The following is a 121,896-nucleotide window of genomic DNA, read 5'->3' on the forward strand; positions in this document are numbered from 1 at the left end:
ACCTGCATATAGGACACTTTGTATAATCTGCTCATCTCCTCCTGCTCTATGACATGCTGCCTGCCGATAGGACACTATGTATAATCTGCTCAGCTCCTCCTGCTCTATAACATGCTGCCTGCAGATAGGACACTATATACAATCTGCTCAGCTCCCCCTGCTCTATAACATGCTGCTTGCAGATAGGACACTATGTACAATCTGCTCAGCTCCCCTGCTCTATAAGATGCTGCCTGCAGATAGGACACTATGTACAATCTACTCAGCTCCTCCTGCTCTATAACATGCTGCCTGTAGACAGGACACTATGTACAATCTGCTCAGCTCCTCCTGCTCTATAACATGCTGCATGTAGACAGGACACTATGTACAATCTGCTCATCCCCTCCTGCTCTATAACATGCTGCCAGTAGACAGGACACTATGTACTAGCTTCTCCTGCTCTATAACATGCTGTCAGCAGATAGGGCACTATGTACAATCTGCTCAGCTCCTCCTGTTCTATAACATGCTGCCTGTAGATAGGACACTATGTACAATCTGCTTAGCTCCTCCTGCTCTATAACATGCTGCCTGTAGACAGGACACTATATACAATGTGCGTGGCTGCTCCTGCTCTGTATGATGCCCATACTCTGGAAGAAGGCAGTCCTGTTCTTTAGATTTCAAACAGCGTTTTTAACAAGGTTATACAAAAAATCTGAAGGGGATTAAACCAGAACTGTGCTGCTGCTGTTTATCTTTGTTATGATATATTCTAAAATGTGATGAAACTCTTATCATATGAGGAAGCCGGAAGCCTGTGTGTAACCACCATAGGTGCGTTGTGGTTGTGAGCACCCAGATATCTCACCATGCAGCCGTCTTTACAGATTGCTTCACTAGGCTGCACAATCTCTGAAAGGGGGTCTTCTAACCTTCTAATTTAGGGGTTATTCTAGAAAGGGCGCCATTTATGATACCGGTGATATTTTGTAAGGTCATCAGTATTAGGTTAGTTGGGGTCTGCCACACAGACATAACATAACAGGATGTGGCCCCTGTCCTGTTCTTGTTTAATTAAAAGAAATCTACCACCAGGATGAATGACTGTAAACCAAGCACACTGACATACTGGTTTGTGTTCCCTCTGGCAGGATTTGCCCTGCTTGTAGCTTCTTATGCCCTTAATAAATTATTCAAATGAGCTAAGGGGCTCTTGGCTCAATTAACAGCTATGGAGTGCCCAAAGCCCTCAGGCTCATTTGGATGATTTGTTAAAGCCTTTATTTGTAAAAACAAGGGCATAAGGGGACCAAAGAAGAGTGGATCCTGCCAGAGGGAGTGCACACCAGTATGTCAGTGCTTGGTTTAACATCCTTCATCCTGGTGGTAGATGTCCTTTAAAGGAAACATAACTTGAGAATGCTTTAGCTACACAGATGAAGAAACATATCTTGTTTAATCCCTGATCCAAGGGTTTTGTTTAAAAAAAAACAATTATAAAATTCAGGACCTTTTGAAAGATGGGTGCTGCTGGCTGCAGTACACGAGCGCCAGCGTATGATAAATTTCCCCCACTCCTTATAAACTCTCAGACAGGACTAATCAACCTGCGCTGGATGACTCATACACAGCAGCTGGGGGATGGTGCAGCGATTGATTACTTCTGCCTGTCAGGGACAACACAGTGAAGTGGCAGCCACAGGAGCGACAGAGCCTCATTATCATAATTTTATAATTGTTTTTTCAGCAAAACCACTTGGTTCAGGGATTAAACAAGATATGTTTCTGCATCAGTGTCGCTAAAGCATTCTCAAGGTAGGTTTGATTCATATTGTATAATGGTAGATTTCCTTTAAGCTTTACTGTTAGGTCTGGGGACATATGTCTACCATAAGCCACAGATGTGGGAAAGTCAACTGCTAAAGATAAAGTCTGATTTTGTATGAAGTACATTGTGAACTACTATGACCAACCGCTACACGACAGCCCTGTCTCCTCTTACCTGCTCTTCACACAATCATCTTCAAGATTTCTCCTGTACCTACCTAATGCTCTGGGAGACCCTTCCTAAACATATCAGACTGTTCCCTACAATCAAAGCCTCCAAAAACAACGTCTATAGGAAAACCTTGAAGTGACATGACATGGGCTACCTGAGAGGTCCCTGTATGGCTACAGTGGGTGCCTCGATGGGTGACTCTTCTGGGAGTGTTAGTGAACCACAGCTGCGTTGGGACACTGGTACTGGGTGTCGGAGCAGGGTAAGTATCTTCTGACAAACTCGCTCCGTGGGACTTATTGGACCAAACCAAGAACTGCTGAGCTGAACTCATCTGGACTTGTATGCCACTTTTTGGGGGATACAAGTCCTGAAATAATCACAATTACTTGAAATATTCCAATAGTTGCAATTTTTTGCCCCTTCACGTCATCTCTATGATAAGGGGGTCGAACCTTCGACAGAGTGGGCCGACGCTTGGCGTTCCTGGCTTATGCACTCCTTAATGCCTGGGACCACTCACCGCTGGGGGGTAGTGTATGAAAAATTCCTCCCATTATGTTAGTTCAATTTAGCACCAGTTCATCTGCGCGTACACGGAGACAATGGGGTAGATTTACTTACCCGGTCCTGTCGCGATCTCGTGGTGCGTTGTCCGACGAGGATTCAGGTCTGCCGCGATTCACTAAGATTGTGCGCCCGAGTTCCTGCAGGTGTCGCTGCTGCACCGAGGTCCGCCGGAGTACACCTTCTTCCTGGTGCATGTGAGTGCTTCATCTTGCGACACAATTCGTTTTTTAAATTCCACGTTTTTTCCAAATCCGTCAGGCTGTCCAACGACCACACACCCCGATTTCTGTCGCGTGCCAGCCGATGCGCCACATTCCAATCGATTGCACCAAAAACCCGGGGAATTCGGCGCAAAACGCAAATATTCGGGAAACCCGACGAAAGTGCGGCGTTCGGACCATTGAGCCCCAATTTGTCAAAACAAACTCACTTGTAAACAAAGGGCCTAAAAGCCTCCTCTCCTCTTAAAAATAAATCATTAAAAAATTCTGATTTTTGCATACCCAAAACTATAAAACACCAAACATGTACATGATAATACACAGAACACAATAACACATCAAATGTTTTCTTCTATTTCGGGTGCAAAGAGCTGCCAGGAGGGAAACGTGACAACCAGGAAACTTGTGTTGAGTTCACTCGAGCCAAGGAAAATAAGTGCAGCGGAGGCCGGCCGTGCTCACAGGAGGCCGCTGTACGGGGGCCAAAATTTACTGTAAATGAGCAGAATTAATTTTTTTTACTAGATCGCTCCCTAGAGCCAACTGCTAGCAAGTTTTACATGTCCAAATGCGCCTTAACCCCAGATGAACTCTGTTTAATTTATCTTGGATTTTAGAGGTTGTAACTTATGCAATTTTTTTTTGTCATCGCTTGTTTTTGGCAGGAGGTTAAAAAAAGCTCACTTTTCAACAAACTTAGCAGAAATCAGTAGCCGGGAGTGTATACATCTGGATAACACCACTACTGCTTATTATTTGACTTTCCTCTCTGCAGCCTCTATCTATCTAGTTTGTACTCCTATCTGAGCTGCTGGCAGGCGACCTAGCTGCTGCGACTCACTGCTCCCCCTCCCCTCTCCACTGACTTCTATGTAAACTGACACCTCAGTGAGATTCTGTCTGTCTTGGCATCTAGACTGAATTCGGGAAAGATATGAGAGTGACAAGTAAATTAGGAAGGAAGGAGGGAGATTTATAACAAACCATGTACATGTATAAATCAGAATTTATTGTAGATTTATTAAAAAGTCTATTGTAGTAACTTTTACTATAGATTTATGTAAAGTTGCATTAATAGTTATTGTGAATGCAGGAGTCAGAAACCCATAGTTGTATTAAATTTTATTCAAGGCTGAATATATATATATATACTACTCTTACTATAAGTCACACGGTAGTAACACAATACACCCCGCCATTCACTTATGTTGCAAAGTAGCTACTAAGCCCATTGCAAAACTGGAGTTCGAAGTGTAAATGAAACCTTTGACCCCTCAATATTTACCTAATCACCATGAAAAACTTCAGCCTAAGACTGGATCCCCTCAATATTTGCCTAATTACCATGAAAAACTTCATACAAAGACTGGGTCCCCTAAATATTTCCCTAATTACCATGAAAGACTTCAGACCAAGACTGGATCCCCTCAATATTTACCTAATTACCATGAAAGACTTCAGACCAAGACTGGATCCCCTCAATATTTACCTAATTACCATGAAAGACTTCAGACCAAGACTGGATCCCCTCAATATTTACCTAATTACCATGAAAGACTTCAGACCAAGAATGGATCCCCTCAATATTTACCTAATTACCATGAAAGACTTCAGACCAAGACTGGATCCCCTCAATATTTGCGCCTAATTACCATGAAAAACTTCAGACCAAGACTGGATCCCCTCAATATTTACCTAATTACCATGAAAGACTTCAGACCAAGAATGGATCCCCTCAATATTTACCTAATTACCATGAAAGACTTCAGACCAAGAATGCATCCCCTCAATATTTGCCTAATTACCATGAAAAACTTCAGACCAAGACTGGATCCCCTCAATGTTTACCTAATTACCATGAAAAACTTCAGACCAAGACTGGACCCCCCCCCCCCCAATATTTACCTAATTACCATGAAAGACTGCTAGAATAAGCTAGCACAAAAAATATAAGAAGTACAAGGTCATGAGACTGGATTGTTCTCATTCCCTTTAGAGGGTCACACCTGAGTGTCAGTGATATGGCGTCTCCTGAATTACTTACAAAGAATATAATAAATGGTTATACTATTAGAGAGTATGCTGTCTACCTGGGGTATGATAACCTTTATGTTTGCATTGTCCAGTCCCAGATTATCCTGTAGTACTTAATCCTAGCTATGTGTATGTTGTAAGTAGCAGCAGGACTATGGAAAATGGATTTATATTCCAGCAGTGTAACTTCTTCAAGTACTCTGGGGGCAATATCCTCACACTGCTGTTCTCCACATCCTTCTTTTCTGAGTAACTACTGGGGAAGCGAGTCAGAATCCTGCTACCGTTTGGAAGATTTTTGTGGAAAGATCAGTGGCGTAACTAGAAGCTGATGGGCCTCAGTGCAAAGACTGTGCCAGGCCCCGACTATAATGTATGGTTTATAGCAGGGGTCTCAAACTCGCGGCCCGCGGGACAACATTTGGCGGCCCCCACCTGGAAAAGCACCGCCCGCCGTGTATTCACGGCGGCGGTCGGGTCGCGCTGCATGGAGAGGGCTCACGGGCTGAGCCCTCTCCATAGCCGGTAAGTCTTTGCTGCATATTGCAGCAAAGGCTTACTGGTAACACCCGCGATCGGTGCTAGCACCGATCGCGGGGGTTTTTACAGCGTGGGCTGCCGGCAAAGCTGCCGACAGCCTCAAACAGATAGCGGCGCATAGCGATCCGTCTCCATGGTAGCCTCGGGTCTTCCGAAGACCCGAGGCTATTTCGTTTTAACCCCTTCATTACAATGTGCTGATAGCACATTGTAATGAATGAGGAGGAAAATCCCCTTATACTGCCATACTGTAGTATGGCAGTATATGGTAGGATCGATCAGACAACCTAGGGTTAAAGAACCCTAGGGAGTCTGAAAAATAGTATAAATAAAAATAAAAAAAAGTTTAAAAAAAAAAAATTAGAATAAAAAAAAATTAAATTTCAAATCACCCCCCTTTCCCTAGAACTGACATAAATATAAATAAACAGTAAAAATCATAAACACATTAGGTATCGACGCGTCCGAAAATGCCCGATCTATCAAAATATAATAACGTTTTTTACAATGCGTTTTACCCCGTTACGGAAAATAGCGCCCAAAGTCGAAAATGGCACTTTTTTGCCATTTTGAAAAATATAAAAAAATCTATAAAAAGTGATCAAAAGGTCGTACAGTCCTAAAAATGATATCATTGAACATATTATCAAATTTCGCACTGAGCCCCTGACTGGCCTCAGTGCGGTAGGAGCTTGGGACCCCTCGGTGCACAGGACGCGTTCATAGAGAAAACACGTCTCCCAGCTCGGGGCTTTCCTTGCGCTGGGAGACGCCATGACATTTGAATCTGAATAATGATATTTTGTAAGCGCATTTTGTGTGGAAAACTTGATGCGGCCCAGCCTTACCCAGAATCTACCTCCAGCGGCCCCCAGGTAAATTGAGTTTGAGACCCCTGGTTTATAGTAATAGTCTTCTCATATGGTAAAGTGACACCATAAGGGCCCCCTAAACCTCTTGGGCCCGGGTGCGACTGCAACCTCTTTACCCCCTCAAGTTACGCCCCTGGGAAAGATCTAACAGCACAGCAGTGTGAGGACCCTCCTCTGTGTTCCAATTTGAGTTAAAACACTGAAATATGAATCCATTTTCTACCCATTGGGGGGTATTTATCAGGACTACTGCACCACACCAGTGAAATAATGCTCACTTATAGTGCAGCACGAGAGCCGGGGTCTGATACATATTATCAGATTTATCAGAAAAGTCTGAGGTAAAACTGTTCTAGTTGCCCATGGAAACCAATCAGAGCTCAGCTTTAATTTTATAAACTGCTTTGGGAAAGTGAAAGCTGAGTTCTGATTGGTTGTCATTGGCAACTAGAACAGCTCTGCTCTCAGACACTTCTGATAAATCTCCCCCGAAATTTTAATGGTTCTTGATCTTATTGCAGTATTGCTCCCTGAGGGCCACCCTCCATCAGAACATGACCTACATTTTTAATTGCATTGTAGTACTTGATGTTACTATTGTTCTCACTGAACATATGTTCAGTAATGTCCATTAGTTAATATGTGACCATCCCATAAAACATAGACCCTAGGGGGGAGATTTATCATAAGTCTCTTAGAGAAGAACGGTCCTAGTTGCCCATGGTAACCAATCAGAGCTCAGCTTTTATTTTCCCACAGCTGTTTATAAAATGAAAGCTGAGCTGTGATTGATTTCCATAGACAATTAGAACAATTTTACCTCAGAAACTTGATGATAAATCTCCCCCTTGATGATACAAAATGTGGTTGTCTTCTGCTCTTCCTTTGGGGCCCATTACTGTTTATCAGCCTTAGTTACTTGAAAACCTTCTGGTCCTCTTGAAAACTCCGGCCCTGGAAACGCTCTAAGACAGGCCTTTTGTGTTTAATGTGTGTAATCCTCATTGTAGACGGCCCTTGTATTGGCTGATATAGTTATGGGGTCACCGTGGGCCGCCGCCTGGCACTGTATATGAGGGACAATGATCACTAGCAATCAGGGGCATAACTTTAGGGGGTGCACAGGTTGCGATCGCACCTGGGCCCAAGAGATTTAGGGGGCCCTTACGGTGTCACTTTCCCATATGAGAAGACTATTACTATAAACCATACATTATATCGGGGCCTGGCACAGACTTTGCACTGGGGCCCATCAGATTCTAGTTACCCCACTGCCAGCAATATATGGGGCCTATACTGCTTTGTTGTGTTTGGAGCCTCTGGGGCCATTGTCGTTACAGGATTGTTGTGTCACCTTATGAGGATCTTACACAAACTGTTCTTCAGAAGATGTCTGAGGTAAATCTTATCTCATCTTAACTTCCCATTAAATGGATTGCGTATTATAGTAAACACAAGATGTACAGAGTGTGATATAAGTATTTAACGCAGCAACAATATTTCTTAAGGTGCTAATGACAAGTTGTTAAATCCATACTGGAAAGATATCAAACCATAGATGTCCATTAAGTTACTGTATGTGTAATAATCGCCCAAAAAATGGTCCCTAGTCCTATTCCGGGTAGCAGTGACTTATCTCCTTTTACCACACCAGGAAATACCAGTACGTCTGTGTATGGCCGTGGTCACACGATGTAACCCTACGCTAGCGCACAGGGGGAGGTCCTTGTCCTGAACGCACATGCGTTAACAGGGAAACGCATGCGATTGATAAGCCGATCGCATGCGTTTCCCTGGAAACGCATGTGCGTTGGGGCTGAGGACCGCCCCTTGTGCGCTAGCGTCGCGTTATGAACGGACGCCTAGCGGATCGTGTGACCGCGGCCTATGAAGAGGGTTTACGTTACTTTAACCCAAGGTTTTCTGATGAAATCCTACCATATACTGCCGTACTACAGTAAAGCAGTATATGTGAATTCTGCACACGATCTGTTACAATGTGCAATTGGCACATAGTAACAGATCTTCATTAATGACACAGCCTCATAAACACCCAAGGCTGTCATGGCGAGCGAAGAACAAAGGTTTGCTGAGTTAACAAAGGGTTAACACCCACAATCAGTGCTGGCGACATGCTGCAAACCTGGCTTGTAAAGAGAGTGCACAACCCGTGAGCCCTCTCCACACTAATACCTCATACATCTTTAAAGTGTTAAATACCATCAGCGGGAATTTAATATGCAGAAAACAAGCTCTAATACAGCTCTGTGCACAGAAAAATAAAAAAGTTAGGGTTTTTTTTAAAACCAAAAAGGGCTGTGTCCTTAATGGGTTAATACAGGTGAATACATACATTATTATCACAGAACCAAATGCAAGTTCCTCAGTCCTATAGAACTGAAGATTGGGGCGTCTGTAGTAACCTTCCCCCTGAAACCTCAAAACTTGACTCATCTCATTCACAAAATGACTCATTTTCACATTGTTTTTTAAGAGGATTTTTATTATAGGTAAAAGAGTGAGATTACACAGAAAAGAGCGAATTCTAAGAAAGGAGATTTCATCACCAAGATGATCAGAGGTTCCTTTTAAGTTGCACTCAGCTCCGTAATACCAGACAAGACCCATGTCCAGGGGTGCTGCTGCTTCAGGGAGAGATTGCTATGTTGCTCTTTATCACACGCATAGTCACTTGTGAGTATGTTGTGCACCTGATTTTCGTGACAACTCCTGTCACCTAAAATATTGCATGTCCCCCAAACAAAATCTCAGAAAGTGCCTCTAGCTGGAGTTCAGGGTGTGTAACATAACAGACGGGTAAGTTTAAGATGCTCATGTGGTAGTAGGGAAGGAAACATGAAGGGCCTTTGTGTGTTCACACATGGACATCTAACGTGGGTGGATAGTTACCCAACCTAAGGAAATATACAAATGAAATATTCCATCTATTTCATTCTTCTGTTACCATGATGTGGTAGATCAGGAATGCCAAAATAATTTTCAGGTATACTGTGCTCCCAAAGTGGTTCTGTGCTGCACTAGTCTTTAGTCCTGAGGTTAGCCCTGGTGTTCCAGTGTAGCTGCACTAGTCTTTATTCCTGGTATTATCCCTGGTGGTCCAGTGTAGCTGCACTAGTCTTTATTCCTGGTATTATCCCTGGTGGTCTAGTGTACATGCACTAGTCATTATTCCTGGTATTATCCCTGGTGGTCCAGTGTAGATGCACTAGTGTTTATTCCTGGTATTATCCCTGGTGGTCTAGTGTACATGCACTAGTCATTATTCCTGGTATCATCCCTGGTGGTCCAGTGTAGATGCACTAGTCTTTATTCCTGGTATTATCCCTGGTGGTCCAGTGTAGATGCACTAGTCTTTATTCCTGGGGTTAGCCCTGGTGGTCCAGTATAGCTGCTCTTTATTCCCCATATTATCCATGGTGGTCTAGTGTAGATGCACTAGTCATTATTCCTGGCATTATCCCTGGTGGTCCAGTGTAGCTGCACTAGCCTTTATTCCCGGGGTTAGCCCTGGAGTTCCAGTGTAGCTGTTATAGTCTTTATTCCTGGCATTATCCCTGGTGGTCCAGTGTAGATGCACTAGTCATTATTCCTGGCATTATCCCTGTTGGTCCGGTGTAGCTGCTCTAGTCTTTATTCCTGGCATTATCCCTGGTGGTCCAGTGTAGCTGCTCTAGTCTTTATTCCTGGCATTATCCCTGGTGGTCCAGTGTAGCTGCTCTAGTCTTTATTCCTGGCATTATCCCTGGTGGTCCAGTGTAGCTGCTCTAGTCTTTATTCCTGGTATTATCCCTGGTGGTCCAGTGTAGCTGCTCTAGTCTTTATTCCCCATATTATCCATGGTGGTCTAGTGTAGATGCACTAGTCATTATTCCTGGCATTATCCCTGGTGGTCCAGTGTAGCTGCACTAGCCTTTATTCCCGGGGTTAGCCCTGGAGTTCCAGTGTAGCTGCTCTAGTCTTTATTCCTGGCATTATCCCTGGTAGTCCAGTGTAGCTGCTCTAGTCTTTATTCCTGGCATTATCCCTGTTGGTCCGGTGTAGCTGCTCTAGTCTTTATTCCTGGCATTATCCCTGGTGGTCCAGTGTAGCTGCTATAGTCTTTATTCCTGGCATTATCCCTGGTGGTCCAGTGTAGCTGCTCTAGTCTTTATTCCTGGCATTATCCCTGTTGGTCCGGTGTAGCTGCTCTAGTCTTTATTCCTGGCATTATCCCTGGTGGTCCAGTGTAGCTGCTCTAGTCTTTATTCCTGGTATTATCCCTGGTGGTCCAGTGTAGCTGCTCTAGTCTTTATTCCCCATATTATCCATGGTGGTCTAGTGTAGATGCACTAGTCATTATTCCTGGCATTATCCCTGGTGGTCCAGTGTAGCTGCACTAGCCTTTATTCCCGGGGTTAGCCCTGGAGTTCCAGTGTAGCTGCTCTAGTCTTTATTCCTGGCATTATCCCTGGTAGTCCAGTGTAGCTGCTCTAGTCTTTATTCCTGGCATTATCCCTGTTGGTCCGGTGTAGCTGCTCTAGTCTTTATTCCTGGCATTATCCCTGGTGGTCCAGTGTAGCTGCTATAGTCTTTATTCCTGGCATTATCCCTGGTGGTCCAGTGTAGATGCACTAGTCATTATTCCTGGCATTATCCCTGTTGGTCCGGTGTAGCTGCTCTAGTCTTTATTCCTGGCATTATCCCTGGTGGTCCAGTGTAGCTGCTCTAGTCTTTATTCCTGGCATTATCCCTGGTAGTCCAGTGTAGCTGCTATAGTCTTTATTCCTGGCATTATCCCTGTTGGTCCGGTGTAGCTGCTCTAGTCTTTATTCCTGGCATTATCCCTGGTGGTCCAGTGTAGCTGCTATAGTCTTTATTCCTGGCATTATCCCTGGTGGTCCAGTGTAGATGCACTAGTCATTATTCCTGGCATTATCCCTGTTGGTCCGGTGTAGCTGCTCTAGTCTTTATTCCTGGCATTATCCCTGGTGGTCCAGTGTAGCTGCTCTAGTCTTTATTCCTGGCATTATCCCTGGTGGTCCAGTGTAGCTGCTCTAGTCTTTATTCCTGGCATTATCCCTGGTGGTCCAGTGTAGCTGCTCTAGTCTTTATTCCTGGTATTATCCCTGGTGGTCCAGTGTAGCTGCTCTAGTCTTTATTCCCCATATTATCCATGGTGGTCTAGTGTAGATGCACTAGTCATTATTCCTGGCATTATCCCTGGTGGTCCAGTGTAGCTGCACTAGCCTTTATTCCCGGGGTTAGCCCTGGTGGTCCAGTGTAGCTGCTCTAGTCTTTATTCCTGGCATTATCCCTGGTAGTCCAGTGTAGCTGCTCTAGTCTTTATTCCTGGCATTATCCCTGGTGGTCCAGTGTAGCTGCTATAGTCTTTATTCCTGGCATTATCCCTGGTGGTCCAGTGTAGATGCACTAGTCATTATTCCTGGCATTATCCCTGTTGGTCCGGTGTAGCTGCTCTAGTCTTTATTCCTGGCATTATCCCTGGTGGTCCAGTGTAGCTGCTCTAGTTTTTATTCCTGGCATTATCCCTGGTGGTCCAGTGTAGCTGCTCTAGTCTTTATTCCTGGCATTATCCCTGGTGGTCCGGTGTAGCTGCTCTAGTCTTTATTCCTGGTATTATCCCTGGTGGTCCAGTGTAGCTGCTCTAGTCTTTATTCCCCATATTATCCATGGTGGTCTAGTGTAGATGCACTAGTCATTATTCCTGGCATTATCCCTGGTGGTCCAGTGTAGCTGCACTAGCCTTTATTCCCGGGGTTAGCCCTGGAGTTCCAGTGTAGCTGCTCTAGTCTTTATTCCTGGCATTATCCCTGGTAGTCCAGTGTAGCTGCTCTAGTCTTTATTCCTGGCATTATCCCTGGTGGTCCAGTGTAGCTGCTATAGTCTTTATTCCTGGCATTATCCCTGGTGGTCCAGTGTAGATGCACTAGTCATTATTCCTGGCATTATCCCTGTTGGTCCGGTGTAGCTGCTCTAGTCTTTATTCCTGGCATTATCCCTGGTGGTCCAGTGTAGCTGCTCTAGTTTTTATTCCTGGCATTATCCCTGGTGGTCCAGTGTAGCTGCTCTAGTCTTTATTCCTGGCATTATCCCTGGTGGTCCAGTGTAGCTGCTCTAGTTTTTATTCCTGGCATTATCCCTGGTGGTCCAGTGTAGCTGCTCTAGTCTTTATTCCTGGCATTATCCCTGGTGGTCCAGTGTAGCTGCTCTAGTCTTTATTCCTGGTATTATCCCTGGTGGTCCAGTGTAGCTGCTCTAGTCTTTATTCCCCATATTATCCATGGTGGTCTAGTGTAGATGCACTAGTCATTATTCCTGGCATTATCCCTGGTGGTCCAGTGTAGCTGCACTAGCCTTTATTCCCGGGGTTAGCCCTGGAGTTCCAGTGTAGCTGCTCTAGTCTTTATTCCTGGCATTATCCCTGGTAGTCCAGTGTAGCTGCTCTAGTCTTTATTCCTGGCATTATCCCTGGTGGTCCGGTGTAGCTGCTCTAGTCTTTATATCTGGTATTATCCCTGGTGGTCCAGTGTAGCTGCTCTAGTCTTTATTCCCCATATTATCCATGGTGGTCTAGTGTAGATGCACTAGTCATTATTCCTGGCATTATCCCTGGTGGTCCAGTGTAGCTGCACTAGCCTTTATTCCCGGGGTTAGCCCTGGAGTTCCAGTGTAGCTGCTCTAGTCTTTATTCCTGGCATTATCCCTGGTAGTCCAGTGTAGCTGCTCTAGTCTTTATTCCTGGCATTATCCCTGGTGGTCCGGTGTAGCTGCTCTAGTCTTTATATCTGGTATTATCCCTGGTGGTTCATGGTGCTTCTTTATTACTGGTACCCCGATGCTGATCTTGGCTCAGTCCACTGTTATTCCCCGGTTGATGTCTTTCCACTTCCGTGCACCACCACCGTGTGAGTCCTACTCCAGGACCCTTATGTGTGTGTAACTACTAGTAAGGACCCCATGTGCCCCTGTGGTGGACGCTATCTATGACTCCCATTCCCTAGTACGGCAAAGGTGACACCTCTAACTCCACACCCTGGTACTGCCAGCACCCATCCGACTGGAGCTTAGAAGGTCAGTCTAGCATTAGAGGGGTTGTCCCATGAACATTTCCCACATTGGAGCGGAAAGTGGGACCAAAAATCCACAGGGGAACGGTATACAATCACCTTCCCAAAATCATTGCTTCATTCTCAGGGGGTTTCCATGTCACCCTATTCTCCAACTCACTAGGGGGTCTCCCAGGAACTGTAGCTTATTCCTCTATATTTAGCTCCTAGGGTCATAGGTCAAGGTATTTGAGGAACCATTCATGGGACAACGTAACATCTGCATATAAGATATTAACACGATCTGTGGCCAAATCCAAGGATAGAAGCCTCCGGGGTCACATACAGGGTTATGGGTAATATTCAGGAGAACTCTGCGGCATCATAAGCCAAGATGCCAGCTGCTCCAGAGTGTCCCCGAAATATGAGCGAGGCATCTACCATCGCAGTATTCTAAGGGTGATGCCACACATGGCGTTTTTGGTCCGTTTTTAAGCATTAGTTTACAGTCCCTTTGAAAACGCATGCATTTTTAAAAAAAGCATCCTAATAGTCCCAAATACAGAAGATAGGAACGCCTAACATCATAGATGAATGGAGTGTTGCTCTTTAGTCCAGGACATACAACCATAAACATAGTGCTAATGAGTCAGAAGGGCTCTGTGAGCCATTACCAGAGCCCCTACGTGATTTAGCTTCGTAGGCTGTTACACTGTGCAGGAGCACTTTCCCCTTCCCACTGTGTGAGTTTAAAGCAGGGAGAATGAGGGATTAGGGGGAGACAGTGTAACAATTTGTGAATACAGTTGAAGGAGGGGCTCTGGTAGAGTCCTAACTCATTAGCATACGTTTAACAGCTGATTTTTAGAAGGAAGGTGGCCCTGGATAACAAATGAAGATTACCACAGTCACGGTGCCTGGATCTATGAACAAGTGTCCCTGGTTTATCATGTTTCATTTTGATGGTAGGTTTCCTTTAAAATTGATCTTCTCAAAATGTATCATCCCAGATTTCCTGGTAACTTCTACAATAACTCAGAACTGATGTGTTCTGGGGAATGTGCACGCGAACTTGACGCCACTAAAGGGTTACAAGTGTCAGCAACTTTCCAAGCTGGAGAAGTTACTTTCAATTTGCATTGTCCCTGCCCACAAGACCTGAGTCAGAGCTGGGAAACTGTGCACTTACCAAGAACAGGAGGAGAAGAGTCGGTGGTAGGACGGACTATCCTGCCCCTAAGCTGAAGAGGAAATACGTGTGACGAGAAGAAGAGACATCTGAGGGCCATGTAGATATCACAATGGAAAGCCACCCTCACCCAAATCTATTCAAGCAGGTGATGCATGGATCCGACAAGGTAAGACTCCCAAAACCTGTAGGGAGTTGGGTTGGAGAAGCTAAGGACTGCGAATGAACTCCTAATGTAGACCCAGTCTCAGTGTAGATAAGCCTCTTCTTCCCCAAAACTCAGGTTCCTCCTCAGAAGTGGTGAGATTTATGGTCTCCTTGACCTCGTTTAGTGTTATAAACATGTGTCCATCTATGAGACAAGGTCCACGTATCTTCATGAGAGCTTCTTCAGGATGACCACCACTCATCAAGGTGAGGTGTAATCATTGGGTTATGGCCTATGATAGCTGCAGGAGGGTCAGGAGAGTGGAACATTGTTGGGGGGTTACTGTGCTTTCTTATGTTATGACCTTGTTCTGTAAACTTGGAGCAGCGCTGCTTTGGGCTTTGTATTTCAGTATATTTTATTATTTAGTTATTTATTAACATCCCTGAAGGCATCTTCCATCAGGATTGTTAGATCTGTAGTTGCAGATCTGATTTATGAATTTTTGCAGAGGGGGTGCTGGGTATTGCACCCCGATCCTAAGAATTTTTATAAAGCGCCTGAACACGGTGGCTTAGTGGTTAGCATAACAGCCTTGCAGCGCTGGGGTCCAGAGACCAGGTCAACATCTGCAAAGTTTGTATGTTCTCTCTGTGTTTGCGTGGGTTTCCTCTGGGTCCTCCGGTTTCCTCCTACACTCCAAAACATACTGGTAGGTTGAGTGGATTGTGAGCCCCATTGGGGAAAGGAACCAATTTGGCAAAATCTGCGCAGTGCTGCGTAATCTGTGTGCGCGATATAAATAAAGAATTATTATTATTATAAAGCAGTGGGAGGAGTTATATAACATAGACCTCCAAGACCCATAAACATATGGATGTCATAGATTAGACCCTGCATTCTCTGAGAGCACTTCTTCACTTAAGCTATTATTAATATTTACTAAGTCGAGTCTCTTGCCTCAGGCGGCACCAACTGAAACAAGATGGGGGGCGGCATCAGGAGCTGCTATAAAGCAGTAGTTGACATCTAAAAATAGTGTCTCTTCACACTCAGAGTCAGCACCGGTGTGAGGACCTGCATGGAGAACCCACTTACTTAAAAAATGACCTGATATATCACTTCTGGGTGAGGAGGAGGAGGCGCAATTCTATATAGCTCGCCTCAGGCGGCAGAGAGTTTAGTTTCATTGCTGGGCTGACCGCAACTTCTGTCTGGGGATGAGTCCCGGGATGACTGTAGCGGTGGTCACATTCTGGAAGTGGTTGTCACTGTCAAGCAACAACCACAAGAGAGTAAGGTGTAACAAACTCGGCACTGCTATACCGGTATAGTGCTACGGTTGCTGGACAAAGTATCTAACGTTTCCTCATGCTTTACATTGCGTCTTCTTCTAGTTTACAGCACGGTAATGTAGCAAGTGACAGTGATGAAAGTGTGATAACAATCTGCAGGGGGAACAATAGAGATATGATGGGTCGTGTGAGTCACACGGAGGAGAGATGGCGCAAGGACCTTGTTTCTCACTAGTTTAGTTTTATCTACAGAATCAGACCTGCCGTGAGACTTCCCTGTATTAACCACAGCAGCCCCAACAGCCCCGACCTCGTAATGATGTGTACGTTACACACTACAGACATATATATATATGGTCTGTACTGTATGTATCTTAGATGTCGCACTACACTGTGCGCCATTGTTTTACTATTGCAGTTGTGTAAACTTTACCCCGCTTCAAACATTTTGTTAGGGACATTGAATGCAATAATAATAGTCATAATAAATAATAATAATAAAAAAAAATAATAAAAATAATACATTTAATAAGAATCTTCCTAAATTTCTAGTCGGAATGAAATAGGAACGGTCCAATAGTCGTAGAACTATAGCTTCTCCATTCTGGGAACTTCCAAGGGGACTCCTGCCTTAAAGGGGAAGGAAGTTTAAAGCTAGTTTGGGACAGCTAGCCAGACCCTCTCCAACTGACCAGAAAACTAAATGGAGCTAAATTTAGTGATGATCCGTCCTGCGGGATATTACACTTTGTCCTTAGCACGCTGGGACACAGGCCCACTTTCCTGGAGTCTAGCATTCTTCTCATGTTCATTGAGAAAAGCAATCCCCGGAGATCTAAGAGCACAGCACTGGAGAATCTCCTATCCTGGGATACACATATTACTTCCATTACATATACACTGTTATGCTCTGAGCTCTCTGCACAGGCTTCTCTGCTTTGAGTGGTTGCTGTAGTATTAAACCAGAAGTATCTTAGGGGAAGAAATAGTAGAGTTGTTTGTGGCCCGTGTGTCTTCGACATGTGAGATTCACTAATATGCTGATGGAGAGAGCCAAAACGGGTCAGGAATAGGATCTTTCATGCGATAGAAACTGTCATGTGCAGGGACCCTGAGGACTTACAAAGCTATTACTCTGGAGAATACACTCATTTTTCACTGTTCTGTGTCTACTAACATCATACACAAAGGTAGGATCAGGCTGCTACGTATAACAGTCTACAGTTTTACATGGTCTGAACTTGTGACACATTTCCTTTAAGGAGAACCCAACAATTCACAAAAAAGTCTATAAAATTCTGGCATGATGGTCCTTTTATATGGTATTGGGTCTTGTGGACCCTCTCAGTCCCCTAATACCTATATCTCCCCCAGTCATGGAGCAGGCGGTTCTGATTCTCAGGTAATGATTGAGTAATAATCTGCTGCCTGAATATAAAGACTCCATTGTTACAGAAGGAAATGAATCTGCTGCAACAACTCTCTGACGTGTAACACAGGGAAAGGGAATACGTTCTGCAGAACTCTGCCAGGAGGATGTATGAAGACGGAAAACAGGATGATAATTCTTCATACATGGCGGGTGTCTGCTGTATTATGCAGCAGTGACTCATCGTTAAGAGATTGCAGGTGTTAACCCCTTAAAGTGAACCCGTCACCAGGGATGTCATTTTTAGCTGGTGACAGGTTCCAATAATGTTAGGCTGGTTTTAAAATGTCTTTGTCAACATTCTAAATAACTTTAGTACTTTATAAAACTTTATTTCACATTACCTGGATCAGTTTTTAAGATGCAGTTTTCAAAGCCAAAAGCAGGTGTGGATGATAATAGGCGAGCACCTACCACTGAGAGGTGCAACTCCTCCTCCTTTTTTGACTCCACTCCTGGTTTGGACATTGAAAACGGCATCTAAAAAACTGAACGTTTGAACGCGACCTCAGTCTTGTCCACACTCATCCTGTTCCCTCCTCCTGTAATGTGCATTGAGCAGGCAGGAGAGGGGGATGGTGTAGAGGAGAGGAAGAATGCATGAGGAGACACAGGCACACACAGGCACACACAGTCCCTGGGACTCACCACACGCTGTTGGCAAGGAGTCAGGTAATGTGAAATAAAGTTTTATAAAGTGATGAAATTATTCAGAATGCTGACAAAGGCATTTTTAATATTAGCATAGCAAGAGTTATTGGAACCTGACACCAGCTAAAAATGACATTCCTGGTGACAGGTTCGCTTTAAGTGTCACAGTCAAACTGGACCCTGGCGCTTAAACTACAGCAGGGTATGAGCTTCGCCATCTTCAACCATTGCCCTTCCCGCCCTGGCATCATAGGGGTACTGAATGGTTGCTCTGACAACCAGGAGCCTTTCCTTCTCATGGCTTTCACAGCAGGATCTATAGGAGATAGCTAGTACTGCAGTATATTGTATCAGTGATCAGACCCCCTTGGGTTCAAGTTTCCTAAGTGGTCTCAAAAATGTGCGGAAAAAATTAAAAAATATAATAATAATTTAAAAATCCAAATCCCCTAGAAAAATAATTATCCCCAATTTTTAGCCACACATACAGTATATACTCGAGTATAAGCCGACCCAAGTATAGGGCAGAGGCCCCAAATTTTCCCACAAAAACTGGTAAAACCTATATTTTTTTTACTTGAGTATAAGCCGAGTTTGGGTTTTCAGCACATTTTTTTGTGCTGAAAAACTAGGCTTATACTCGAGTATATATGGTAATTTTTGAATAATAAGTGATCAAAAGGTTGTTGAGTCCATAATAGGATATCAATGATAACACTAACGTATCCCAATCGTACACTGATGTAGGAGTGATAAATATTTTTCAAAAGACTGAAACATTTTTAAAAGACTATATAAATCTCTATGATGGTACTGACCCAAAGAATAAAAAAAGGGGGGGGGGGGGTTTCTGTCTATTGGACTGGACCAAAATACAGAGACCGCAAGAAAATGACACAACTGTGGGTTTTTTCATTAATTTCACAGCATTTTAAATATTTTTCCAGCTTCCCGTACATTGCATGTAACACTAGATCCTGACACTAGGAAGTGCGGTTTGTCCCGTTGATAACCAATACAAATACAGCACGGGAAAATAAAAAAGTTACAGATTTCGGAAGGTGGGGAGTGTAAAAATGGAAACACAAAAAACGAAACCTAGAACTCCCTGACCCCTGTGTACACAAGTCTATCATGTATTTATAAGATGAAGAGCCCCCTCTGCAGGCAGAAGTAGGGACATGATATCACGGCTCTCCACTAGATGGCGACGCTATACTCCTGGTGAAGGTTATGTAGCAGAATGTAGCGAAAATGTATCTTTTTGAAACAATTTTTGTACAACTTATTTCTGTGGGAGACGTCCATTGATTACTCTTCTCCTAAAAGGGTTAAGTAGCAGATCCATGGAGGTCCCAGAGGTCGTCTGGGGGTCCCAGAGGTACCAGGCGAGGGGTGAGGATCACAGCAGCCCCAAGGGGTGATCATCATGTGGATGACGTCTAATATTCCTTATCTGCAGGACTTTCTATAAATGAAGACAATGTCGCCCTTACGGATCACGCACTTGGTATGGATCACAGCATCAATAATGGCGCTGAGCGGTGGTGAGTTCTCTTACTGTCTGTGTATGTAACGCCATGTAATGGGCCCATCAGAAACTCATCAGAGAGAAAACATTTCTACAAATATTTCAATATCATTTTTTTAAAATCTGCCTGAAACCCGAGCATCCGGGAGGAACAAATGTTCTCTAGGAGCTCAGTTCAAAGGTCAAGTCACTAAATCAAGGACAGTAACTTGCTGCATAGCACAAAACGAGAGCTATTGGGCGCACATGAAGCGCCCCCAATATGAGGTTAGAGGGATCCGGTCACCAGATTTTACCACATTAACTAGAAGCTTCTAAGGCAGTGGTGGCGAACCTATGGCACGGGTGCCAAAGGTGGCACTCAAAGCCCTTTCCGCTGGCACTCAGGTCATCTCCCTAGGACAGAGTTCACCAAACGCTGAATCTTCCTGCAGTCCCAGGCAACTTAAGAAATGCCGCTCTCAGCGCTATTTTAAAGCGACACTTCTTCAGCTCTTTGGAACTGTGGGAAAAGTTGGACAGTTTTGACAGAACTGCATTATTTTTGGAGATCATCCTGCTGGACCCTTCATTCTTCCTGTACAGAGAGACCCTGGAGAGAAGCTACAATGAGAGTCTGAATTTGCCCTCCTTCTTTCAACTGTATTGGTTGCCTCAGGGGGCCGGTAAGATTGAAAGATGTGGAAGAACAGGTAGCAAAAAGTTACTACTTAAAATTCCATGTTGGCTTTCTTCAGTAAATAAGTGAATTTTGGTTGTAGTTTGGGCACTCGGTATATAAAAGGTTCGCCATCACTGTCCTAAGGGATCAAATTATCCTTTCTAGAATCCTCTCTGTTATGTGAAATCTCACCCGTTTACTATAAAAAAATAAATTCACCTCTAAATTTATATGCAAATGAGCAGAGAAGAGGCTTATTGAGGGGGTTTTGTAGGGGGTGTTTGAAACACCAGTCTTGAAATTCCCCCCTGGGACAGTTCGGCGCCCATATCTACTAAGGGGCTCCGGCTAATAAGTGGATCGGGCAGAAACCCCTCCTAAGCTTTTTGATTTAAAAATCTGGTGTAATAAGAAACCTGGCACTATGTGGTGTGCGGGTAAGAGAACCCAGAAAACTGCGCGGAAGGCTTAAAGGTGTTGTCCCATCGTAGCAAGTTAGGCCCTTTCCACAGAATATGGCCTAACTTGCTGATCAGTCGGGGTCAGAGCAGCGGGTCGTGCATGTGCAGGCTGCCCTGTTCATCTCTATGGAACTGACGGAGATAACCGAGCGCCGTACTCTGTAATCTCCATCAGCTCCATAGAGATGAATTGGAATATTGTGAATGTACATCACTGAGTCCCCCACCGATCAGCAAGTTAGGCCCTATAGTGTGGATAATGATGGGACAACCCCTTTAATTAATCTCCCCCAATGTGTCTGAGATGAGTCAAGTTTAGGGGCTGCAAGAGGAGGGTCACTTCAGACACCTAGAAACATGGTGGCACAGTTACTTACCCGTCCCGATCCCCGAGGTGCGTTGTCCGACGAGGATCCGGAGCTCAGAGCATCTCATTTTTCAGATGGCATCAGGTTCTGTGAGCTACAAAATAAGAAAAATATAAAAAGTAGGGAATTCAAATTTTCATCTACAACTATTATAAGAGATTTATCAGTGCTTCAACAACATAAACTGACATAGAAGCACTGAAATAATACCAATTACTTGTGCACAGAACCATGCGGGCTTGGAGTGGAGCGGCTGGCGTAGCCCCGGTTATAAGTGTTCCCCTATGTCAGTGGCGGCGAACCTATGGCACGGGTGCCAGAGACGGCACTCTGAGCCCTTGCTGTGGGCACCCGGGCCATCACCCCAGCACACCAGACAGGACTCAAAGAATCTTAAAGTGATACTTACTTTGCTACTTGGGACTGCAGGAAAAGGGAGAAAGAGTAGACAGGGCCAAATTATCTTTGGCGGGCCTCCTGCTGGCCTCACGATTCTCTGTGTACAGAGGGACACTGGAAAGAAGCTAGAATAATGCAAATTTTCCATCTTTCTACTGTGTTGGTGTCCTCATTAGGCCAATATGATTGAAAGTTGTTGAAAAACAGGGAGCAATAAGTTACTGCTTTAATTTTTGGTGGCACCCAGCGGTAAATAAGGGATGGTTTGGGTTGCAGTTTGGGCACTTGGCCGCTAAAAGGTTTGCCATCACTGCTCTATGTCTTTAGCTGGCTGTATCTTTGGTTCTGTAGTGCACAGCACCACAAGCCTCGTGTGATCTGAAAGATGAGATTCTTATAATTAATATGACACCATGTTTCTAGGTGCTATAGAACAGAATATAGGGGTGTCTGAAGTGACACCTCTCCAGCAGCCTCTACACTTGACTCATCTCAGGCAAATATGACTCTTCTCTGCTCATTTTCACATGACTTTGGAGGAGATTTTTTTGTACATAAATAGGTGAGATTTCCCATAAAAGAGGGAGTTCTAGAAAGGACATTTCCTCCCCAACCTGAAGGGGCTGGTAGAAGTTTAATGCAGTTCTTTCGATTATATTTTAATCTACAAAGTTCACCTAATTATTTCCTATATAGTTTGACATTCGTGTAATATTGTTACATGCAAGGATGAGATTATCAAGAGCCAGAACCGCAGCTTCTTACTGGTTCTCCGATATCATAAATGGGTCATATGAAATTAAACGACGGTTCTGCTGTTACCCGATACAGCACCACTCTTCTCTACAGGTCATGTCTGGTATTGCATCATATGGCTGGCCTGCAATACCCCTGGATATAGGTGCTGTTGTATCCAATACTAAAATGGTTTTTAAAAGGGGCAGTTCCCAAATTCTGGCTTTGTATTGGTTTCAAAACTATAACTCCCAGTATGCATGCTGGGAGTTGTAGTCATACAGTCACTGAAGAATAGGTTGGAGATTACCCCTATAAGGTAATGATACATATCTATTGTATATATGGAAAAGGACATACAGTAAATTCCGATGTATTTCCCTCTTTTACAGCTCAGGATATCTCGAGGATAAAAGATTTGGGCTGCGTAAATGATTATGATACAAAAATGGTCTGTTTTTGGGAGGTCGTGACTGGCAACGCCAACTGCAGCTCCGATTTCCAATTGAAATACGCAAACACAGACACAGAGTAAGTATCTGCAATCTATGCTAAAAAAAAAAATGGAGAAAAAGTTCAATATGACCCAATGCTCCAATTATTATTATTATTTTTTTATTTTTTGCTTTTCTTTATTTTTTTTTATTTTTTAGAAACGAAGTATTATACTGCAAAGATCTGGGTAACGAATACCGTGAGAACTTCAGAGTAGCCAATAAATGTGTCTGTAACATTGATGTAAAGAATCTCATATCAACGGATCGATACCACGTACAAGTGGAATCACAGGGGAGAACTGAGGGCGAAAAAACCATAGCCATTTTCTCTTCTAGTAAGTTACTTGGTTGCTTTAAAATTTGGGATAATTGCTCCAATATATAATAGTATATAGGTCATGGTACTGACTCTCAATATGCGCAAGAGCAGGGGCTTAACTCGAGGTTACTGTATGTGTGAACCTGCAATACCAGACACTACCTATGGACATGGGTGGCGCCATTTCTTGGGGGGGGACCTCCTTACATCCAGAACCTGCAAGAAGTTCCTATAACACATATCTGACCGATCACCATAACTATATGTTTTTTGTTCTTCATAGTTAAACCCAAACCCCCATCACTCCTCGAGGTGGACCTCAGCGATCCGACAAATGGGGTCGTAAAGTGGAAAACCAATTATGAAAACGAGTACCTTGCAACCTTCTTGTCCTATCAAATCCAGTTTATCTCTGTGGAAGATGGCAAAACGGTAACAGACAGTCCTCTTTTATATGAATTACTCACCTTTACCCAAAATTCTGCTTTGTGTCAGCAAACAGAAACATCCTTATGTAAAGGGAACCTGTCATCAGCTTTACTGTTTAATGTCCTTTCTAGAAGTCCCTCTTATATGTAATCTCACCGGTTTACCTATAAATAACCACTGCCAAAGTCATGTGAAAATGAGCAGAGAAGAGTCATATTTTACCAGGGAAGAGGCTGCGTCACTTCAGATACTGCTATCTTTGGCTCAGCAACATAATTCTAAAACTTTTGAGATGCCAAAAAACTTAAAGTAGCCCCCAAATGATAGCATAAGGAATATATAATTGTGCTCCTCTCCTCCCCCGGGATCATGTCTCTCTCTTGTATATCCCACAGTGCTCCTATTTTGGACACAGCAATGGCAGAGGATAAGTGGTGATGCAGGGAGCTGATGGCTTCCTGCGTGACCACTTCATTCAACTTTATCCGTTTCTGGAGGATATACAGTACCTGTCCTGTCCAGGACTGCAGGACAGACCCGAAAATCTGGGACCGCCCTACACCACTCTGGTGCAATTTTAAGGCTGGAATAGCATGGTCCTGGGTGCTACAGAATCTATTATAGAGGCATCTGAATTTTTACTTCCCCTCTAGCCTCCCAACATGACTCATCTCTGTCAAAAGTGACTCTTTTTGGGTTATTAGAATTTGAATTTCATACCCCTGAGTGATCAATGCCATTTCTTTTGGGAATAAATACAAAAATTAGCCTGACTACTGTTATTGGTGCTGGTGGCAGACCCTCTGCTCCTGCCCAGGACCACCCACCTGACAGTAGATGGATACAATGATATATATTTGTAACTATAGTTTGTTGATGACCTGATACATCTTTTCTTCCAGGTTTGGGAACATCCCCTTGAACAGATGGAACCTCTTCGATACAAGTTCAATAAGAGGCAGCTGACCCGTGGCAGCGAGTACAAAGTGAGAGTAAGGACAAAACACAAGCAAACACAGATAATCTGGAGTGAATGGAGTCCGGCGTATACCTTCCGGAACGGTGAGGACCCCGGGACCTGTCAGGATTTACTATTTGTGATCATATTGTCATTAGGAGATTTTATTTTGGCCACTGATGGATCAATGTGGGGGCTTGGTTTTTGTGAAGATAGTTGTAGTTTTTATTAGCACTAATTTTTTTTTTTTTTTGGTACCTGGTTGCATGGGAATAGCAGGGATTAGAGAGAAATTGCTGAATGTGCCAGACTCAATGGAGTATAGAAAGGTTATACTTGTGCTGAGAACTGACACTATCGCTGTCATCTTACAGATTATGACCTAACCATAATGGACAGCATAGGGATCATCATCCCGATATTCTGCATCTTCATAATACTGATCATCGTGTCCTGCTACTTCTGTGTCACCAGGTGAGTTAATGGTTACAGCGATCTGCAGTTATGACATCTCTGCTATATACCCCAGCTCTCCCATATGACATACTGATACTACCCTAGCTCTCCTTTATACCCCATTGTTCTTGTATACTAGTACACTATAATTACCATTATTACCCCAATATATATACACAGACCACCTCAATCCCAGCTTCTCTACACCAGATCTCTACTAACCCAGTTTTCCTGTTTAGCAGAACACTACTATATCATCTCTCCAAAATGCCAGACATATACTGAGCCATCCCATTATATACCAGAGCACTTCCACCACAGCTTCCCTACTAACCAGACAACTACTTCCCCTGCTCTCCTGTATACCAGACTACTCCCCAGTATACTCTCCTGTATACCAGACTACTCTCCTGTATACCAGACTACTCCCCAGTATACTCTCCTGTATACCAGACTACTCTCCTGTATGCTCTCCTGTATACTCTCCTGTATACTAGACTACTCTCCTGTATACTCTCCTGTATACCAGACTACTCTCCTGTATACCAGACTACTCTCCTGTATACCAGACTACTCTCCTGTATACTCTCCTGTATACTAGACTACTCTCCTGTATACTCTCATGTATACTAGACTACTCTCCTGTATACCAGACTACTCTCCTGTATACTCTCCTGTATACTCTCCTGTATACTAGACTACTCTCCTGTATACTCTCCTGTATACCAGACTACTCTCCTGTATACCAGACTACTCTCCTGTATACTCTCCTGTATACTAGACTACTCTCCTGTATACTCTCCTGTATACTAGACTACTCTCCTGTATACCAGACTACTCTCCTGTATACTCTCCTGTATACTAGACTACTCTCCTGTATACTCTCCTGTATACTAGACTACTCTCCTGTATACTCTCCTGTATACCAGACTACTCTCCTGTATACTCTCCTGTATGCTCTACTGTATACTCTCCTGTATACTAGACTACTCTCCTGTATACTCTCCTGTATACCAGACTACTCTCCTGTATACCAGACTACTCTCCTGTATTCTCTCCTGTATGCTCTCCTGTATACTCTCCTGTATACTAGACTACTCTCCTGTATACTCTCCTGTATACTAGACTACTCTCCTGTATACTAGACTACTCTCCTGTATACTCTCCTGTATACTAGACTACTCTCCTGTATACTCTCCTGTATACTAGACTACTCTCCTGTATACTCTCCTGTATACTAGACTACTCTCCTGTATACTCTCCTGTATACCAGACTACTCTCCTGTATACTCTCCTGTATGCTCTACTGTATACTCTCCTGTATACTAGACTACTCTCCTGTATACTCTCCTGTATACTAGACTACTCTCCTGTATACTCTCCTGTATACCAGACTACTCTCCTGTATACTCTCCTGTATGCTCTACTGTATACTCTCCTGTATACTAGACTACTCTCCTGTATACTCTCCTGTATACCAGACTACTCTCCTGTATACCAGACTACTCTCCTGTATTCTCTCCTGTATGCTCTCCTGTATACTCTCCTGTATACTAGACTACTCTCCTGTATACTCTCCTGTATACTAGACTACTCTCCTGTATACTCTCCTGTATACTAGACTACTCTCCTGTATACTCTCCTGTATACTAGACTACTCTCCTGTATACTAGACTACTCTCCTGTATACTCTCCTGTATACTAGACTACTCTCCTGTATACTAGACTACTCTCCTGTATACTCTCCTGTATACTAGACTACTCTCCTATATACTCTCCTGTATACCAGACTACTCTCCTGTATTCTCTCTTGTATGCTCTCCTGTATACTCTCCTGTATACTAGACTACTCTCCTGTATACTCTCCTGTATACTAGACTACTCTCCTGTATACTCTCCTGTATACAGGAGAATACTCTCCTGTATACTAGACTACTCTCCTGTATACTCTCCTGTATACCAGACTACTCTCCTGCATACCAGACTACTCTCCTGTATACCAGACTACTCTCCTGTATACCAGACTACTACCCCTGGCATACTTCACTCAATGTTCTCTGCTGTTGTTTTGTAGAACCAAGAAGATTTGGTGGAATAACATTCCGGATCCTGCAAAAAGCAAATTAGCTGAGAGCAAACTGATCCAGGTGAGTACACAGAAAATATGTAAGATCCGATACTAACAACCCACATCCACATATTACACCCCGTAATCATACATACGTAATGGGGGACATATGGTCAGGAGCAGAGAGATCAGAAGAACTCAATACTGTGTATTACATAAGGAATACATTGATTTCAATGAGAACAGTGTAATGCTTTGTGTCACCTGTGGTGGCGCTGTACAAGAAGAATTCCTCCGTAGATCGCAACCGATTGCTTTATGATGAAACTGCGAAATGCGTTGTGCAGATCAATCCTGCCAAATAGTAGATGGCACAGGACTATGGAAAAACGGCAAATACACAACTAAATAATTCACTAAATATAAAACATATTAAAAGTCATAGAAAATATATAACTTTTCTATGTGCAAAATAGAGGAGCTTACTAGATAATAATAAATATTAACTCTATGGTAACTGTATGGTGCGTTGGAGGGGGCTCATGTGTGTAGATAAATAAGAATAAATAATAAAGAATTTTGGTGTTTTTTGTAGCACAACTTTGTGACACCAACTGGGAAGCCGAAAACTGGAAAGTCATTGTAAGTTCTAGCTTCATATTTGGACCAATAATATAAGAAGGATTTGATATTACTCTCGGCCCCTAACATTTCCTTTTCCTTACCAGTGGCAGCTGCTTGCGTGAGATGGTGAAGGCCCACGAGAAGACCACGTACAACCTGATTACCAAGAATAGTCCTGCCAAAGACTATCAAAACCTCACGGGACATAACACAGAGACAATTGTTTTTCAACCCGAGATAGTTGATGTTGAAAGACGCGTTTATCTAGGTCCTAAAGAAGACAACTTGTATTGTGAGGACCTGCCTGAAGAGAAGGAAGAGGACCTTCACCTGGTCTACGACTCCTCTATCGATGGCTTGTTGAGGGAAATGTTATGTGACTCGTCTGCTCAGATGCAACCCATGGGGCAGCTTTTTGGGAGCTTTGGGACATCATTTCTAAGGGGCAATTCTCAGAAAACGGAGAGACATCTGCCTCTTTCCATGGTCTCCCAGGAATCTGGATATCAAAGTTATGATTCGGATGACTCTCCGGGGGATTTAAAATCAGATGGATCCAATCCACTTTACATTGACCGTGCTCTCAGTCCAGGTGATTTTTTGCCGTATTCCCCAGCATCTGGTGAGATCATATCACAAATCGGTAAAGATGATGTTTTCATCTCTTCCGGATACAACAGTTTTGCCCGTGCATTAGCCGAAGCTGCATCTGAAGGAGACAACGTATCTATCTTCTCCTTGGGCACAAGTTTTTGTAAACCTTATCACCCCCATTCCATGCAGAATCCAAAAAGCATTCTGTATTACAACAGACACCATGTTACAACTCCTTATGAGGGTCATCGTCAACCAATAATGACTCCAACATTTGATCATAGAATGGAGACTTGTTCCTCTTCGGGATCTGAAGAGCCTGGATATCAAAGCTTTAACCAAGCTGTTAACCAAGGAGATACGTCTAGAAGTACCACTTGTATTGTGTTTGATTCTGGATACAAGCCATTCGAAAGTCTGGCCAGAACCTCTACTAGTAGTTTAGAGAATATCGGTGGTTCACCCCAACGTGAGAATGACTTGATTCAAAGTAACGAAGACCATCTATGGGACGGAATGGTCAACGATGAGACAGATCATTGCAACGATTCTCAAAGTTCTGGTTTCTTTTATAATGAATTAAACTTTTATGATAAGAAGTATCCATCATATTCTGAGACATTAGGTGATGACCACAGAAACTTGGTCAACCAGACGTCGGACAATCAATATGGCATGGGTAAGACCTTACGAGACGTTGATAATCCTTTGGCTTTGACCTTTGACATCAGTGATCATTTGAAGAATTTTGCAAATCTGCAAGGACCTAAGATGCCTCTGAGATCACAAATTATTGGATTACCTCAAAACGTGTTATCCTTCTCCTGTTCCCTGGATGTGGCACCTATCATGTATGATGAGAATTGCCTTCATCCTGACAAGAGCTTCCCGATGAAGTTTGAGAACTTGTCATATTTTGCTCCTATTTATCATTTAAGGACAAAAGACGACAGTCAGACAAGTAGCCACCTACTAATACAGCACAACAGGATGGACGAAGAAGGCAATTCATATATGAAGATAGCTGTGTGATCGGAAGGATTTTTATATTCTACTAGCTGTAGCCCCCGGCGTTGCCCGGGATAGTAAATAACTGCTCTGAGCTATAACAAAATATAATGGGTTTACACAATATATTTTATTTGTATCTACTTCTCTGACTGTCTCTGTCTGTGTCTGTCTGTCTCTGTTTCCGACTGTATCTGAAGAACCTGGATGGCACTGACCGTCTCTGTCTCTGATTGATTGTCTCTGACTCTCTTAGACTGTCTCTGTCTCTCACTGTCTGTGACTTTCTCAGACCGTCTGTCTCTGACTGTCTTTCTCAGACTGTCTCTTTCTGGCTTTAACTGTCTCTGGTTTTCTCTGTCTGTCTCTGACCTTCTCTCTATTTGTCTCCGACTGTCACTTTGCTTTTGGGGTGATTCATCTGAAGTGTCTGAGTGCAGAACTGTTCTACTTGCCAATGGCAACCAATAAGAGATCAAATTTCATTTTCCCACACATACACATCTTATACTCATTGCCTATAGTAACCAATCACAGCTCAGAGCTCATATAAATGACCTGTGGCAGAACAGAAACCAATCACGGCTCAGCTTCTAAATGCCAAAGAAGAAGCAGCAGACATTGGCTTCTGTATATGGTGGTTAATAAGGGGATTTTGGAAAGCACAGGGTGAAGATTTCGGTTAAAAACCTGGTCTATTCTATGATTCTGAGTCACGGAGAGCAGCTGTGCAAAATTTGGTGATTGTAACACTTTACAATAACATTAACACTTACATACACTCACACACATACATACATACACACACACACACACACACATATACATACATACATACATACATACAGCTTTATATATTAGATGGATACATAGGAAGCTTTGTTAATGACAGATCTCTATGTTATATATCACAGTTTGGAGAACAGAGTGTCAGATTATGATTTTAGGCAATAATTTTAGGCGGCTTTCAAACTTTTCACACTAACATAACTCTAAGAATTTCATTTTTGGATTGTAAATTTTGGGTATTATGCCTGGATATTATACAAAGGTATTATACATAGGCGTGCACTACCTGTGGGAACACAAACCTCACAAATGTAGATACCTGATTTTAATTATAAATCCATCTTTTAACATTGCATTGTTTTGCTGTGCAATACAATACATACAAAATGATGTGCAGATTTTTATAATTCTGGATAGATATATGGTTAGAAGGTATCATTTTAACTACCATTATTTTCCACTAGGGGGAGCTTAAGAGTCATCAGAATACAGTTTATATACTGAAATCAATAATAAAACTGTATACAGTAAACCTATGAGCTTCTTATAATGGTGGATGCAGGGAGGAACTATTTAACCCAGTAGTGCAATGTCTGTGCAGGAAATTTGCAGTAGTTTCAAACAAGCAAAACTCTTATATTACAAAGAATCAAATCAGATAATGTAAGTCATACTAATATTATAAAACAAGGACTCACTTGATTCATCCTAATCCATAGGAAACAGAAATGCTATATTGGGTGATAAATGGGGGATTCTTTGCTACTGTTAGATGTTTTTACATAATTTATGCAGAAATACAGATACAAGTGTCTAGGAAAAGAGCTAAAATACGATTTTAGTTTAATATGTGCAGTTTACATCATGTTTTTTGTAACACTCTTCAGCGCTTACTAATAAAACACTATATTTTTTACTTAGATCTTGATGTATTGATACATAGCTGCTGTCTTTATCTTGCCTTCAATCAGAAAAACAAGAAAACCACATAATCTGTATAGAATCTGTCTCTAGTAGTTCCATTACACCAATGCTGGAGATATCCGTGTGTCCAATAAATTCCAGTCTTTTCAATCCCATGCGGGTGAGGTGGACCGAGAACTACTGTACTCATCTAGAACTAGGACGTGTGCCCCGGAGCCCCCACCAAGAGTGGACAAATCCTGGGGGTGACGCTGTGTAAATATGGCTTGCTGGGGGGTGGGGTGATGATTTGTATATAAGTGTTACTGGCAGTGACATTGTGTATATAAGTGTTACTGAGAGTGGCGCTATTTATATACATTTTACTGGGGGTGACGCTGTGTATATATGTGTTACTGGGGGTGGCGCTGTGCATATACGTGTTACTGGGGGTGACCTGTGCATATATGTGTTACTGGGGGTGACGCTGTGAATATAAGTCTTACTGAGGGTAGCGCTGTGCATATACGTGTTACTGGGGGTGACGCTGTGAATATAAGTCTTACTGAGGGTAGCGCTGTGTATATTCGTGTTACTGGGGTGGAACTGTGTATATAAGTGTTACTGAAGGTAGCGCCGTGTATATTCGTGTTACTGGGGGTTACGCCGTGTATATATGTGTTTTACCGGCGGTGGAGCTGTGTATATACGTGTTACTGGGGGCGACGCTGTGCATATATGTGTTACTGGGGGTGACCTGTGCATATATGTGTTACTGGGGGTGACCTGTGCATATATGTGTTACTGGGGGTGACCTGTGCATATATGTGTTACTGGGGGTGACGCTGTGCATATATACGTGTTACTGGGGGTCACACTGTGCATACAAGTGTTACTGGGGGCCACGCTGTGCATACAAGTGTTACTGGGGGCCACGCTGTGCATACAAGTGTTACTGGGGGCCACGCTGTGCATACAAGTGTTACTGGGGGCCACGCTGTGCATACATGTGTTACTGGGGGTGGCGCTGTGTATATTCATGTTACTGGGGGTGGCGCTGTGTATAGATGTGTTACTGGGGGTGGCGCTGTGTATATATGTGTTACTGGGGGTGGCGCTGTGTATAGATGTGTTACTGGGGGTGGCGCTGTGTATAGATGTGTTACTGGGGGTGGCGCTGTGTATAGATGTGTTACTGGGGGTGGCGCTGTGTATAGATGTGTTACTGGGGGTGGCGCTGTGTATAGATGTGTTACTGGGGGTGGCGCTGTGTATAGATGTGTTACTGGGGGTGGCGCTGTGTATAGATGTGTTACTGGGGGTGGCGCTGTGTATAGATGTGTTACTGGGGGTGGCGCTGTGTATAGATGTGTTACTGGGGGTGGCGCTGTGTATAGATGTGTTACTGGGGGTGGCGCTGTGTATAGATGTGTTACTGGGGGTGGCGCTGTGTATAGATGTGTTACTGGGGGTGGCGTTGTATACTGGGGAGCTGTATTTATTACTAGCAACATTTACTTTATTGAAAAAAATTATAGGGAGGGTCCCCGCCAGTTTGTGTCCAGGAGCCCCCACAAGCCTTGTCTAGACGTCCTGTCTAGAACCGATCTTGAACATTTAGCTAACCACTTCTTTTTTTTAAACAGCAGTAAAAACATTGTGCCGGCGGAAGGGCCCTAATGTATTAAACAATTCATTATGGGAGCATCATATAAAATAACTAATGGTGGGGGCATATAAAATAACTAATGGTGCCAGGGGGGACATATAAAACAATTAATGGTGGGGGGCAGCATAGGAAATAATTAATGGTGGGGGCATAGGAAATAATTAATGGTGAGGGGCAGCATAGGAAATAATTAATGGTGGAGGGGCAGTATAGGAAATAATTAATGGTGAGGAGCAGCATAGGAAATAATTAATGGTGGGGGGCAGCATAGGAAATAATGGTGGGGGGCAGCATAGGAAATAATTAATGGTGGGGGGCAGCATAGGAAATAATTAATGGTGGGGGCATAGGAAACAATTAATGGTGGGGGGCAGCATAGGAAATAATTAATGGTGGGGGCATAGGAAATAATTAATGGTGAGGGGCAGCATAGGAAATAATTAATGGTGGAGGGGCAGTATAGGAAATAATTAATGGTGGGGGGGCATAGGAAATAATTAATGGTGAGGGGCAGCATAGGAAATAATTAATGGTGGGGGGCAGCGTAGGAAATAATGGTGGGGGGTATAGGAAATAATTAATGGTGGGGGGCAGTATAGGAAATAATTAATGGTGGGGGGCATAGGAAATAATTAATGGTGGGGGGCATAGGAAATAATTAATGGTGAGGGGCAGCATAGGAAATAATTAATGGTGGGGGGCATAGGAAATAATTAATGGTGGGGGGCAGCATAGGAAATAATTTATGATGGGGAGCAGCATAGGAAATAATTAATTATGAGGGACAGTCTAGTAATTAATAGGGGGCAGCATATTCAATAATTAATGGAGAGGGGTCCCAGTATGTTTAATAATTAATTGACCCAATTAATTAATTCATTGGGCCAAAATATAAAATAGTTCACAAGGGGGTGCAGTATATTAAATAATTAATTGAAGGGGGGGGCAGTGTATTACAGATGCGGTCACATCTACCGCTATTTATCCGGCCCTTCAACGGTCTGAGAGGGACAATGAACGGCCCCCTATGTAAAAAGTTTGGGGACCCCTGCTCTATAGTGACTATGGCTGTGCCTTGTCTGTATGATCAGCTTTGCAGTGTCCTACCACACGTATAAGAACGTGCAGTGCTGACTACTATGGAGAAGGGGTAGGTCCATACGTTCTTACATCAGAGCCTTTGAGTTTGCTTTTACAGTCAGTTACTTGTCACCTTCATCTTATGGGTTCATCACAAATATCGTAGCAGACATTATACATGATATAATACGACGTCTGTAATAGAATACAGTAAGTGGCTCTTACATCAACATCTCTGTTTGCTTTATGAAGAATGGATTGTAGACGACCAACACTCAAAATTCTCAGTAATGTTGACTCAACAAAGGAACTTCCTCCATGAGAGAACATGTATATTCTCTGAGGTCATATCCTATGATAAACTGTGAGGATTGCAAAAACATCCTGGGTCAATCCAGGACTGGTGGCATCAAGTATTCCTATATTATACCAACTATACAGGAGTTTTATGGTTATGCCCTATCCTTCGCATAGGTCACCCACATAGGAAGGGTCAGGGTCCGATTATCTTCTGAATGAATGGGCTGGATGCGGTGGGGAGTTTGCCATTCTCTGCATTGTCTACCAGCTCCGGTCTATACATTGTACAGCAGATGTGCTCGGTATTGTAACGCAGTGAGGCCCCATTCACACAACCGTAATTGTGCCCATGATCTGGCCGCACCAGATTGCCGCCACAATAGAAGGCACCGGTTACGGTCCCATCTATCAAAAAGTTCTTGCTACGAGCATAATGGTTGCCTTAGGTCACATGACCCTGGGCCACAATAGAGGTCTATGGACCGTTGTTTCCACCAAGAGAAGGAGGGTGATGGCGCCTGGCACCACCTGGAGGAGGAGGGGTTAGGGGGCAACCACACCCTGTCCCCAGTAAATAAAATAAATGAACTTACCTTCCAGTGCTCCCCGCCAGAAGGTGAGTACTGAGTTTATTTTTTATGTACTGGGGGCAGTAGGTTAGCTACCTCTACACCAGGGGAGAGGGGGAAGGGAAGTCAGTGTGCTAGATACATATACTGGGGGGGGGGGGGGGGATCAGTGTGCTAGATACATATACAGGGGGGGGGGGGGGGTTCAGCGTGCTGGTTCCTAATATACTGAGGGTGCAGTGTGCTGGATCCAGCCAAGTCAGGAACGTCATTCTTATTCTTTATTTAGGCACATATTTAAAATCCACAGCAGGTAATAACGCCGACGCGTTTCGAACGGGCTAGCCGTTCTTAATAATGGCTGCTTAATATGGCTGGTTCCTAATATACTGAGGGTGCAGTGTGCTGGATACCTGTATACCTGGTGGGTGCAGTGTTCTGGCTTCCTAAATACGGGGGGACTGCAGTGCACTGGCTACCTATTTATTGGGGATGGCTACAGTGTGCTGTCTACCTAAATACTGGGGGAGGGAGGTGCATTGTGTTGGATACCTATATATGGGGGTGTGCAGTGTGCTGGCTTCCTATATACTGGGGGACAGTATACTGGCTACCTATATATGGGGGGTGCAGTGTGCTGACTACCTATATACTGGTGGGGAATGTGTGCTTTATGACATGGTGCATTATCCTGCTGAAAGTAGCCATCAGATGTTGGGTACATTGTGGTCATAAAGGGATGGACATGGTCAGCAACAATACTCAGCTAGGCTGTGGCGTTGCAACGATGCTCAATTGGTACCAAGGGGCACAAAGAGTGCCAAGAAAATATTCCCCACACCATGACACCACCACCACCAGCCTGAACCGTTGATACAAGGCAGGATGGATCCATGCTTTCATGTTGTTGACGCCAAATTCTGACCCTACCATCCAAATGTCGCAGCAGAAATCGAGACTCATCAGACCAGGCAACGTTTTTCCAATCTTCTACTGTCCAATTTCGATGAGCTTGTGCAAATTGTAGCCTCAGTTTCCTGTTCTTAGCTGAAAGGAGTGCCACCCGGTGTGGTCTTCTGCTGCTGTAGCCCATCTGCCTCAAAGTTCGACGTACTGTGCGTTCAGAGATGCTCTTCTGCCTACCTTGGTTGTAACGGGTGGCGATTTGAGTCACTGTTGCCTTTCTATCAGCTTGAACCAGTCTGCCCATTCTCCTCTGACCTCTGGCATCAACAAGGCATTTCCGCCCACAGAACTGCCGCTCACTGGATGTTTTTTCTTTTTCGGACCATTCTCTGTAAACCCTAGAGATGGTTGTGCGTGAAAATCCCAGTAGATCAGCAGTTTCTGAAATACTCAGACCAGCCCTTCTGGCACCAACAACCATGCCACGTTCAAAGATATATAAATAAAAAATTATCATCAAGATGGTCTTTCTAAAGTGAAAATGCATAAAGTGAAAAAGATCGCTACCAGAGCAATAGTAACCAAGTTACAGTGAGTGCAGATATAAGAGAAGAAAGATAATATATGAAGCGTAAAACAATTATAATGAAATAAATTCAAGGAAGGATTTGTGAAGAATATATAAATGCACCATAATGAATATAAGATAAGATGTATGAAAATTTATTTGACCATGACGCAATTAAATATCAGGAGCAGCCGTATGATCCGGGGAGGGGAGTGGGAGTGAAGATGAAAAGAGGCTCCCTCAAAGAAGGGACACAGGACGCCACAAAAAGTAAAGAAATGTGAAAGCAGCTACGGATAGATCAGCAAAGGGATGGCCATATGGAGCAACATGTATGAGAGGGGGAGTGTGTTGATCGAGTTCCCTAAAAAAAGGGCCTCACTCAATCAATCAATCAATCAATAAACACAGTTATTTACAGTATTTACAATATATACATACAGAGTACACAGTGAGGGCATTCAGGGCAAGTAGAGGCAAACAGAAGACATGGTTCAAAGTCATTAACTATCCGGTAATTGTAAGGATGGTTACATTTTTTCAGCTTCAAAGGCGGGTTCATGATGTAAAAACTTGGATGGATGGAGAAACTCAGACAGCCAAAGTTTGAGTTCACTTCAGAATAAAAGTGGTATAGTGCAGTATCCAAGGCTAAATCAATAAAGAAGAAGAGTTTGAGTTAGGATTACATGATATAATGGAGTGAATGAGAATGGGAATTAGACCTAAAGAATGGTGATGAAGGAAAAATGAGGGTGAGGATAAGTAAAAATAAGGAGGAGCTAGGTGAAAGATATAGATGAAAGACATGGGAGAAGTATCCCATTTGTGTTGGACGTGCAGTGAACCAAACTCGTGCAGAGGGTAAGTGAACCAGTAGGGGGACCAAAAGAACACCTATAAGGATCCCAAAAGGTGAAACGAAAAAAGAAAACGTGAAGTGGTAAGTGAAAAGGTGAGTATAAAGGTGAAAAAAGTGAGTATATCCCCACAACGGGGGAGAAGAGAAAAGAAGTTTTGTGAGGAAAGTTTATACATATAAATAAGATTATCGATATCCAATACTCATGTGAAGAGAGTGTAGTGATCCAAGTAAAGTGCTAAAAAAAGAGAGAAATATCTGGGATGCAGTTGGATATGCAACATCCCCCACCGGGGCCTAGCCCTTGAGGTGAGGCCTGGAGACAGCCGGGGCCCGCGGTACCGGAGTGGCTGGCGGTTGCGGCCTAAGCACGCTATTGTCACGGTGCTTGGTACGGGGGAACCAGAGGGCTGTCCTACAGCCTGGCAGGTCTCCAGCAGGTGGTGTTGGCAAGAAAAGATGAGGGAGCGGCTGCTATAGCGGATCTCCCTGGGGCAACCCCTTAATGTCCCGAGTGTGAGTCTCTGGGTGATGGACAGGGTGCCGGTGATGTAGGCAGGGGTAGTAGCAGGGACCAGACGGAGGCAGAGGTTGAACAGAAACACTTACAGTTCTTTATTGGAACCGACAGGAAACATCAGCAAACGTGCCTTTAACAAGATGGTGGAGTACTGGAGAGGTATTTGGAGGGAGCCACAGGATGTAGTTCACCAGCCTGGATGTATAGGGCAGGCTGGGAGGCAGCTGGGTCCTTAGAGGAGGCTTCAGCTCGGTCCTGGATCTCTTCAGGTATCACCCTTGAAGGTAGGATGATACCCCTTTCCTCACTACACTAACTCTAGTCTTATCTTCCACTTCAGGCAGGGGCTAGGCTCTTCCTGCACTGATCTGGTGTGCTAGAGACTCTGAGCTGCTGCTCAGCTAACTACTCTCTGCTTGCGTCCTGCAGACCCAGAGGGCCTGACTAGGACCGGTCTCTTCTCCCTTCTGGGAGAGACTGCTCTCCTCTCTCTCCTGAGAGAGACTCCCCTCGGAGTGTTCTCTAGAACATTCCTGGCCAGGGGGTTTTATTACCTCCCTTTGGTCAGGTGGTGGCTGCTCCTCCAATTACCTCTCAGTTCACAGAGACAGGATGTAACACAGATATTGATTGACATTATTACATCACAGATTAACATCTGCCTTACCAGGCAGGATTAACCACTGCAATTTCCCCTTTGTGATGTGGTGACATTGTTATGGGGCTTATTCGCAAGCACCCACTCGCCATTGCATCGGCGAGGGTGTTGCAGATACATACCACAATTCGAGTAGATTCTTTGTCCGTCAAGTAAATAGGTATAGATTGACAGTATTGAGAGTTCCCTCCGGACCCGAACCTCAGGGGATTATAAGAAAAAAAGATGGTACTTATTTCTTATAAAAGCCAGTAAACAGGAGGTCTTCATTCATTCCCCCTGGAAACTGGCTACCTAGCATGTAAATCCAACGGGACTCACATCGTAATAGATGAGGGGTGATGTCTCCACCCCTAGGGTTGCCCCTAACTACAGATAAGCCTACTACTCGGAGACCCCGTGACTTACTGTTGTGATGCAGTCTGAAATGAGCGATACTTCAGTGTGTCACATGTCGTAATCTCGCGATATCTCGCCATCTCCCCGCGCGTATGGGAGACTTGTATGGCTCGCCTTTTGTGCTTACACGCTCCTACTATTTGACTTATCAAACCAATCAGACTTGAGCAGGAGCATCTCGCGAGTCTTCCACATGACGAAACCTACTTTCACTCTATATTCAGGTGAGCGGCTCAAAAAATTGAGGGAGGAGAGTGGGTGGGTCCCTCAACTGGGACATGGCACCACACCATATATAAACCACAACATATGGCCATTCACTTATCTACCCCTGAGGAAGTCACATTGGTGACGAAACGCGTGGGGCCCTGCCCCCCCCCCCCCACCTACCTACTACTTATTGTGAGACCTTGCCACTTTATATACTTTTTCATTTTCTACTATCCAATCCATAGCATGTGGAAAGCATCTATCTTTCACACGCGTGACCTTTTTGCTGCTACACTCTTGCACTTTACATTGTTTCCACCGCTTTGTATTGGTCGTTGATGTTATTTGTATATTCATGCATTTTGGTCTAGATTACTGTAGGAGATATTGTTGGATTTGTATAGTATGCTTTATTGCTTTGAGTTGGCTTGCTCTTTTCATATCCTAGCATTCTTAGGTGGTGTTGAGGGGCGTGTCACTGTAGCCCTGCTTTGTACTTTCAGGAGCACAGTGTGCAATGCAACATATTGGGTTGCATTTTTAGATGCTTTTATCACTTGTATGTTGTTTTGACTTAATAAAGACTTATGCCATATATATTGGGGGTGGCGCGTGCTGGATACATATATACTGGGGGGACATTAGCTGGCTATATAGTGGGGCTTAGTGTGCTGGATACATATATACTGGGGGAAGTGCGCTGGATAACTTTATACTGAGGAGGGAGGATTTCTATCATGCTTTTTGCTGCTGTTGTGAATATTTATTGTTTGGAATCTTTCATTTTTTTAGTTACCAGCTCTGCGCTCCCGGCATGCAGGGGTGATGCCTTAGTGGTATACAGCATGTATACAGCCTGGGCCCCATAAAGTATATACACACAGTATATACACATCCATACATTTATACACACGTACAGTATACACACATTCTCTATAGTTCATACACATATAGTATATATACATAATATACTTAGACATACAGTATAAGCACACCATATAAACACACACGGCATATATATATATACATATAGCACATACACACATACACTATATACATACCATACATAATATACGCACACATACACACATATATACAGTCATCATACACACATGGTGCTTGATGCATGGGGGAGCCTGGGCACTTGGGGAGCATAAAATTAATATGTGTGCATGTAGCCTTGCTCTAATTTCTATAGGTGGCCAAAGGAAAACATTGTACTGGACAGCACGGTGGCTCAGTAGTTAGTATTACAACCTTGCAGCGCTGGGGACCTGGGTTTAATTTCCAGGGTCAACATCTGCAAAGATTTTGTATGTTCTCTCTGTGTTTGTGTGGGTATCCTCCGGGTCCTCCGGTTTCCTCCCACACTCCAAAACATACTGGTAGGTTGATTAGATTGTGAGCCCCATTGGGGACAGGGACTGATGTGACATGCTTTGTGCAGTGCTGCAGAATCTGTGTGCACTATATAAATAAAGGAATTATTGTTGTATAAAATACAACGCAAATGATCACCAATAGGTGGCGGTGCAGGTGCATTACAATGTAAAGAAACCAGACATCCCTTTAGTTTATGGAAGTTTGGAGTAGACCAAATGAGCATTCCCTTAAAGTGTTAAAAAGAAAGTTGCACAGCTCACATCGGACAGAATTTGCATCATGTAACTTGTACCACACCGCAGAATATTGATGTACTAAATATACCCTGTGTTTGCTGCCTGGGCCAGTTTTAGGGAGCGCTAATCTGGCAGCGTCCCATTCCTCTAGCATAGAGCACTATGTATTGTCATCTTTAACCCTTTATATGGTGGTATTACACGAGAACTGAAAAACATCATTATGTAGTAAATTCATCTTCTTCCCGGGTAGGGAAAAGTCATATTTTGCGGGAGATGAGTCAAGTTTAGAGGCTGCAGGGTAAGGGTCACTTCAAAAGTTCTTTGGTTCCATAGAACCTAGAAATATCCTGATAAAGATAATAATCTCATCTTTCAGATCACATCAGGTGTGTTGATCTGTAATCTACTGCAGATACAGGCAGCTAAAGACTAACTCTATAGCTCCCAGAACCACAAGACTGATTGGATCTGAAAGATTCATAGCTTTACCAGCACGTTTTTAGGTCCTATAGAACCAAAGATAGGGACATCTAAAGTGACTCCCCCTGCAGCCTCTAAACTTGACTCATCTCAGGCAGGATATGCCTCTTATCTGGTCATTTTTTACATGACTATGAATCAGATTTTTTTTTATAGGTAAATGGGTGACATTTCACATAAAAGAGTAAAATTCTAGAAAGGAAATTTCATCCCAGACCTGAGGGGGCTGGTAGTTTAAGGGGGTGACAGGTTTAATCTGGTGACAGGTTCCCTTTAATGGATGAAGGAGGATTGGCTGGACCCTGTAATGAGATGTATTGAATCTAAAGTAGAATTCCCATATTCACCGACAACAAGCAGAGATCCTGGTGAAGAATCGTACTGGTTTCCCAGTTTAGTGTATAGTAATATACAGGGCCGGATTAAAGGAGGGGCTCCTGGGGCTCTAGCCCTGGGGCCCCCACCAGTTTCACTTTTTAAGGGGCCCCCACCAGTTTCCGGCTGAGGCGCTGACTGTCTCTGTGTGTGATACGCAGTGGCCCGTGGCCGCCCGCATCGCACATAGGGGTCTAGGATGTCAGCTGTGTCAGTGAGACACAGCTGCCATCACTAGAGGAGTTCACCGCTGCACTGTTTTGGCAGCAGGTTGTGATGGGACGCCGGCGGCGAGTGATGACGTCACGCTGTCAGTGTCCAATCACAACATTCTGCTGCAGAAAACAGTGCATCGGCGATCTCCCCCAGCGATGGCACAGCTGACATCCTAGACCCCTATGGCAGGCTATATACTACAGGGGGCTGGCAGGCTATATACTTCCAAACAAAAACAATGTTGGAAGGGCCCCTAATAGTTTGCGCCCAGGGGCCCCCACCACCCTTAATCCGGCCCTGGTAATATATATTGGTAGTAAAATGGTTAATGTGGAAGGTCCTGGTGCCCAGTGCTTAAAGAGCGATGTTTATCTTTCCGGATTCCTCATTGCTATGCAGTGTGACCTGCGGTTATTATTTGGGTGCTGGTGGCGGCAGGGAGGGGTTTTGTTTTCACAGTTTTAGATTGCATCTTGCCATTTTTGAAGTTTTTCCATAAGATTCCGTGTCTGTTCGTGTCAATACTGAGAATTCTACAAGGTCGGAGGGTTCTGGGAAACAACTGCTGCGCCATTTCTCAGAGAACATCAATGGTCGCACATCACTAGTACAATCAGGTTCATCTCCTGAGATGCTGCACAAGGAATTTACTCCCGCAGAATGATAAAGATCAGATCTCTGTGTAGTAACTTTTATTTTATTGTGACTATGTATGCAGATTAGGAGAGTGTCACAAGCAGGTTCTCCTTTAAGAGAAACCTACCATTTGATTTGATGCATTATGAAGCAAACATACCTTGAGAATGCTGTAGCTACACTGATGCAGAAACATATCTTGGTTAATTCCTGAGCTGAGTGGTTTTGATAAAACAATTATAAAATTATCATAATGAAGCTAGCACATTAGTTATTCACAGCACCAGTGGATTATGTCATCATTGTGTTGTGCCTGAAGGCAGAATAATCAATCAACCCCCAGCTGCAGTGTATGAGTAATCTAGTTGAGGTCGATTAGTCCTGTCTGGACTAAGCCCCATGTGTAATACAAGCTCTGTGAAATAATGCAATCCAGCTTTCCCAAGGTCCTGAATGTTATAATTTTCAGCAAAACCACTCAACTCAGGGATTAAACAAGATGTGTTTCTGCATCACTGTAGCTACAGCATTCTCAAAGTATGTTTGTTTCATAATGCATCACATCAAATGGTAGGTTTCCTTTAAAATGGTTATTTTGGGTAATAAATAGCTAGCCCTGTCTCACTGGGGGAGGAGACATATGATTTATTTTAGTTTGTTGTACAGAATTTGGGCAAATTTTCAAACCTGGATAACCCCTATAAGTTTAAGTCCACTTTCAGCAGATAATTGACATGGTTTGTATAAGGAAAAGTTATACAATTTCCAATATATGTATTCCAAATTATGTATCAATTCCTCATGGTTTTCTAGATCTCTGCTTGCTGTCATTCTATAGAAAGCTTCTATGTTTATTCCAGTGGACAGAAATCTGACCATGGTCACACAGGTGCACTGCTGTAATTACTCTTTGTGATACACAGTGCACCTGTGTGATATCACACGACCAGGTACAGATTTCTATCCAGCGGAAGTAAACATAAAAGCTTTCTATAGTAGGACAGCAAGCAGAGATCTAGAAAAAGGTGAGGAAGCTATACAGGAAAATTGTATAACTTTTCCTCACACAAAGCATACCAATTATTTGCTGAAAGTGGACAACCCCTTTAACTTCTGGGGTTATCCATGTTTGAAAATTAGATGGAATAATATTGATGACTATTGATAGAATATAACAGATTGGGGGCTAAATTATCAATAAATGTTATAATATGTGCGGAAACTTGTAAGTCCATCCAGCGCTGTGTAACCCTATATCAGTAGTAGTGTGAAAAACAAAGTGAACAAAAGAGGAGGCGGGCAAAGACATCGCAGAACTAAGAGGAAATGCTTCACTATAAGAATCTGCAAGAGACGGGACACAGACATAGTAGAGAGGGAACAAGTCCAGCGCCGGGAACATAGTAGAGAGGGAACAAGTCCAGCGCCGGGAACATAGTAGAGCGGGAACAAGTCCAGAATCGGGAACATAGTAGAGAGGGAACAAGTCCAGCGGCGGGAACATAGTAGAGCGGGAACAAGTCCAGAATCGGGAACATAGTAGAGAGTGAACAAGTCCAGAATCGGGAACATAGTAGAGAGTGAACAAGTCCAGCGCCGGGAACATACTAGAGAGGGAACAAGTCCAGCGCCAGGAGTCAGGTAAGTGTAAGGACCATAGGGGACTAGAGGAATATTCGAGTACAGGCGGACCCGTACTTAAGAACACCCGACTTACAGACGACCCCTAGTTACAGACAGACCTATGGTTTTTGGTAATTTATTGTACTTTAGCCCTAGGCTTTAACAGTTATCACAGGTGTCTGTAATGAAGCTTTATTGTTAATTGACAATTTTTAAAATCCGATAGTCATAGAGACCAAAAAATTTTTGTCTGGAGTTACAATTATAAAATATACAGTCCCGACTTACATACAAATTCAACTTAAGAACAAACCTACAGAACCCATCCTTTATGTAACCCGGGGACTGCCTGTACTACTAGCTTACACCATGTAGAAAAATGCCCCATAAAATCTACCTGTCTTCCATAGGGTTTCTGTTGTGGCTTTTTGCTAAATTTAAAGCTGATATTTCAGGCGATCTGTCAGTTTATAGTAATTCTTGCACTTTACGCTTCTCGTATCTTAAAGGGATAGTCCCAAGTTTAAACTGTTATCCACAGGATCGGGGCTGATTGGTGGCAAGAATCTTCCGATATTATAAGAAAGGGATTCCCCCTTAGTTTAGAAGTAGCCCCTGTGCTTCATCCATTAATTCTCAATGAGAGATAACCGAGGGCTGCGCTCAGTCCTCTAGACAGTGAATGGAGCTGGAGGTTAATGCTTGTTATGTGTCCCAGCAGTCTTGTCCCCATCTATCAGAATGTTTTTAAGACTAGGATCAATGCCTTTAGAAGCTGTAAAATGTAAGAATTTTTAATGAGGGTTTGTTTTTTGCATGACAAGATGTACTTTTAAATGGAGCACAAAGTACATTGATTCAATGTTATGTGTTGATTTACATTATGCATAAGTGGTTAGTTTTATTTTCTATTACTTAGAAATCCTTTCAAAATGGCTTATTTTACAAGATTTCTGTGTCTTGCGTGTGCAATAATGGATGGACTAGGGTTTGGGTCACATGGCGTTTCCCTAAATCACATCCTTATGGCAAAGCATTTTACACATCTTAATTAATACAGATATTTAGGGAAATTTGCACTTGGCAGACCATTGAGTGATTGTTCTAGGTTCCCCTTTTTACAGGTAAAACCTTATACTTCCTTATAGTTGTGGCTTTTGTTTTGGAGTAACAAATTAGAAGTGATGATAGGAGCCACGTCGTGAAGATTTGGTCCAAGATCACACACATTACACATGTGATTCCTGGAAACCATGACAGATCAGAAGATCTAATGAGTAGATCTCTCCTATCGCTGTGGTACCGGATCCCATCCCTGTTACACAAATTCTATCCGTCCTTTCCGGAAATATATTGGCGTTGTGAGGGCTCCCGAGGCAACATGCTCCATATATGGTGGAGTCGCCCCCCAAACTTCTACAATTCTGGGACCAGGTTTTCACTCTATTGCGGCCTCCCCAGCCCCTAGCTCCCCTGTAGTGGCATTATTATCTATTCTATCTACAGGCGGTCCCCTACTTAAGGACACCCGACCCATAGTTACAGACGGACCCCTCTGCCCCCTGTGACCTCTGCTGAAGCTCTCTGGATGTTACTATAGTCCCAGGCTACAATGATCAGCTGTAAGGTGTCTGTAATGAAGCTTTATTGATAATCCTTGGTCCAATTAAACTTCATTTGTCACTGGCAAAATTGACAAACTTTGGCTGGATCTACATCTATAAAATATACAGTTTCGACTTACATACAACTACAACCTAAGAACAGACCTATGGAACCTATCTTGTATGTAACTCAGGGACTACCTGTATTCAGGTTCTATTAGCCTCCAAAAATGGAACCTGTTGAGATTTTGCCTGATAGCTGTAAGATCTGTGATCCCACCACATTGGGTGCTTTCCTGTGGTTCCTTCTATTTTTGAATGGGCACAGGAGAGGATGGTGATTTATTGTATGGAGGAGCTGTCGGCTGAGGCATTCTGTAAAGTTTTTAAAAGTTTGGCAATTATGGCCAAATATTGTGACTCCCCATCCGTTGGGATTCGGGGGGCTTCTTAAGGTCCGTACGCCGTGAGGGATGGAGTCAGGTGCTGTTCTCTAGTGCACTAGGACCCTGTATCCCTTTCACTAACTTCTTACCTTGTCTTTTGGTTGTTGGTGTGTACCCCTCTTTTTCCCCTTTCGTATTAGGACCTTTTACGTGCTGGATATTAGTATCTGGATTGTATGGATTGTATGTAATCTGACCACTGCTTGGGCCCAGGGTGTAGTGGACATCAATGACCACAGCTTCATAAAACACACTAAATGCCGGCCCTGAAAAGTGTACGTTTTCTTCACCTACTTTCCCAATCTTAGATCTATCTGGGTGAGCTCACTTCTATGTCTCTAGGGTAGTCCTGCAGGGTCGCTCCTTTGGTTTGTTACAACCCATGAAGGGGGCTTTGACTACTGGAAGGATTCTGGTGGTCCCGCGACCATATACCGGAGACACTTCTATTCTGAATACTGTTATTCCTTATTACTACTGTTCTTGTTATATATATATATGTGTTTGTGTGTTAATAAACTTGATTGAACCATAATGAGTAGATCTCCTTCTAAAACCTTATTGACAACCTGCACTGGCATTGACAAGTGTTGAGTGAATTGTGTCTGATGGTGGCCAATGTCTATGCTATAGAATCATGATATAGGGTCAAGGGTCTCTACTGTTTGACCCCAGTTGCATTTGTGTTTACGGATAGAGGGGAAGATTTTTCAAAAGCGTCTGAGGTAAATGGCTCATGGCAACCAATCAGAGCTTAGCTTTCATTTTATAAACAGCTGTGGGAATATGAAAGCTGAGCTCTGATTGGTTGCCATGAGCAAGTAGAACAGTTCTGCTCTCAGACACTTTTTGATGAAACTTCCCCTCTGTCTGTAAACACAAATGAATGTCACCTTTGTTCCAATCATTTGCATAACATACCAGAAGAAAGCGTAGGGGATCCAGTATGTCCAGTATACATTCACCTGCCCCCTGCTGTACTAGAGCCGATGGTAATCATCATGTCTTAGTCACCTGCTAAGAAAACTTTGTCTGTTACTTGCAGGAATGGTATTCAATACTTATACCCATGTTACTACTCTGCAGATACTTACTGGAGGAATACTACTTACATGTAAGCCCTTATATGTCCTATATGACTTCTGGACATGAGATATCCCGGATTAGTCTAATAAAACTTCACTTTTTGGCACTTGAACTACCACAAACTTGTTCCTTGTGGTGCTGAAGATTCTCCTGCCAATAATATGTTACAAGTGCAAACATTCTAGAAAAACCAAGTGTGTTACCTCCTAGGGAGTAACATTCTCAAATCCACACCTTAGTCACTTCATCATCCCCCACCGACCCACTACTGGCAGTGTAGAAGCAATTAGTAAAATGTAACTATCCCCTTAAGCTACATTCACACAACCGTAGGGGGACAAATATACAGTCGCAAACCGCATACGTCTCCCATAGGCCAGCAATGGTCGCACAGAGCGATAACGTAATGCTCCGTACATTATCCTATCTTTCCCCGTGTTACGGCACAGTACGCCATGCATCGCTATGGAGAGGTCACCACTTCTCTCCATCGCGGCGGGCCGCAGACGTCTGGTGTGAATGTAACCTTACAGTTTCATAGTTTATACGGTTGAAGAAAAGACACTTGTCCATCAAGTTCAACCAAGGAAGGGATTGGATGAGGAAGGGATTTAGGGGAAACAATTCTATATAACAGAACCATCAATGTTATTTAGGTGTAAAGGCATCTAGACCCTTCTTGAAGCTCTCTGCTGTCCCTGCTGTGACCAGCGCCTGAGGCAGGCTATTCCACAGATTGACCGTTCTCATAGTAAAAAAGCCCTGTCGCCTCCGGTGATTAAACCTTGGTTTCTCCAAACGGAGACAGTGCCCCCTCGTCTTTTGATTTGATCTAATCTGAAACAACTTACCACCATATTTTTTGTATGGACCATTCATATATTTATATAAATTAATCATGTCCCCTCGTAGTCGTCTCTTTTCCAGACTAAATAAATCTAGTAGTTTTAATCTTTCCTCATAACTAAGACCCTCCATAGCCCTTATCAGTTTTGTGACTCTACATTGAACCCTCTCCAGCTCCAGGGCATCCTTTTTATGGACCGGTGCCCAGAACTGGACAGCATATTCCAGGTGTGGCCGAACCAATGCCTTGTACAGTGGTAATATTACATCCCTATCACGAGAGTCCATACCACTTTTGATACATGACAAGATCCTACTAGCTTTAGAGGCAGCTTATTTTGATGCTGTTATTCAATTTATGATCTACTAGTACCTCCAGGTCCTTCTCAACAAGGGACTCTCCCAGATTTACTCCCCCACGGACATATTGTGCCTTCGTTTATTAGCCCCCAGGTTCATAACCTTACATTTATCCACATTAAACATTCTCCACTTTCTCTAATTAAGAAAATAAGCTCCCCCTAGTGATGAGCAAGGGCAAACAAAATTTTAACTTTTTGCTTAACGGATGGACTTTATGTATTAGGAACTGTGTTCCAGAAAAAAACCCAAACCTGGATTTACTTATAAGTTACAGATGTCGGTGCCTGATGATGAAGATCTCTGCGTTCTGTCAGACACATGCAAGCATCATATGGCCTCCAGTATTTCTAGCCACAATATGTACTGGTAAGTGACATACTACAATAGTATATCCTACATATAGTATATTACAGGTGGGTCTATCCCCAAAGGAAAAAGCAAGGGGACGTGGTACTGGGTCACATATATACATATATAGTTTGCATATGGATTTGCCTTGCAAAAGCTTAATATATAGAATGTGTTACGTAAAACATTAATAACAAAGGAGATCAGCAAAAAATTTGACATCAGGTTTGACTTAGACTATGATAGGTATTGTTCCTAGATAGATATTTAATCATACCTCTGTGTATTTTGTTAGTAGCAGCAGAACTGTGAAAAATAGATTTATTTTCGAGGACTGTGGTGTACTGGACACTTGTCCTCACACTTCTGTGCTCTTAGCTCTCTGAATTAGACTATTCCCCAGCCCCTTCTCTCTGCTCTGATTGCCTGCTATAGTATTCAGCAAGAAGTCTGAGATCTCTTTTACACAGCAGAGGATAGGGACAGTGGAGCAGTTGAAAACCAGAGAGCAAAGAGCACAGCAGTGTGAGGACAAGCCCCCAGTGCACTTCAAAAAGCTAAATTCCTGCAAAAAAAAAAAAAAAAAAATAAAAAATTTCACAATCTTTCTTCCACTTACAACATAACCAGCTCTCTGAGGGTTAATACCTTAAACTGTCTCCATTTTTGATTGGTCACAAACACAGATAGGTTTTTAGGCTGTATAGTAACTAAGCCTGATGTCACATATTGCATTGAAATGTCTTACTTTCCCCTCACAGCTCTGGAGAATCTTCATATTAGTAATTTGGACTGCTATAATGACTATCTCACCGAAATGTTCTGCACATGGGAAGTGCCTGAGGCCACAACTAACTGCAGCGAGGACTATCTGCTGGAGTATAACCATTTCCCTCACAGGTGAATTACCTTTGAGAACAAAGTGGGATGTAACTATGGATCAGTGGTCTATAACGTATGGTTCTCCAGCTCTTGTGCAACTACAACTCCCAGCATAAATAGCCTAGGGCATGCTGAGAATTGTAGTCAGTGATCTGGACTATGATGAAGCTTCTCCTCACATAGCACCACATAAAAGGATGTCATGACCCAGAGCAGTGATCACCAAGCAGGATTTCATATCTTCTACATGCGAAGTGAGTTGATAAAATTTTGGTTTCATGCAGCCACCACTAGAGGGAGCTTATTAGACACAATTCTTGAACTGAACTTCTTTGTAACATAGTATGCAATACACTTCCTTATTCAACTGTTTGCACCCCCAAAGAGGCTTTTTTTAATCTAGCCCCCAATATTTTTGGCACTCAATATGCTAATTTGGCTCCCTACAGTCAGATGGGCACTGCCAAACTGTATATTCCGACCCAGGACCGCCTTCCTGACTGCACAAAGCATAATTAGCATTTTGGGGCAGATTTACTTACCCGGTCCGTTCGCGATCCAGCGGCGCTTTCTCTGCGCTGGATTCGGGTCTGGCCAGGATTCATAAAGGTAGTTCCTCCCCCGTCCACCAGGTGGCGCTGCTGCGCTGAAAAGCATCCGAATGCCCTGAAATTCACCGAGCCGGACCAAGTGACCAATTTCCGTCGCGTGCATGCCGGCGCCGATGCGCCACAATCCGATCGCGTACGCCAAAATCCCGGGGCAATACAGGGAAAATCGGCGCAAATCGGAAATATTCGGGTAACACGTCGGGAAAACGCGAATCGGGCCCTTAGTAAATGACCCCCATTGTGTGACAAAAGTAATGAGACTGATCGCTTATGAATGTTTGGGGCCAGAGTTAAAATTCCAACCACAGCAGAATGAGCGGAGCAGGACCTATTCATGGAGGACCATGCACCAGCATATGATAATGTCATATAAATACGGCCTCCTGATGTATTAGGCGTCCGGCTGTGCAATGTTTATTTCTATGCCAGGTAGGACCTGGCATAGGTCCTACGTATATAACATGTATAACAAAGCAATGCAAATATTCACTCGCTCCTCAGCGCCCCCTAGTTAGGGAGCTGGCAGAAAGCGGAAAATAATCGCAAGTGCTACCAAATCTCTAGCATTTGCGATTATCTTCATGGCTTCTATGGTAGTTTAGTGGTATAGAAACCCTAATAAATTACCCCCAATGAGTCAGAGTTAGTGGCAGGTCCTCTTTAAATTGATTTTAATACACAAAGGAATAACTTCTTACTTTATGGCTATGATTTCAGAGCCTCCTCCTGTGCACCGGAGAATAAGCCACGATCTGATTCCAGGTCCCCCAATGAATGCATCTGTTACATCCATGCCGAATACTTTGTAGCTGCCGATATCTATGATATTCAACTCATGTCACGTGGCGGACACTTCTATAACCTCACCATTGTGCCAGCTAATAAAGGTAACACTTTTAATTTAATTTGCAATCCTGGACTAAATCTGTTGCCTGCTTTACCTCTAGTCTAAAGCCTATGGTGCCAAGAGCGGTGCCCCGACTTCACCAAACCATTTTCTGCAGCCCCTTCACATAGGGTATGAAATGTTCTCTCTAGAATTCCCTCTTACCTGTGAAAGCTTCCTTGTTTAACTATAAAAAAAGTCATGTGCAAATGAGCAGAAAATGGTTATTTTTTGCCAAAGATGAGGCTTGAGGCAGGAGTTCCCCAGCCATGAGGCGAGTTGAGTCTCTTACCTCAGGCAGCACCACCTACAGCAAGATGGGGGCAGCATCAGGGGCACAGTCACCTGCTATAAAGCTTTTACTTTTGGATGGGGTGTAAAGGGCGACATTCAGCTTGCCTGAGGCTGCGGAGAGTTTAGGTTTGATCCTGGCTGGAGGGGGGACGTCACTTTAGATGCCTTTAACTCTATAGCACCTAGAACCATGATATCATCTTTCAAATCCCTTCAGGCTTGTGGTTCTGTGAGTTACAGAACAAACGGTAAAGTCACATTTGGGAACGTAAGCAGCTGATACTGATCCTATTGGACCTTTTTATTTAACTGCCTTTATCTCCAGTTATATAACTAAAAGAAACACAAGCTTGAAACATTATGCAAGATGAAAATCCTATCTTTATAGGCACCATATATGACACCAGAATGTTTCTAGGTCCTATAGAACAGAAGATTCTAAAGTAACCCTCTCTTGAAACCTCTAAACTTGACTCTTTTCAAGATGACTCTTCTCTGCTCATTTTCACATCGACTTTAGTTTTTTTTTTTTTTGTTTTTTTTTTTATAAACAGGTGAGATTTCACATAAAAGAGGGGATTTGAGAAAGTACAATTAGTAGCTTAAATCTGGTGGCGGGTTCCCTTTAAGCTTCCTCAGGGATAAATACACACGGTATGTTTGTGAACCACTTGTGAAATACAAACTAAGAAATGAGTTACTATGTACACAAAAGAAAAAACGAGAATGCTCCAAAAAGTCCTTGGATCTCATACAACTCTAAACCATTTATGGCTTATTGGTTTTCTGGGATTGGAGTTTTGTCAATAGGAGCCGAAATTAGCTGCCAGCCAGCCCAGCCTATTATCAGTGCTCTCACCAATTTGGGTGGAGACTGTGCGGCGAGTGCAGCGAGACGGAGGTTGATAGATGAGTGCATTTTGGAGATGGGTGCAAGTCCCCTCATAGTAATAACTCACAGTGGTTCATTTTTTACCTCTTGAGGTCGTAACAAAAAGTTTTATTGTTTATTGTACAGTTAAACCTAAAACCCCGAAAAATGTATCTATGGAACAAGGTGATGAGGAGGTGGTCATAGTGCGCTGGGACAGCGGATACACAGCCGAAGACTATTTGTTCCAACAACTTGTTTTTGAGGTCCAAACTAGCACCATTCAAGAACCACAGGAGGTAACTACTTGTGTCTATCTCCTTCACTCCAAGATAAGGGTGTGGGACAAGTTTAAAAAATGAGGTCCTACAACTTCTACATGGCTCCTTTCTGTGTCGGACTGGGTCTCCTTGGGCCCACCATGTAAAATTTTAGTGGGTGTCCACCATCATCCCCTAGAAAAAGATGGAATTAGTCTTACCGGTAATTCGGTTTCCACTAGTAACCATGACGGACCCCACCTGGAGGTTGCTCCTTATATCCTGTAGGGACAGGAAGTCACAAAAGTTTAAAAGGCTCCTCCCTAGCACCCCACACCAGTGTCTACCAAAGTACCACCTGGAAGGATGTAAGTGCATACACCTTTGGACCCGTTACCAAGAAGGAATGAATGGAGGGAAATAATGGGGGGCCGTCATGGTTACTAGTGGAAACCGAATTACCGGTAAGACTAATTCCATCTTTTCCACCACGTTCCCATGACGGCCCCCACCTGGAGACTTACCAGATTACCCATTATTTGGGAGGGACCACTGCCTGGAGAATCTTTCTGCCAAACAACAGATCGCTCTGAGAGGCAATGTCCAGGCGGTAGTGCTTTGCAAGTGTTGAGGAACTTGACCACGTGGCTGCACGGCAGATCTGGTCTAAGGATGCGCCTCTTTTTTCTGCCCATGAAGTTGCTATGGCTCTGGTAGATTGAGCTTTAATACTTTCTGGTAGGGATGGTAGATTTAATCCACCTGGCTAGTGTTGCTTTAGAGGCTTTACAGCCTTTGTTTTTTCCCCCAAAATTTATTAATAGGTTAGAATCTTTCCTCCAACTTTGTGTAGCTTCTAGATACAGAAGCACAGTCCTCCTAACATCTAAGGTCTGCCATTTCTTTTCACCGTCTGTTTTAGGGTTAGGATAGAAAGAGGGAAGAATAATTTCTTGTTTGCGATGGAAGTTAGAGACCACTTTTGGGAGAAATAAGGGGTCTAGTTTAAGGACTATTCTATCTTCTAGGACTCTTAAGAAGGGATCTTCACATGAAAGGGCCTGAATTTCTCCTAATCTACGAGCTGTAGTGATGGCTATAAGAAAGGCTGTTTTTAGTGTAAGGCTTTTTATGTTTTTTGCCTCTAGAGGTTCAAAAGGAAGGCCCTGTAAGATGGTCTAACACTAAGGAAAGATCCCAAGGGGGAGTTTGGTTTTTATGTTTAGGGAGGATGCTTCCCACGCTTTTTTCAAGTGGGCATCTTCCTTCCTATCTAGAGGGTCTTTAAGCTGTGCAATATCCTCAAAGGGAAGGTCAGTTTTTTTAACCACTTTGGTGACCTGAACGTCTATTTTAGGTATAGAGTCCCATAAAGCGTTATCTTCAAACAGTAGTCTATTGCGAAATTCTTTAGAAACTGATATTCTTTTCTCTGGGGCTTTCCACTCCTCTAGAACTAGATCTTTTAATGTGTCTACCACTGGAAAGACCCGTTTCTTTTTATATTTAAAGGAAACCTACCACTTGTAGTGGCAGGTTTCCGATGGCAATACCGAGTACCAGCTCAGGGTGAGCTGGTGCCGGAGCTTATTTTAGTTAGTGTTTTAAACCGCGGTATCGCGGTTTAAAACACTTTTTAAACTTTATAGCCGGCGCATGGAGGTACGCGCTCGGCGCTTACCATGTGCGGCTCTCATTCACTTCCTATGTAGCCGCGTGCACGGTAAGCGCCGAGCGCGTACCTGCCTGCGCCGGCTATACAGTTTAAAAAGTGTTTAAAACCGCGATACTGAGCTGGTGCTCGGTATTGCCATCGGAAACCTGCCACTACAAGTGGTAGGTTTCCTTTAAGTCCTCCGAAGAGTTCAGACTGAACCGAGGATGGTTCAACCACGTCCTCGATATCTAGAGTATTTTTTAATGCTTTTAATAAATTATCCAGTTCCTCTGAGGAAAATAGATATTTTGCCTGATTTAGTTCTCTAGGTTGAGTCTCTTCAAGGTCATCCTCTACTTTTTCACTAAAGGATCCTGAGGAAAAATCCGAATCCGAAGAGGATACTTCCTCTTTAATCACTGATCTTAATTCATCCATTAAAGAAGATCTTTCCTCTTTGAGGATTTTATTTAAGCAGTCTGGACATAAACTCTTTTTATAATCCTCTGCCATTTTTGCATTACACAGCCCACAACATTTGGAAGGCTTTTTAATAGGTTTTTCCCTCTCTCTTGGCTCCTTTTCTCTGGGCTCTTTCTGATCCTTGCCCTGAGAAGGTACACATAATAACAGCCATTAATACATAGATAAGCTAAAAATGTGGCAGAGAGGAAGCCCAGGGCTTGTACTTACAGGTACCAGGACCTGGAACACGTTAATCGCTTCATCTGCCATGTGGGAGATGGAGACGCTGGAGCCAACTTAGTGTTTGTCTGAGACCAACGCCATATGCCTGAGGCTTGGCGGTTTTATGTCTGGGCTCCTCCCCCACCCCCTCCGGAGAGACCCGGGAGTGTTACCTGATTGGATGTCTGGACCGGAAGTTCCTCGTGATGCGCCAGAAGTTCAGCGCCACAATGATCCGATGCCGGAATGCGCATCGACCGTGCGACAGATTTTCTCAAGGTATGCCGCTTCCAATTTTCCTCTTCCCCGGAGCGGAGGACCAACTTTTGGTCGCCGGCCCGGCAGGTAACTTTTCTGCCCCTGTACTCTATTCTTCTTTCCCCTTGTTGAACCCAGCATTAGCCGCGCAGGACCGCTGGATAGGTTCTAGCAGGGGAGAGTACAGGGGACGGGGGTGTTTTTAGGTCTTTTCCCAGCACTTAAAAAGTGTGGGAGCGGACTGGTTCCTAAGAACCTTACCATTTGTGTTCCTCAGATAGGAAACTCTTGCGACTTGTATCCCCTAGGGACAGGAAGACACTGGTGTGGGGTGCTAGGGAGGAGCCTTTTAAACTTTTGTGACTTCCTGTCCCTACAGGATATAAGGAGCAACCTCCAGGTGGGGGCCGTCATGGGAACGTGGTGGAAATACAACCTACATACCTTCAAATTTAGTTGTCTTCTGCTGGACCATCATTATGTTATATCCTGGGCCCACCAGAGGATCCTCAGATTCTCTGGTGGGCCAGTCTGACCCAGGCGCCTTTCCTAACCCCACAGTCTTAAATGAAGAATCTTGTGTGAAAGGACTGCAAATCCAAGGACCCTTATCAAGGCCATAGTAAACAGGAGCAGAAAGAAACTTTTGTGCCCACAAAAATATAAAATCCCCCCCATCATTTGTAAAGAGCAATGGAATATGATGGCGCTATATAAATAAAAAATATTATTATTGTTATCCTCCTGGTAGATGGTAGATTTCCTTTAAAGGACATGTAAATCCATGATGATAAACCAGAACAATTACTCATAGATCCAGGCACCGTGACTTTGATAATCTTATTATATTTGTTATCCATGGCCTCCTTCCTTCTAAAATCTACTTTCATAATCATGTTAATGAGAAAGAAGGTCTCTGGGGAGCGTTACCACAGCCCTTCCTTGCTGCAGATTCACAGGCTGTTACACTGTCCCCTCCCCCCTACCTAAATAAATCTCACACAGTGGGAAGGGAGGAAGTGTACAGTGTAACAGCCTGTGAAGCTGCAGCAATAGAGGGCTCTGGTAAGCCCCCCAGAGCCTTTCAGACTTATTAGCATAATTTTTTTTTTTTTTATTTTAGAAGTAATGAGACCATGGATAACAAATATAAGAGGATTACCACAGTCATGGTGCCTGGATCTATGAGTAATGTCCCTGGTTTATCACGCTGGACTTTGATATAGCAGGTTTTCATAGAAATATTTTCCTACATTAAACTTCAGGTATTTTCTTATTGTTAGGTGACTACACTGCAGGAGGTGGAATCTTGCTACATAATGAAGAAACGGCTCTTCAGGCGCAGACAGGACTACACAGTAAAGGTCCGATCCAAGCCAAACGGTGTCGATTATAATGGGGTGTGGAGTGAGTGGAGCCCTGCGGCTGTGTGGCACAATGGTGAGGGGCTGCAGATATATTCTGTATTATACAGATCTGTTATCACTGTAGGGAATGTCACCTCCATCAAACATGTAGCAATATATCAGACAAGTTCTGTCTGTACAGTCTGGTCTCCACAATGTAGCAATATGATGCTGGGATTCCCTTGATAGCTAGATGTCAGATGATGTGATACAGAACTAGAAAGCCGTCCTTTAGTGTATAATCTACAAATCAGGGACAAACAAATGCATTTAAAGTGGAAATAGGTAAAAACTTTTCCAGAGGCGTCGTGCAGTACATGGGATATACAGATTTGGGGGTCACGTCTCCTTATCTAGCTTTACCTCTCTCTGCAGACTACGATCTCCAGTTTCACGATATAATGGTGATCACTATTCCCTCCTCTGCAGCGGCGATTTTTATCTGCCTGTTCCTGTGCTGGGCGGCCTCCTATCTGTAAGTATCCAGTCTGGGGTATCACATGTCTAGGAATTATACAGGTTCATTTAGGGACACGATCATAAATATTAACCCAAAATAAGAGACGATTTTGATAAGGTCTTGCTTTTTGTGGGAGGGGAGTCATTTTTTAACTGATATAATTTCATTTCATATTTTTATTTTATTAATATTTTTGTATTTTTTATGACTTCCATAGTTTCCACAGCAGTCACATTTACTTTTTGGTGGTGTTAATCACATCATAGCTTTACTTGGTGGGTCATTTGGGTCACTCAGAGATCTATACAGTTTAGATTTTTTGTTTTCTTAAAATGGAGATTTGTGAGGGCTTGTTTTTTTTGTAAGATGACTTGTAGCTTTCGGATAGGCTATTCTGAGGTATACACATTCACTTTTTCCTGTTTTTTTTTTTCCTAAACGCTTTTTTATTTTACGTCTTACACTAGATTATTTCTGTGACTTTAAGGTGGACCTAAGGAGTACAAAATAGTGAATAACACATATAGAAATTGATTAAGGAGACAGCAGGGCTAGAAGGCTCATTTCATGTTGTATCGGCTCAGCAGGTTTAATGCATGCTCTGTTCCCAGTAAAGGGAACCTGTCAGCAAAAACTTACCTAATAAACCACTAACCGTTGTCAAGAAGATTTTCATGCTCCAGATCACATGTTTCTTTCATGGCCCAGTGAGGTGTGTGTAAATTGGTTGTCTAATGTCAGCACAAAAGTCAAGACCCCACCTCATAGGGCCCCCTTTTACTGTAATTCTTTGTCCTCCATAAGTTTGGTAGAAAATGTCAAGCAAAGCAAACAGTGATCTGAGGCATGAAGAGCTTGACTTCAGTGCTGACTTTATTCAACCAATTTACCATCACCACACTAGACCATGAAGGAAACAATGATCTGGAAGATGTTAATCTGCTTGACAACATACTGGTAGTGGTTTAATAGGTCATTTTCTGCTGACAGGTTCCCTCCATACATTTTTACAACCAATTTACTTCAGACTTCAAAGGAGATTGGTTGGACTGAAGCCAAAGCGCTGGACCATGGAAGAAACAGGATAAGGAAGGTGTTATTTTGCCTGACACCTTACTAGTCCTGATTTATTAGGTCATTTTTCTGCTGACAGGTTCTCAATAAAGTAAATAGAAGCCAAGTCTGCAGTAGGTCTGCTTGGCCACTATAGAGTAGACGGAGCGGTTTGTTCCCCAGCTAGCGGGAACTGCAAGCAGCTGATAAATTAGGGTGCCGAGTGTCATCTCATACTGAATAGGTCATGTGAAACCTAGAAAATTCCTTTAACTACGTGTAGTCAATCAGCGTCTGCCCTAGGAGAAAGGACTCCATGCAAATTGTTTATCAAGAAGAGATAAGTAGTAACCTACTTAGTCCTATTCCTCTGTGTATAATCTTCATGTTCAGGATTTCCTATTATTTTCATACAGTTGTAAGAAGCGATGGCTGAGTAAAATCCCGGATCCTGGCAGGAGTCAGCTGCTATTCACCCTGATGAATGAACCACAGGTCAGTAAAGATTATGGCGATGACATACTACATCAGCATAGGGATCAGGTGTAAGGGCCACACAGACAGACGTGACACCTCTTGCGCAGATCAGACTCACCGCACCTATTACACAAGAAAATACGGAGGAAAATCTGCTGTGAATGTGGTCAAACACATTCAGAATATTTCACCTCTCCCTCTAGGAGGCGAGAATTTCTAGAACTTTGCAGAAAATTGTGAGCGAACCTCAGTTTTAAAGGTCCTCAAATGTTGAAAGATTTTTAGCTCCCCCTTGTGGTGACATCTAGAGGTAGAGGATTTGGTAGTCATTATCAGGAAGACAAAAGGTATAAAAAGTTATATTTAAAATATTATTGCAAAACAAAATGTAAAACAAAATAATGATCTCGAGAAGACTTTTACATGATGTGATAAAACTGCTGGAGTTCATGTAGTTATGGTAACTCTCCATTTTCTAGGTGTCAGGGATAAAATCGGATACAGGCTGCAACATTGTACCATTCAAGGGAAATATGATGCAAGATAAAATTATATGGTAAGAAGGGGATTACTCTTGAAGGGGTTGTCCGTAGGTTGAAAGACAACTTTTTTCATAAAACAGCACCAGACCTGACCATAGGTTGTCCTATTTATCTTTATACAGCTGAGCTGCAATACCAACCAAAACCACAGTCAGGTGTGGCGCTGTTTTTGGGAAAAAAGCAGCTGTTTCTAAACCTCCGGACTATCCCATTCCACTGGACCTACTTCATCCATTGAGTGGCCTCCTCAGACCATGGGATTTCACTTCTTATGTAGTCCCCTGATCCGAGGAGGCCAATAATTGGCTTGGCTGAAGAGGTCCTAGGTCTACATCTCCCTAGGTGACAATGTAACCTACCTGACTTCACATCCTTATCAAGAACAACCACTACTTATCCTATTTTACCTTTTCTTAAAAGTCCCAGACACATCTTAACTAGAGATCACAACCTCATGGACAGGAGGGATGTCCATAAAATTATTCTAATACCGGAGGAAACCTTCATAGAGAAGCCCCTGGACATCTCCCCACTTCACGAAGACCTGAACTCAGCCGAGGAATCAGCAGAAGATGAAGTGGATGATACGGATTGTCTCACGTTGGAATGTGATGTTATCAACAAGATGTTTCTAGAACTTCTAGAAGGCGACACAGAAGAAGACAAGGTGATGGAACACAACAGATCCTCGTTTCTAGCAGATTTTTGCAGGACGTATGACACTTCTGAACTTGTATGTACTAGTTACACGAATGGAAACTTACCGGTCACAAGTTCACTGTGTTTTGGAGAGGGGAATGTGTTAAGAGACTGCTCCTCGGTGCAAATCATGGAGTATAGCTGCAAGAACAATGACAATAACATGGAGTATAGTTACAAGAACAATGACAATAACATGGAGTATAGTTACAAGAACAATGACAATAACATGGAGTATAGTTACAAGAACAATGACAATAACATGGAGTATAGTTACAAGAACAATGACAATAACATGGAGTATAGCTGCGAGAATATTGACAAAAACATGGAGAATAGCTGCAAGAACATCGACAATACCATGGAGTATGAACCTACTGCGTATCTACACACTATCAGTACCGGGAGCGATATTTTGCAGCCAGTCCATCATCAATGGAAGCCGCTCTATACACATTACCATCCCAAAGCACAGAATGACACTACAAAGTCTTCCAAGGCGTCTCCTGGCTTAAACCAAATCACCGACTATCAAAGTTTTGATACAGCAGCGCAACAACCAAGCAAAAATGTAGCACATATAAACTACACAACAATAGATACCGGTTATAAGTCTTTCCAAAATCTATTGCGGGTCCATAGTCGTGAACTGGACTCCCAGTGTGAAATAGTGGATACAGAGGCTCTACAGGTGAGACATGTGCTGACAATGTACTATAACAATACATTACAAATTTGTGTGACAGACGAAGCGGCAATGAAAACGCATCCATCACCTGTTAGCGATGAGTTTTCCGATAAACCAGGCGCCGACTGTGATCCCAGACAGGTTGTACAAGACTCACATATAGTCAGAGTTCCTTACGCTTTGACTTTTGACATATCAGATCACATGAGGAATCTGCATCAGATATCAGGACTTACATCAGATCATGAAGGAGCCAGGTATAAGCCTGTCCTGGTGATGAGCTTTGACTGTACCAACTCTAGGGCAAGGCTGGATGTGGACTTTGCTGCATGGTATAATCCACTGCAAATGTGTAATATAAAAACCATTCAGCAGTATTAACCCCTCAATGACCTGGCCCTTTTTTGTTTTTTCATTTCCATTTTTAATCCCCACCTTCAAAAATCTATAACTTTTTTATTTTAACACGTAAGAGCTGTGTGACGGCTTGTTTTCTGCTTAACAAATTGCACTGAAATTCTGAATACAATTAAATTGATGAAAAAACGCATGTGCGCCATTTTGTTGTGGGCTTGAATTTTCCGGCTTTCACTGTGCGCCCGAAATGACAGGTCTACTTTATTCTTTGGGTCAGTGCGATCACGGAGATACCATATTTGTATAGGTTTTATAATGTTTTCATACATTTACAAAAATTAAAACCTCCTGTACAAAAAAAAAAAAAAAAATTCTTCATTTTGCCATCTTCTGGCGCTAATAACTTTTCCAAACTTCGTTGTACAGATCTGTGGGTGGTGTCAATTTTTGTGATTTGATGACGTTCTCAATCCTATCATTTTTAGGACTGTACAACTTTTTGATCACTTTTTATATTTTTCAAAATGGAAAAAAAAGTGCCATTTTCGACTTCGGGCGCTATTTTCCGTTACGGGGTTTTAAACGCAGTGAAAAACTGTTATTATATTTTGATAGATCGGGCATTTTCAGACACGGCGATACCTAATGTGTTTATGATTTTTACTGTTTATTTATATTTATAGGGGAAAGGGGTGGTGATATGCATTTTTTGGGTTCATATTTTTTTTTTTTTTACTTTTTACATTTTTTTAATTATTTTTCAGACCCCCTAGGGTACTTTAACCATAGGTTGTCTGATTGATCCTACCATATACTGCCATACTGCAGTGGGGATTTTGCACATCATCTATTACAATGTGCAAATCGCACAATGTAATAGATAGCCCATTACATGACAGTCTCAGATCTTTGTGTGACCGAGGCTGTCATGGCAACAGATCCCTGCTCTCCCATGACGTCATGGGTAGCATGCAATGCTGCAACAACAGCATTGCCGGTGGAGATCAAAGGGTTAACAGCCACGATCGGTGCTAGCATGTGCCATCAATGAATCTGCCACAATGAAGGCTCTGCTCACATCTATGTTAGGGATTTATAAGGGACATTCACAGATTTCACCCAAAATGAAAGAAAACTCATTTTGGAAAAATGCAGAAGATTTAGTAAAAGGACATCTACCACCAGGATGAAAGACTTTATGCAAATGAGCCTTAGGGGTTCCAGGCTCCATTAACACCTATGGAGCCTGGAGTCCCCTGTGCTCATTTGCATCCAGACCTTTATCCTGGTGGTAGATGCGCTTTAATTAGAACTAAATGCACTAATAGGATCCATCATGTCAGAAATCCACCAATTTAGTTATTGATATTGTTTATTCGATTGTTTGAAACACAGATATAAGCAGGGTCCTTAAAGGGATTATATCTCCCTCCGGCCCTGACAGTTTGCTACAATGTGTCAGTGTAGGTAATACTGTACAGTATATACAAAATCAAGATGATGTTGAACATAACATGTGTCTGCATACACCAACACAAACAACTAACCCTATATGCAACATCACCCTCAGTCTGAAGAGTATTCTGCTCACACAAGATCATCTAGACTAGAAATAATTGCAATCTCTAGTAACATGATCCGTTATTTTTTTAATACCATATTTGTTTCAGTCACTAAATAAAACTGCTCCAAGTCAGGACATATGATGGAATATTACATGCATTTACTGATGGCAAAAAAGGTTTTGTGAAATGGTGCTCAAAATACTTGTAGTTAAAGTCTAGCTACACCCCTGACACTTTGTGCTTTCATCTCTCACTGTTTTAAGACTTCTGTTTGCAGTCAGTGAATGTGAATTTTCTTGTTTTAGGCCAAAAACCTGCTCAAACCCAACGGTTCTAACAGCTGAATCAAATATATTAGTTACAGGGCTGAGAATTAACAAAAAATGTAAGGAGTTTGTCTAATAATTCACCCTCCAGTGGACATAGCTGCAGTACTAGACGCAGGAGAAGAGAGGCGCTGTTCCTGGAAGAAATGATACTGTATATTAGATAACTGCTTTAGGGCTGTAGTAAATCATCTCCAGTCTGGATCTTATTATATCTATTACTTTATTAAGCTGTGAATTATTGCAAAGTAATAAAAGAGGTGAAGTTTTACAAAACTTTACAAAAAAAAAAAAGAAGTAAAATGGCAAAAGTAATTTATCTCTGTACAAAATATCACAAAAGATCACGTCACAGGGTGGTGTTAGGAGCGTCTCGATCTGGTGGAGGCTGCGACGCTGATCGCTTTCCTCTGTCCTGCTCTGGTTTCCTTCTGGGAAGTGGAAGGGACGGGAGAATCTGTTTGTGACAGCCCTGAGAAGTACAGAATCAATCATTATTATTATTATTACTACTATGATGATCTTATACAATGTTCCTCCAGCTTTCTGTGGGTTATCTACAGCTCAGGTGCGTCCAAAAAGAATTGGTCTGGGCTGCACAATTAAGCCACTAGTACTCAATAATACATTAGTACATATTTATGATCGTTGCATCAAGACTTCATCAAATCATTTTCTTTATGTGTCCATACAATTTTCTTCCAGCAGTTATTCCTTTCCACTCTCCTATACACACTTGGTGAACATGTACTTTCAATAGAGAGGAAAAAAAAAAAAGTTAGGAGGACCTGTCACCCAGAAATTCATCACTAAAGTAAGCATCTCCTAGTGCTAAAACAAATGCAGCAGTGTTACAATGATAGCGTTATGGGAAACCTATGATAACGCCATCTAACACTGGTGTGGAGTACAATAGAAACGCCGGACTGCTCTCAAAGCGGTCCGGCGTATTCATGAGTGGGTGGGATAAGGGGCGGTGACTGCCACATGACACCGCAGTCACCGCCGAGCTATGGAGCGATCGGGGCAGTCCGGGGAAGAGGCGGCGCCTCGGACTGCCCCCTTATGAATACGCCGGACTCCTTTGAGAGCGGCACAGCAATTCTATTGTACTCCGAGGTGGTGTTAGATAGCGTTATCGGAGGTTTCCCACAACGCTATCATTGTAACACTGCTGCTAGCACTAGTAAGCAGCTCCTAGTGCTGAATTTCTGGGTGACAGGTCCTCTTTAAAGAGATTTCACCAAGCTTGATTTTTATCCCTTATGTACAGGATTGGGAATAACAACAGATGGATCGCCACCAATGACAAGAATGTAAGTCCGATTCTTACGAGACGATGGAGTGGCATGTTGAGCCTGTATCCATCCACTCCACACAATACTGTTCTCAAAGATAGGGAACAGGAGCCCTGGGATACATGACAGCTGTGTTCTGCAACTTCTAACACTTCGTTAGTATTAAATGCTCCATCAATTAGTGAGAACAGGACCCTGGTCTCCCACGCCTGGGACCTCCCCTAAGCTTTTCATGACCCAGGTACATTCCTTCGTACCTACACCACAGATGTGCGCTATATGTTACTATAAGTCTCCAGCACACAATAACATTCAGAACTAATGCTCTTACTTGGAATTTCTTGCGACCACCCTTCTGCACACTGGGGACAGCGAGGCTCTTCGTGTCCTTTAAAATACTTTTCCACGCAGGTTAAATGAATCTTGATACCGCAGTTATCACAGACCTGACCCTAGAAAGGTAAAATGGAAAAAAAAAAAAAAATTAGTTGGCATATTAATTAACGCAACATATATAAATAAAAATTCCATAGTGATCTGCAGCAAAAACCTGATGAAATTCTTCAGTAAATATAATTTATCAATCTATTTTACTGGACTTCGACGTGAATTCTGTAACAATCCATATAACTTGAATGGAAATGGGTTTCCCACAACGTTGTTCGCCTGCTACTAACAATGTTTCATCAAAGTAGAGAATTAGCCTTGTGATATCTGCTGCTCAGCCAGACTGCTACCTATGTTGTCCATGAATCGCCACGTCTTATCTCATAGATCATGGGGACACATGTCTTTGTTTCAACTGTACTTCGTAGCTATATACAGGCAGTCCCCGAGTTACATACAAGATAGGGTCTGTAGGTTTGTTCTTAAGTTGAATTTGTATGTAAGTCGGAACTGTATATTTTATAATTGTAATCCCAGCCAGAACTTTTTTGGTCTCTGTGACAAATGGATTTTAAAAATGTTGGATTGTCATAAGAATAAATATTAACACTAAAGCTTCATTACAGACACCTGTGATAACTCTTAGAGCTGATTATTGTAGCCTAGGACTAAAGTACAATAAGTTACCAATATCCAGAGGTCCGTTTGTAACTAGGGGTCGTATGTAAGTCGAGTGTTCTTAAGTAGGGGACCGCCTGTACAAGACTTGACGTAGTAGTAAAAGATGTATCTCTGAAGTAATATCCAGCAGGGTGTTACCTGAATAGCAACGTTGTGGCAGATATTACAAGTTTTCACCATGTCCTGGTACGTGCTCTGTATGTAATGCTCCATTTCCATTAGACAGCGAGTGTGAAGGCTGTACTCTCCGTCTCTCTACAGATCAAGACACGGGGAAAGAAAAATGCAGGAATTATTTCATACCAGGACATTTTGCTCCACCACTACATGTGGACGATTCATATAGATTCTTAAAACATACAATATACAAGCAAGCTTCCTCTTCTTTATATCCACATTTACATTTGAATGTGTTGGTCCTACTCTGTGTAATTAGTTTGGCATTTGTACATTCTTACCCATATGCTAAAATTTGTTGTGGGCCATTGTATCTTTATAATATCCTGGGGTTAGGACATACACAGCTTTAAAGGGTTGTTCAGAATTTTAAATTTATGGTTTTGCCTCGGGATAGGCCTTTGATATGTGATTGGTGGGAGGCTGACACCCATGATAGTATCATAGTATATAAGGCTGGAAAAAGACGCAAGTCCATCAAGTCCAACCTTTAAGAATTAAATAAATGTTCTGCACGAGCACAAGTTTGGGCCTAAGGCTGGTGCCACACGTGGCGCTTTTGTCTGCGTTTGCGAACGCAAACGCAGACAAAGTCGCGCCCACCGGGGCGGGCCTCGGCCCGATCGCATCGGCGTTTCTATGGAAACGCCTGCGATCGGGAACGAGACGCCGGTGTTTCGCGTTAAATTAACACGAAACACCGGCGGCTCGTTCCCGATCGCAGGCATTTCCATAGAAACGCCGATGCGATCGGGCCGAGGCCCTCCCCGGTGGGCGCGACTTTGTCTGCGTTTGCGTTCGCAAACGCAGACAAAAGCGCCACGTGTGGCGCCAGCCTAACACAACACACAACCAGGTGCTGTATTTGCAGGATCAGCTCTGGTGCAAGGGGCTACATACAACATGGAGCATTCTGCCTCCAGATACATGTATAGTATTGTGCACTGTGCCCTAAAAAGCCCCCCTTTCTAAACAGACAATGATGCAAGGTCAGCAATGTACAACAATGAACAACCCATCTAATGTTATGCCCAATGTGAATGAATGGGGTAGGTCGCTCATACCCCCTGTCACTCCATGCATTCCCTAGCAAAGTGCCCCAATATATTGGTCGATTCTATAAACTGGAAAGAAGCAGAAAACAAATATGATGACATATTTTACCATCTAATCTCTATGCATGTGTTATGTCAGGTGAGGTAGGTATCCAGCAGTGTGACACTTACCTCAATAAGCCACTTGTCTTGCACAAAATTCTGCAGTAGTTGTTCTACCTCTTTCTTCTTCATTTTCTTGCTTTGGAGTTGGTCGGCCAGGTTCAAAATATTTGTTGAAGATGCAAATCCGTTATCGGAGTCTATGATCAGATCCATCTGCTCAGGAGGGTGTGATAAGATGGACAAAAGCAACACAGAATTATCTTCTCAAAGACTGCTAACAGGTTTGTTCACACAATGGTAGTTAAAGAGGACCTGTAACCTGTAAAAACTGCACTACTAAAGTAAGCAGCTTCTAGAGCTACAACAGTCCCGCCAGTTATCGGAAACCTCCTATAATGCTAACAGACACTGCTGCGCTGTACAATAAAAACGCCGGACCACGATGTAAGCAGTTTGGGGGTATTCACAAGGGAGTGGTCCGAGGCGCTGCTTCTGCACCAGGCTTGATGCGGCAGTCACCGCCCCAGGCCCCGCCCCCTCATGAATACGCCAGACCACTTACTGCACGGTCCGGCGTTTGCAGCGTATGGCACGGCAGTGTCTGCTAGCATTATAGGAGGTTTGCAATAACGTTAGCAGTGTAACACTAATGCGTCTGTTGTAGCACTAGGAGAATAGGCACATGATGATTTATTTTTGAAGAGTAAATCACAATCTATGCTGGGGAAGACACCCAGAACATCAGCAGCCAATCACTCCTGCCCCCACTTTCAGGGGGTGGGGGAGGACCAGGACGACGTATACCACTATAAATACGTTTAGTGTGACCAATTCACCAATACATTAGAAAGATGATTGAGAAATTTGGATTGTAGCTTCCCTCCTGGGTGCCCACAGTAAGAGCTCCAAGTGCCACAGGGTTTTTCCTTAAGACGGAGTTAAGGACGAGGGAACAAAGAAATAGAAGAAGCTACAGAACGCCAAATAATAAGATGAAGTTCAAGTCTGTAATTCACTTTGGCATAAAAGCGACGTTTCAATTTGCTATGAATCTTTGTCAAGCATCTTCATCTTATTCTCTGCAGTTCTGTAGCTTCATCTATTTCTGTTTTGGGTTGTAAACCCTAGCACAAGGATTATCATCTGTGTGCACCCGCTACAATTTTTGTTTCCAGTGGATGTAGATGCTGGGGTTTCTGTCCTTCCCTTTTATTGCTTTATCATGAGGACAGGGGACCGCAAGTCCCCATACAGTGCAGTGATGGTGCATGGCCTGACCAGGGAGCCATTCGCTTCTCCATCACCAATCATTCTGATCAGTGACTAACAACATCAATACAGATCTCACCGCCTTTCTAAATAGTTCCAGTTCATTTTCAGCATAATCCATGGCCATTTTCGTGACTTCATTTTCTGCAATGTTCACCTAGAGAAGATAGAAGCATAAGGGAAGGTTTTATTAGACAAGAAACGCAGGCAGGACTGTATCTACAGATTAGCTGAATGTGACACCAGAAACTCAACTTACCAGAGAGTAATATCTTCTGCCGTCATTTTCATCCGTCCCCTTCCTAATCTGCATAAACAGAGGCTGCAGATGTTTATTGATAACGTCCACAAAATCGTCCAACTTGTCGTGCACGTAGTGAACTGAAACAAGAATTTTTTATTTTTTTTTTTACAACTGCAAAAAACTTTCTCCACTACTATTGCTGCTGCAGATTCCAGGCCTTGTGCCGTACGGTAGTGGCACACCACGTGTTGGGAAATCTGCTGCATAACACAGTCCCATCATCCCAATCATTGTAGTATTTAAGTGGTGATTTCACAGCGACATAATAGATGGATCTTCGACATCCGGAATCCTCAGCAATAAATTACACCCGATGGAAAACCTGCAGCAGAACTATTGCACCATATGGATGTGATCTGCATAAATTACATCCACTTTGGTGCTAATGTAATGTAGTACGGATGATATATAGCCTGTGTCTGAGTTTTCAGTTTGAGTGGTTTCTGTGTGTTGTATCCACATACAGGTGGCTACAATGGGTAAGTACCTAGAACAGTGGTGGCAAACCTATGGCACTGGTGCCCTTTCTGTGGGCACCCAGGCCGTCATGCCAACAGAGAGTTTGCCAGGCAGGACTCAAAGCTTCCTCCTGTGGTCCAAGACAGCCCAGGATGTGCCATGCTCAGCGCCATTTTAAAGCAATATCCTTGGCTGCCAGCAGTACAGCAGGAGCAAGAAGGTGTGGATAGAGAGAGATGGATTGTCGTTGGAGCTCCTGCTCTGGGTCCCCTGGAGGGAAGCTTACATCCAAATTTCTCCTTCATCTTTCTATTGTATTGGTGAACTCAGGACACCAATACAATTAAAACCTGTGATACTGGAGGGATCAATAAATTACTACTTTGTCATGTTGGCACTTTGTGACATGTAAATGAGTATTGGTTGTAGTTTGGGCACTCTGTCTCCAAAAGCACGGTGCAGCACGTGTGCTGCACCGTACCGCTCCCGTAGGGCGCCATGCGCCCATTGACATCTATGGAGGCCGTATATCGACCGTATATACGTCCTCCATACGTTAGTGTGAATGTAGCCTTACTCATAGATCCAGGTACCGTGACTGTGGTAATCTTCTTTTATTTGTTATCCATGGCCTCCTTCCTTCTAAAATCATATTTTAAAACTATGCCAATGTGCCATAAGGGCTCCTAGGGGTGTTACCAGAGCCCCTACTTGCTGCAGATACACAGGCTGTCAGTGTTACACCGTGCAGGATCACTTCCCCCCTCCCACTGTGTGCTGAAACTTCCAATGCTGCAAAGAGATTACATCGGGCAGAGGGAGAGAGTAGTGCCGAGGGAGCAGGGTGAGACAGTGTAACAGCCTGTGAAGCTGCAGCATAAAGGGGCTCTGGGGGGCATTACTCAAGTTCATTAGCATATTTTAAAGGGAAGGAAGGAGGCCATAGATAACAAATATAAGAAGATTTCCACAGTCCTGGTGCCTGGATCTATGAGTAATGTCCATGGCTATTCATGATGGATTTTTATGGTAGATTTCCTTTAAACCTACAGGCACACCCCAGCTAACGTACAAGATAGGTCCCATAGGTTTGTTCTTAAGTTGAATTTGAATATAAGTCAAAACTGTATGTATGCGTTTTATAATTGTAGATCCAGACAAAAAAAAATTTATTTGCCCCAGTGACAATTGGAGTTTCAAAATTTTTGCTGCAATTGGACCAAGGAATATCCATAAAGCTTCATTACAGACATCTTACAGCTGATCATTGCAGCCTGGGACTATAGTAACATCCAGAGAGCTTCACCAGAGGTCACAGTGGGCAGAGGGGTCCGTCTGTAACTAGGGGTTGTCTGTAAGTCGGGGACCGCCTGTAAATGAAATGCAAGCAATAAAATACCCAGTGGCCTCACCTTTATGAACCTCGCAGCAATGTTTGTGTAATTTTCTCACAGCAGAAGCTTCCATTATCCCGTGAGACATGAGGATTTGAAGAAATCGCTGGTGACTTTCACTGATGGCCATTCTTTACTGCGGAATAAATAGTGACAGAGAATCATCAGAATGGATAGGATTAGGACAGCCACGGGCCCTGGGGTGTATGAGTATTATAGTCCCTACAAGTCTGGAATCACTTCCTACATATGGGACTAGGATCTGCTTCTTTTAGAATGGAGGATGTGTCAGGACCTTTGTAGGAACTTCAAAGGTCCTGAAATGTCTTGTGTACTGAGAGCAGGAACAGATGTAGGAGGATTTCAGGGGTGATGGTCCTTCTCAGTATAAAATAAGGTGGGTGGTTTGGGGGTCCATGGACTAATGCCCAAACCATTTCATCGACTATTATCATCCACTACCGGGTCACAGGTATCTAATAACATCATCCGTACATTATGGATACGAGGAAACTTCTTAAAGGAAGTAATTCTCCATAGCAACTATAGCTAGTTCCATCAAAATATTCAATCATTATTTCCGGCGGTGAACGTGTTAACAGAAAATAAACGCCCAAATGTCCCAATTGCCACTTCACAACATGTACTAAGAGCCTACAGTCCCCAAAATGGTAGAAGTCAAGTCATCAGCTTGACACCTCACAAAGGTCCTTACAGTGAAGTGCGAAAAAAAGCCTCAGAATACGGAAAAACTGAGAAATTTCTCTTTCATACAAATATATATATATTGAAAAATCCTATATACATTCGGTATCCGTGTCATTGCCAAAGACTATAGGGAAGGCATCACATGGAGCGCAAACTGAACGCCGAAGGCAGCAAAAAAAAATGGCGCGAATGGGACCTCCCGATTGTAGACACGTTCAGACCTAAGCACCTGCATTGGGAAGAAGCTGGGGAATGAAAGAAGGTCCTCCCTGCGCCGCGCGAATTGCGTTTCTATGCGCAGTGTGTGAACGTGGTGTTAGGCCGCAGTCACAACGCAACGCTAACGCACAGGGGGAAGGTCTCGGCCCGATCACATATGCGTTATGGGTTATCGATCGCATGCATTTCATCACATATGCGATTGGGCGTTATGAACGCAACGCTAGTGGAACATGTGACCGCGGCCTTAGGCTGCGGACATTTACGTCGATTCCGACTATGGCGACGAATTTGCTGCATCAGGAGACAAAAAATGAAGCTCACATTACACCCTGGATGGGACATTATGTGGAATCCGTAAATCACGGCGCAGGGTGACGCCACCGTGAGGTCCCACGGGCACAGGAGCGTTGCTAATGTTAGCCGCTGTATAGGATCCAGGGGTTGTCCTTAGCAATGCCCCAATAACAGCCTTACCCTGCAATCTGAGCTCCTTAGAGTGAAACATATGAGCTTAGTGTAGATACTATGTACTGTATATATACACATAGTATATCATACATAGCACATTATTACTGCCCTGAAGGCCGCACACCCCGCACCCCAATAACGCAGCTTGCCCCCTGCTATAAGTACAGACAGGTCACACACTACCGGAAACTGGCGGGAACGAAGGGAAACGAAGAGCCGTCACAAACTCCGCGTCGTCCGTACTGCGCAGGCGCAGGGATGAGCGCACAACCGCGCATGCGTCCTGGCTCTACAGCGAAGACAGCTGAGTGCGGTTTACGAATCACGCGCTAGAGGGCGGCATAACACCAGAAATTGCCGGTGTGATAATGAGTGCGGGTAGAGCTGTATAAATCACAGCTCCAATATTTGGGGAGCAATAAGGTGACAGGGGTGACTGTGTCTGGAACACACAGTGTGGGATATTGCTGTGGGATAATATACAGTCATGACATGAGGATTTCACTAAATGGGACTGGATTGCAAAAACGCAGCACAGAGTCGCATACGCTTTTATTAGAAGCAAACAGCAATATACTGTCATCTGATGGGACACCCAGCCTTAAAGGAAACCTATCATCAGAATAGAGCCCCTCCATGCTGCAGATTCACAAGCCGTTATACTGTCAACCGTCAGCACTATCCCCCGCCCTTTGTCTGAAGTAATCTAACAGTGGGGGGAGGTTCTCCCTCCTGCACAGTGTAATAGTCTGTGAAGCTACAGCAGAGAGATGCTCTGGTAATGCCCCCCCCCCCAGGAGCCCTTCTTGCTCAATAGCACCATTTTAAGAGTTAATTCTAGAAGGAAGGAGGCCATAGATAACAAATATAAGAAGATTACCACAGTCACGGTGCCCGGATCTATGAGTAATGTCCCTGGTTTATCCATGCTTGGTATTCATGGTAGATTTCCATGAACCCTTCCATTAACCAGTTTTGGTCTTCAGGACACGCCCTTTATCTTGTTTTTTTTTCTTGTTAAAATTTCTGAAAGACGTTATGTTTTTAAAACATTTTCCACATATATCACTGGTTGAGGAAGTTTTTTCATGAAGCACACTGTTCATTTTGATTGTTACCATTATTCTGCGCTCGGTAAAGTTCAGGCGATACCTGATTTACCTAATTTTGTTTGCTAGCGCTTTACAAGGAAACATTTCTAAAATCATTCGTTTTTCTATCGCAATCTTTGTACAGTTGGAAATGTAACATTTTTCAACCGATGGAACTAGTTGAGGCCTTTTTTTTTTAACATAATTATGATTCGGGCAACTTATTTTTAAAAGAGTGGCCAACCCCTTTAAGGTCTCCTCACAGGATGCACATGATGGGGCACATTTACTAAGGGTCCATTGGACGCATTTCCGTCGGGTTTCCCGAATATTGCCCTGAATTGCACAGGGGTTTTTGGTACATGCGATCGGATTTTGGTGCATCGGCGCCGACTTTCAAGCGACACAAATCAGGGGGCGTGGCCATCTGACAACCCGACTGATTCGGACAAACTGCTCAATTTAACAAACCAAATTGTGTCGCAAGATTAGCACTCACATGCACCGGGAAGAAGAAGGGGAACTCCGGCGAACCTGAGCGGTGGAAACGACACATGCAGGAAATTGGACGCACAATCTAAGTGAATCGCGGCAGCTCCGAATCCTCGTCGGACATTCCAGAACCACGGCGTCAACGGGATGGGTAAGTAAATGTGCCCCGATGAATTCCAGTATATGAGACATAAACCTGCCCTGTGACCTCTCAGGATATCACAATGTTTAGACTCCTACAGGGAGATTTATCACAAGTTTCTTAGAGCAGGCCTGTTCTAGTTGCCCATAGGAACCAATCAGAGCTCAACTTTCATTTTCCCACAGCTGTTTATAAAATTAAAGCTGAGCTCTGATTGGTTTCCATGGGCAACTGGAACAGTTTTACCTCAGAAACTTGATAATAAATCTCCCCCCTAATGATCAGACACGTTACTTCTATTCCATAAGTATAGGATTAGTCTTTTATGGGACAACCCCTTTATAAAAATGTCATTTTTAATTAAAAACAGCAGCATATACATGTGCAACATCCCCCACCGGGGCCTAGCCTTAAAGGGGAGGTCTGGAGACAGCCGGGGCCCGCGGTACCGGAGTGGCTGGCGGTTGCGGCCTAAGCACGCTATTGTCACGGTGCTTGGTACGGGGGAACCGGAGGGCTGTCCGACAGCCTGGCAGGTCTCCAGCAGGGTGGTGTTGGCAAGAAATGATGAGGGAGAGGCTGCTATAGCGGATCTCCCTGGGGCAACCCCTTAATGTCCCGAGTGTAAGTCTCTGGGTGATGGACAGGGTGCCCGGTGATGAAGGCAGCCGTATTAGCAGGGACCAGACGGAGGCAGAAGTTGAAGCAAACAACTTACAGTTTATTGCAACCGGCAGGAACTGCAGAAAACGAGCCTTTAACAGGTAGGTAGGGTGCCGAGATGTGATTTGGAGGGAGCCTCAGGAGATAGTTCACCAGCCTGGATGTAGAGGGCAGGCTGGGTGGCAGCTGTGTCCTTATAGGAAGCTTCAGCTTGTCCTGTAGAGCTTCAGGTATCACCCTTGAAGGTAGGAATGATACCTCTTTCCTCACTACACTACTCTAGTCTAATAGCTCCACTCTTCAGAGGCAGGGGCTAGGCTCTTCCTGCTCTGGTATGGGCTAGACAGAGATTTACTCACTCACTCACTACATAGACTGAGAGACTTCTCTCAGTCTAACTCTCTAAGAGTGCTCCAGAACATTCTGGGCCAGAGGTTTTATTACCTCCCTTTGGTCAGGTGGTGGCTGCTCCTCCAATCACATCTCAGCTACAGAGCACAGGATGTAACACAGACATTGGTTGACATAATTACATCATACATTAACATCTGCCTTGCCAGGCAGGATTAACCACTGCAATTTCCCCTTGATCCTATAAGGACCATGTAGTGTAAGGTGGTGTTACCTACAGGTGGGACGTATTCGCAAGCACTATCTCGCCATTGCATCGGCGAGGGTGTTGCACATGGAATATTGTTATATTGGTACAGGCACTGACGCTTTATGCTAAATTACAAAGACAAATCCCCCCCCCCCCATTGCCTAATTGGCAGGTTATAAACCTTTCTTGTAAACTTTAATGTCCCTTTCAGCCCAAACTACTGTAACCCAAACCTCAAAAAAGTCCCCATGTGTATTTTACATGTATCTGAGGTTCTTTCCTGTGTTGATATTTTTTGTGCTTTGGTTCTTCTCTTTTTATGATATCATTTCAGAAGTGGCCATACCCCGGGGAGCACATGAGGTACAGGCTGAAAGTCCCATTCATAGGCCACAGATGATGTGTATAAGATTATATAGGGATTGAGAAAGTTAGACCCTGCGAGGAGTTTTCTGGATACATTGAAGTGCCTGGTGAGGGGGGCTGTATATAATAGATCCATGGGGGCTGTATATAATAGATCCATGGGGGCTGTATGTAATAGAAACATAATGGGGTTGTAAATATTTAAAATATCAGGGGGATGAATATAAAATAACTATGACAGGGCTGTTTGGGATGATAAACTAGGGAGTATATTAGTTAGTTTTTGAATTTTGAATGCTGCCACATGAGTTCACTGCAATGGGGCCCACTAAGGCTCTATTTCCCAGGGGCCTACTGAAACCTGTGTACTGTGACATCACTGTGTGTATTATCCCTGTACTGTGACATCACTGTGTGTATTATCCCTGTACTGTGACATCACTGTGTGTATTATCCCTGTACTGTGACATCACTCTGTGTATTATTCCTGTACTGTGACATCACTGTGTGTATTATGCCTGTACTGTGACATCACTGTGTGTATTATACCTGTACTGTGACATCACTGTGTGTATTATCCCTGTACTGTGATATCACTGAGTGTATTATCCCTCTACTGTGACATCACTGTGTGTATTATCCCTCTACTGTGACATCATTGTGTGTATTATCCCTGTACTGTGACATCACTGTGTGTATTATCCCTGTACTGTGACATCACTGTGTGTCTATTGTCCTTGTACTGTGACATGAGTGAGTGTATTATCCTTTTACTGTGACATCACTCTGTGTATTATCCCTGGACTGTGACATCACTGTATGTATTATCCCTGTACTGTGACATCACTGTGTTTATTATCCCTGCACTGTGACATCACTATGTGTATTATCCCTGTACTGTGACATCACTGTGTGTATTATCCCTGTACTGTGACATCACTGTGTGTATTATCCCTGCACAGTGACATCACTGTGTGTATTATCCCTGTACTGTGACATCACTGAGTGTATTATCCCTCTACTGTGACATCACTATGTGTATTATCCCTGTACTGTGACATCATTGTGTGTATTATCCCTGTACTGTGACATCACTGTGTGTATTATCCCTGTACTGTGACATCACTGTGTGTATTATCCCTGTACTGTGACATCACTGTGTGTCTATTGTCCTTGTACTGTGACATGAGTGAGTGTATTATCCTTTTACTGTGACATCACTCTGTGTATTATCCCTGGACTGTGACATCACTGTATGTATTATCCCTGTACTGTGACATCACTGTGTTTATTATCCCTGCACTGTGACATCACTATGTGTATTATCCCTGTACTGTGACATCACTGTGTGTATTATCCCTGTACTGTGACATCACTGTGTGTATTATCCCTGCACAGTGACATCACTGTGTATATTATCCCTGTACTGTGACATCACTGTGTGTATTATCTATGTACTGTGACATCACTGTGTGTATTATCCCTGTACTGTGACATCACTGTGTGTATTATCCCTGCACAGTGACATCACTGTGTATATTATCCCTGTACTGTGACATCACTGTGTGTATTATCTATGTACTGTGACATCACTATGTTTATTATCCCTGTACTGTGACATCACTGTGTGTATTATCCCTGTACTGTGACATCACTGCGTGTATTATCCCTGTACTGTGACATCACTGTGTGTATTATCTCTGCACTGTGACATCACTGTGTGTATTATCCCTGTACTGTGACATCACTGTGTGTATTACCCCTGTACTGTGACATCACTGCGTGTATTATCCCTGTACTGTGACATCACTGTGTGTATTATCTCTGTACTGTGACGTCACTGTGTGTATTATCCCTGTACTGTGACATCACTGTGTGTATTATCTCTGTACTGTGACATCACTGTGTGTATTATCCCTGTACTGTGACATCACTGTGTGTATTATCCCTGTACTGTGACATCACTGTGTGTATTATCTCTGTACTGTGACATCACTGTGTGTATTATCCCTGTACTGTGACATCACTGTGTGTATTGTCCCTGTACTGTGACATCACTGTGTGTATTATCTCTACACTGTGACATCACTGTGTGTATTATCCCTGTACTGTGACATCACTGCGTGTATTATCTCTGCACTGTGACATCACTGTGTGTATTATCTCTGTACTGTGAAATCACTGTGTGTATTATCCCTGTACTGTGACATCACTGTGTGCATCATCCCTGTACTGTAACATCATTGTGTGTATTATCCCTGTACTGTGACATCACTGTGTGTATTATCTCTGTACAATGACATCACTGTGTGTATTATCCCTGTACTGTGACATCACTGTATGTATTATCCCTGTACTGTGACATCACTGCGTGTATTATCTCTGTACTGTGACATCACTGCGTGTATTATCCCTGTACTGTGACATCACCGTGTGTATTATCCCTGTACTGTGAAATCACTGTGTGTATTATCTCTGTACTGTGACATCACTGTGTGTATTATCCCTGTACTGTGACATCACTGTGTGTATTATCTCTGTACTGTGACATCACTGTGTGTATTATCCCTGTACTGTGACATCACTGTGTGTATTATCTCTGTACTGTGACATCACTGTGTGTATTATCCCTGTACTGTGACATCACTGTGTGTATTATGTCTGTACTGTGACATCACTGTGTGTATTATGTCTGTACTGTGACATCACTGTGTGTATTAACCTGTACTGTGACACCACTGTGTGTATTATCCTTGTACTGTGACATCACTGTGTGTATTATCTCTGCACTGTGACATGACTGTGTGTATTATCCCTGTACTGTGACATCACTGTGTGTATTATCCCTGTACTGTGACATCACTGTGTGTATTATCCCTGTACTGTGACATCACTGTGTGTATTATCCCTGCACAGTGACATCACTGTGTATATTATCCCTGTACTGTGACATCACTGTGTGTATTATCTATGTACTGTGACATCACTGTGTGTATTATCCCTGTACTGTGACATCACTGTGTGTATTATCCCTGCACAGTGACATCACTGTGTATATTATCCCTGTACTGTGACATCACTGTGTGTATTATCTATGTACTGTGACATCACTATGTTTATTATCCCTGTACTGTGACATCACTGTGTGTATTATCCCTGTACTGTGACATCACTGCGTGTATTATCCCTGTACTGTGACATCACTGTGTGTATTATCTCTGCACTGTGACATCACTGTGTGTATTATCCCTGTACTGTGACATCACTGTGTGTATTATCCCTGTACTGTGACATCACTGCGTGTATTATCCCTGTACTGTGACATCACTGTGTGTATTATCTCTGTACTGTGACGTCACTGTGTGTATTATCCCTGTACTGTGACATCACTGTGTGTATTATCTCTGTACTGTGACATCACTGTGTGTATTATCCCTGTACTGTGACATCACTGTGTGTATTATCCCTGTACTGTGACATCACTGTGTGTATTATCTCTGTACTGTGACATCACTGTGTGTATTATCCCTGTACTGTGACATCACTGTGTGTATTGTCCCTGTACTGTGACATCACTGTGTGTATTATCTCTGCACTGTGACATCACTGTGTGTATTATCCCTGTACTGTGACATCACTGCGTGTATTATCCCTGTACTGTGACATCACTGTGTGTATTATCTCTGTACTGTGAAATCACTGTGTGTATTATCCCTGTACTGTGACATCACTGTGTGCATCATCCCTGTACTGTGACATCATTGTGTGTATTATCCCTGTACTGTGACATCACTGTGTGTATTATCTCTGTACAATGACATCACTGTGTGTATTATCCCTGTACTGTGACATCACTGTATGTATTATCCCTGTACTGTGACATCACTGCGTGTATTATCTCTGTACTGTGACATCACTGCGTGTATTATCCCTGTACTGTGACATCACCGTGTGTATTATCCCTGTACTGTGAAATCACTGTGTGTATTATCTCTGTACTATGACATCACTGTGTGTATTATCCCTGTACTGTGACATCACTGTGTGTATTATCCCTGCACAGTGACATCACTGTGTGTATTATCCCTGTACTGTGACATCACTGTGTGTATTATCCCTGTATTGTGACATCACTGTGTGTATTATCTCTGTACTGTGCCATCACTGTGTGTATTATCCCTGTACTGTGACATCACTGTGTGTATTATCCCAGTACTGTGACATCACTGTGTGTATTATCCCTGTACTGTGACATGACTATGTGTATTATCCCTGTACTGTGACATCACTGTGTGTATTATCCCTGTACTGGGACATCACTGTGTGTATTATCCCTGTACTGTAACATTACTGTGTGTATTATCCCTGTACTGTGACATCACTGTGTGTATTATGCCTGTACTGTGACATCACTGTGTGTATTATCCCTGTACTGTGACATTACTGTGTGTATTATCTCTGTACTGTGACATCACTGTGTGTATTATCCCTGTACTGTGACATCACTGTGTGTATTATCCTGTACTGTGACACCACTGTGTGTATTATCCCTGTACTGTGACATCACTGTGTGTATTATCCCTGTACTGTGACATCACTGTGTGTATTATGCCTGTACTGTGACATCACTGTGTGTATTATCCCTGTACTGTGACATCACTCTGTGTATTATTCCTGTACTGTGACATCACTGTGTGTATTATGTCTGTACTGTGACATCACTGTGTGTATTATGTCTGTACTGTGACATCACTGTGTGTATTATGTCTGTACTGTGACATCACTGTGTGTATTAACCTGTACTGTGACACCACTGTGTGTATTATCCTTGTACTGTGACATCACTGTGTGTATTATCTCTGCACTGTGACATCACTGTGTGTATTATCCCTGTACTGTGACATCACTGTGTGTATTATCCCTGTACTGTGACATCGCTGTGTGTATTATCCCTGTACTGTGACATCACTGCGTGTATTATCCCTGTACTGTGACATCACTGTGTGTATTATCTCTGTACTGTGACATCACTGTGTGTATTATCCTGTACTGTGACACCACTGTGTGTATTATCCCTGTACTGTGACACCACTGTGTGTATTATCCCTGTACTGTGACACCACTGTGTGTATTATCCCTGTACTGTGACATCACTGTGTGTATTATCCCTGTACTGTGACATCACCGTGTGTATTATATCTGTACTGTGACATCACCGTGTGCATTATCTCTGTACTGTGACATCACTGTGTGTATTATCCCTGTACGGTGACATCACTGTGTGTATTATCTCTGTACTGTGACATCACTGTGTGTATTATCCCTGTACTGTGACATCACTGTGTGTATTATCTCTGCACTGTGACATCACTGTGTGTATTATCCCTGTACTGTGACATCACTGCGTGTATTATCCCTGTACTGTGACATCACTGCGTGTATTATGTCTGTACTGTGACATCACTGTGTGTATTATTTCTGTACTGTGACATCACTGTGTGTATTATGTCTGTACTGTGACATCACTGTGTGTATTATCCTGTACTGTGACACCACTGTGTGTATTATCCTTGTACTGTGACATCACTGTGTGTAATATCCCTGTACTGTGACATCACTGTGTGTATTATCTTTGTACTGTGACATCACTGTGTGTATTATCCCTGTACTGTGACATCACTGTGTGTATTATCCCTGTACTGTGACATGACTATGTGTATTATCCCTGTACTGTGACATCACTGTGTGTATTATCCCTGTACTGGGACATCACTGTGTGTATTATCCCTGTACTGTAACATTACTGTGTGTATTATTCCTGTACTGTGACATCACTGTGTGTATTATCCCTGTACTGTGACATCACTGTGTGTATTATCCCTGTACTGTGACATTACTGTGTGTATTATCTCTGTACTGTGACATCACTGTGTGTATTATCCCTGTACTGTGACATCACTGTGTGTATTATCCTGTACTGTGACACCACTGTGTGTATTATCCCTGTACTGTGACATCACTGTGTGTATTATCCCTGTACTGTGACATCACTGTGTGTATTATGCCTGTACTGTGACATCACTGTGTGTATTATCCCTGTACTGTGACATCACTCTGTGTATTATTCCTGTACTGTGACATCACCGTGTGTATTATGTCTGTACTGTGACATCACCGTGTGTATTATGTCTGTACTGTGACATCACTGTGTGTATTATGTCTGTACTGTGACATCACTGTGTGTATTAACCTGTACTGTGACACCACTGTGTGTATTATCCTTGTACTGTGACATCACTGTGTGTATTATCTCTGCACTGTGACATCACTGTGTGTATTATCCCTGTACTGTGACATCACTGTGTGTATTATCCCTGTACTGTGACATCGCTGTGTGTATTATCCCTGTACTGTGACATCACTGTGTGTATTATCCCTGTACTGTGACATCACTGCGTGTATTATCCCTGTACTGTGACATCACTGTGTGTATTATCTCTGTACTGTGACATCACTGTGTGTATTATCCCTGTGCTGTGACATCACTGTGTGTATTATCTCTGTGCTGTGACATCACTGTGTGTATTATCCTGTACTGTGACACCACTGTGTGTATTATCCCTGTACTGTGACACCACTGTGTGTATTATCCCTGTACTGTGACACCACTGTGTGTATTATCCCTGTACTGTGACATCACTGTGTGTATTATCCCTGTACTGTGACATCACCGTTTGTATTATATCTGTACTGTGACATCACCGTGTGCATTATCTCTGTACTGTGACATCACTGTGTGTATTATCCCTGTACGGTGACATCACTGTGTGTATTATCTCTGTACTGTGACATCACTGTGTGTATTATCCCTGTACTGTGACATCACTGTGTGTATTATCCCTGTACTGTGACATCACTGTGTGTATTATCCTGTACTGTGACATAACTGTGTGTATTATCCCTGTACGGTGACATCACTGTGTGTATTATCCTGTACTGTGACATCACTGTGTGTATTATCCCTGTACTGTGACATCACTGCGTGTATTATGTCTGTACTGTGACATCACTGCGTGTATTATGTCTGTACTGTGACATCACTGTGTGTATTATCCCTGTACTGTGACATCACTGTGTGTATTATCTCTGCACTGTGACATCACTGTGTGTATTATCCCTGTACTGTGACATCACTGCGTGTATTATCCCTGTACTGTGACATCACTGCGTGTATTATGTCTGTACTGTGACATCACTTTGTGTATTATTTCTGTACTGTGACATCACTGTGTGTATTATGTCTGTACTGTGACATCACTGTGTGTATTATCCTGTACTGTGACACCACTGTGTGTATTATCCTTGTACTGTGACATCACTGTGTGTAATATCCCTGTACTGTGACATCACTGTGTGTATTATCTTTGTACTGTGACATCACTGTGTGTATTATCCCTGTACTGTGACATCACTGTGTGTATTATCCCTGTACTGTGACATGACTATGTGTATTATCCCTGTACTGTGACATCACTGTGTGTATTATCCCTGTACTGGGACATCACTGTGTGTATTATCCCTGTACTGTAACATTACTGTGTGTATTATCCCTGTACTGTGACATCACTGTGTGTATTATCCCTGTACTGTGACATCACTGTGTGTATTATCCCTGTACTGTGACATTACTGTGTGTATTATCTCTGTACTGTGACATCACTGTGTGTATTATCCCTGTACTGTGACATCACTGTGTGTATTATCCTGTACTGTGACACCACTGTGTGTATTATCCCTGTACTGTGACATCACTTTGTGTATTATCCCTGTACTGTGACATCACTGTGTGTATTATGCCTGTACTGTGACATCACTGTGTGTATTATCCCTGTACTGTGACATCACTCTGTGTATTATTCCTGTACTGTGACATCACCGTGTGTATTATGTCTGTACTGTGACATCACTGTGTGTATTATGTCTGTACTGTGACATCACTGTGTGTATTATGTCTGTACTGTGACATCACTGTGTGTATTAACCTGTACTGTGACACCACTGTGTGTATTATCCTTGTACTGTGACATCACTGTGTGTATTATCTCTGCACTGTGACATCACTGTGTGTATTATCCCTGTACTGTGACATCACTGTGTGTATTATCCCTGTACTGTGACATCGCTGTGTGTATTATCCCTGTACTGTGACATCACTGTGTGTATTATCCCTGTACTGTGACATCACTGCGTGTATTATCCCTGTACTGTGACATCACTGTGTGTATTATCTCTGTACTGTGACATCACTGTGTGTATTATCCCTGTGCTGTGACATCACTGTGTGTATTATCTCTGTGCTGTGACATCACTGTGTGTATTATCCTGTACTGTGACACCACTGTGTGTATTATCCCTGTACTGTGACACCACTGTGTGTATTATCCCTGTACTGTGACACCACTGTGTGTATTATCCCTGTACTGTGACATCACTGTGTGTATTATCCCTGTACTGTGACATCACCGTGTGTATTATATCTGTACTGTGACATCACCGTGTGCATTATCTCTGTTCTGTGACATCACTGTGTGTATTATCCCTGTACGGTGACATCACTGTGTGTATTATCTCTGTACTGTGACATCACTGTGTGTATTATCCCTGTACTGTGACATCACTGTGTGTATTATCCCTGTACTGTGACATCACTGTGTGTATTATCCTGTACTGTGACATAACTGTGTGTATTATCCCTGTACGGTGACATCACTGTGTGTATTATCCTGTACTGTGACATCACTGTGTGTATTATGTCTGTACTGTGACATCACTGTGTGTATTATGTCTGTACTGTGACATCACTGTGTGTATTATCCTGTACTGTGACACCACTGTGTGTATTATCCTTGTACTGTGACATCACTGTGTGTAATATCCGTGTACTGTGACATCACTGTGTGTATTATCTTTGTACTGTGACATCACTGTGTGTATTATCCCTGTACTGTGACATCACTGTGTGTATTATCCCTGTACTGTGACATGACTATGTGTATTATCCCTGTACTGTGACATCACTGTGTGTATTATCCCTGTACTGGGACATCACTGTGTGTATTATCCCTGTACTGTAACATTACTGTGTGTATTATCCCTGTACTGTGACATCACTGTGTGTATTATCCCTGTACTGTGACATCACTTTGTGTATTATCCCTGTACTGTGACATCACTGTGTGTATTATGCCTGTACTGTGACATCACTGTGTGTATTATCCCTGTACTGTGACATCACTCTGTGTATTATTCCTGTACTGTGACATCACCGTGTGTATTATGTCTGTACTGTGACATCACTGTGTGTATTATGTCTGTACTGTGACATCACTGTGTGTATTATGTCTGTACTGTGACATCACTGTGTGTATTAACCTGTACTGTGACACCACTGTGTGTATTATCCTTGTACTGTGACATCACTGTGTGTATTATCTCTGCACTGTGACATCACTGTGTGTATTATCCCTGTACTGTGACATCACTGTGTGTATTATCCCTGTACTGTGACATCGCTGTGTGTATTATCCCTGTACTGTGACATCACTGTGTGTATTATCCCTGTACTGTGACATCACTGCGTGTATTATCCCTGTACTGTGACATCACTGTGTGTATTATCTCTGTACTGTGACATCACTGTGTGTATTATCCCTGTGCTGTGACATCACTGTGTGTATTATCTCTGTGCTGTGACATCACTGTGTGTATTATCCTGTACTGTGACACCACTGTGTGTATTATCCCTGTACTGTGACACCACTGTGTGTATTATCCCTGTACTGTGACACCACTGTGTGTATTATCCCTGTACTGTGACATCACTGTGTGTATTATCCCTGTACTGTGACATCACCGTGTGTATTATATCTGTACTGTGACATCACCGTGTGCATTATCTCTGTTCTGTGACATCACTGTGTGTATTATCCCTGTACGGTGACATCACTGTGTGTATTATCTCTGTACTGTGACATCACTGTGTGTATTATCCCTGTACTGAGACATCACTGTGTGTATTATCCCTGTACTGTGACATCACTGTGTGTATTATCCTGTACTGTGACATAACTGTGTGTATTATCCCTGTACGGTGACATCACTGTGTGTATTATCCTGTACTGTGACATCACTGTGTGTATTATGTCTGTACTGTGACATCACTGTGTGTATTATGTCTGTACTGTGACATCACTGTGTGTATTATCCTGTACTGTGACACCACTGTGTGTATTATCCTTGTACTGTGACATCACTGTGTGTAATATCCCTGTACTGTGACATCACTGTGTGTATTATCTTTGTACTGTGACATCACTGTGTGTATTATCCCTGTACTGTGACATCACTGTGTGTATTATCCCTGTACTGTGACATGACTATGTGTATTATCCCTGTACTGTGACATCACTGTGTGTATTATCCCTGTACTGGGACATCACTGTGTGTATTATCCCTGTACTGTAACATTACTGTGTGTATTATCCCTGTACTGTGACATCACTGTGTGTATTATCCCTGTACTGTGACATCACTGTGTGTATTATCCCTGTACTGTGACATTACTGTGTGTATTATCCTTGTACTGTGACATCACTGTGTGTATTATCCCTGTACTGTGACATCACTGTGTGTATTATCCTGTACTGTGACACCACTGTGTGTATTATCCCTGTACTGTGACATCACTGTGTGTATTATCCCTGTACTGTGACATCACTGTGTGTATTATCCCAGTTCTGTGACATCACTGTGTGTATTATCCCTGTACTGTGACATCACAGTGTTTATTATCCTTGTACTGTGACATCACTGTGTGTATTATCCTTGTACTGTGACATCACTGTGTGTATATTTCTGTACTTTGCCCACAGTACAGCCCCACCTGGAGGCCTGCCAGGTCTGGAGACATGGCTGGCTCTGCACTTAGCCCTGGTGGGCTGAGCCAGATCCAGATATATCTGCTACGATTGTCATTGGAAAGACAGACTGGGGGTAGACACTGCAGTGAGCAGGAGTTACTCAGGATACAATGATATATATATTATTGAGTACTAATCCATCAAATACTTGACTCGGTTTAGAAGTGTTGTGGCTCAGACATTACATATTGAGCGACAGCAGTCACGAAAGTTTGCCCTATGTAATTGTCACGTTATGGTAAAGGAAGCGGAGCTGTCACGCATGCACAGTGCTCGATGGTTGGAGGTAAAGCCGCACTAGAGGTGAGGACAGGATGATGGTGCACGATTAGTATAACCACAGCTCCTCCTGACTATGAACATTGATGGTACTGACGAGACATCTCTACATTCACCGTATGTCTGACATCAGCCACTACGCAGCCTTACTCTCATGGCCTACGCCTCTTGGTCACAGAGTCCTGCATCTTAAGGGTTGTATTTCTTCTACATTTTTCTCCAATAGCTCGCACCCAGTTGGCACTTCCACCACAAGACCATCCACACCTTCCTATAGGTCTACATCTTGTCTACACTCTGATAGGCCATAAGGGCAGATGTCACACTAAGACCCCAGATTTCTCATGGTCTTCTAATACACCCATAAAGGTGAAACCCCAGAAGTCCAATCTAGTTCTAAACTCAAGGGTGAACCTAAACTCTCTGTTGCCTGAAATGAGCAATCAAACAGCGTACTATCCGACCCATCCAGTAGGTCATTTTATTAGGTTATTTTTTGATAAGTGGATTCTCCATGCAGTGTCTCACACTCATGCTGACATAAGATGTAAAGAGACACTATTTTTAAGTGGCAGGTCCTGCTTTGTAGCAGGTAACTACATCCCTGAGGCAAGAAGCTCAACTTACCTCATGGCGGCTGCTGCACCCCTGTCTGAACTGCATGACCTGGCCACATCTCATTGTTCCAGCATTACTTGCCCCAACATGGTTTCTCATACTAGTGTAACCAATCTCATACCACCAACCATCACCTTCCATGATGTCTACATTTTAACTAGCAGGACCACTTCCCTTTAAAGACTCTTCCCCCATCTTCCAGGATCGGGTTTCAACCTTTCCACCATATCTCCTATGTAACTGTCCACCAGAGGCTTGTAGATGTATCATTACAACCTGTTTACAGGAGAAAATAGAAGACGTGCACTCAAATACCTCTTGGTGTATACAGGCGGTCCCCTACTTTAAAACACCAGACTTACAGACGACCCCCTAGTTACAAACGGACCTCTGGTAAGTGGTAATTTACTGTACTTTAGTCACAGTCTTGTACGTATCTCGGGGACTGCCTGTATATGTATATGTACAGGAGCGGATTTCCTCTATGAGACAGATGAAGCAAGTATTCATATATGTGGGAGTCTAGATGGTAGAAGATTTATGCAGAGTTTTACGTAGATTTTTTTAATTTGGGAAATTATTGATGAAAGTGTAGATAATGAGAAGGAACATCATTTCCTGTAAGTCATCATGAGATAGTCTGATAGTCTTGGTCTCTTCTTGTGCTAAATAATACACAAAGCAAAGTATGTGCCTAGAGCATCAAGTGAAGGACACCTCCGCCATAGAAAATCCCAATTTCTGAATTTCAGAAGGTTTACATTAGCCCAAATGGATAAGTGTCAAGTAAAGAACATGGATTGTCTTAATAGGATGGAGCCTGCCATGGCAGTCAGTGTTCCCTAATCGCAGTCGCCCCTACAAAACATAAATTTTCCATTATTTTCAAATTCCTTCCCTTTCAATGTAATCGAGCCTTATCCGACCCATCTAGGCATGCAGTCTACAAGACCTTTCAAGGTTTCCTCCACAATCCTGGCAGCAGATCCTTTCAGGTAAAAGCTCATTCACATAAAAGTGTACAGATCGAAAACAACTCCGGGAACAGGAGTCCATGCGTCATAGTTATACGTGATGCAAGGAGTCCCTGTTTTCCCACTGGTGCTGTTGTCTGGCTGGGATGCAGGGACTCTTTTTTTTTTTTTAAAAGTATTTATTTTTGCAGTTTTTGAATTTTTATACAAACATAATAAACAAAACCAGAAATCAAGATTGTCTGTCACATATTTCCTTCCCCCCAATACAGGATTATTATACAACAGCCATGGTAACAGTCAGGTTCTTACTGCGTTTCAAAACTACCTGAGGGATATTACACAGTAGATAACAGCAGGATACTGCAGCCAGACATCTTGATACAACACAAATAACTATTGACACAAAGACAATCAGTCACACACACACACACACCAGCACGCTCAGTCTCCTTCATCATGGAGAGGAGTATATATCACATGTGATTATAAGGCAGTATGGGGAGTCACACACACACACACACACCAGCACGCTCAGTCTCCTTCATCATGGAGAGGAATATAAATCACATGTGATTATAAGGCTGTATGGGGAGTCGCGCACCATCTGGACCAGATGCGGTCAAACTTCTGGGGACACTTCCTGTTGGTATACAGGGACCGGTAGTGGGGAATGACACTATTAATGAGTAGTATCCATCTTTTTAATGGAGGGGGCTCCTGGTCCTTCCAGGTCATCACCACCACTTTTCGGGCGTAGTATAGGACAAACCTAAAGAAAATTTTGTCATAGTGGCCATTGACAACTTCATTTATGATGCCGAGGAGACACACAGAGGGAGATAGTAAGCGTGGGAAATCAAAGTGTAAATTAAGGAACTCCAGCACTTCGGACCAGAAGACATGGACCCTAGGGCAGGACCAGACACAATGCAGGAAGGATCCGACTTCAGCCTGACAGCGAAAGCAAAGATCATTAGGCATTGCTCCCATGCGAAATAGTCTAGCAGGGGTGAAGTATACTCTATGGAGGAATTTAGATTGGATCAGGAAGTCCCTCGCACTCACTACAGATGTGAAGTAGGACAGTTCGACCTCCCTCCAGTCATCATCTGACAGGTCAGGGATATCCTGTCTCCAGCGTTCACAGGCTCTATCAAACGGTCTGGACTTTTGCTCTTGTAGGAGAGCATAGCACTGAGTGAGTGGCTTAGGGAGGTCTGGGGTACTCATCAGAGTCTCTAGTTTGGAGAATTTCACTGTCAGGCTGAAGGAGCCGAATTGGGCTTTGAATGCGTGTCGCAGTTGCGTGTAATGGAAGCTGGCCGTATTGGGTACAGTATGTCTCTCCCTTATCTCGTTAAAGCTGAGTAACTCTGCTTCCGGGGATAAGAGCTGGCCTACAAATTTCACCCCTGCTGCCCCCCACATTGTCCAGCCTGGGAGGGAGAGGAAGTGAGAGAGCCACGGATTGAGCCACAATGGAGTCCTAGGCGAGAGGGGGGGAGAGCTGCTCGGCTCTACCAGGGATTGTGCCCTACGCCAGCACACCGCTACCGTACGTAGGGGAAGTGGGGTATCAGATGGGGACTTATACCTGTACAGCAGGTTTGTAAGGGCCTCGTAGGAACCTACCAGGGCACCAGCCAGTGCAGTAGCTGCATTACCCATGTCTATATCTATCCACCACTGGGCATATACTAGCTGGGAAGCCAGGTAATAAAGATACAGATCCGGGGCAGCCAGTCCACCCCTAGACTTGGGAGCCTGAAGCAGCGCTAGACTGAATCGCGGGGCACTACTCTGCCAGTAGAAGGACCTGAGAATGCCGTCCAAGCGTTTAAACAGACTCTTAGGAAGTAGTATAGGGCAGGCATGGAAAAGGTATAGAAATTTTGGGAGAAAAATCATTTTAAATATATTAATACGCCCGTACAAAGACAAGGGGAGAGTGGACCAGGCTTTTAGGCGCGATTCCGTTGCAACTATCAGGGGTGTAATGTTTAACTCCGTAAATGCCTGGACCTTGCGTGACACCTGGACTCCCAGATATTTAAAGGTGGACACCACCCGGACTGGGACGGGGAGGGAGTGTACCCCTACCTCAGATAAGGGAAATAGGGCCGATTTGTCCCAGTTAACCCGAAGGCCTGAGAACCCCCCATAACGTTCTATCAGGGCCAGAAGGGATTCCAGAGAGGGGCCCACATCCCCAAGGTATACAAGTGTATCATCGGCATAGAGAGATACCTTTTCAATAATAGTACCTCTAGTTATGCCCTTAATGCCCTCAGAGTGGCGGATCGCCACAGCAAGGGGCTCAATGGCGAGTGCGAAGAGGAGGGGAGATAGTGGGCAACCCTGTCTAGTGCCCCTGGCCATAGGGAGAGTAGGTGAGATGTTAAGGTTGGTCCGCACCCTAGCCTTGGGATCGTTATACAGTAGCTTAACCAATGCTGTAAATCGAGGGCCAAAACCCATTCTAGGCAAAAGGGTCCACAAATAGGGCCACTCCACAGAATCAAACGCCTTACAATTGTCTAAGGATAATATAAACCCAGGGTCTGGAGACCGCTCTGCCTCTGCAATGTTCAGGTGTAGTCTTTGTATATTTATGTCAGTTCCCCTCCCAGGCATAAAGCCTGTCTGGTCCGGGTGAACCAATGATAGTATTACTTTGTTAAGCCTTGTTGCCAGAATTTTTGCTAGTATTTTAACATCTGAATTTAGGAGGGAAATTGGGCGGTATGAGTCAGGAAGCAGGGGATCCTTGCCAGGCTTAGGAAGAACTACAATAAGGGCCTCTCGCATGGAGTCGGGGAGGGAACCACTATCAAGCGCATCGGAGTATAGGCTGAGGAGAAGGGGGACCAGAGTCTCACAGTTATCCCTATACCACTCACCTCCCAGCCCATCAAGTCCAGGTGTCTTACCGGGGGGCAACGATTGGATGGCCAGTTCCACCTCCTCTGCCGAGAGCGGAGCATCAAGCTCCGATGACTGTGCCTGTGTGAGCCTCCAAAGTGGAAGACTGTCAAGGAATCCGGAAATCTCGACGGAAGAGGCGGACAATCTGGAGCTGTAAAGAGAAGAATAGTATTCATGAAATACCAAGTTAATGGCCCGGGGTTCTGTGATCAATGCTCCGTTACCATCAACAATAGAGGGAACGGAAGCACAGGGGCGTTCAGCCCGCGATAAATACGCAAGCAGCTTCCCGTTTTTATCTCCAAATTCAAAGATGGACGCTTCCCTGGCTAGCAGGCGTTTGCTGGTGCGCTCCTTCACTACAGCTAGATGGTTCCTCTGCGCCTGAGCCCAAGTCTTTTTATTCCCCGGAGTAGGTTTCTCTAGATAATCCTTTTCTGCAGTCACCAGTACAGCCGTCAGCCTTTCCTCCTGGGCATTCAAGGACTTCCTATGGCCAGCTACCCCCGACATGAATGCCCCCCGCACCGAGGACTTGTACGAGTCCCAGACTGGAAGGGGATCAGGATGGGTTGAGTGTACATCCCAGAACTCGCTGTGCGCTGCCCTAACAGTACTCTGGACCGCTGGGGACAGGAGCCAAGCCGGGTGCAGGCGCCATAAGCGGGAGTCGCTGGGAGGGCCTATAAGGAGACTAATGAACAAGGCGGAGTGGTCTGACGCACTGCGCGGGCAATAGGATATCTGGTCAACGTGCTGCATCATATCGGGGGAGACAAAGGCCAGATCAATCCGAGAGAAGCTCTTATGAACAGAGGAATAAAATGAATATTCTCTCTCTTGAGGGTGTTTACTACGCCAAACATCGGCGAGGTCTAGAGAGGTGAGCCACTCGTTCAGACGGACCGAGCCTGTGTCCAGACCACTTGTACGATCCAAGGAGGGATTAGGGACGGCATTGAAATCACCAATACAGAGTAACGGGCTTGGAGGCATAGCAGCCAGCTTACTTGGGATGCAGGGACTCTTAGAAGCATGTATAACTATGATTCTTGCACTCCTGTTCCTGGCATGAGGCCATCATTCGGTCCAAGTTTCACAGAGCACCTGTGCTGGGGTCATTTTCTGTCCATGATGTACGGCTGAGGATGCACTGATTGTGTCATTGTGTTTTACTCAATTGCTAGTGTGAACACTGGTTATGCTTGTTAGCTGCTAAAATGGATTTCTGAACCACACCCATCCGTCTCCTGCAGTTATGCTTTGATTTTTCAGCAGTTAACCCGCAGTGATTGACGGTATTCCTCTCCATCCACCTTCCAGACTGAAACCATGATTTTGTTATAAGTTCTTCCTGGTCAGTGCTCTGTGTCTGCTATATACTCAGTCTGTACTTAGTTCCTGGTATCCTGTTTTCTCTGTACTGAGTATTCTGGTATTTTGACCTTCTGCCTGTATTCAGACTACCATTCTGCCTTGCGATTCTGTACTACATTTGCCCTCTTTGTTGTGACTTGGCTCTGGAGACTATTCGTCTCTGTTTGTATTGTCTTGCATTATTGTTTTGCACTTTGGCGCAGTAGCCGAATGTCAACTAGTTGTCAATATAGTTGAGGAAATCAGGCAGGGACAGCGCTCAGAAGAAGCCTCAGGGCCCATTGTCTCTTTTTTCTGTCACCTGTCCGCTCACATAGCTCTCATTACGGCAAACATATCCATGTGGATGAACCCTTATTGGAAAGGATCTGCCCTCAGCAATGTAGTGGACACCTTCAGAGGTCTTTTAGAATCCATGTCTGGATGAGTTAGAGCAAATTTGAGGAGCATACAAGGATAGGGGCTACACAGTTCATAATGTCATGGCTGATCAGAATATAACATGAGAAATACAATAAAATATCATAAACTTCTTCCAACTCTCATACGACCACAAAGATGTTAAGTAAATTGGGTGAATGTAGTCATTTATTTTTACTTTGTGTGATATTTTTAGATGGGTTTTATAGATATCTTCTATAAATGGAATGAAAAGGAAGCAAAAAACCTGCAGGGGAACAAATGTAAAATACACAACCCACAGATTGTCTATGGGAGCCTAGAGGAGGAACTGTCACATCCTTAAGGGGGAGGTAAAGTAAAATCCAAACAGCGATGGAGTTATCAAACTTGGGGTTATTTAGCTTGTAAAATAACCGTACAATATATAAATACATGAATAGACAGTGCAGAAATCTTTCTAATTTTTTTTTACCCAGGGCTATAATGAGGGGGGATTTCTTTTACACCTAGTCGAAAGACTCTTTTAGCATTGTCATAGGCAGGGATTCTTTACTGTAAGGGGCTCATTCACACGACCATTCTGGGGACAGTGACCTCTATGGCTACCAGCCACAGCGCGATGTGCACACGTTGCATCACCACATCGTGACCGAGTGGCCACTGATCTGCCTATGGAGGGAGGAGGGGTGAAGATGCTTTCCCCCCCCCCCCTACTCCTCCCGGACCCTGGCCGGGGCGAGGACATGGCCATGAGAACGAAGTCTAAGAGTCTCTGGACCTCTATGCCACAGGTTGTTGAGATGGTACAGACCCTGGACAAGTTCTACCGGTGTCTGGATGTTCTTCTCGAGAGTAAAAATATCCCTTTTTATGGGAACTATATTATGAGGATGGAAGATTTTTCCACGGATTTTGCCATATTTTAGATTGGGAAGGAATGTTTCTTCCCATGATGAGATTTTGACATCTTTCATATAAGTTTCTTGTTGATCAACACTAGAGGTTTATAGGTTAGGCATGAGGGACCGTCGTCATTATGCAATTGAATCTAAATGAGTTTATGATAGTGATGACACCCGAAGAAAATTCCTTCAATTTTTCATTTAAGAGTAGACAACAACCATCCACATGAAACAAAGACATCAGGGCTTATTTACTAAGGGTCCCCGGCTGCACCTTTGCCAGATTTTCCCACGTGTTCAGGATTTGTGACGCTGTGTCGCACTCAATCAGATTGTGGCATAGCTGCTCTGGCTTCCATGCGACAGAAATTCAGGGGCAGGCCGTCGGACGATCCGACTGATTCGGACTGAGTGCAGGATTTAACTTACAAATTGTGTCGCAAGATCAAGCACTTACAGTACATGCACCAGGAAGAAGAAGGTGAACTCCGTCGGACCATGCAGGATATTGGGCGCACAATCTTAGTGAATCGTGGCACAGTGAACTCCGGTCGGACAATGCACTATTGGGGAACTCGCTGAATCGGGTAAATAAATGTGCCCCTTTGAGACACTTGTACATCTTGGTTATCCTGACAGTGAGTTAGTTAAAATAGAAAACGAAACACATTTTTAGGGTATAGGCTTATGACTAAAAACACAACTAAATACAGCTAACAACTAAAAAGTTCCCTCTTGGAGGGAAATGTGATTGTCTTGCAGAACAATGACTGGTAGCAGATCTCACACCGCATCAGGAGACTGTAGATGGCAATGAGTCGTCCTCAGCACCGGCCATGAGACGTAACAGTCAATCATCAGGACATTGCAATGGGCAGTCTGGATTATTCAGCAAATGAGATGTGTTTGTTTTCCTTCTAAGAAGATGAGGGGATAAAAAAACGATTGGTGACCACCCCTTCCCTCCATTGCCTGCAAGTAAGAAATCTCTCACCGGAAGCCTAAAAGGTAAATTTATATAGACTTATAATTTACTAAAAAACTGTAAAACTATTAATTTATAAGCTTCTTGGGTTGTTGGTTGCAGCAGAGCTGAGTTTGTTACAATGAGCCACATTTATTAAAGCGTCTGCACCAGTTTTCTTTCACACTGAAAAGAACGTGCAAACTGCTTAGACCTGTATTTATAAAGTGTTTGCTCCAGTTTTGTGTTGTAGCTGCACTGTGTCCGCTACGCCACAAAATTCTGCACCCAAAGGAGAGTTCCGTTGCAGAGTCGGAGCGTGCACCACATTTAATACAGAAACTACACGGAATTGTGTTGCACTCTCTATGTTAAAGGTGACCAAAAAGAAGTTGGTGCACACTGCCCAAGCAGTGCACATCAATGAAGACGGTGCGCCACTTTTAATGAATCTGGCGCCCCCTGCACACACCACAGGAATACTGCACATAGTACAGACACGAGTTTTGATAAATGTGGCCCACTGTCTTTCCGTTATCTGCTGCACAATGACAAATTCAGCTCTTCTACTTTGTGATATAATAAATATCTTTTGCCATCCACGCGCCAAAGTTTTTTTGTGGTTGCAGCCACTTTTGACGTCAACATTGTTTCATCGAGGGATTGTTTTTTGCAGGATGTATGTTTATTTACGCCACACAAATATATTACAAAAAAAGTCCAGCTCACCAGTCATCCTGTGGATCCCTCCTTGCACCGGAGTAAGCAGTGCAGCAAAATGGGCGATTGATCCAGAACCAAAACGTCCAGTTACTTTTGTCTTCAAACTTTATTTGAAATTTTCAATCGGTTAATAAAACAAACACAGCACAGGGACAGGTAACATCATCTCACAAAGAGATGATGTGTTTTTTAAGTGCAATCGTGCTCTTAATCGTGTCTTGATTAAGAACGTAATTATGCTTGAAACGCGTCAGTGATATGATGTTACCTGTCCCTGTGCTGTTATATATTTTATGGATCGATCTGCTTTTTTGCTTATAAATATTTTTAGCTTATAAACATTTATTTAGCAATTTTTTTACGCCATTCCTAATGCATTTTTTTTGCAGGCTATTACAGTGACAAAAATACCACATTTATTATAGTTTTTTCACTTTTGAAGCATCATTTTTTTTATTTCTAGATTCCATGAACCATTAACATTACTAGATTTCTGTCAACATGGCTTGTTTTTTTCACAGGAGTTGTAATTTCGATACGTATAACCCGAAATTGGGGAAATGTAATTTTTTTTATAATTATTTAATTGAATTTTTTATCTTTTACACTTCAATTTTGTACACTATCTCATTACTGAGTCAAAATTGGGGCACAGCTTATTTAAAACTTTTTTGTAATTTCCACGGCTCAATATATTTTAACTTTTCTTGTCGATGCAGCCGTGTGAAGGTCTGATTCGTGGCCTGGAGTGGCAGTTCCACTATTGTTAATTGGGTTGTATTTATCCATGTTCATCCTGTGGTATAAATGATACCATATGAAAACTTGATTTAAATCATTATTATTATTTAGATCATTATTACAACAATACCAAATGTATTAAATATAGGGTTTTTTCAACTTTTTCAACGTTATTTTATTGCTTTTATTCTTTACAATGTGCATCATACAAAGCTAAATAATTTCGGTCAGGAAGTACAAAAAATGAAATCTCCTGTATCTTGGTAATTCAAAAAAATTCTGGCATTACAAAAAAAATAAGACATTTTTTACATGTATTTTTTAAAAATTTACAATATTTACATTTTAACTAAGCTTGAATGTGTGATGCTCGGATAACAGATAGGCACAATACTTTAGGGATGACTAGCGCAGTGAGACTTTGCAGTGCAAACTGAAACAGGGTTGGAAACACCTAAGCCCTTACACAGAAATTGAGGTGGTGGTTTGTGCACAATCCCGTGACTGCTCTGAAGACACTTACCCACAGCACTAAACTCAAGTATTGCTGACTCAAACTAGAAAGAAGGTTTTTGTCCTTTCTTAATATGGACTGCAAGATTAATACCATGGCCAATGACCTATATCAGCATTGTTCTTAACAACAGGGGAGCAAGAAGAACCCCTGGTTCATGCTCAGAGTTGCAACCAATCTGCTCCTATAGATAGACATTTGACTTCATGGTCGTGTCTTTCATTTTACCATTGCTCATGAATATTTTAAAGGGGAGCTGTGATTGGTTGCCATGGGCAACTGGAAATATTCTGACTTTCAGACACTTGATAAATCTGCCCCAATGTCTCACTGCAACAGAGTTTACTGGACAATGTGTTGACAAGGAAGGCCCGTAGCATCGAATATAAAAGCTGCTTCTTGTGGGGTGTCTTTTGTCTTCACGAGGCGACTGAACACAGAATTTTCTGGTCATCTGATGATTACACATGTTCATAGTTCTTTACAATTGTGCTTCATCTCTCATGTAGTAATACACAAGTTCAGAAGTTGGTGTTTGCCTCCATGGAGTCTCTAATGGGTGTCCTCTGTTTACAAAAAGACACAACTTGTATGACTCCCCCTTCCCTCTGCACATCCCCTCATGTCCCAATACCTATCCCCATCGATACGTACAGAACATGTGATCTTCCCTGCCTAAAGATTTGGATGCTTTCCTCACCCTCTGCACTGTGACATGATGTATATAACAACTAAGTTTTGTTTTTTAGCTTGAAAGCCTTATCTCACGTTCTGTTTGCCCAAATACATAACTAAGTCCAGTATGCCATACAAAAAGTGCACATCAACATGGGCTATCCCAGATCCATTCATAAAGAGATCCAACATGGGCTATCCATTCATAAAGAGATCCAACATGGGCTATCCATTCATAAAGAGATCCAACATGGGCTATCCATTCATAAAGAGATCCAACATGGGCTATCCATTCATAAAGAGATCCAACAAACCTTCCCCTGTCCCTACCCCTTACCCACAGACAGAAGCCCGCACAGGAGTTCTGTGTTATTGGCTTCCATTCCAACTGTCCTGCCAACCCAGTGTCCACCATTGGGACTGTACTTCCCTTCGAAGAACGGGGCAGCATGGAACCCAATGGCCACTCACTTCCCCCACAGAAATCACTTTACAGAACTTCATAACATCCCGAATGGTCTTCGTGAAAAAAAGCAGATATTACTCGAGTTGAACCTCATATCTGGTGACAAAATATAGAACTTTTCGTAAGAAGTCGACAATATAACATTTTTGAGTATTAAAAAATACTTTTTTGTTCTACTTGGGACTTTTTTTTCACTATTTTCAGAAAAACCTCTCAGAAATTATCAAGAAATGATGACCTGGCGGTAAGTGTTGTTTCTGAAGAACACTTTTCACATTTATCACTAAGAGCTATTTCTGGCCAGGGGCTTTCATTACGCAAAAACCACAAGTTGAATTCCATGTTCCTCCTATTTCTTCTCTCTCTTCTGTGTGTAGCTGGTCGTGCAGTTGAGATACAATTCTTCTGAATCTACCAATTCTGGTTACATTGTCCTCCAACATGAGGTGGTCAGGAACAAAGTAACTTAAACATTTCTGACCCTTTGTTTCCATGAGAGAGCAGCTGTCATATATTTTGTCTTTTTGTCTTTACTATAAGGAGAACCCGCCCAGTAGTGAATTATAATATAGGCGGTTTGGGCAGTAACCCGGTGCCCAAGCCTTCTAGGGGGCCCATGGCCACTCAAACCACCCACCAAATTTTATACTCACCCATAAAATCCTCAAACATCTGTTCCTGTTCTCAATACACAAGGTCCTCTAAAGGTCCTGAAACCGCAGATTGAAAGCATACAGAACGGATGCAGCCGACGTTCCCCGAGAAGCTGATTCTAGTACCAGATGTAGGAAGTGATTCCAGATTTGTAGGGGCCATAATATTCATACAGCCCAGGACCCATGGAGGTCGTAATCCACCACTGAACCCCAAAGATGTATTTGGTATAATATTTTTTGGAAATAAAACAGAATCATCTTATTTACGCTGTAAAGAAAGTAAAAATAAAAGACAATGCTGGCTTTTGTTTACCTCACATCCCAAAAAAACAGGAACAAAAAGTGCTCGAAAAGTTGTATATTTATCGAAATGTTACCATATGACAGCAGCTTAAAAGGGTTGGCCACCTTTATATTAAAGGGGTTATCCGGGTTTAAGAAGTTACTTAGGGGCGGGCTATTTAAAAATAATAAATGCGTACTTACCTCCTCCGGCGCCGCTGATGTCCTGCGCCGCGATTCATCTGATCCATGCCCCTGTTTACAGGGGCACAGAAGCCACAAACAGGGAGCTTCCGGCCGGTGCGGGGGCCGGTTCCTCCCATCCGTCCCTATCTCTCAGCATTGTAGGGGGCTGGGAGATGGTGTCGGATGGGAGCTTCCGGCCAATCGGAAGTGCGCCCTTGTAAACAAACCGGCACACAGATCAGATGGACCGTGGCGTGGGACAGCCTGGCCCTAACTTATTCCTAAAATCGGATAACCCCTTTAAAACTTTTTATAGATTAAGAAGTGAGATTTCAGACAAAAGAGGGAATTCTAGAAGGGACATTTTATCCCCTACATGGGGGGGGGGGGCTAGATTAATGGGGTAAAATCTGGTGACAGGTTTTCGGAACACTTCTCTGTTTGTAAAGATCATGACTATTCTATGTGATTATTGTGACTTACTAGTACATTTGACTTTTTCACCCACTATTTTCACAAACCTGCAGAGAGGTGCCGTCTGTATATTCCACTCCCCCATCACCACATCCTCGTGTCTGAACATTTGTCATACAATGTAGCCATTAAGATGCATAAAGTTACAGACTGTATCCATCCCGTCTATATGTGAAGTCACTGCTGAGCTTAGACCATTAACCCCTTAGAGGATTCATCATAGCAGAAACCATGGGAATCTAAATCAAGGTAATTCATTTTCTAGTGATCTGGATCATAGTTCATCCTCCCTGAACTCCAAATTTTAAAAGGTATTTGCACCAAAATTATAACAACTAATTGTGTTTTACATTTATGTTTTTGTCTACATCCCTTTTATTCTCTTATTGCTCCCTCTTTCCTCCTTTCTCCTTCCTCTTTTTCTTGTCTTTTTCTTTTCCTCTTCTTTTTCTACCGAGTGCAACGTAAGGTATTTGAAGAAGTATATTAAGGAAAGACTTTTCTTTCCAAAACTAATTAGTTGTCCTTATTTTTTTCATTCCTTTGCCTTTTTTTTTGTTTTTTTTTAGAGGTACTGTTGTCTTTATTATAGAAAAATACAGTATGGACTACATAATTTTATTTAATTTATGTATCTGCAAAGAGTTTGTATGTTCTCGCGGTGTTTGCTTGGGTTTTCTCTGGGTCCTCCAGTTTCCTCCCACAGCCCCATGGGGACAGCGACCTATTAGCAAGTTCTGAGCAGAGCTGTGTAATCTGTGAGCGCTATATAAATAAAGGAATTATTAATATTATGTATAGTGATGAATGATCAATAAAGGATCTGATATAAATATGATTGGAACCGGGGAAAAAAAAATAAAAAAATAACAAAAGAAAAAGAATTTTAAAAAACAACATTTATGTTTTTGTATATTTACAAAATTGTAAAATTTGTAAAATAATTTATGACATAAAAGGGCAAATTTTGGTAAAATTGAGCAAAATAGGCATAAACCGTTTAAAAATGTTGTGCGAGTTATGTGCTTAGTGAGTCAATATCATACATATACTGAGACATCTTATGATGTCTTTAAAGGGCATCTACCACCAGGATGAAAGACTGTATGCAAATGAGCCTGAGGAGCTCCAGGCCCCATTAACATCTATGGAGCCTGGAGCCCCTCAGGCTCATTTGCATACATTCCTTCATCCTAGTGATAGATGCCCTTTAGACCAAATTTAATGTAAAAGTAATGTTTTTTTTTATAGAAGAAATGACATAAGTATTAAGGAAAGAGGAATAATGGTAAAAAGAAGACTTCCAAGTTGTAAAGTTGCTCAATAGATCTGGTAATACAGATGTATTGGGTGTATCTAACTGGTGACCTACAACTAACATACTACACATAAGTAATATTATCCATCCCTAAACTTCATAATCCTGGAGTCAAAAAATCACAAGGATATTGGTTTTGCAACTTTTTGGCTTTATTCACACATCAGTTTTGCTGTATTTTACTTCTGTTTTTTTTTTAAACTAAAAACAGAATTCTGTCCAATGAGTAATAGTTGGAAAAAAGTTTGTGGATATGTCATAAATAACTGCAAGTACCACACAAGGTTTACTTAAGAAGTTGCTAGCTTAAAAGAAATCTACCATCAAAATCCATCATGATAAACCAGGGACATTACACATAGATCCAGGCACCGTGACTGTGGGAATCTTCTTATATTTGTTATTCATGGCCTCCTTCCTTCTAAAATCAACCTTCAAAAGTAAGCAAAGGAGCCAAAAGGGGGCAATACCAGAGCCCCTCTGTGCTGTAGCTTCACAGGATGTAACACTGTCTCCCCCTTCCCCCTGCTCCACCAGCACTTCCCTCTCGGCCTGCTGTAATCCCATAGACTGGAAAGATGAGTCATGCTCCTACAGAGTGAAGCTGCAGCACTGCGGGTCTCTGGTAACGCCCTTTAAACTCATTAGCATCATTTTAAAAATTAATTTTAGAAGGACGGAGGCCATGGATAACAAATATAAGAAGATTATCACAGACACAGTGCCTGGATCTATGAGTGAGTGTCCCTGGGTTATCATGATGGATTTTGATGGTAGGTTTCCTATAAGTTAAAAAAAAAGAAGTATCAGCTTTATATATATATAAAATGCAGAAGCACAACTGAAACCCAGTCTGAATTTATCCGATGTTTAATATGCATCGGATTTCACAGAAGTCTTTCCTAATCAGAACAAAAGAACATTGAATGTTTACTTCCAAAATGAAAGAGACATTATTACTCCAGTTTTGTGTCTGCAGTTCCTAAGCAGATTCTATGGAGCACATGTAGAAAGGACCATGTGCCAGTTTCCTGTTGGACTTTGCACGTTCTTTTAGGTCTAAACTGCTTGCACAGGTATTTAAGAAGTGTCCGCACCACTATTGTGTCACACTTAACCGTTTACTGTCACGGCTGCACAATTCTTCACCCAACACAAATTTCTGCACTGAAAGGGGCGTTGCGGTGAACAGTCGGACCGTGCACCAGATTTATCGTCCGACAGAAGTGAGTCACACGCCCCATGTTAAAGGAAACCTACCATTTGATTTCATGCATTGTGAACCAAACATACCTTGAGAATGCAGTAGCTACACTGATGCAGAAACATATCTTGTTTAATCCCTGAGCTGAGTGGTTTTGCTGAAAACACAATTATAACATTTGGGACCTTGGGAAAACTGGGTTGGATTCAGCCTGACACATTAAACGCAGCTTCCTGAACTGTCCAGACACGACTAATCACTCATACACAGTAGCTGGCGAATGGTGCAGCGATTGATTACTTCTGTCTGTCAGGGACAACACAGTGATTACATCATTTTCTGGAGCAGAGCATACTTAAAAGACACCTACCACCAGGATCAAGCATTGTACACCAAGCACACTGACATACTGAGATAGGTGTTAATGGAGCCTGGAACCTCTCTGTCTCATTTGCATAATTTTTAAAGCCTTTTCTTAAAAACAAGGCAATTAGAAGCCTGAAGAAGAACAGATCTTTCAAGAGGGGGCACACACCAGTATGTCAGTGTACTTGGTGTACAATGCTTGATCCTGGTAGTAGATGTCCTTTAATGTGGGAGGAGAAGCCCCAGCACAGAAGCGACAGAGCCTCATTATCATTGTTTTATAATAGTTTTTTCAGAAAAACCACTCAGCTCAGGGATTAAACAAGATAGGTTTCTGCATCAATGTATCTACAGCATTCTCAAGGTATGTTCATAATGCATCAAATCAAATGGTAGATTTAAAGGTGCACAAAAAAAAGTTTGTGCATTCTTCCGGGGCAGTGCAGGGGGCGCCAGATTCATGAAGAACGCGTGCCAGAAATCCTGAATCTGGCGCCCCCTACACACTACACAGGACACTGCACATAGTACACACTGCACTGTTCTTAGTAAATGTGCCCCTGTGTGTCTCTATTGGTTACAGACTATGTAGAAACCCTGTGTAGTCTGATACTGTAGTAATATTCCTATCCACCTGCCCCTTATTTTTTTAAGGGTTTTTTTGTTGGAGACACATAAGATGCATAGCAGTTCTAAAACTAAATGGGAATTGAAGGGATATTACAGGATTCTGCTTCAGGCAGTTGAAGTACTTCTTAATAATAGACATGAGCTGCAATTCCAAGCACAGGTTCTGCACACTGCAAGGTAGACTGTGAAGTGTACTTATTATTAAAACCGAACCGGAAACTTAAACCAGTCCATATGGTCCGGCTGCTGCAGCAGTGTGCCTGTGTCTCAGTCTCCTCATGCCTTCTTCATCCTCCTCCACACCCACCCCTCTTTCTGTCATGAGCAGATGGGGAGGGAGGGAGATGTGGAGGAGAGGAGACTGAGACACAGGCACACAGACTACTGCAGCTGCCGCCCCCGGTGGGGGGGGGGACTCGCCACACGCTGCTAGCAGGGAGCCAGATAATGTGAAATAAAGTTTATAAAGTACTGAAATGATTCAGAATGCTGATAAAGGCATTCTTATTGGAGAGTAAATCCCCAGTACTATAAGGTACAAGTCCAGCATCCAGGCAAAACCAATGTCTTGAAGAAATAAAAATCCACTTTAGTCAAAAAAAGATTCAAAATACAGTGACGTCCTATGACATAGTTTTCTGACGTGTTTCGGACCGTTCATGGTCCTTAGTCGTAGGCTCCATTTTTATTGGAACCTGTCACCACCAAAAAAATTACAGGTGCGTTTGAAGATAGGGATATTGGGGACAATTAGGTACCAGTTGGTGGTTTAGTTTCCAAGACTGCCACGACAGGTGACTTTAAAATGAAACTTATACAATTTCTTCTCAACTTTTCAGAGTAATTTTTTTAACCACAGAATATTCAGACGTGTAATCATTTGTCTTATTACAGGAAAGAACTCGGGGTGATAATAAGATGAAGAACAAGAAATATGAGCCAATAGCGACGCTGATACTGGTGACATTAAGTTGCGTTGTACCGATCTGTAAGTACACCACACGTTCAAACCTGTTCCATCACTTACCACACCCCATGTAAAAAACTTTTTCCCCCTCTTAGCCACATCAAAACCAAACCTCTGCACTAACCTCTGCTGACTCAGACACCGACAGACTACAATAATAGCGAGACGAGAAATGACTCATGGGGCGACATTGTACAGGACATTATAAGATAAAGGTCATTTTGTCTGGTCTAAAAAATTTTTAGACCACCATCTTTTTTTAACATTGATCTTACACCACCCAATTAAATAACTATACTTGCCCTATGGTAAACAGTGGCGTAACTAGTAGCTGATCGGCCCCAGTGCAAAGTCTGTGCCTGGCCCCCGACTATAATGTATGGTTTATAGTAATAGTCTTCTCATATGGGAAAGTGACACCATAAGGGCCCCCTAAACCTCTTTGGCCCGGGTGCGAACCTCTGCATCTCCTCAAGTTACGCCCCTGCTCGTAAACTTCATTTTTCGAAGCCAACAACTTTTAGTATAAGGAATAATAAGTGTCTGATCAGTGAGGGGTTAAAGTCCTATCAGAAGTCCCATAGAAGTGAATGGGGCACGTACACCTGCCCTCTATTTTACATGGGTCACGTTATGGGACTTTTGGGTATCTTATGCTGGATTCTCACTCAACCACATCATATAAGTGTTAATGGAAATAAAACACTTGGGATGAGATAGAAACTTCTTATTTAGTTACAGCTGTCGTCTTTCTCCTATCACATTCAGCTCCTGCAAATACTCCTTCCCCTTCCCTCTCCACAGACATCTGTGTAATTGGATATTTCTGTGAGTCTAGTTCATCTTGCTTAAAGGGGTTAGCCACGTATACAAAACAGTACCAGGGTAAGTACAAGACCCTAATAAGATATCCCATATTGTACTTACCTTGGTAAGTTTGTCTGAAGTTTGTCAGGACTTGGGTAGATGGAGGAGGCCGTGCAGACGCAGTCATCACTGTATACATGCCCCCTCCATGATAACTGCTCCCTTATAAACGGTTGGGGGGGGGGGTACGCCACTGCCATCCACACTGCGCCTCAAATGCCATTATGGGAGTGGTTATCATGGAAGGGGTGAGCATACAGTGATGACTGCACCCACAAGCCGGCAGGATACAGGTGGTGACTAGAACTCCCAAGTCCTGAGGGCTACAGACAAACTTTATGGGGTAAGTACAATATGGGAGACCGTTACCTAAAAGGTAGCCTCCAACCCCTTTAAGCAAGAAGGAATTAGCCAAAATCTCAGAGTGAATGTAAATTGGGGAGGAAAGAGTCTGATGTGAGGAGAAGGAGGCATTTTGTATACCAATACGCAATATTATTACGTTTCTCATATTCGCTTGTATTGATGTATGCAAATTTTGTTAAAAGGACCACGAAATTAAAAGATTAAAGGGGTTGTCCATTTTTTGTAATCTTTTTTAGCTCAATGCTGCCAAGATCTCCTCTGCTATATAGACTTCCTCGACACATTGACATGTGAATATGGCAAAGGCAAGGACCTGAACACCAGTACGACCTATACACTGACAGCTAATTGGTAAGTTCTGGTAAAACCATACGTGATAGACGATTTATATTTATTTCCCGTAAATTCTGAAATTTTTATAATACTGAAACATCTCATCTTTTCTAGCGCTTTCATATGACCGCCATCTGCGCTGGTAATGCTCCGGCTGTAGACATTTTCCATTCTGTACACTTCATATCTGCTACTTATAGAAAACCACAGAAGTGCACAAGGTTTCCATTACTATAATAACAGCGTATAACTATCACTGCTCTTCATCTGTCAGATAGTGTTAATCTTCATGGGTAAACTTGGTGCCCACTAATATGGAATGATTTTCTGTATACAGGCAGTCCCGGGGTTACATACAAGATTCTTTAGGTTTGTTCTTAAATTGAATTTGTAAGCACAAAGGACCTAGGTCGTGTAAGAAGACACCAATTTTATATTTGTGATTTTGTATGAAAGTGGTACAGACACCTGGGACAAGTATTTAGAAGGGGATTGTGTCAGATTTTGGCATAATTGCGCCGACTTTCATGCAACAGAAACGGGGGAGCGGGGGCGGGCCGTCAGACGATCCAACGGATTCGGACTGAGCGCAGGATTTAACTGTAAAATTGTGTCGCATCCAATGCACTTACATGCACCAGCAACAAGAAGGTGAACTCCGGCAGACCTGAGCGGGGAAGAGACACATGCACGATATCGGGCACACGATCTTAGTTAATCGCGCCAGAGTGCATTATCGGCAAAAGAATGCACTTAGGGTGAACTCCTTGGACAGATAAGTAAATGTGCCCCAATATGTAGAATAGTTATTTCATAAGGACTTCTTCATGCTATGTCCCACTACAATACTTTTGTGTATAATGGGTTGGATTGCATTGAAAGGGGATTTGCAGGATAAGAAGGACATGCTAATTTTCCTCCTTAAACACTGTCACACCAGGTCACATGTTGTGTGTTCTCCAATCTGAATATCCATGGTCATGAACGGGCAGATCTAGGATGAAAATGTTAAGGACAATGAGCAGTGATGACAATGATAACCATAGCTCAGCCTAAGTAACACAATAATTTGTCTATTCTTAAAGGACATTTGAAGAGTCGGATGATACTTGTGTTCTAGTAGAATGTGAGAAGAAACATGAGTACATTTGCTCTGTCGATATGGAGGACTTCAATGCAGATGACACGTGCACCATTACCATAACAACACATATCAATGGACGACGCCATTCAAATCAGATCTGTGAACCTTTCCGGATCGGTGACAGATGTACGTTGAGCAGGTGCTTCCAAATGTGGTCCAAAGGAGGATTAGAAATAGCCCCAATCTTGTCAAATCTCATCATGACTTCTTGTCCTTTCTCGATAGTCAAGCCGGTGGCACCGCTTAACCTCACCATCTCTGAGAACTATACCATTTCTTGGGAAACTCTCTACGATGACCATGTCTTAAGAAGTGGAGAGCTGGCCTATGAGCTGAGCTACAAGAAGGTTGGAGAAGCATGGCTGGTAAGGAAATAAACCTAGTTAATTGGTTGTAGAATATTGGAATTAAATTAATTCAAACATCTTTATGACTTACTAGAAACAAAAGGTTATCCAGGTCCTTGAAGATGAAAAAAGTGTGGTCCTCCTGAGGTCATCTTTTCAAGGTGGTCAACAATATATAGCCCGGATCCGAGCTCAGCCCAAAAACACTTCTATATATGGTGGCCAATGGAGTGAATGGAGCAGATCGGTCTCATGGATCACCCCAGAAGACGGTATGTAGACTTCACCCCATGTTTTGGATGGGATGGTTGTAGGTCGTAAAGAACACACTATACTTTCGGGGAGAGATACAGACACCATGTTTGTCTTGTAATGGTTTTCTAGGTTTATATTTCTTGATATAGTTAGGCATTCTCCTTCAAACATAGTGGGGCTTATTTACTAAGGGTCTGCGGATGCATTTTCGTTGGACTATTCGACATTTTTGGGTTTTGCGCAGCTGTGAAAGGTATTTAACAAGGGTCTGCGCTAGGATTGTGTTGCACCCACTCGGATTTTGGCGCATCGGTGCCGTCTTTCATGTGACAGAAGTCGGGGGGGGGGGTGTGCCACCAGACGATCCGACTTATTCGGACTTTCAAATTGTGTCGCAAGACAATGCACTTACATGCGCCATAAAGAAGAGGGTGAAGTCCGCCAGACCTGAGCGGGGAAGTGTCACATGCAGGATATCGGGCGAACGAATTTGTAAGCACATAGGGCCCTAGGTCGTGGCACAGTGCATTATAGTCGGACAATGCACTTTCTGTGAACTCCTCGGGACCAGGTAAGTAAATGTGCCCCACTATTTCTTTATATAGTCTTGATTAGAATTATTGCTGCTAAGAATAACATTTTCTCTAGACACATAACCTGGCTCCGAACCTAAGCAAGTACTGCGATTAACAGAGACCACACTAGGCTCCTAAATAAAAAGTTAGTGTTTTTATGCACTGAAAAACATAGAAAAATATAGTTTTTGCCTGTCATTAATTTTCAGACCAAAAGGTTCCAGAAAAATTTCCATATCAGAAAATTGGGATGATTTCAGGGCTAATTGCTGTAGTGGCTTTCCTGGGGATCGTAACAACGTGCTTCCGATATACACCACTGTAAGTTCATCTCCTTTTGATTGCATTTTAAAGGATTTTTTTCAAAGGTATTATGTAGGTATTTGCACATGTTATAGAATCAGGGGGCTACTTGTAGACCACATCACATAAAATAGTAAACCCAAGGTTAGATTGACCCAACAGAGAACCAGAGGATCCTCCCTTTGGCCCAGGTTTTACAACATAGGGGGTCATTTACTAAGAGCCCGATTCACGTTTTCCCGACGTGTTACCCGAATATTTCCGATTTTGCGCCGATTTTCCCTGTATTGCCCCGGGATTCTGGCGCATCGGCGCTGGCATGCACGCGACGGAAATGGGGGGGCGTGGCCGAACGAAAACCCGACGGATTCGGAAAAACCGCCGCATTTAAAAAACAAAAAGTGTCGCGGAGCTTGCACTTACCTTCACCAGGAATAGGCCGGTGTACTTGAGTGCATTTCAGCGGACTTCAGCACAGCAGCGCCACCTGGTGGACGTCGAAGGAACTACCTTAGTGAATCCCGTCCGGACCCGAATCCACCGCAGAGGACGCGCCGCTGGAATGTGAATGGACCGGGTAAGTCAATCTGCCCCATAATATGGTACAATATCTATTGCCCAGCAGAATACAAATCATGGAATGACTAATGGAGCAGTTATTTGACACTAGAAGTCAGCATCGGATTGGCTCACCAGAGAATCAGAGGATCCTTTGTTGGGCCCAGGCTCTAACGAGAGGTACACAAGAAAGAAACCAAATGGGGAGGCTATAAGGGTCTATTTCTTAAGTGGGCCCCCAGATTCATTTAAATGGTGGGCTCCAGGAACGATACCGCTAGAGGCTATTTCTTATGGGATAAATATGACAGATGTGAAGATGTTATTGATGATACATCGAATATAGATATGCATAGGTCTTCTAAGTATAGAAGGTAGACCCTCAGCATAATTGTTCCCTGTGGGCTCACTGATTTCACCATTTCCAGTTCTTAAATATAGTTAACAATGGAAGTGGACTCGGAATATTAATGTGCTAGCTGACCAGCCGGTTGGGTTGAAAAGGGTCTAGATAATGCATTTACCTCTGCAGCAGTCCTGCAATTAGCTATGGAATGCTCTCTCTGGATGGGGTCCTCAGGGGTGGGACTCTAGGAATTTCAGATCTGGCCCTGATACCACAAAACAGCAATAGTATGAATCACACGTAATAGAGGAGCTGGGGCCTTGTCATAGATTTTACATCAAGACGCATGAGATTCAATAAACTTGTGGTTAAAGTTTAATTTTAGTGTCCGTATTGTGGCAAGAACATGCAGATCCAAAAAAGTTCCACTAGACCAAACTAAGAAGATAAGGTTCTGAATGTTTCATACGTTGTTTTGCTACATCTTATTGGGTACTTGACGACCCAAATGTAATACCTGATGTATTGTTTGAGTGTTTTGGGTGGCTTGACCAGTACATGGACATCAGACTGGCTAGTGTGTGGCTGACCGTAGACCAACATGGTCAATCATGAAACAAATCAAAAACTTTTATGTTCTTTCCACTAATATCTTGTTTTCTTTCTTTTTGCCATCAGCATATGGAAGAAGGTGTGGGTGTTAATTCCGGACCCCGAGCCCTTTTTTAAACCCCTCTACAAAGGACATGAAGGCGATTTTAAGGTGATACAAAATATATCTAGACTTCATGTTAGTATTAGTCACAGTGTAGTGTTATATAAGTATTACTGTTATTACCTGGAGGTCTGTAGGAGTTGTGGAGATACGATACTTGGGGACGTGCAGCTGCCCTGAGTTACGATGGAAATTACAATTTGCTCATCTTCGTAGTAAACATCTCAATTCGGTGTGAAAAGAGTGAAGAAACCACGTGATCTGGGGAAAAACTATAGTTTTACTTCCTCATTTGTTATGTTGCTGCGTTTTTGCTCAGAATATCTTTTATTATATGGGTCAAGTGTGTTTATGGTTATTTATATATTTCACCCCAAAAACCACATGAGTGGTGAATTGCAGTTTCTATATTTAAGTTGTATAAGGTTAGGAAAACATGGCTGCCCTCATCCAGTAATAGTGCCACTTTTGTCCGTGTGGCTATACGTGGTATTGCAGCAGAGCATCAATCAAGTGGCTTTGTCTGACCTGCCATACTAGGGGACTGCTGAAGGTTGATTGTGTTACTTTGCAGCAGGTGTGAAACTCTTCCCATGCCTTTAGATTGGCTCGTTCTTGGCACATTAGTGGGAGCTGCTCTGTCCAGTCAGGGCGGGTGAGGGGTGGTGGGGGGGTCGTTGTACTAAAGCTCATCCTTCTATAATATGATAATGTAATGATAGTTCTCACAGTGTGGTGGGTCAGACATGGGAATGTGGAGGGTGGAAGGTCCTTGCAGTGTGTCTTTGGGGCAGTAAAGGAGTATTATATAGGCAGTGTGCATGGTAGCCCGGGGTCCAAGCCTTCTAGGGGGCCCATGGCCACCCAAAGCACCCACCAAATTTTATACCGAGCTGGACCTTCACCCACGACATCCTCATAGATATGTTTCTGCTCTCAATACACATGTACATAACAACCATTTTTGGACCATAGAAGGTCCTTTAATGGTCCTCAAACCGCAGATTGAAAGCAGACAGAAGGGACACATCCTCCATTACCCAAGAAGCTGATTCCGGTACCAGATGTAAGAAGTGATTCCAGACTTGTAGGGGCTATAATATTCATACAGACCAGGGTCCATGGTGGTCTTAATCTGCCGCTGCATGGGGAAGGGGGATATAAGGACTAAAGGATATTTGGTCTAAAGATTGGAACTGGCAGAGTTTGTTGCTAAAGTCTCTGCTGGGTTTTGACATGGGAAATTATTATTATATATGCCTGCCCTGCTCCCTGCCTGGTCTCCGCCCTGATGCACCCATAGGGAGATTCATGTGAATAGACATTCATTGTCAGTGAATGATTATTACACAGTGGTAAAAAGGAGATTCTGAAATTTCCTGAAATAACCACGGTAGAGCTGAAATCAGGCTGGTTGTAGATTTGCATATTTGCTGTGCACAGTCCCTACATCTGGGGCCTGGTGTATATGGTGTATCTGGGCCCTGCCTCTAACCACCAGTGGCTTCCTATCCTGCTGTATGTGACAATGACATGAATAATCACATTATTGTGCTGCAGTGCACCACACGCATAGTCGGTAAGGATGCAAAGGATCCTATAAAAAATATCTTCCAAGGTCAAGTGAAAATGAGAAGAGAAGAGTCATATTTGCCTGAAATGAGTCATATTTAGAGTCTGCAGGGGGATGATCACTTCTTATACCCCTATCTTCCGTTCTATAGAACCTAGAAACATAATGTAGAAGTCATATTAAAGATAATAATTAGAGATGAGCGAGCACTAAAATGCTCGAGTGCTCGTTATTCGAGACGAACTTTTCCAGATGCTCGAGTGCTCGTCTCGAATAACGAGCCCCATTGAAGTCAATGGGAGACTCGAGCATTTTTCAAAGGGACCATGGTTCGGGAATAAAATGTGTTATTTAATTGAAAAAGAATGTCTTCTGATAAGTTAGCAGATGTATGCAAACATCTGCAATCTATTCTTCACTGTTCCGCGCGTATATTATCTCCCGACAAGTTAGCAGATGTGAAGAACAGTGAAGAATAGGATCATTTAAGTGAAAAACACAGTGAAGAATAGATTGCAGATGTTCGGCACATCTGCTTACTTGTCGGGAGATACGCTGTCTCCGTGCCCCGCTGTCTCCGTGCCCCGCTGTCTCCGTGCCCCGCTGTCTCCGTGCCCCGCTGTCTCCGTGCCCCGCTGTCTCTGTGCCCCGCTGTCTCCGTGCCCCGCTGTCTCCGTGCCCCGCTGTCTCCGTGCCCCGCTGTCTCCGTGCCCCGATGTCTCCGTGCCCAGCTGTCTCCGTGCCCCGCTGTCTCCGTGCCCCGCTCTCTCCGTGCCCCGCTCTCTCCGTGCCCCGCTCTCTCCGTGCCCCGATGTCTCCGTGCCCAGCTGTCTCCGTGCCCCGCTGTCTCCGTGCCCCGCTGTCTCCGTGCCCCGATGTCTCCGTGCCCCGCTGTCTCTGTGCCCCGCTGTCTCCGTGCCCAGCTGTCTCCGTGCCCCGCTCTCTCCGTGCCCCGCTCTCTCCGTGCCCCGCTCTCTCCGTGCCCCGATGTCTCCGTGCCCCGATGTCTCCGTGCCCCGATGTCTCCGTGCCCCGATGTCTCCGTGCCACTCCGTGCCGCTGCCTGATGTCTCCGTGCTGCTGCCCCATGTCTTCGTGCTGCTCCCCGGTGTCTCTGTGCTGCTCCCCGGTGTCTCTGTGCTGCTCCTCGTTGTCTCTGTCCTGCTCACCGTGTTCTGCAATGTGTTCTTCACACATATATATTGTTCTTCACATACTATTTTGTTCGCACCGTTCCGCGCGTATCTTCCGACAAGTAAGCAGATGTGCCGAACATCTGTAATCTATTCTTCACTGTGTTCTTTACTGTGTTTTTCACTTAAATGATCCTGTGTTCACTGTTTTTATTCTATTCTTCATTGTTCTTCACTGTGTTTTTTTAATTAAATGCTCGATCTCTAGCAGGGGAAATACTCGTCCGAGCAACGAGCCGTCTCGAGTACCTTAATGCTCGAACGAGCATCAAGCTCGGACGAGCATGTTCGCTCATCTCTAATAATAATCTTCCAGATCACATCAGACTTGTGGTTCTGTGATATACACAAAGCTAAACAAAGGTGGGAATTGAATCTTTATCTGCAGCTCACATTTCATATTGCCTGTTTCTCCGGCTTTGTAGATCACAGAACCACAAGCCTGTAGCGATCTGAAAGATGAAATTATTATCTTTAATATGACACCAGCAGCTGGTTCTACATCTTTCAGATGGCTTCAGGCTTGTGGACCAGTGAGGTACCAGAGACGCAGGCAGATAAAGACATAGGTGGAAAGATAAAGATCCAATTCCCACATATTTCTTTAACTTCCTGGGAAATTGGAGAGAAGTGGAATGTCAACCTACATCCCATCTGGATACTTTAACTGTACCATTTAGGACACAGATCAAAATTTAAGCTCTACTGTGTTTGGTCCTAGAAACACAATCCTTGTACTGACTGTATGTCTTGGACTTAACCCTGTACAATGGGGCGTAACTAGGAGAGGCAGGGCCCTTTGGCAGGCTTCTGAATGGGGCCCCTGTCCCACTTAAAAAATATACATATTTGTATACTCACAAATACAATCACATATTTATACACTCATGTGCACACATATAGAGCATATACACACACATACAGTGCCATATACAAATGAACAGCATATATACACACAAACAGCGCCATATACAAAGGTACAGCATATATACACACTTATAGTTTATACACACACCATACACTGTATACACATACAGCATATATACATCACATACATTGTACAATGTGTAGTAAAATACATAATACTAAATTCTTTAGTGTATCAGTTTGGATGCCTGGGCCCCCTGACACTGCGGGCTCCATAGCAGCTGCTACCACTGTAGTTACACTCCTGGCTGTACAGGGAAAAGGACACCCAACATTGCAGTCATCCAGTACACCATCATAGTGAACCAGTACCACATAGAGATTATCGCAGGCCGATTTTTTCCACCCACAGCATTAATTATGGTAAATGTCATCTCTTACATACAGTAATTTGATAAAGGATGTGGTTTACCTCAGTGACTAGATACATGAGCTAAGTGTAAAGAACAAAAAAATTTCTGTCAATATAAAAACGTCATCTGAAAAATAAAATAAAAAGTTGAAAACCCCAGGGCGGTCACTATACGAATACGAATGACATATTACGTTATATGCAAAACCACAGGTAGATGGGTATCGTGAGACACAAAGGAGGCCCTGTCTCCACAGAGGTCCTTGGAGCGAAATCTTGGGGATGACAAAGGGAAGATGATCTTGCATTTTTCTTTAAACAGGAAAGAAAGAAAGAGAAGATTTGTTATGTTTTGAGATTTTATTGGCTGATACAACAAAGTAAGGGTTGGTATTGTATTTTTTTGTTTGGTAACCAAGACTATGGAATGGGCAGTAGGAAGGACACCAGCCTGGCATATAGCTTTGGTCGCGAAAACCAAGCACATAGATTAAGTTGATTTAATAAGTGTCAGGGCTCGGGGTCAGTGAACCCCTTGGACCGGAATCTAAGTGGCACCCGGTCTTCACCAGAGCCCACTGCAAAGCAGGATGGTCCAGCTGCGGCGTGGTACCACCAGGTCGTTCCACAGGCGCAACTTGTCCGCGGTGGAAGCCAAGGACGAGGTACAGGAATGTAAGGCAATCTCGTGGTCAGTAGCAGGCAGATGTTCAAGGCAGGTGACATAGGTGCAGAGTCAGGGTCAGGTCACAACGGGAGGTCAGAGCAGGAACACTAGGAATGCAGGGAATTAGCTTTCTTAATGGCATGAAGCACAAAGATCCGGCGGGGGTTGCTGGGAGCAGCCGGTTTAAATAGGGAACCCGGAAGTGGTCAGCACCAATCAGCAGTGTGCTAGCCCTTTAAATCGTTGGCAAGCGCACGTGACCGGCCGAGACGGTAGTAGGTGCGTGGAGAGGTAAGCGAGGACAGGGGAGGGCGCTGCAACGGAGAGGAGCGTGGGTGTGCCTGCAATCCGAGACGTGGACCGCAGAAACACCCTTGACAGTAAGACTGGTACCACTCTGGCAGACTGATCAGAACTAAAGACTACACAATGCTCCCATGTATGTGTATACACCTAAGTACAAGGTATAATCTCGGTAGCAGTGTCCAAGCCAGTGGCATACTCTCTAGACCACATTACAGGTATGGGGCCTGGCAGTATACTGTTACTCCTACATACATGCAGATAAAGTAGACAATCCCTTTAAATGAGGCTTGGTAAGGGTTAGTGTATTCTACATCATAAAAAATTTCATAATTTGCTCTCTTTTCTCATTATAATTTTCTTCAGAGCTGGTTGGGTCCCCACTACATCCCTTTCCCAATCGTTCCTCATGAAGGAGGCTATGCAGGTCCAGAAGTCCTGGAAATCGAGAACCATAATTCAGGCAAAAACAAGAAGCTCTTTCTTCCCAAGTCGTATATGAATGAGGATCCCGGCACAAACTGCTCTTCTCATTCCAGCACCTCTACGACCACCACCACTGGTGGTCGCACTTGTGAGGAAGACAGGAGTATGGGTGGTGGCTACCCTTCCATTAACCTTGATAGTAGCAACATGTTGGATCGTCTTCTGGTTCATGGATCACGTACAGTATCACCGAAGTTTGGTTTTCATGAAGCCCTCCTGATATCCAACATGAATATGTTAAACCAGGTGTCAATACCCCCAGAAGAATGGGAACAGCAGGAATCTCCTTCCCAAGAGGACGATGAGAACTTATTTTACAATAATGAGAATTACAATTCACTGTCGCCTGACTCTGGAAACAGCGCCCACTTTGGCTATCCCAGGATATGCCTGGATATGGACACCATTGACAGTGGTTTTGTAGACTCTGAATGCGGAAGCCCCGTGGACAGTGATTTTGGAAATAGTGACATTCAAAAAAAAACTATGAACCCAGATCCTTACAATGAAGAAGATACCATGGGTGAAAGAAATTATGTACAGCAATGGGTGCCCAATGCCCACTGATCAACAAGAACCTAATTATTTTAATGTGAAGGATTGTAGAGTCACATGTGACTATGGCTTACTTATAGAGAACCTGGCACCTATCATAAGGTCCTGGCAGGGTGATTGTTCACAGACGGTTTGACCTAGTTCTGTTCAACCTTCTGGAACGGTTCATTAATGACTGTCCATCCAGTCCACCAGCATCCGAATCTAGTGACAAGAACAAGAATACCCAAATGGGTTTTACTTCCTTTTGGAATAGACTCTGGTTTGTTTCACTTCCCTACACAAAAAGCTCTTTAAAGGGGACCTTTCTTCACATCAAACCATCTCTAACTTTTTGCGTCCTTGGATAGATGTTGCTTCAATGATTGTGGCACAGTTAGATTTTTATCTACAGCCCTCACCACCAATGTTTTTAACTTTGCTAATTAGGCTTTTCTACTGTCAGGTAGGTGGCATTCTGGCACCGCCCACTTGACAGTAGAGAGCCTAGTCATCATATTGGATATTGAAACTAACTCACCGATTACTCGGAAAGAAGAGTAGGGGCTATAAAAGTATGGGACAATATCAGTGGAGGGGCATCTATTAAAAATACAGTTGGAGATGATGGAGGTGATGAAAGATTAGTAATCAGACCGACAGCTTCAACGTTCATAGACATCCGTTATAAAATAGTGACTCCCTTCTCTGCTCTAGACCACCAGGGGTATAGAGATAAACTTCTTCTCCGCCCTTGAACACGTACATTGTAGTGATGGGCTGTTCCCGAAAGACTTGCCTCTTTCTGGTGAACTATAGCAATTGGTTGTTGGCTGAGAACTGACGGCTCATGTTGCCTCACCGAATTCAAATAACCCTGCCTCTTATTTTTTGGACCACACACCCATATAAATTTTGGGTGGTTGGCTGCCTGAAAACAATTCTATATGTAATTCAGGAGCTCTTTATAGTTAGCTGAGCCTAATGATCCATCTCCCTACAGTATAAAGAGCCGGACTTCCCATCACTATTACATTGCAGAAATTAATCCCTTCCCTTTTGTACACATAAACCCATAGCTCCAAACCGTCCCGATTTTGACGGGACTTTCCCGTTTTTCTTACCTCTGCCCCGCGTCACGGGCAGCTGTCAGATTGTCACGGATTTTCCCCCCAGGTCCCGCTGCTGTGTCCGCATAGTAAATACTTTGAAAGTCTGAACTCACAGTACAGAATGGCTTCTACAGACATCGGGAGGGAATCCTTTTCAGAGAAGTGTCGGGCTTAGCGGAGAGCAGAGACCACGTCATCAGCTTCAGATCAGCATCTGTCCATATATGGTCACTGCATCTCCTAGGGTTCCCCAGAGCAGACATCGGGAGGGAATCCTTTTCAGAGAAGTGTCAGGCTTAGCGGAGAGAGCAGGGACCACGTCATCAGCTTCAGATCACCATCTGTCCATATATGGTCACTGCATCTCCTAGGGTTCCCCAGAGCAGACATCGGGCAGGGAATCCTTTTCAGAGAAGTGTCGGCTTGGCTGAGAGACCAGGGACCACGTCATCAGGTCAGATCAGTATCAGTCCATATTTGGTCTCCAGGGCTTCCCCAGACACAAGCTCTTTTTTTAATTAAATTACATAAAGTTTTGGCCAGGCTGAGATTCGAACCTGGGACCCTCTGCACCATAGACAGGAGCTTAACTAACTGAGCTATAAGCCCAGTGATACAGAGCTGCGGATTTCTGGTAACTAAGAAGTGTTGTTTGCCAGTGTTACACTGTGACACAGACTAATGCACTGATATATAGAGAGGCATCTTCTCAGAGATTATTATTGTAATTATTGAGACTATTATTATTATTATTATAAATTTTATTATTTTTATTATTATGGAGATGATTATTAATAATAGTAAAAATAATAATAATCATCTCAATAATAATAATAATCATCTCCATAATAATAATAATAGTCTCACTGAGATTATAGCTCAGTTGGTTGGGGCACTGTGTCATTATTGTACATGGACACTGCAGGTTCTGGGTTCAAATCCCAATGAGGAAATTTTTTTTTAATTGAGATGATTTTTATTATTATAATATGGCTAAAATTTGGGGCGTGGCCAGGGAGTGATTGGGGGTGTGGCTTAGGTGGATCGCCGCAGCACGCTATGCGTGCCGCCATTTTGTCCCTCTTTCCCTTTCACAAATGTTGGGAGGTATGTAAACCTAAATTACCTACCCACCAATAGGGGGCCATAGATGTTTAGCTATGGCTGCTGTGTAGGTAGCAGTCACTCATGGGTCCTGAAGTCTCACTGCAACATAAAAAGATGCCAATATAAAATGGCACATAGTAGCAGACTTTGCGTTGGGGCCTAGGACCATTATAGGGGTTGACCACTTTACCTCATGCTTTGTGTAATGTGTGTGTAAGGGGTGCGGGGGGAAGGATATGAGGTAATTTGCCCATATATACAACTACTAAAAGTTTGTCTCTGTTTTCCTGATATGTAAAGTGATGTCTCCTGTCTGTTACCTCATCATTTTACCTCATGTCTTTTACCTCATCAGCCAGAGATTCCTGTCCATAAAATGGCCACAGTCACACGTTGCAGTTAAAACTGCATCGCAATCAGCTTTGAGGTGGTTTTAGGTGCAGTTTTGTCAATTGAACAGGTGAAAGACATTAACTGAACGAGTGAATGACATTTGTGGAGCAGTTTTCCCCTTCAAAATCAAATTCACTCGTTCAGTTAATGTCTTTCACCTGTTCAATTGACAAAACTGCATCTAAAACTACCTCAAAGTTGATTGCGATGCAGTTTTAACTGCAATGTGTGACTGCACCCTAACTGTCTATGAGAAATCGCCCTGCCAGGACCTTGATCTTATATTTATGAATACTATCATAGGGTCCTGGCAGGTACATTGTTCATGGACAGATTGAGATCACATGACCCTCCATCTGTGGCCATTTTATGGTCAGGAATCTCTGGCTGATGAGGTAAAAACAGGAGGCTTAGTAGATGTATTTTGGTAAATTACCTCATATCCTGCACCCCGCACACACATTACAAAAAACATGAGGTAAAGTGGCCAACCCCTTTAAGTGACACCTCAGCTAAACCAACAGGTATCTAGGAATTGGCCCCATCATGATACCAAAGGATTTTGGCCTATTCCACTCAATCCCAGCCAAGTCTTACACGGGAAAGGGAGGCTGCATAAATATTTATCACTTTTTAGGTGATTACTACTTTTTGGAACGAGAATACGACGACTCAGGAAACCACATCAATAGATAATAACAATGTGCTGGGGGGGATAATGGTTATGTAACTGAATGCAGTAACATACTGTGAATGTGTCATGATGGGAAATCTACCTGGTGATCATCATATATGTCAAAAGTTTATTTTACGAGCTTTGATGTATGTGATACATGACTAAATACAATTAAAGTGTTTTATTCACACTTCAGAGAACAACATATATTCAGCCTTGGTTTTGGCACATATAAAGCAACACAGAAATAAATCCTGCCCAGCTAGGCACTGCCTAACACAATATCAGGTCCTAGCTATGCGGGTACCTGGCTGCCTGGCACACGCTCTTGGCCAGCAGTAGTACAAGAGGCACTCAGTTACCTTTGCTGTGTGAACTCAGTCTTAGGGTGATGACACACGTAGCGCTTTGTCTACGTTTTAAAACCAAACGCCATAGAAACGCTGATGCGATCGGGCCGAGGCCGTGTCATCATTCTTAGGCTGGTGCCACACGCACCGCTTTGTCTGCGCTTGAAAACGCAGACAAAGCAACGCGCATGCGTTTTTAACGATCTGAAAACGCACTAACTAAAAACGGCCCAAAAACGGCCTAAAAACGCCATGTGTGTCTTCACCCTAAGGCCAGCGCCACACAGGGCGCTTTGTCTGCGCTTGCAAACGCAAACAAAGTCGCGCCCACCGGGGCGGGCCTCGGCCCGATCGCATCGGCGTTTCTATGGAAACGCCTGCGATCGGGAACGAGCCGCCGGTGTTTCGCGTTAAGACACACATGGCGTTTTTGGGCCGTTTTTACTAAGTGCGTTTTCAGATCGCGTTAAGACACACATGGCGTTTTTGGGCCGTTTTTACTAAGTGCGTTTTCAGATCGTTAAAAAACGCATCCGTTTTTTGAAAACGCATGCGTTTTTGTCCGTTTTTCATTGCGCAATTTCGGAAAACCGGACAAAAACGCATGCGTTTTCAAAAAACGGATGCGTTTTTAAAAAACGGATGCGTTTTTTAACGCATGCGTTTTTAACGATCTGAAAACGCACTTAGTAAAAACGGCCCAAAAACGGGCCAAAAACGCCATGTGTGTCTTCACCCTAAGCCTTCAGCTCTCCAGGTAGTGCCTCCCCTACTGCTTCTGGCCTGCAGACTAAATCAGGCTCTAACGAGGCCTGGGAACGACACCTGTGGGCTATACAGGAGTCCCACTAACAGCCTACCCCTACCCCATAATAAGCAGGCCCAGTAAGGACATTAACAATGTGTCCATGTTAGCTAGGCCAACATGGACCAAACAGACTATTCCTGCTTACTATATGTCTGCATTAACCCTTGAGTTACTGCAGACAAATACTTCCCAACATTTGTGAAAGGGAAAGAGGGACAAAATGGCGGCACGCTATGCGTGCCGCGGCGATCCCCCTAAGCCACACCCCCAATCACTCCCTGGCCACGCCCCAAACTTTAGCCATATTATATTAATAAAAATCATCTCTGTTTGAAGGCAGAAGGTGGTAACACCAAATATTAATCTGACTTACATTTCTTTTTTCATTTCTCATTAATAATTAATAAAATAAAACTCTTACCATGTGTGTTTTTAGATGTATTCTTACTTCACATTAGAGATGAGCGAACACACTCGTCCGAGCTTGATGCTCGTTCGAGCATTAGCGTACTCGTAACTTCTCGTTGCTCGGACGAATACTTTGCCCGCTCGAGAAAATGGCATCTCCCGTTGACAAGCCAGGAGACTCTGCACTCCACCCAGCATGACGTGGTACCCTTACACGTCGATAGCAGTGGTTGGCTGGCCAGATCAGGTGACCCTGGAATAGACTAGCCCCTGCCTGCGCTGCTCGGATCATTCTGTGTCTGGATGCCGTTAGGGAGAGAGCTGCTGCTGGTCAGGGAAAGCGTTAGGCTGTTATATTAGCTTACTGTTAGGCAGGAGTGAGTCTACAAGAACCCAACAGCCCTTGTTAGGGCTAGAATAGCGTTATATATATATACCGTATATTCCGGAGCGTAGCAGCGGAGCTTCGGTGGATCGCGGAAAAGGTGAGAAGAAACATTACCGGCGTATAAGACGGCCCCAGAGAAGACAGAAGATTTTTCTGTCTTCAAAAGTCGTCTTATACGCCGGTATATACGGTATATTTTTTTTGTTTGCTTGTGGCTGGGCTTGCTGCCACTAGTAGTGCAGCTAGTACCATATTGTGAGGAATTTGCAGGGAGACTTGGGAACGTTCTATTTAGCTCCAGTTGTTGTGTGCTGTTAGAAACTAGGCATACAAGAACCCAACCGACTTTCCTAGGCCTACAATAGCGTTTAGGCACAGTCTGCTGATTTTTTTTTCACTTTTATTTTTTTTTATAACTCAAAGTCATCAGGCACAGCACAAAATCCAGTTGTGTGCTGTTAGTGTATGTTAGAACACTAGCCATAGCAATAGGATAGCATCTTTTTGTAGAAAAAAAAAACACAAAAAACACATATAAAACAAAAAAAACCAAAAAAATCCAAAAAAATTTACAGTTTACACTTTAATTTTGAAAATGTTGAACCCGAGGGCTAGGGGTAGAGGACGAGGGCGTGGACGTGGGCGTCCAACTACTGCAGGGGTCAGAGGCCGTGGTCCTGGGCGGGGTGAGACACCACCTGCTGATGAGGGAGCAGGGGAACGCCGCAGAGCTACACTCCCTAGGTTCATGTCTCAAGTTACTGGGACTCGTGGTAGAGCACTGTCGAGGCCAGAACAATGTGAACAGGTGATGTCGTGGATTGCGGACAATGCTTCTAGCCATTTGTCCACCAGTCAGTCTTCCACGCAGTCCACCCATGTCACCGAAATCAGCACTCCTCCAGCTCCTCCACCTCAGCCTCCTTCCCCCCAGTCTGCCCCTTCCCAGGAAAATTTGGCATTTGAACCGGCGTACTCTGGGGAACTGTTTTCTGGACCCTTCCCAGAGTCACAAACCACTTGTCCGGTTGCTGCTGAGCTCTTTTCCGATGCCCAGGTTTTCCACCGGTCGCAGTCTGTGGGTGATGATGACATTGTTGACGTAGTGGAAGAAGTGTGTAAAGAGGTGGTGAAGTTGTTGTCAGGGCAGGAAGTCCGAGGGGGGAGCAGACTGAGGGATCGGAGGATGATGAGGTGACAGACCCAAGCTGGGTTGATAGGCCGGGTGAACACAGTGCTTCTTAGACGGAGGCGAATCCTCGATGAGAACTGGTTGGAAGAGGCAGTGGTGGGGCCAGACGGAGAGGCAGGGCCAGAGCTAGTGCATCAGCGCCAAATGTTTCACGTAGTCAAGCTCCCGTGGCGAGGGCTAGATTTTCGGAAGTCTGGAGGTTCTTTAAAGAAACACCGGATGACCGACGGACTGTGGTGTGCAACCTGTGCCACACCAAGATCAGCAGGGGTTCCACCACTACTAGCTTAACTACCACCAGTATGCGCAGGCATATGAATGCTAAACACCCCACTCAATGGCCCCAAGCCCGTTCACCTCCGGCCGGGCACACCACTGCTCCTTCCCCTGTGTCATCTGCTAGTCAGCCCCCTGCCCAGGACCCCGGCCCAAACACCTCCCGTGCGAAAACCACATCTTTGCCTCCACGATCCTCCACAGCATCCACCAATGTCTCCATGCGCAGCGTTCAGCTCTCCATACCCCAGACACTGGAGCGTAAAAGGAAGTATAGTGCAACCCACCCACACGCCCAAGCCCTCAATGTCCACATCTCCAGATTACTTAGCCTGGAGATGCTGCCCTATAGGCTGGTAGAGACCGAGGCCTTTTGCAACCTCATGGCGGCAGCCGCCCCTCAGTATTCGGTCCCCAGCCGCCACTACTTTTTCCGATGTGCCGTCCCAGCCCTGCACCAGCACGTGTCAGACAACATCATCCGTGCCCTGACCAACGCTGTTTCTGACAAGGTCCACCTGACCACGGACACGTGGACGAGTGCTGCCGGGCAGGGCCACTATATATCGCTGACGGCACATTGGGTTAACTTGGTGGAGGCTGGGACCGAGTCTGACCCTGGGGCTGGTCATATACTGCCAACGCCGAGGATTGCGGGGCCTACCTCGGT

The 121,896-nt window shown here is 43.4% G+C and overlaps 4 protein-coding genes across 11 annotated transcripts; 3 read left to right on the forward strand and 1 right to left on the reverse strand.

Annotated features, from left to right (window-relative positions):
• Positions 1–14,447: 14,447 nt before the first annotated feature.
• On the forward strand, positions 14,448–30,817 carry LOC140074989 (interleukin-4 receptor subunit alpha-like). 2 transcript variants are annotated; one of them, XM_072120388.1, is made up of 10 exons: positions 14,448–14,646; positions 19,463–19,547; positions 22,548–22,686; positions 22,809–22,987; positions 23,255–23,403; positions 24,303–24,462; positions 24,733–24,832; positions 26,889–26,961; positions 27,478–27,524; positions 27,611–30,817. In XM_072120388.1, the coding sequence occupies exons 2-10, from the start codon at positions 19,475–19,477 to the stop codon at positions 29,130–29,132; spliced, it is 2,442 nt and encodes an 813-aa protein (XP_071976489.1). In that variant the 5' UTR covers positions 14,448–14,646; positions 19,463–19,474; the 3' UTR covers positions 29,133–30,817. The 2 variants fall into 2 exon arrangements, with proteins under 2 accessions (XP_071976489.1, XP_071976490.1); XM_072120389.1 differs by lacking the exon at positions 14,448–14,646 and adding an exon at positions 14,695–14,891.
• A 12,385-nt stretch (positions 30,818–43,202) lies between these two features.
• LOC140074990 (uncharacterized) lies at positions 43,203–60,966 on the forward strand. Of its 2 annotated transcripts, none has more exons than XM_072120390.1 (10): positions 43,203–43,511; positions 48,107–48,204; positions 48,948–49,086; positions 50,397–50,566; positions 51,878–52,029; positions 55,876–56,032; positions 56,374–56,473; positions 57,928–58,006; positions 58,468–58,544; positions 58,951–60,966. In XM_072120390.1, exons 2-10 carry the CDS (start codon positions 48,126–48,128, stop codon positions 60,296–60,298), a joined length of 2,301 nt encoding a protein of 766 aa, XP_071976491.1. In that variant the 5' UTR covers positions 43,203–43,511; positions 48,107–48,125; the 3' UTR covers positions 60,299–60,966. The 2 variants fall into 2 exon arrangements, with proteins under 2 accessions (XP_071976491.1, XP_071976492.1); XM_072120391.1 differs by having other exon boundaries at positions 48,113–48,204.
• Positions 60,967–62,371: 1,405 nt separating this feature from the next.
• NSMCE1 (NSE1 homolog, SMC5-SMC6 complex component) lies at positions 62,372–73,445 on the reverse strand. Of its 4 annotated transcripts, none has more exons than XM_072120395.1 (8): positions 73,136–73,445; positions 69,313–69,430; positions 67,397–67,518; positions 67,217–67,294; positions 65,935–66,081; positions 64,670–64,786; positions 63,795–63,915; positions 62,372–62,637 (listed from the first exon to the last, which is right to left on the reverse strand). In XM_072120395.1, exons 2-8 carry the CDS (start codon positions 69,422–69,424, stop codon positions 62,528–62,530), a joined length of 807 nt encoding a protein of 268 aa, XP_071976496.1. In that variant the 5' UTR covers positions 69,425–69,430; positions 73,136–73,445; the 3' UTR covers positions 62,372–62,527. The 4 variants fall into 4 exon arrangements, with proteins under 4 accessions (XP_071976496.1, XP_071976493.1, XP_071976497.1 ...); XM_072120392.1 differs by lacking the exon at positions 73,136–73,445 and adding an exon at positions 70,876–71,029; XM_072120396.1 differs by lacking the exon at positions 73,136–73,445 and adding an exon at positions 70,824–70,844.
• Positions 73,446–92,916: 19,471 nt separating this feature from the next.
• On the forward strand, positions 92,917–116,338 carry IL21R (interleukin 21 receptor). Of its 3 annotated transcripts, none has more exons than XM_072120399.1 (11): positions 92,917–93,514; positions 96,794–96,833; positions 98,241–98,498; positions 102,600–102,693; positions 104,142–104,256; positions 105,324–105,508; positions 105,608–105,747; positions 105,824–106,001; positions 106,769–106,880; positions 108,445–108,529; positions 113,863–116,338. In XM_072120399.1, the coding sequence occupies exons 4-11, from the start codon at positions 102,624–102,626 to the stop codon at positions 114,547–114,549; spliced, it is 1,572 nt and encodes a 523-aa protein (XP_071976500.1). In that variant the 5' UTR covers positions 92,917–93,514; positions 96,794–96,833; positions 98,241–98,498; positions 102,600–102,623; the 3' UTR covers positions 114,550–116,338. The 3 variants fall into 3 exon arrangements, with proteins under 3 accessions (XP_071976500.1, XP_071976498.1, XP_071976499.1); XM_072120397.1 differs by having other exon boundaries at positions 92,918–93,514; positions 98,241–98,436; XM_072120398.1 differs by lacking the exons at positions 96,794–96,833; positions 98,241–98,498 and having other exon boundaries at positions 92,918–93,514.
• Positions 116,339–121,896: the final 5,558 nt, after the last annotated feature.

The sequence above is a fragment of the Engystomops pustulosus genome, chromosome 8, assembly GCF_040894005.1.
Source record: "Engystomops pustulosus chromosome 8, aEngPut4.maternal, whole genome shotgun sequence".
NCBI classification, from domain to species: domain Eukaryota; kingdom Metazoa; phylum Chordata; class Amphibia; order Anura; family Leptodactylidae; genus Engystomops; species Engystomops pustulosus.

Coding starts and splice junctions, on each gene's coding strand:
- IL21R (XM_072120399.1), top strand. CDS start 102,624: ATGAAGAACAAGAAATATGAGCCAATAGCGACGCTGATACTGGTGACA. Junction 104,257..105,323: donor TATACACTGACAGCTAATTG/GTAAGTTCTGGT, acceptor CTATTCTTAAAG/GACATTTGAAGAGTCGGATG. Junction 105,509..105,607: donor TTTCCGGATCGGTGACAGAT/GTACGTTGAGCA, acceptor CTTTCTCGATAG/TCAAGCCGGTGGCACCGCTT.
- LOC140074989 (XM_072120388.1), top strand. CDS start 19,475: ATGAAGACAATGTCGCCCTTACGGATCACGCACTTGGTATGGATCACA. Junction 22,988..23,254: donor CATAGCCATTTTCTCTTCTA/GTAAGTTACTTG, acceptor TGTTCTTCATAG/TTAAACCCAAACCCCCATCA. Junction 23,404..24,302: donor CTGTGGAAGATGGCAAAACG/GTAACAGACAGT, acceptor CTTTTCTTCCAG/GTTTGGGAACATCCCCTTGA.
- LOC140074990 (XM_072120390.1), top strand. CDS start 48,126: ATGATGAAGATCTCTGCGTTCTGTCAGACACATGCAAGCATCATATGG. Junction 48,205..48,947: donor TCTAGCCACAATATGTACTG/GTAAGTGACATA, acceptor TTCCCCTCACAG/CTCTGGAGAATCTTCATATT. Junction 58,007..58,467: donor CCCTGATGAATGAACCACAG/GTCAGTAAAGAT, acceptor TCCATTTTCTAG/GTGTCAGGGATAAAATCGGA.
- NSMCE1 (XM_072120395.1), bottom strand. CDS start 69,424: ATGGCCATCAGTGAAAGTCACCAGCGATTTCTTCAAATCCTCATGTCT. Junction 67,519..69,312: donor TTGCTGCGAGGTTCATAAAG/GTGAGGCCACTG, acceptor TTCTTGTTTCAG/TTCACTACGTGCACGACAAG. Junction 67,295..67,396: donor GCAGAAGATATTACTCTCTG/GTAAGTTGAGTT, acceptor TATCTTCTCTAG/GTGAACATTGCAGAAAATGA.